Genomic DNA, 120,267 nt, shown 5'->3' with positions numbered 1-120,267 from the left:
AAACATGCTAAATAGGTTAATCAGTGAGTCTAAATTGCCCCGCTGGCAACCCTTTCTTAACAGCAGCTGGGTTGGCTCCAGGAATTCCGTGACCCCAAAAGGTATCCATTGGGTTCTGAAGATGGATGGATGGTGCATCATGCTACAGACCATAGATAGGGTTTCATCATCGTAATATAAGAGGGAAAGCGACACAAAAAATGAAGGAAAAAAAGTATTTCTTTTGATTATAAAATCTGCTCAAAAATGATTCAACAGAATAATCTAAACAAAAACAATAAACTGGAAGGTGTTTCATTGGTTCAGTGCTGAACTTGAGAAGAATCTTCTATAATTGTGTTTGAAGTTTGCACAATAAAAATGATGAGAACCCTGCAACTAATGTGACTTCATTTATTTTCATTTATTTTAATTGCTTAAACTTTGTCTTAAAATGATTTGATTAATCAAGTTGTGTAATGCCAAATAATACCAGCAATTTTTATGGAGCAATCAAAAATTTGTCAAAAATCCTATCAAGTGAAGGTTAAATAATAAGTAATGATTTCCGAACCACATTTGGTATTGTTGAGCCACATTTCGCCATGGTTTGGTCATTGTCTCTCTGCCCCTCTCCTCTGGTTATCTCTGCTATTGTTATAGCCTATACTGGCTGTTTTTAATGACTATTTTTTTTTAGTTGTTGATTTATCAGCCTTTACCCTCCACGGTAAATAGACTTCTACCTTTTAATTCTCTTTAGATAAAATTGAAATGCACTATGTGGTATTCAAGGCCATGTTTTGTTGTGGATTATAGAAGCCATTCTAAAACAATTTAAAAATAATAACAACAATGTTAATGCACAGAAAAGAGCCTGTTTATCACGTCATTCTTTATTTAGGAGACTATTAAAGGTTAATATTTATGATGTGATCATAAAAAGATATGATGGAACCAAGCGAGGCATCAGACTGGGATCTTTTACATAACAAATACACCACACAGCATGAGATGCAAAACCATGTTTAGACAGTCTGAGAACAGCGGTTTCACTCTCGAGTACATTTCAACAGCTTCATGTTTATACAAACACTATTTACCATCTTATTTTGCAGAAAACTTATTGAGGATTCTTCAGGAACTCAGCACAAGTTGTGTTCCAGTGACACAGCTTGTAACTGTTCTTTAAGCAAAGTTACAGTTTCTACCCATTTTCCTCATTGTGGACAACTTTTCCCTGACGTTGAGAAACCCACATTCCTCAGAAAACCCAATAGACTTAAACAAAGCACAAAAAGTTAGGAACTTTGTGTTTGTTAGACTATTTCTTTGTTGGAACAATCCTCACTGGAAACGAATCACAGCTTTTTTGGATTTGTAAATCGAGCCACATGTGTGAGGAAAGTGTATTTGTGGAACGAGCTTTAGAGTCGAGTTTTGGGGTTTTTCATCACAAATTTGCGGAATCGTTTGTTCTTCTGCCAAAACAGATGATATTGCTGTTGTGTTTAGCCTTTGGTGCCCCCAGATTTGTCCGCACTACATTAGTCATTGAGTGCTTGGCTGATCTAAAGGAATAGGAAAATTTCCAGCAGGTTTTCCTGCATCATTGCTTGGAGAAAAACCATCTCTAAGCTAAAGGCCAGGTTCTGTATAGGGGGAGTGTCCCAAAAAGTTTATGTCCGAGAAACCTGTCAGTACTGAAATACCGGTTTTCTTTTGCAGATCTGCAGTCAAACTTTGCAGGTCAATATGGCCGACAGCGATCTGACCATTGACTGTATATGAGAACTGGACCAAATGAGTCTGAAGTCACCCACAGACTTGCTTCAGTACCCAATTTTTCATGATATGGACGCCGCCAGTTGTCAGTGAGCGGTGATTGGTTACGTGTATCACACATGTATCATGAAAGAACGAAATTTTATATGTGAAAAATACGCAAAATGTATGTAGTGGCTGTGTGACACGGCCTTAAGGGGGAGGCCAGCAGGAACCACCTACTGTTATTGAGGCATCTGAATGGCCAGTTTATAACTGGAATAACTTGCAGTAAAATAAAGAAATCTGAAGAACATGTTAGAAAAAAGCTATCAGAGAAAGAATAGTAATCCTGACAAATACAATAACTGAGTAATAGCTGTTTATTTCTCTATTAATGTTTATGAGACTTTTGGCTTCTTGAAACCAGTGGGTACTTCCTGTTTGGGAAGCGAGGAGGGAGGAGTCACTCAGTCCAATCCTCATATACAGTCAATGATCCAGATAGACCATCTTTGGTCTGATAGGGCCGTCAGGAGGTCTTTTCAGACTGTCCATTCAGCGCTACACTTATTTTCCAACGTTTGCAACATCTGATCATGTGGAGGAACAAAATTTTTAGCAGCGATGACTGAATGAAAGAAGAAGACGTGGAGAATAGTATTTGGATTGCTGCACTTATCTTGCCTGTCCTTCCTTGCAGCATTTCTCTAATTACCGGAAGGTAGAGGCAGTCTCACTGCAGGCAGATACTAGGATGCAACCAGTCTGGAAGTGTACTCAGTCCTCCAAGATGAGGATCTCCCCCACAGAGCAAGGACGATCAGACACAACCTCCAGAGTAGAAAAGGTGGAATAGTCCTGACGTTAACCTCATTGAGGATTCTTCAGATCAATTTGGAGCAGCTGTTGTCAGAGTGACCAGTACTCCCATGATACCTGACATAATGGTTGTCCTTCAGCATGAGGAGGAGGATAAGGAGCCAGACTCCTTCTTTTGTGTGTTAATTTTTGGGTTATTCATGTCAGGATATACTCTTGGGTTACTTTTTGGAACAAATACTAATTTTGGGGTGTTATAGTGGTTTAATTTATGTTTAAGGTCTTTTTTTTCCTCCTTAAATGACCCAGAAAAAAAGTTGGGTTAAAAACAACCCAATTTGTTTGTTTTTTTTAGTTTTTATTGTCCACATGTATTTTTTCCTTGAAACTTTAGTCATTTAATCAACTCAACAAGTGTCAATGGTAGTGAAACCCACACACTCCGTTCTCTCTCATCCCAAAATGCTTGTTAATGTCAGACCTTTAAAAAAACAGGAAGTAAACGAGTTTTCCAAGAGTAAAAGTGTTGATTCGAAGAAGCATTGTCACAAAATATCTTCTGAACAGGCGCAGAGCTACAAGGGGGGCAAACAAAATATCTTTGCCCCCTACTTGCTCCCCGATTCTTTACACTTTTACACTCAAACATTCGTCTGGTCAACTTTCTGATTATCTTTAGCAGTAAACAAATAACTAAAAGATTAGTAGATTAAGAATGAATCAATAAGAAAAAGTGACAACTAGAAAACATGCAGTCCTTTCATCTGAACTGACAACAGTGTTTCCAACAAAAAACCTGTTTTACAAACAGACTTTTTTAATTTTTTTCATGTAAAAATATAATAACTTCCAGAACTTTAGATGAATATTGTAATGACAGGTTCAGATACAACATCTCCATCATGCTGTCAGTCACATGACGTCACACATGAATTTGGTAATATTTTCAAACTCTATTTAACTCTTAACACACGCTTTTTCACATCTCGCAAGGTCTTGACCGTTCACGCAATCACTGTCAATCAGCTGATTCTGCAGCAGGGAAAAGTAGTTTTTCATACACACTGTCACGTCCCACCCCAAGGGAGGGAGAAAAGAGGTAACATAAAGAAAATAAAGTTAAGCCGGTAAGGGTTAAAGGCCGTCAGCGCAGCCGTTTATTTGAAATGACAGCTGCAAAGGGGAAAAGAAAGGTAACAAACGTAAATGCTCAAGCACTAATGCAATAAATAACAAAACCAAAGTGGGACTTTAAACTAGCAGGACATCACCAAAACACTAAACATAACCGAAAACAAAGATCACACGCAAGAGGGAAAACCAGGCCGTTTCCACAGGCTCTAATGCCAAGTCCGACAACAGGGGCCTGCTGATTAAACGGATTGCTCCCAGGAATTCAGCTGCCACTGGAACGTGGGCTGCTTGAGGCTTTTATGCTTCCCGCCCAGCCTGGTGATTGGAGGAGGGAAGGAGGCCGCAATCATCTCCTGCAGGAGGTGAAGTCAGGTGGTGTGGTGGAGGCTTCTGTAAAACAAACACACGTACACACTCATATACACACCAAAGGCCAGGGCCATAATACACACTTTTTACCGATATGCAACACTTACTTCTAAAGCATTGGATATTGTTGCAAAGAAGATATGAAAAGCCGCTTTTCTCCATTGCAGAATAAGCTGATAATCACTTCACTACTGTGCAGTGTTGCATATCAGTTTTTCAGAACTTGTCAATAAACAGAACTTTAATGTCTTATTTTACAAAAAAAACTCATAGTTTTAATTTGAAAATGAGACCTTCACTGACACTTTATTTTAAAGATTTATTAACTCCCGATGACAGTAGCGCTGCGCTTTTGCCTTTTTTAGGTCAACATTATTCTGCATTTCAGAGCAATAAATACATTGTGCCTGAACAGTGTTTTTACTAAACTCCACCAAATTTATTAAGATTGCAAATCAGTGATCTTGGACGTTGCGAATATCTGTACTCAAATTTTCCGGAGTAGGTCACTATCGTCTGGCTCCAAATGGCAATGCTCGGATTGCAGAAAAATGGGAACTAATTTGACATCAGTGTGCTGGAGCTGGAGACATTTTCTATGGGTGATGTCACTTCTGCATCCATCTTTATTTACAGTCATTGGTGGAAATGCTCACTGAATTGCCTGGACCATTGTTGACTTGATGAGATTGGACCGTATAGTTAAGTAGAAACAAGGCTTATTGGTGCCATTATTGACAAAGAAGAAGAAATAATCAATACAAGCTTCTTTAAGCATTGGAAAATGACAAAAGCAAAAAAATGTTAATGAGAATTTGAGCCCCGCGAATTATTTTCTGACCCTGTACTGTGTACATTGGCCCACCGGAACTTTTTAAAAATTTCTGTACTTTTTAGTTTTGTTTTTTGTTACTGCTTTGATAATTTCTTTTGTCTGCTGTTGTCATTATTTGCCCCCTTCCAAAGTCTTTTGCTCCTCCTGCCCCCACATGTATAATGTTCAAGCTCCGCCACTGCTACTGAACTCAAAACTTCTCACATATGTTTTTAACTAAGGGATTTTCCAGAAGTCTCCCTCTTGTACTACCTGATTGTGACCAACGTTCTGCGCTTTTTACGCGGCACCTCAAGCTCCAGAGCGCAGTCTCCACTGCGCAATCTCTATGTCCTCCCCATAATAAAACCCATGCTGGCAGCCGGCGTGTCTGCGCAGCATCAGGAGCGGCTTCGCATCACTTTCCTCATTCCGCTTCATCGGTCACATTCAAATGGGAGCTCGCTGCCTTCCGCTCCGACGCGGTGTCCGCGCGCAGCCAGCGGGCAGAGCGCACGGAGCAAATACCCAAGAAAGATAAACGGTCTTGCCTCCAAACATAAGGTAAGAGCACCTCATGTCGTCAAGAGATGACTCATTTTCCTTTTTATCACTTTGAGAGATCTGGAACAAGAAATGTTATTGTTTTTTACTGATTTTTTTCTAACGGCTATAACTCTATTAGATTAGCCGTTAAGTCGCTTCCTGTAGCTGTTAGAGCTGTTATGTGCATTTCTTAATCATGTGACTTCGTAAACATGAAAAAAACACATACATTTTCTTTATTTTGTTCAAAATTTCGCGCTCTTCATGTATCTTAATGCTCTTTCAGTTGCTCTCCAGCAGCATGTCTGTTCCAGACGCCTTTCTGTTTGTATTCCTCTCGCCGGCAGGCTGCAATGATTGACAAGGCAGTGACAGCTCCTTTCCAGCAGGATGTGCGTTTTCTTATCACAACCCCCTCCAGCTGCGTACAAGGTGAAAAAAGGCTCCATATGTGAAAGATTTGTGCGTTGGCTCCCTAAAAAGGCTTGATTTCTAAGGGAACAGAAAGGTGAGTCAAACTTTGTTCCTTCGCTCAAAGGTTGCCTCATAAGGTCTTTTACTGCAGCTTTTTTTTTTATACCAAATAAATCCTGGTTTAGGAATTCCTTTGGGCTTGGAGAATGTTTTAATTGCTCAACAACAAAAGAAAAGGTGGAGTTTAGTTCAGTTAGAATTGCTAGAGTTACAAATGTGCTTTGAAATTTCCATTCAACTAAATAAATGCACAAAAAAACGGCACCTGTGCTAAAATAGTGTGTGGAATGAATAAAAACAGTTTATATTGTCAACACTGCATTGTGCCTTCATGTTTCTGTACCTTTTAAAAGGTGGATTAAAGGACTCCTGCTTTGACATTTAAAAATTGAAGCTTACTCAACAAGCATTATGACCAAAATAGATATAGTTTGACATAAAAGGGTTTTGGGTGCTGCCCTCTAATATTTCCACTCACTCATCAGGAATTTCCTATTTGAGAGATTCATCAGCAATTTGCATATCTGGGCTTTTTTAAATCAAATTTCTAAACAAAACTTGTTTGAAAAGTGCAGAATCTCCCAAAAGAAGGGTCTAACATTTCTTATTTATGTGATTCAAATACTTCTCCCTTTTGGGGTCATAGATTTGACAGAGCCTAACCCAGCTACTGTTGGGGGAAGGCGGAGTACACCCTGGACGGGCTGCCAGCCTGTCACAGGGCAATTCAAATACTTACAAAATCAATTTTGTAAGTGGAAGATTTTTTCCCGGAAAAAAATCATTCATTCCTTCCATAGATGTGCTCTGACATATTTTCATAATTTAATATCAAGGGTGTTTGACCTGAGATGTGAAAAATTTTTGAGCTAATAACTATTTAATTTTTTTTTTTTTTTTTTTATCATACTGGACAAGTTTGAGATACTATAGTTTAGCTGTAGCCTATATCGTAGCTTGCTGCAGTAAAAGCTTCAATCAGTCAGTTTTACTGCACCATAACCGAACTGCTCCACATTAAGCAGGTGTCCTCCTTCAGGAATAGGAAGATTTATGTCTCAGTGGTTTTATGACTAATTTATTTTTACTATTGTTATTTTAAATGAAAAATATCATCAATAATTTTCTTTTAAACTTGATCTACCAAACCCAAAGCATGAATGCATCTTCTCTATTTCGCTCTTTATCAAACTGTGCTGCAAAGTTCTTGCAGATTTCAAATCAAATGCGAGACTTTTAAAACCGTTTCGTTTTCTGCATTCAAACTTTGTGTTCTGGTGCTGATTCGATTTGAAGAAAATAGTCTAAAAGTAAAATTGATATCGTTTTTGCTCAAAAAGCTCCTAATAATAGCAGCAGAAGTGGCCAGGCCAAACAACACAGAGCTACAATAAACTTCTAGTCAAGGTTTTCAAAAAAAGCCTGTTTTTCTTAGTCCAGTGACGAAAGAAACTAATAATCCCCTCAGCATCACTGCAGCTTATCTGACATTATTTGGAAGATGGTTTCTTTCCTTCTTTCTCCTCTTGTGTTTTCACTGTGCTGCTTAGAAAACCCTGCTCTGTGTCAGGCTCCTCACTGCTGAAGCGCGTTCAGGTTGGAACAGGTTTATGGAATAAGCTCTAATCTGCTTACAGTGCAGAAGAATTTAGCAAAATAACTCTGAAGAAACACAGCGGCGATAAGTCGACCAAGCTCTCCGGCAACAGTCTGGTTTCGCAAAAAATTTGCTGGTGTTTTTTTTTCTTTTTTTAAGAGGAATTATCAGTGATTTTGGAGGAAAGTATGTCAATGCCGGGAATGATTAGAGGGGCAGTTTTGGGAAACTTTTCGTGAAATAAAAGGCCCATTGTTGGACTGTCTGCTTTGGCCCTGTCCCCTTGTCTTCCAGTGATAGATGTCGTTTCTGTCGGGACTGCTTGTGTACTGTAATCTGTTTATACAGGCTAAAACCACTGATGCTCTCTCCTCAGTAACAAACCTCTCAGATGTTCTGTCCCTGATGTTTTTACTTCCTCCTGTGACGGAGTTCACTGAGCCGAACACGGAGGAACAAAACACCTCTGCAGAAAAAAAAGAGGAAGACCAGCACATCCGTATAGTACTAGTAACGGTAAAAGATGAGACTGAAATCACACATCATATGTGGCATTTTTGTGAACTTCCTGCCTTAACTGTGACACATTTGTGTGTTTGCCCAGGGTGAAACAGTCAGCATTGCAAAACAGGCAGAGGAGTTTGTAGAATGAAAGCATGACTAAAAGACAGAAGAAGTAAAAAACAACAACAACCATGCTGAGGACCTATGAGGGGATCTACATTGGTCTGGAGTTGGTGATTGCGCTCCTGGCTGTAGCTGGAAACATCTTGGTCTGCTGGTCTGTCTGCCTGAACTCCAACCTGCAGAGCATCACTAACTTTTTTGTAGTGTCGCTGGCTGTGGCTGATATTGCGGTGGGACTGCTGGCCATTCCTTTTGCAATTACAATTAGGTATCAGTCTTTTTTTTTTCTTTTAAAACTAATTTTACAGAGTTTTTACTGTTTGTGTTTCCATTTGAATGTTTTTTTTCTGATTTATTTTTTCTCATTTTAAAGCTGTATTTTTTTTATCTCTCTTTGTCAACTGCAGTGTGGGTTTCTGTGCTGAATTCCATGGGTGCCTGTTCATTGCTTGCTTCGTCCTCATTCTCACCCAGAGCTCCATTTTTAGTCTGCTGGCTATTGCTGTGGACCGCTACATCGCAATCAAGAACCCACTCAGGTGAAAACAGCCTTTTTTTTCCAGTTTTAATTGTGCAGTGACCTTGCATGTATAAAATAACTTAATAAAAAGTAATTTTTAAACATTTTCACTGCTAGTTGAGCTGCATGAATAACTCCAATTGTATGGTTGATTAATAGCTTCATTGTTTGTTTTTTTCTAAAGAGATATTTCTAGTAAGAAACAGCAAGGGGTTTACATAAACAGTTGCAGGACATTTGTAGTGTGTCTTTGTTTACCAACACCAAAACTGGTGCCACAAACCTCTACATATCCTGCCTAACCCTTTTTCTTAATTCAAATAATCCCGATTTGATGACTAAATCGTAGAAAGTCCTAACAATAAGGCTCGACCAAAAATAACAAGGAGTTTTGGAAAGCTTGGATATGTTCCAGATTTTTACCATAAATAGATTAACGTATGTTGCAACAGAAACACTGGACATGTGTGATGCATGTTCAAAAATGCATGGTGTTCATACAAGCAGGGAGCGGCTTCTTCTTCTTCTTCTTCTTCTTTTTCTGGCGCATGTCTGCCACCTACAGTTGGAAGAGGCTTGGTACGAAATATCAAAGTCGTTCAAATCTCACAAATCTTGTTCCAGACTTTTTCTTTCACGGCTCTGTTCCCATACATGAAAGACTTGGTGTTATAATTTCGGCCAGACAACAGCCGCAAATGATGATCAATTTTCAAGCGGTTGGCACATCCGTGAAGTAAAAGGGACGCCAGAAACATTTGTGATTTTTTTTCTTTCTCCCCCACATTTGGAGTCTCAAAAGTTTCCTGAGACTTTGACATCATGTTTTGCTTAATTGAGACCAAAAAAATGACACTTTTTGAATTTACAACAGCTTTATGCCAAAATTTAAACCTGATGTGGTGTATTATGACAGTCCTGAACAATATATGATGGTTAGAAAATCCAAATGAACAGCTGTAACATGTTTCCTTTGTTTGAAAGCAGACCAAACCAAAGGACAGTGAGGAATTTTGGCATTCCCACAGTGTGAAACGTTCTTTAATAGTTTCATTATACCTGTCTGTGTACAGTTATGCCAAAAACAAATGTCACTCTTGTCCTTCCTGTTCGGGTTCTTGACTTAACAATCATTTGAATGAGTTTATTTGCAAATTAATTCACGCTACTATTTTATCATTTTGACTTTTGGAGTTTCTTTGGCATGTCTATTCACAATTACATACAGATTACTGCAATATCTCACAACAAATATGCAAAGAGCAATGCAAACTTTTAGCAAATGAAATCAATGCAACCATGGATCCTTTGTTCTTTTTCATTTAATAATTCTGTCCAAAATCAGAACACATTTTTTTTCAAGTTCTTACCAATTCATCTGCGCCTTTAACCAGAATACAGCAGAACAGAAAAGCTGAGAGGATGTCTGAAAGCATATTTGATTAAAAAAAAACTTCAACTGGCAAAACAAATATCATTACGTTGATTATGTATTTAAGCTTCAATGCACAAGTGTTTTCCTCTTCATTCAGGTTGACAAATATTTGACTCTTGTCTGGACGACACAATCGCTGAATGATTAGATAACCCCAGCAACTGGAAATGGGTTATGATTGAGTCTTCAACTTTTCAGGTACAACAGTCTGGTGACGGGACAGAGGGCAAAGGGCATCATTGCATTCTGCTGGGCTGTCTCTGTGGCCATCGGCCTGACTCCAATGTTCGGCTGGAACGCAGGTGAGATTCTGTGAGGAAAAAACTTACAATGTTCTAAAACAGAAACATATTACTCCAAGTAACGTGTTTTTTTATTATATGTGGGAGGTTTTTTCCCCATCCTACATATGAGATTTTCTCTTTTTTTCCTCCTATAATCTGTAACTCCTGAGTTCTATTGACCTGTAAGTCACTAAAATCAAAAATGTTTTCGAGGCAATTGTGTTATCCTATACACTTTATACCAAGTCGATCTCTTTATGATGATTATTTTAATAAAATTACAGTTAATATCATTGTGAGTTGCTGCAATTAATCATATAAAAGGTCAACTATTATTAAATAAATAAAGGCTTGTAGTTTTAGGTGAGCAGGTTACAACTGTTTTGTAGTGGACAGTCACTGTTGGGGCGGAGTAAGCCTTCCTTCATTTCCCATCATCCCTTTGTTTACACTCCTGTTAGTTTACCGTTCCTTTACAACCCAGCCTAACATTATCAGAGCAACAAAAATGGCGAGCAATATCAGAGCTATTCAGCAGTACAGTTATGATCCAGACGATGATAACAAAGACGTACACGGATCTGCAAATGGAGGCATCTGAATGGAGCAGAGCAGGGAGATTATGACCCGCCCAGCATAGTTTCTACATAACAAATACACTCTTTTTTTAAACGGCATTTTCCATTTGCTCCTGATTCACAATGATTTGAGTAAAGAAATACCGGTACCAAGAAATGCAATTTTTGGCTGAATTTTCTTTATATGTCCTCCATCATGAGGAAAAATAAAACACAATTTTTATTTGACTGGGTCTTTAAAGTTTATTCTATTTCTGGAAAAAATTCATTTTGCCATTAAAAAATAAATAATAAACACAAAACCTGACAGACACTTGTTTGTTTTTTATAGGTTGGAATTCCACTATCACTACAACTGAGAGCAAGAGGTGCTCTGAAGGCATGACCGAATGCTTTTTTGAGAAGGTGGTTACCCTGCACTACATGGTCTATTTCAACTTCTTTGGATGCGTTCTTGTGCCTCTGTTGGTCATGCTGGTCATCTACGCCCACATCTTCATGGCGGCGCGTAGGCAGCTCCGTCTCATGACTCTGAAAGTGGCGCAAACTCCTGCCCCTGGACAGAGAGCCCCGACTCCCACCTCGTCTCGCTCCTTTCTGCAGAGGGAAGTTCGTGCTGCGAAATCACTGGCCATCATCGTAGGTCTGTTTGCTCTCTGCTGGCTTCCTCTGCACATCATTAACAGCTACAACCATCTATGTCGGAACTGTGAGCGCCCACACATACTGGTGATGAACATCGCCATCATCCTCTCCCATGCAAACTCCGCTGTGAATCCCTTCATCTATGCCTACCGCATCCGGGAGTTCCGGCAGACTTTCCAGAAGATTTGGAAGCAGCACATCATGAGGCAGAGAGACGGCTGCAGGATTGGGCCGGGGGATACCAACAGCAGAGAAATCAGAAGCCACAGTATCGGGAGGACCTCCCAAACCAGTAAAGATGAGTCATCAGGTGACACAGTGGTAAACAGTTGTTTTCTGGAAGTCACTCCTGACCAAGCAGGACAAAAAACAGCTCATGAACCGTCTCAGCAGTGGACATCATATTCAAACGTGGAATCCAGCAGCTGCACAATCAATGGACACCAAGGGAAAGGTGGCACTTCAGCAGAGCAGGATGAACCTTACACCACAAATCCTGCACGGGATGCAGAACATTCAGCTGCAGAAATGGGTGTAGCATCTAAAGCTGGGGCCGGAAGGCACACAGGAAGCTGCATTTCTTTTATAAATGTTCAAGCTTTCTCACAAAAACACATGGACTGTTCTGCAGATACCACTGATGTGTCCTGATGAAGTGTGTCACCAGCAGGACATGATTAGTAAAATGCAAACATGTCAACAAATTATTAAAGGCTGGACCACCCGCATTGAAATGTACATAGGGTTAATTTTAATAATAATAATAAAATAATAATATTTTTCTAGTGTTTTTGTCACTTTTTAAAATTCTTTCTTGCCTGGAATTTTGTCTGAAGCACAACAGTGCATCTTATGTAAAGCAGATTTGAGTTTTATACAAGTGTGGGAATTTTATTTTCCCTTGAAAAATAGAAGTTCTTTATTTGTGGTATTTTTTAGGTTGTATCTATGGAAAAAAGTACATTTTTATGTAGAGAAATGCACTAATATTTTAATCTAATAGAAATTACCCGTCACCAGGACAAATAAGAGCTTTGATATTTCTAGAAAAACATTTGAGACTGAAATACAGTCAGATTATCTTTTGATCTATTTTCAAAGCGTTCCCAGTGGAATTCTTATTATGATTATGCCGTTTCTAGCCAAAATGAACAAAAGCTCAATCCTTTTCTAGGACATAGTTTCTGCAGAGTGGCAGGAGTTCATCCGAAATTCGCTTCTGAGTTGTGGACTATTGGCGGGGAGTAAGCCTACACTCATTTCCCATAATCCCTTTGTTTGCACTCTTTCCTGCTAGCTTCCAGCAACTCACAACCCCAACCTAACATTACTGGTGCAACCAAAAAGTTGAGCAATATTGACATTCTCCAGCCGTACAGTTTGGAGTCAGATGCCAGCTCAGATGAGAAAAATGACGAGGAGTTTTTTCATCTGCATCTGATTCACAACGATTTGAGCAAAGAAATACCAAGAAACAAAATTTTAAATCTAAATTTTCTTTAAACATGTCCTCTGTCATGAGAAAAATGCTTCAAGCTAAAATACTGTTTTCATTGGAGTGGTTCTTTAAGTAAGAAATGTAGCACAAATGTTGCTGCTTTTCTTCTGTAAAATCCTTGTAGTCTCCATTTCTCTATTATGAATGACTGAATAACTGATTTCTAAATCAGCTACATGTTTCGTACCACATTTACTGCAAATGACTAAATCACGTCATTTCGCTTGTAAAATTTTTTTCTCGTTTGCTTCTAATTTCTCAAAGATGTATTTTATTTTTTTTACCATTTTCCCTACTGTGCTTCTGCTGACTGCACATACTTCAGGTTCAAGGTGTTTGCGGGACACATTACAAACTAACATGTTCCAAATCTGAAAAAAGTACACAGTGGGTTTATATTTTTTACTTTCACAATATTTTGCAAATTATTCGTTTATTTTATCATTTAGTCTGTTATAGGAATATTTCAAACTTTGTTTCTCAATTAAATAACTTGATACTTGATTGTAAGATCACAGGTTCAGTTCCCACCTTGGGCAAGACACTGAACCCCACATCTCTCCTGGTGGTTGTGGATTGGTGCCAGTGAGTGTTACTGTACGTGCGAATGGGACTGTGACTGTAAAATGCCTTTAAGGAAGGTAGTAAAGCACTATATTAGTATGTACATATACTGTTTACCATTTTCAATGTGGTCATGGTTGAAGTTTATCTTGTAAACAGACAGCAACATCATACCAAGAGTGTGAAGAAGAGTTTTGTCTTGAAGGGACCCATCTAAAGTCTGGATCAAAATCTCCAACATAACATCTCTGAAGATCCCTAAATCCTTGATAGCTGTGTAATTGTCTTGCTAAATGTGAACAAACAACCGGGAAAAAAAACAAGTTTTTATCTGTGCCACCATTTAACCCTTGTGCTATCCTAGGCAATTTAACATTGGGAGTTGGGTCATCTAGACCCACTAGACAGTGCACTGAACCTTTTTTCTTCAATGATTTGTGATCTTCACTGGTGTCCATGGATTACATGAAATCTTTCCACCTTTATCCACCTTTGTCATGGTAGGGAGAACATGTCAAAGTAAGGGTGGGGTCATCTAAGATAACACAAGGGTTAAAAGAAGATTTGACAAGATTTACTATGGCGATTCATGAAGTAAAATGTCAAAAAGCAAAATGAGAAGTTTTACACACTCCACATGACATACAGCTTTCTTTTGATCCGTGCTATTTGTTGTAACGGCTGTCTGCAACAGCTGAGGAAACGAATGTAGTCTGAGTACAATCTATAGGTGTGCACTTTCCCCTACAAAGTGTTTACCTCTAAGTAAATCCTTTTGCTTGCTTGATCAGCAATTGGATAATTGCCTGGCAACAAAAGCTGACAACCCAGATCAACATCTAAGTGACATGATTCAAAGGCATCAGTGTAAACAGGCCTGTTAGCATCCACCCAAAACAAGTGCTTGTTTGATCTCTGCAAATGTCACTGCTCATGGCTGGACTGGAACTACGTTCAGAGTCAGGTTAGCATGCATTAAACGCCTGAAACCCTCATGGACACGTAAAGTAGATACACATGACCACACGCTGCACAGGTACAGGTGTTTACAGAGTAGCCTGTCTGCTGACGCCAGTCAATGACCCTGTTGCAATGGAAATCAAATGATGGTTCATTTGGTGATGTCTTTTATTATCCCATTATGCTTTGTCTTTCCTCATTAGAAACCTCTTCCAGCGTGAGAAAGCCCCGCATTAAGCAATGTTTATGCGTCTCACTGAAGTGGTAAAAAAGACTAGTCCACATAAATAAACACGCAAGGGTATGTATATGATACGTAAAGTCTGTTCATTCAAAAACTATGTAGAGTAAATGTTTATAGCTCTCTGTGGTCGATGAAAAAAATCCATTTGAATTGATTGAGTCGTTTCATTTTCATAATCTCTTCTTGCTGGGATGTTTTGACAAGCATATGTGCCAGCTATACACGTGTTCGGGATTCAAATCTTTCACATAAAACAAATAAGGAAAAGAGAAAAAACATAGTGAGGAGGATTATGGAAAAAAAACATGCACCACTGCAAGGAATCAATAAAATATTTTTACAAATATCTATCCAGTGTTCCATTATAGTTGATTTTTTCCAATGAGTAATCATCAAATTAAATTCATGTTAATCTAATTCAGGACAAATAAACAAGTCATTTTTTATTGTGTACATTTTTAATCTGTTAACGTTTCATGATTTCTATTTTTGTTTGAAAGTCCAATGTCCTATAATGATTGGTATTCCTGGACCTCTCTGAGGCCTTTTGATGAAAATTAGTTTTTATTTACTATTACTACTACTTCCAATACTACTAAAAAAGAATAATAATAGTACAAAAAATAATAACACTTATTATTATTATTGTTGTTGTTGTTTCTCCTTAACCATCTTTCTGGTAACTGGCTGACTCAAGTGAGTCTACATTCTGTTTGACCTAACACACCTGGTTTAGGTAATCAGAATCAACTACATGTCCCATAATGCACGGCGAAAAGCGCCACAGGAAACAAACGCTTTGTTGGTGCATTGTGGGTAAGCGGAAAAAAGGCTCAAACGCCAAGCTCAACGACTAGCCCACGTTGCTGAGCCGCTAAAAAGAACAACAATTCAAGAATTCAAAGGGAGTTGAAGTAAGACTTTAAACCCTAGCTACTAAAGCTAGCAAGTATTATATTGTGGTTGGTATTTAGCTGTGAATGTGATTCAGAATTATCGCTTTTTGTCTACATTGCCTCCCATTTGCTAAGTTTCGAATATGTCCATCGCTCCATCCATGCCTGATATTTAGCTTGTGTCTAAAATAATTTGCACGTTTGAGTCCCAACAATGTTGGGTGTGAAGCATTAACGTTAAATATATTGTGGTGGTTTACTTCCCACAGTTTTTAATTAATGTTTTGTTTCGCTTGAGGCCAGTAGTTGGTGGCTAGTTAGCTAACGTGGCTAGCTAAGCTAGCCATTAGCGTTACTACGTTTTAAAAGTAATCCCGAACATTTACCTGATTAAACTGTGTAATCCAAAACTGAAGAGTTTTCTGCAGCACTTGATTTCTCTACGTAGAAATAATACCGTCTTGATAAACAGTACAAGAAATAAATCACTAACGAGGTAGCTTAGCTAATGATAATGGAAACATTGTTATACTTAAGTGCCTTTTTTGTACGTTTTTTTTTGTGGGTGTAAATTACCTTATTTACAGCACAAAACAAGTCTTAAGTATGTTCTAACAGTAAATATTACTTCCAAGCCAGACACATGCAAACATAATAATCATAAAATTGGATGAATGAATTGCATGTTGTAGACTTTCAGTAGCCTTCTGTAAACAAAGACAATACCGTACGTCAGGTTTTGTGATAATACTGTATGTTTCAGTGCCCTTTACCGTATGTTTTGTCTTTTTTTTTAATTTAATAGCCTAGAAAGACCGTTTCCAAAATGTCCATTGGCGTACCAATCAAGGTCCTGCATGAAGCAGAGGGACACATTGTGACCTGTGAAACCAACACTGGAGAGGTTTACAGGGGCAAACTGATCGAGGCTGAAGACAACATGAACTGCCAGGTTTGTATGGAGTAACGTCCCCCCCCCAAAAAAAAAAAGCATGCCGTAAATTTCTATTTAGAGTTCAACTCACTGTACCACACTTGAGAAGAACATTTTAAATGTGTAAAGAACACAAGAATGTTTTTTTAATGGACATTTTATTGTTGGCTGCCCCCCCCCCCTTTTATTTCACATACTTTTTGGAAACAAAAATGCCAAAGGTATTTTAATGCAGTTTATTGCACCAACTCTTATTTAGACTTGCACATTTGTTTTTTTTGCTTTCACAGGAATAAGTCTAGAATCTACCAATTATAACAAGCAGGTGATGTAGAACTATTTGAGTAGGTTTGTTGAGAATGTAGTATTTTAGTAAAACAATTGCGGTGAGACAAACTCATGTTATACTTTCTTTCTTTCTTTTTTTTTTTTAAAAAACAGTTGTTCAACATGTTTGTAGCGAAAGACAAATCGGTTACTCCTCTTCGAAGAAAAATCTCTCCCGGTTTCTTTGTCCCTCAAAATCTCAGCCAACCACACGTGTGTAACGTATGATTGATTGATGTAGTGACTTAATTACTCAATGAGATCAATGGTGCTTTTACAGTCAACAAAACATACTCCCTTTTACTAATATGCATCAGGTCAGTGACCTGTAGGGAAAAACAAAAACCATAAATGATTTATCATTACCGTTGGAAGTAAATAGAAACACAGCACTAAGAAACCAAACGGCCCTGTGTGGAAAAAGGAAATTATGTTGGATTATTTTAAAGTTTTGGGACAGGTTGCCTTTATGACCTTTGTTTTTTTGTTGTTTTTTTTGGGTCTCTAGTTTTGGTTGCACATCTGTAACAAACAAATCTGGAATAACAATTTTATTTTATTTTGTAAATTTAAGTTGTGTTCTTTCTATTAACTGACCCAATTCACCCCCCCCCCCTAAAAAAATCTGTATAGTTATCTGGTCATATATGCACATTTGTCCTTGAAATATTTAAAGCCATTTTTCTTAAAGTATTGAGTACTGTAACTAAATATATTTCCCAAACATCCTGTCAATGCTGATAGTCTTTTCAAGCTTCATTAGTGCAGTAAAAGTTTAATAGACTCCAAATCTGTTTATTTCATTTAAAAGCAGAAATTTTGGTGGATAAAGCTCAGTGTGTCTTAAAAGTACTCTAAAGATAAGTGTGAAGGCTTTAACAAAACGCTAAATATTCTAAAACGTATATTCTGTTAATAATTGTAGATTTCTTATTAATCAAATGACAAATCAAAAAGGTTGTTAGAAATTATTTTAAGGGATTAAATGAAGTATCTACAAATGTGTTTTCAAATAGAGAACTGCATTGCCAAGTTTAACAGATAACTTAAAATGTTAACCTGCATTCCATTGAACACTGTAAACGTGTATCAAGCCATTTTACGAATCTAAGACCGGAACCATTTATTTCTATGTCCCAACAGATGTCCAACATCACAGTAACCTATCGTGACGGGCGGGTTGCCCAGCTGGAACAAGTGTACATTCGTGGCAGCAAGATCCGCTTTCTGATCTTACCAGACATGTTAAAGAACGCTCCAATGTTAAAGAGTATGAAGAACAAGAACCAGGGTTCTGGAGCAGGAAGAGGCAAAGCGGCCATTCTGAAAGCACAAGGTGAGTGGTTCCTAACCAATGCTGATAAATGGTGTGTCCACTTTTCCTTATTCTTGGTACACCCTGCTTCCTGAATGCTGTTTTTTTTTTTTTTTTACTGAATTATTTCTGAATTTGTTGTCTCCCTTTGCAGTGGCTGCAAGAGGCAGAGGTCGTGGTGGAATGGGAAGAGGCAACATTTTCCAGAAGAGACGATAGCTTTTCCTTTTCAATGTTTTTATTTTTTCTCATGTCGTTTACTTGAATGACTTGTCTGTTATTTGCAATCTTGTCTTTGCAAGTTAGTTCTTGAATTTTTCTTTTTTTTTTAAACAAAAATAAAAGATGTTTCAAAATGTCTTAAATTAATATCCCTTTTGTCTTGTTTTTATTATTCCTGTACTTGTTTGACATGCTGACTATCTAATTTCTTTTTTATTTAAAAGCAGTACATTTTTCCGTTCAAGGTGCAAGTTAGATTTCTTGAGCAGAATTAGTTTTTAAACTTTTAAAAGTAAAGTAAATTTGGTAGTTTGAAAAAAAAAAACTAGCTTGCTGTTTGCATTTTAGAAATAACTGCAAAAGCTCAAATATATGAATAACGGAGGTAAAAATATTTGGCTTTGCAAATGTCAAATAACTTTTTTTAACTTTTGCATTAAAACGATTTTAAAAAGATTAGAAAGATGCTCTTTATAGCAGTTTTTTCCCTGTGTAAGGTTCAGAACCCTAAAAAAATCTTTGCCTTTAAAAATGTATCCCTAAACAATAACTAAAATAAAAAGCTTCATAAACTTGACCCCCAACCCCCCTTCATAATATCACAAATATAGCCCCAAAATATTTTTAATTCAATCAGTATCCATACGTTTTTTTTAATTCTCCATTTCCTGGAATTCTATTAACGCCAGCAAAAATTTTTTAGATAAAATGCAGATAAAATAGGAAATGTCTGTTTTACTTGACAACACAAGGGGGAGTGTTCCGGCTACCAAAGTATTAGTAGAAAAACCATGAAGTGAATTTTATGGAAGTGGCGAGATAAACGAAAGGGTGAAAAGGCGATTTCGAAAGCCTTAGTGGATTTTCAGTGGATATTCGGCTAAATCTGAAAACACTGTCGCCTTCCCTGGAGCTCAGGACCTGAGCGCTTCAGCTCGCTTCATCCATCATAACATCTGCTACGCCTCCTCAACAGCTAGCTAGCTCGCAGAAGCTAAACCTTAGCTGAGGAAAAAAGGCGTTTCAATATTCCGGCTTACGGGACAGAAATTCCACTTCAAGGTAAGATTTAAAACAAACCTTTTATTTTGTTGCTATGTTTTTTTTAAGTGTCAATGTTTTGTGGTAAACGTCAGAGTCGCGCCGTCTCCCTTGACGTGTCCAACATCTGTATTTTGACAGATCATGAAGCAGGTGCTAATGCTAGCGCAGCTGCTCCACTTAAAGTCTGCGACAGTTAGCTTACTAGTTCCCCAAAACAACAACACTCTGTTTACTTTCTGACAGAGAAAATACATATATAAATAATAAAATATGATTTTTAACAGGTAACCTAAATATAAATTTCCTGTTTGAGGTGTCATTAAGTAAAGATGTAAACATTGCTACTATTATAGCTAAGTAAAACTCGTTAAAGTCAACAGTTATTTATTAGGACTTTTTAGTACAAAACAATATTTTGGTGGATTTAAAGTTTAATATTTATCCACAATTACACAATTCTGTAGTGAAAAAAAAAACCAAACTGTAAGCTAAAATAGAATAATCTTTCCTGTTTCTATTATTTTTTATTTAATTAATGTGAAAATCCAATACATTGAATCTCAAAACATGTTTGTGGAGAAAAACCTGTTTAGGTAAACATGTCTTGAAACTTACACTGAAGAGATTTAAAAAAGTTATAGTTTCCTCAAATATATTTTTGAAAAGGTCTAAAGCTTTTTAATTAGGGTTAAACAAAACCTTATACGAGTATCACTTATATATATAATATATATATATATATAACTTCTCTTTGCTCTACACTTTTCCAAGTTTTTCTCAAAATTAGCACACGAGCAGAAAAAATAAAAATATTATTGAAATGACTCCCAACCGTTTGCTCCAACTCCATTTGCTGAGGTGAAAGGCAGCACTGTAATCGATGTTATTTTAAAGCTCAATAAATGTTGAAAAGTGAGACTGGCAATTACTGCCATTATTTTGGAAACCAAAATGTTGATTTCTAAATATAAGTGCTACTTAAACATTTTATGAGGATTTATTAAGATTGGCCAACTTGTTGTTCCAAGATGGTATTCGCACTTTGTTCATATTTTGTTTTAAAATGAGCCATTTCCACTTTTACTCTAGTTTTTTTTAACTACAATTAGGTTAATAAAAACCTTTAAAAAAAAACCTAAACCATGTGCTTATCTAGCAATAAAAAACATTATCGGGTTGTTTACGATTCAAGTTGAAGTAATTCCATCAAACAGCCTTTTTCAATGCTTGTGGGGAATTCATTGTTTCTAAATTCTGTTGTATATTTGATATATTGTTAAGTAAAACTTCCTTGGTGCATGGATAGATAATTTTACTACTTTCTGGGGATTTTCTTCTTAAGATTAGTGTTCTTCTCCTCCTTTTGCAGTGTGAGAGCTTTGCTTCCTAAACCCACATGTGCTCTCAGAATTACAGCCTTATTACTGCAGTGTTCTTTTAGTCTTCTTTTGGAAAAAACTGTGTAAAGGTTTAAAGGGAGCTGTGGGAAAATAAGTGTGAATTTTTTACAGACCTTTCTCATCTTTTTAAGTGGGAGTTTTTTGTAGGGTAAAGATTTGTTTGTATTTGCGTTACATCAATCGTTTATTTTAGATTTTACAGTAAGCCGGTTAGGCTAAATTTGGACAAACATGATTTTGTCAGACTAAATCTCACTGTAGATCAGTCATGGATATTCATAATATGGGCAATACAGAGTTCTTTTTTTTTCATCTTACTTATAACCAAATCAGAAAATGCAATTTCTGATGTAAATGAAAGTGTGTATTGCTGCATGACACAATCCTGAAGCGGATTCTACATGAAGAAATAATGGTGGTGCTTCAAAACAACCGATACGTGTTCAATAAACTGCTTTTTTAAAAGGGGTTCCTCACCCGCGTGGACAGTTCTTAAACATCCTCAATGTGCAGCACTGCACATGCATGTTTGAAAGTTCTGCAGTAATGAAATCAGCATGATTCTGTGTAACAGGATGTAGCACTCCTATATTAGGATGACACTGCTTTCCAGTTGTTGTTTTTTTGGAGGGAGTTATAAAGTGCTGGAAGCTCCAGGATGTCTAGGGAGCTGACCACAATCATCTGTGTCCATCTCAGTTGTAATGCATGAGGATTGGACGAGCAGAAGTGGATAAACTGCAAGCAGCAATGTGCTCAACATGAACATAAAATACATCGTTTTTTATTTTATTTTAAGTTATTCGATTCTAGTAATCACTCTGCATTATATATATATTGATTCAAAAACAGATCCTGTACTTATATATATATAAACAAGTTAAGTTCTGAAAAAAAAAAACATGTTCTTGTTTGAAAGCAAACAATTCATTAGTGACATAAATGTATGTATCTTTATTGTTCTGGCTGATCTGGAGGTGAAAGAATGGATGTTTTTCTATCCGCCTTGTGTGTGTGTGTTAATGCCTCAATTAAGTCAGGAGATGAAGGATGACAGTGACATCCATCCCTGCACTACCAGGAGCTTATCGCTCACTCAGCTCTGCAGACGCATTTGCCCCGTTGATCTTTGAATGAAACCAGGGATCCTCCTCTGTTCCAGATGGCATTGTATTGGTATGTCTGTAGGACTGAGTCATTGTTGCTATTATTTCCGTGTATTGGCCCCCACAGGCTCTAATATATCCTTCCTGTCAGTCCAGACTTAACAAAGGTTGGATCATGTGATTTTTGTTATATCAGAAGCATAACGGGACTTTGCAGTAACAGACTTGGCCGTCTTTCTTCATGATGCTACATCAAAACTGGTACACTTGTGTTTATTTAGGAAGTTTAGATAAGAGGTAAGGTAGAGGTAAGCAATTCTGTGCCTTTGAATCTGCTATATGTAACAAGCAAACAGTATGTAGATGACTTACTTTCATTGTTTTTATTTATTTATATTTATTTTAAAAAAAATTAATAAATTAACAACAAATCTTTGACTTACTGGCACCCTTTGGCCCTACATTTTACCCCTTCTTTTCATGCAATGAGAGATAGTGGGAGAATTGGGGCATTTGTGGCTTTGGGAAATGTTCCTCATTTTCACAGCAAATCCATCTGCTAATTATTTCTGGCATCGCCGGGGTAACTCATAAGGTGTAAAATGAAAGAAATATGATTTAAAAAGGAAGAAAAAGCTGGAAGTAAATTCCTTTTAAAATTCTTATAGTTTATAGAATTATTCTTTTAAAGAGGGAAACCCTTTTTTTTCAGGATAATATTATGTAATTAGGTCAACTCAGATTTAAAAAAGGTGCAGCTAAAATAGCAATAAAGCTAAAAAAGCTCTTTTAAGATAAGAAATTTTAGTGCAAAACTAGATTTAAAATAACCCAACAACAAACAAACAAACAAAATTGCTGCTGATGACAAAAAATGAACATTTTTCTCACCTGCTGGTTGGTAGTATTTAACTTTAATAAAACTTCTTTTTAAGGAGCAATGCAAACGTTCCCCTAACAACCAATGCTTTATCAAAATAAGATTTTTTAAAAGCATTTAAAACCATAAAAGTTTAGACAAGGAGTAAAGCTGGAATTTACCATAAAGGTATTTACAATTATACAAACATCTTCACTAATTGGCTTAAATTACATTTTTTAAATATATAATTTTTTTCTTGTACAAATGTTTTAGTTGTATCTGTAAACACCTAAACTAAATACAGTTTTATTTTATTTTTAAATGTCATTGAAATTCCTATTGGACTCTCTGTTATGAAGAACCAGGATTTTACATTTTAATAACACGTTGGCAAAACAGATAGAGGTTTGTAATGTTTATCATTGATACAGTTAAACTGTTATTTGGTCAAAACCAAAAGTTTACCTGGTTAACAATGACAGAGGTTAAATGTTTCCTATAGGTCTTTACCAGGCTGGCACAAACTCCAGCTGCTATTTTGGTCCATTTCTCCAAAATATCTTTCAAGATCTTCTGATGTTGCTGGGCAACACCGATTTTCTGCTCCCTCCCTCCACAGATTCTCTTGGACTCATGTCCAGAAAATGATTAGACCGCTCCAGAACCTTGAAATATTTTTGACCTAAGCAATTTGTTGGCCGTGTGATGTTTTTGGTATAGTGATGATGAAAGATCCAGTCATGTTTATCTTCAATGTTCTCACTGACGGTAGGCGTGAAGAAGTCTTATTTGTGTTAACTTTTGTAATCTTCACAGTGGCTCCATTCATCCTTTCCCTAATACAAACCAGTCATCCGATTCTTCTCCTTCCCGTTGCATGATGTTTCCACCCCCATGCTTCGCAGTGTGTGTGGTGTTCTGGGAGACATTTTTCTCCCTGAAAGAATGGTGGGTAGCAGAGAGTTCTATTTTGGTTTCATCTGATCACCTTCTCCCAGTCCTCCTCTGGATCATTCAGATGGTCTCTGACAGACTGTAGACGAGTCTGGACGTGTACTGGCTTAAGAAGCGGGAGCTTTGAAGCACTGTAGGGTTTGAAACCATGATAATGTAGTGTGTTACTATAGTAACCTTTGTTGCGGTGGTCCCAGCTGTCCTCAGGTCATTGTCCAGTTTGCCCATGGAAATTTGGGCTGTTTCTTAGGATCCTTTGTACTCTACCAGGTGAGATCTTTCATGGAACCTGAGGTGGTGGGAGATTGTCAGTAATCTTGTGTTTCCTCCGTTTTTAATAATTGTTTCAACAGTTGGTCTCTTCTCACCAAGCTGCTTGTTTTTTGTAGATGGGCTCATCCCTGTCTTGTCCAGGTAAACAATCTTGTCCCCGGTGTCCTTAGAGAGCTTTTTGGTGCTGGTCATGGTGAAGAGGTTATAGTCTGACAGTTTAAGGGTTAATTTAGGTAACAAGTGGAGACCTTCTGATAGAAAAAAACAGGTATGTGAGAGACAGAATTCTTGCTTTTTTTGGTGCTAAATAGTTATTTTCTGCTCGATTATTCAAATATATTCTTTAAAAATCCTACTATATGAATTTCTGGACAGTTTTTGGACTTTCTGACTCGCTCAGTTGAAGTGTACCTATGATGAACAATACAGACTTTTCTCTTCTTTTTAAGTGGGACTATTTGCAGTATATCTGGCTGACAAATACGGTGGAGGAATACAATAGAAGGGATGCATGTTTTGTGGTTTGTACATAGCAGCTTTGAAAATCACCTAATTTTTTTCTCTCTTAAGTGACCATTGTCTACCTCTCACTTTTCTTCAGTTTGGTATCTCAGTGTGGAGGAAGTGCTAAATTCTTTGCAAAAAAGAGCCACCACATAGTTTTTAGGTTTGAAACAATGGCAGATGTGTTAGATTTCATAAGAACGCTGGGTTTTTCTTGCATGTAAAGTTTGATTCTGAAATTCTCTGTGTTCTCTTAGGAACCCTTCTGTCCAGGTTTCCATCTGATGGAGGAGTGGTTCTGTGGGAAGAGCCACCATGTTTCCTTGCCATGTGACCCCGTGGCCCTCTGCTGAGGCCCCAGCACCGTGTGGAAATCATGCACCCTCAGTGCAGCCGTCTCAAGCTCTGCCCGATCTGCTGTGCAGCTGTCCTGCTCCAAACATCCACTCTGAGACGCCATCCCCAGACCCCATGGAGTCTCTCATCGTGGTCACGGAGTATGAACCTACTGAGCCACTGGGGGAGCCTGAAGAAGAGGAGGTAGCATGAAAACGATTAAAAAAAACTAAGATAAATAAATCAAATGTTTTCTTGATCCTGAATAAGACAAGGTTCTTGCTTTACCTTAAAATAATGGATAATATTTACAATAATACACATTCTCTGAACTTTTTTTCAATATATAATTATAAAAAATATATTTATGCAAGACTGCATAACACATCATGTCAGACACACAAGTTTTTTTTATTCAAAGTCTTTATATTTCTTATTTTTAAAGATTTAACTCAAAGTAAAATACAGAGAAACAAGTTTAAAAAACAGCACATCAGTGGATACAGCTTTTATCAAGTATAAGCAGGATTACATCATAGGGTTTATGTTTATGTCTCCCTTTACAGGCCATAAATTGATTACAATACAGATAGAAATTTCGTATTGATTGAAATTGAATTATTCATTACTATTTAGTAATGTGGTTTGTGCTTAAAAATATCTAATTTGATACTCAGTCCAACATGAGACCAGTTTTTATACATCTCTAAATGCAAAAATATAATTAGAAATAAATGAATCAGTAAAATATTGCACCCTCTCTGAATTTTCTGTTATTTAGACTACGACATGTTAAAAATCATCTGACTATTATAACCTTAAATAACTTTTAGGTATTTCTTCCTCCATGTTCATACACATTAATGTGAGGGAAAGACATCAGTGGGGGTCTTAGATTAGATTAAAAAATCTAAATAATTTAGGATCCTATTTAATACAATTGCAGTGTTTCCACCCCTTGCAAATTTCCCCCCTAAAATGAAAATGTCAAAGGCTCAGAGAACGGCAAACAGCATGATAGCTCCTTTCAAGTACAATAAGGGTTCATATAGCATCTAGACTATTAAAGTCAATGACAGTAAAGGAAAAAGCAATGGTCTGGTTTATTTGGGAAAATATTCCCGGTGTCTTTAAAAAAAGTAAAGTAATTTAAACATAAAAACCCCCCAAACTGCATCTGAACCAAAAAATATAGTTTTTAAAATGACTGCAGAAAAGAGCCTTAGAGGTCATTTACCATGGCAGCATCCCACCCATAGAAAGGTCAAGCTAGCCTGTCTCACGATGGCTTTAACCCGGCACATGTTCCCCACTAGAGGGTGAACAATCCAATATTTGGTGACTTCTGCACCAACTGCGTCAATTGCTTCTCTGTCGACAAGAATGTTGCAGAGACATATTTGTGGCCATCTGTGCTGCACCCAGATCTCGGTTGAAATGGGTCACAGAACAATGATCGGGATCAAAGCAGCAAATCTGTCACAAAATCACAGAAAAAACACCAAAAATTGAGGTTTAGATTAAATTTGAAATCCAACCCAACTGGTGTCCTGTAAAACTTTAAGAAAAAGACATTTTTAGAAAATGTCAGCACAGCAACATTAGTGTTTGATAAATCAACAAGGGAAACCCCTTATTTATTACAAAATAAAGAAATCTGTTCATCGTTAGTAGTATCTTTTTTTTTCTAGCCTGTGGTTTAAGCTTAAGCTACAATTGCAAATGAAATATGGCATCATAAAAATAAATTAAAATTTTCATAATAAGAAGGAAACTTTTATTTTGTAGATTTTTTTTTTTTGGTAGCAATGCTTCTTGATTATATTTCCTCTCGTTTTGGAAAACCTGTTTTTCTTTTCCCGCTTTGACCTCGCTGTGACCTTTTCACAGACTTAACAGGTTATCATTTTTAGGTAGAGGTAGTATTATGGTATGGTGCTGCATGTTCTTCATAGTTATAGGGTTTTGTTGAATAAATAAGTCACTAAATTGCCAATTGCATGTTCCTTACAAATGTGACACAATTAGACAAGTTATAATGCTGTAAGATCTATTGCCAAGAATAATCCAAAACAAATTCTTTCATTTTTATTGGGGGGGGGGGGGGCAGTTATTTTTCTATTAAAATATGTCTTTATATCTGCTACGAATAGGAAAAACGTGTCAATCAGCTGATGCTACTTAATAATAACATTGTCTTTGATTTAGGACAAAAAGCTGGATTTTTTTCTATTTGATCCAATTTCTCTGATACCAAAATTCATACATCAGCCTAAAATTACACAGGAAGTTCAATATTTCACACCCAGCTGATTGAAATGTCTAAATGTTTGGTTGAGGACTGATAAAGAATAAATTTTCCTACAGTTGAGGAGTGAAAATCCTTCCAATGTGTTTTCTCAGATGGAACAAATGGACAGCTCGGCTCCTCCTGAGCCAACTTCGTCCTCCGCAGCTGTCCAGGCTCCATCCTGCGACCTGCTGTCCCACACAGTGGGTCGGCCCAAGGCCCTACTGCCCCAGAGCCAAGAACAAAGGGGCCGATTAAGCCTTTCTGACCGGAAGCTTTCGCTGCAGGAGCGCTCACAAACTGCAACGTCCCCTTGCAGCTCCCCCGGACTCAACGGGCGTTACATCTACCCATCGTTACCTTACTCCCCCATCACATCACCGCATTCGTCTCCCCGGTTGCCCCGACGGCCCACTGTAGAGTCCCACAGCGTCTCTATCACAGATCTTCAAGTATGAGCAACATGAAAATGTTTCATTCCTTACTTTACGTCCTTTACAATGAAATTGAAGATTATTTCGCTGTTGAATCCTTTCATGTTTTTCCTGCATTCACCAAATGAAGATTGATTTTTATTGTCTACGATTTGTAGAGATAGAGATGTAGTTACTTAAAAATGTGTCATATGCTACAGAAAATCCCAATTAAGTAATGCATTTCCAAACTAAAAGCATTTTGATGAATATTTGTAAGTTTATACTGCATTTCTATAAACCTTAGCGGTTGTGTGCATCTGCAAATAGATGAAGAAAAAATGACAGAGGCTGTGAGATGCTATTTATTACCATTTGTTAGTGGATTTTAGGGCCAAACATAACCTGAAGTAGGAAAAGATGCTTATGTCTTCAAACAACAGCAGCCCACTGCCACAGACCACACTTAGTGGATTTTAAGTTAAGGTTTCTTAGTCAGAATGGTTTCAGAGTGTAGCTCTGAGCCCAGGTATTCACTGAAGTAGACAGTTTCTCTCTGTAGGCAAAAGATTTTTTTGATTTTGGAATATATATTTGAACACCTTGTAATCATTAACTGTGAATTCTGCATTCTGTTGTGATGGATGATCTAAAATAATTGACACGTACTCCCTGAATAGAAAGCCACAAACTCCTTTAAATGGTAAATGGTGTATACTTATATAGCGCTTTTCTACCTTCTTCAAAGGCCCAAAGCGCTTTACAGTCACACACAGATTCACACACTGATGGTGGCTTCCAAAAGGAAATTATAAGTAGTGCAAACGTAGAAGGTCTCTTTAAAGTAGATAAAAATGGCTGTTCGCAACTGTTGATGCAGTTCAGTCTCTGAAAATCAACTGCTACTTTTTATTTTTTTCTCTCCACTTTTTCTCCTAGGATTGCGTTCAACTCAACCAGTACAAGCTGAAAGATGAGATTGGAAAGGTAATGTTCCCTTTCATCGCATTGCCTTCACCTCTCCGCCTACTTTCGTGTCTGTCAACTGACGCACGCCATCAAGGACGAGCAGTAGCAGCCTCTCATATCCTCTCTCCCGGCCGTCCTCGTTTCCAAAACTCTAGCCCACCAGGCCATGGGAGAGTTGGAAGATGGATGAGAGGCTGGTATAAATAGCGCTCTCTAAGGATCGTGTTCGGGCATGGTTGATACACGTGTGTGTGTGTGTGAGGGGGGGGGGGTGTTTTGTACCTTTCTGTATATTGATGGTTCACTAAGGCAGGATGGGAGGGTTAGTGACAGTAACGTGTGCACTTCTGAGCCCCTTCTGAGCCCCGTCCGGACAGTTCAAGGCTTTTAGGAACGTGGGAGAGCTTCCTGTAGTGAGATCATCTCTCAAACTGCAGGATGAGCTCTCTGCTGCAGTCTGCTCCCCCAGCAGGGACTAATCCTGCCCTCTATCCTTCTGTTTGGTTTTTTTTAGATGACTTTGTCTGCGCACAATGATTGGGCCCTACTTTTTCGCTCAAATGTCCTGCATATGGGCAAAAAAAGCACAAACTGAATAGTTGAAACAGAACAAATTCAAATTTCTCATTTCTTGCTTTAGTAATTGTTCTCTTTTCATTGTGAACCTTCATCCCACTCACATTGCTCATCATTCCGGATTTTGATTTGTCTAAAGTGGGTTTGCTGCTTTTTTATCCTCGTCAGTCTCAGTTGCCGGTCTTTGTTGTTTCCTTTCTCTTCTCAGGGCTCCTATGGTGTTGTGAAGCTGGCTTACAATGAGGATGACAACACATATTATGTGAGTTTCTTTCCCCACACGCACCAGATTAAACGCATCTGTAAAGGTTTGTTCTGTCTCAGGTTTACTTCAGCTATTACACTCCAACATCGCTAACTAATGCTTTAAAGACCCACTCCGACTTTCTTCAGATCAGAGGTCCTAATAAACTGCAGTAGTTTACTAGAAATTTGCCTTACAGTTGTGGGTGGGACCGTTAGTGTGGTGTAACCCCGCCCCTTTTGCTTTTCCCATTGCTGAGAACTCTGTTTACATGTTCTCCTGCTAGCTTACAGCCCCTCACACTCCCAGCCTAATATTACAGGTGCAACAAAAGTAGTGAGCAATATTGGAGCCATCCAGCCGTACAGTTCTGAGCCAGATTCAAGCCCAGAAAAGGAAAACCAAGACGTTCATGGATCTATTTGTCTACAAGAGAGAATGGAGTGGAGTTGGGAGACTTTGGTCCGCCCATCGCAGCTTCTGCTCCTGATTCACAACAACTTAAAGAAAGAAATGCTTAGAAATGAAAGTTTATTTGTTCCTTTCATGAAAATTGATGTCCAAATGTTTACATGTTTGTCTCACATGTTGAACATTTTCATGATTAGAAGGGAGCAGAATTGAAAAATACAATTCTTATAATTATCTGCTCCCTTTTAAACATTGCATCCATCACCTGTGCTCGGATTTCACAATATACAGTTCAAATACACAGTAAACACATTCCATTCATTTAATACATGCATTCCAAACATTCCATTCAACAGTCAAGTTTGTAAAAACTAATTTGTTTGGCTTTATACATCCGTTTAAATTAAATAATATTTTGACAACTTTTTAACTGATTCTCCTGGGAAATAAGAAAAACACCAAAAACATAGTTTTTTATCAGAGTAGGTCTATGTTTTGTGGATTTTTTTTTTCGACTATTCAAATAAATCAACTTCTTAAAATGAAAAATCTCGATAAAGCATACAAAGTGTCTTTTTGCTAGCAATTATAAAACTCCTCACTTAACGCGACACGCAGCCCTATTAAAATCTATCATGCGGCTTTCGTGATTGTTGAGGGAGATGAAGAAGAAGAACTTTGACTAATTGAGTGGATTTCCATGCGGGTTTGATTATTTACCAACTGATGTTAGCTACCGGTATTGTTTCTGCTGAGAGTGCAGACTTAATAACCGTTCAGCTTTTTAATCAGAGCTTTAAATCCCAAAAGCTGGAGACCCACTTTTACAGCCTTTAGGTATTTTTGAAAGACTAAAGATTTGCCTGTTTGCCTTTCTGTTCACCAATGATTGTTTTAAGATTTCCTCTGTTATTTAACCTAAATTCTGGTCACATATTTCCAGGTGTGTTGATTATACTTTTGGGTCAAATCTTCCAAACTAGAGCTGATGGGTGCAACTTTGTCCAACAGGGAATGATGGGAAAAATTGGTGGAAACATTTTGCAGTTTGTCCACAGCCTGAGGCTCATGAAACCAACATTTTAATGGAAACTGAACTGTGACGTTTTGAAAGTCAGTTTTGTTAATTTTCTTTTTCCTGGCTCACTCATTTTCCCCTTTTCTTTGCAGGCGATGAAAGTGTTGTCGAAGAAGAAGCTGATGAGGCAGGCAGGGTTCCCACGTAAGTAAAGGGGCAGATGCATTAAACGCTCCTGAGACACTATGCACACATGCTGAAGGTCACGCTCCTCCCCACCTGTCATCTTGTTGTGACGTTTTTCAGGAAGACCAGCTCCTCGCGGCGCCCGAGCCCTCCCTGAGGGTCCGACTCAGCCCAAAGGCCCGCTCGAGCGGGTTTATCAGGAGATAGCCATTCTCAAAAAACTGGACCATCCTAATGTTGTTAAACTCGTTGAGGTGAGTCATTTAACCATGTTAAAAGCTACCATTTTTGTCCTGTATGTTAAAAAGCTAAAGTGAAAACTTACATTTAATCAATGCAGCCATGCTCTATTTATATATCATCAGAATAACATATTCCTCTGGAGGAATGAACAGGATTGAACAGGATTCTGGGTAGATGTTATTGAGTATTCTCTCTCCCTCTGTGACTCTGTGCCAGGTTTTGGATGACCCCAGTGAAGACCATCTGTACATGGGTATGCTTTGGCTGGACTCTCTGTACTTCAAACTAGACAAATCTTTTTCAAAGACTGCTTTTGAGAAACCAGTGCAACCTCTAACTAACATTCATTTCTTCTGTGTTTTTGTCAGTGTTTGAGTTGGTGAAAAAAGGGTGAGCACAGCCTATCCTGTTGAAGAAATGGTAAAACTGCAATAATACTCCCTCTTGGTAGTTATGATTGCTAACTGATGTTTCTCCAGGGCTGTAATGGAGGTGCCCACCGATAAACCGTTCGGTGAAGACCAGGCCCGTTTTTACTTCCAGGATTTGCTGAGAGGAATCGAGTATTGTGAGTCCATTATGACCCTTTTTGCGCCCAGTCTGTTGATTAAAAGTGGTTTAAATGTGTGATTCATCCTTTTGATGAATCCCTAACAGATCTATACTGGTGGATTTTTAAATCATCTGAGTCACATTTCCGCTGTTTGTGAAAAGAGCTGTGAAAAAACAGTTCCCAGTATTTTTTACATTTATAAACGGGTGTGGTGTGGTAGTTACACACATACAATGAGCCCGCAAAATAATAAACCTGTAGCAGCAAACAGAAGTCATGATGCAGAAGTGGATGTGATTTTAAGAAAATGGTAACTATCTTTTTAACAAGACCGTTAAGTTTTGGCCTGTACATAGAAACACTTCAACTGTATTTTTTTGTATGGAAAGTAAGATTATGATCTTTAACAAAGGTTCACCTCAATATATTGTAATGTAACTGTTTGGTAAGGACAAAGGTAAAAAGTTTCCTGTTGTTCTGAACTGTAGCTTCTATTTAGGCCCATTCTTCCGTGCAGATCTTCTCAAGAGCAGCAATGTTGCTGGGCAACACCGACTTTCCACTCCCTCCACAGATTCTCTATTAGAATGAAGTCCAGGGACTGACTAGACCTCTCCAGAAGCGTGAAATACTTTTTATGTAGCCACTCCATCATTGTCCGGCAACCCGTTTGGCGCTCATTGTCCTGCTGGAATATCCATTGACATTTCAAACTCTATGCTTTCACTGATGGAAGGAGGTTTTTGCTCCAATTTTCTCCATTCATTCTTTTATTAATATGGAACAGTCGATCTTTCTCCTTCGCAGAAAAGCAACACCAAAGCATGATGCTTCCTCTCCCATGTTTTACAGTGGGTATCTCCAAACCTGTAATCCTATGATTATCACGTCAGACCTCTCTTATCATTTAAATGGAACAAAGCTGCAGAATTGGTGAATGCCAGATGCTTTTTCCCACCGTAGTAACCTAATCAAGGGCCACTTATAAGGCCATACCAGCAAGTGAATGTGACTATAAAGATCCTAGATTATATAATTGAATCGACCAATCATAATAACATTTTATATAAAAAGATAATAAACAATGTGATCAAAACTGTAAACTGTAATACAGCCATGACTGTATTTACAGCCACATGGCAAAAACAACAACTATAGGTTTCTACTTTTGACTGTCCATATTGTTATAAAACAGCTGTTTTTTACAGTTAAAATGATCCACAGAGCTTCCAGAATGACTTTTTTTTTAGTTAGAGAATCGCATGTGGTTGCTAGGGGTAAATAGAAGCTACATATCCTGGGATGTGAGGCCCAAGTTACCATTATTGTCACTTTGTTCAGTTTTCCTCCAATAATAACCAATTGGCTTTTTGTACTGGGAGCTCAAAGTTCATTTGTAATCATTATCACATTGTGACTGTTAACTTTCTTGGTTTTTTTTAACAAACTTTTGATCAATTTTAAACCTTTTTTTAAAAAAAATATAGGGTATTTTAGTCTATTTAATGACAAAACTGAAGCAAAGAGCAAAAGAATAGGATTATGGCACATCTATCAGATATCTGCATTTAAAAAATATATCAAATAAAATCTAACAAACAAGATAAACGTAATACAAATTCATGTAAAAATAAAGGAAGCCAGAAAATGAGAACAAGTTTTGTTACTGTTATAATATAAAAACAGTTTTCTCCCAGTGAGAATTTGATTACAGAGCAAACAATGAGCTGTAAGTGTATTATCGAGATCTCTTCTGTCATGTAATTTCTGTTTGCCTTTATGCCAGTGCTCCATCTGAGCCACTTGACTCTCCCACCAGGCTCATTTCCCATCCTCCCTGTGGCTCCCAATGTGCTTCAGCTCAGAAGCAGAGCTTGCACTCAAGTGTTGTTTCGGAGAGCGGTTATGAGGCTCAGCAACGAGGACACATAAATAGTCTGGACTCATTAGAATGGTTGTGCTCCAAAAAAGAAATATGCTCGTTCTAAGTCAAAACTAACTGTAAATGTTGGTGAAGAGGAGATAAAACACAGCTTTTACTGCCAAGCACATTGCACTTTATTTTTACTTAACGTCACCATTTGCGTGGACTGAAGGTGTAATCTTTCTGATGATCGGAAATATTGTTGTTTATTCATCTCCTTTCGATCCAAACATCCTTCTTCATGACTGCAACAAAGGATTTATTCACAAATAGAAATTCAAAAACTCGTGAGTGTGAAAATGCTATTTTGAGAGCTGTTTTCACAGCTTTCATCTGGTGTGTGTGTGCAAAACATGAATAATTACCCCAATGCTTTTCTGAGCAGAGTTCCTCAAACGGGATCTTAGTGTAATTCTGTTTTTCAACAGTACATTATCAGAAGATCATCCACCGAGACGTGAAACCTTCTAACTTACTGGTGGGGGAAGACGGTCACATCAAGATTGCAGATTTTGGAGTCAGTAACCAGTTTGAGGGATCGGACGCTCTGTTGACCAGCACGGTGGGAACGCCCGCATTCCTCGCCCCTGAAGCACTTTCTGAAACCAGAAAGAATTTCTCTGGGAAGGTGAAGAAGCTCTTTGGCGCCATCTGCTGTTAAGTGTCAGGATGAAGCAATGTTTGTTTTTTAGTATCTTCACTTTTTAACATTTTAGAAGTCCATAATATCTACACACTTTATTGTTTTTGCATCAAATTAAATGTTAGATCAAGTTAGTTAAACCATTTTTAACTCTGTTTTTAAGGCTTTGGATGTGTGGGCCATGGGAGTAACTCTCTATTGCTTTGTCTTTGGAGTGGTAAGTGTGTAAGATCAGCTGCGTAAGTACAGTTGATTAAGTGGGATCACACTGTTGTTTATCACAGTCCATGCGTCATTTTTATTCACAGTGTCCATTTATGGATGAGCGTATTCTCAGTCTTCATCAGAAAATCAAGACGCAGCCTGTAGGGATTCCTGAACGGTGAGCTCTCTTTGTCGGGTAGTTTTGGCCTCGTTTGGCCATAATTTGAGGAAATGTGTATAATTGCAATGACTAATGTTGAAATGCGGTTTAATATGTTGCTGGGTTGTGTTTCTTTGTGTGTCAACAGTGCAGACATATCAGATGATCTCAAAGATTTATTGTTCAAAATGCTGGAAAAGAATCCAGAGACCAGAATAACGGTGCCACAGATAAAGGTGAGCAAGACCTGTAGAAGTGTTGAGAACATTGGCTGCATGTGAATGCCAATGTTCTGACACTAAGCCAAAAATAAACATGGTAAAAGAATAACTGGGCTACTGCCCTATATATGTGCCTATTTTAGCTGGATTAAGTTCATATTTAGGAGTTGAAGTATCTCATTTGCAGGAACAACAAGCAACTTCCTTTCTTGCAGTTTGATGACTCTCCATCAACTGAATTTGTCTGCTGTAAAAAACAAAGAAAAATCTATTCATCTGTCTTTCTTTAAAGTAATTTTTTCTATTTTATAGATTTTGTTAGATTTTAAGAAGTTCCCAGTGGGATTGATGAAAGCTCAACTTTGTTGAATTCATAGAACTAAAAATGTTTTTCAATACCCAATGCAATTGGTTTTGAATAGAAGTAAGATCAAATGGAATAAAACCCTACCTGTTCCACTTGAAACTGGATATTTTTAAGGTTAATTAAAAAAATAAAAGTTTTTGAGTAAAATCCAATCCTTTGTCAAATTGAAATTGAGTTCCACTATTTTGGAAGTCATACTCAGCTTTAAACTGTATTTTTAAATTTTATTAAAACTGGACATTAATAGCAAACTAACAAGCTAACAGATCCACTTGAAAACTCACAGTTTTTCTTGATTAAGAATATTTAAGTAAAAGTATGTTGTAACATTATGGTCCAACAAAAGAGTTGTCTATCTGGTCAAGAGTTTCTTTTGTAAAATTGTAAAATTGTGCATCTTTTTGTCATCCGCCAGTGATTGTTATTTTAAATAAAACTCTTATAAAAAAATAAAAAGATAAAGGTTTATGAAAATATTTCTGCTGCCTAAAAATATTAAATGTCAGATAATCCCATCCAGAATATGCTCGATATTCACAAAATAAATCAGAAGACATTTGGTTTAGTTTTCTAGTGTTGTAATGTTTGACCTATTTATTTTTCTCTTTTCAACTTTTCCTTGCTTCTGCCTGTGTTTATTGGAATTCTTAATGGTTGAAGTGTTATATAGTAAGCTGCATCATGTGATCCTGTGAGCCTCTTCTTCATCGGGTTCAGTGCTGAAGATGGGACTCCATAGGTTAATACTGAGCTCTAGGTTTATGAGGAAGTGCGCCACGATGCCATGCATAAAACAATCCCCCTACAGATCTGCTGTAAGGAAACGGCCCCAGCATCATCTGTCTGTTGTGTGTAGGTGCACTCATGGGTGACGAGGCACGGTGCCGAGCCTCTCCCTCCTGAGGACGACAACTGCTGTACGCTTATTGAAGTCACTGAAGAGGAGGTGGAGAATTCTGTTAAACACATTCCAAGCCTGGCAACAGTGGTAGGTTCTTCACTCTCCTCCTGTCTTAAAGACTTTTACAAGCAACGTATGGATTATGGGGTCCATTAGAACAATCTTCCAGGGTCTGTATTTTGATTTGGGAACCGTTGACCTTTTCAGTACAGGAAACAGTTTTTTCAGAGAGAAAGGCGGGGCTTCAGTCTATCACAGCACACTTTGAATCACTTTTTATTTTAGTTATTTTCTTTCCCTCCTCCTGGTTCAGAGAATGCATTTTCTCCGCCTAAGAAGCCTGAATGGGCATCAGTGTCATTGCATGCTGGACAATAAAGTTCTGTAACACAGCTATAAATAGATGATGGGCTGTCGTCACCATGCAGCTGCATAGTTAACGTAACGTGATAACCAAACCCTCACCTTCTGTTCCAGAATTGGACGCAAACTAGGGATGTTGCAGTTCCAGCAAAAAATGCAGAAGGGAGTGATTCCCAAGTCAATAAGTCCCCATGACGAGCACATTTACAGTCTAAACTGTTGTTTTGATTTCATTAGAGCTGATTGGCAGGTGAGTGAACCTGATAAAGATTCAAACTTGACTTTGCCCCGCCCAATTGTTATTTTTAGAACAGTACCGGATTGGACGACGTAAACTCTGGTCAGCGTTTGTTCCGTGTTCAGGGTCCAAAGGGCGACATCAGAGCGTATCCGCCCAGTGTTTACATATGTGTGGTGAGAACACGAGGTACTACTTAAAATAAAGTCCTAAAAAATGGAAAATACCGAGTAAGCGAAACATTGAAGATAGAGATATATTTAATCTACACATGACTTTTAAATTATAAAATAGAAACAATATTTTTAATAAACAGTACAGGTATACAGAAAGATTCAGGTAGACTCCACCCACTTCGCTCCGCTTTTTTATTACATGAAGTTAATATTGATATCAACATATATACCAAACGTTCCTAATTCAGTATATTTGTAAAATCTTTTTCTTAAATACTTGTGCTGTTTTGTTTTTGGCATCTCCTTGCAGATCCTGGTCAGAACCATGCTTAGGAAGCGCTCCTTTGGGAACCCCTTCGACTGGGGCCGGAAGGAGGAGCGCAGCAGTTTGTGTGCTCCAGCACAAACTCCCACGTAAGGATTGTTTACAGACACTGAGACCTCTGCATCGATATCCGGAGGCTGTGAACATAACAGTCGTTTATTTCCTGGGAGCTGTTTGGAGGTTTTTTCTTCCCCATAAACATTCGGTTTCCCACTCTAAGTCTAATGAAGGATCAATGAAGGCTGTTAGCAGATTATTTTGTTCCCCCCTTCCTTCCTATCCTGCTGCATTCAACATACCCAAATAAGGTGAACCACAGTTTTAGCCTGTTTAAAGTTTTGGACGGCTGGCCTGACATGAGCAGCAGCCAGTTACAACCACAAGGATTGTGTTTGTAGACTCATGGAGGTTTACTTTAGTTTGTACGGGTTCATTTAAACTGTCAACGCGAGTGTTTAGAGCCGTACAAACTCATCCAGATAATGCTGCATGTTCATTTTTGCTGATGCATAAATGCTGGCCACAAACTGCACAAATGTAGTTTAAGTTAAACCATGAATCATAATTTTCCTTCTCCTGGAGTTCATTAATCTAACTGTTCTTCTTTATTTTCAACAGTCTGTCCTCTGGATCTACTGCTTCCAGCTTAAAAATCGTTTCCCTTTAACACATTTACCAAATCTTCCAGTGACATTTTTGAAGAAAAGGAAACTATTGATGCATCATTTAACTGTTTATGCTGATCTTGGAGACTTGAGGGGAACACTTTGTGAAGTGCATATTGGTATCAGTCTTTCAATCTAACAATGGGTAACTCCATCCCTCCCACATCTCAAATGTGATACAGGCAGTTGCATTCACAAATACAAAAGATGTAGGAGACAGAAATACTTCTTGAACGAGTCATTTTTTTAGCCAAAAAACTGGGGTTTAATGCTCCCTGAAGCTACAGTCACTCTGGGAATGTGAGACACATTCAAGAACATGGGTTTTTGTACGCGCTGTTCACACCGGACCGTCGCTACTCGGTACTATCGCATGAACTCACAGTTGGACGAGGTTCAGTGGGAAATGTCGGAGCGGTGCAGATCTCGTAAATTTCTCGATCTTGCTACAGGCCTTTTTTTATTTTATTTTGAAATACGAAAGACTTGGTGTTGTATAATTCCATCCGGGCACAAACTGCAATTGTTCATTTCTCCTTTATGATCAATATTCAAACAGTTGGCACTTTTATGCTTTGAACAGGACGCTACCCATACGTTTTGTCCGCAGTGACACGTGTACGCGAGAGTTTTGAACACAGACTTTTCGTTAAAAGCAGTCTCTCAAACACGCATAGTTTAAATACTCCAGCTTCATTCTCTGAGGCGTGTAATGACAAAACACGGACGCCACAGCAGTGCAGCGTGTCTTGTGAGTTCAGGCCTGTAAGCTGCCTGTTTTCTTGAACTGCTCAAACTTTATTTTAATGGGGGGAAAGAATCAGTATCAATTTTACTTTTATTTTTTTCCTCCTAATTTTTCTTCTCTCTTCATCATCCATCACCTCTGCACCTGCTACCCAAATTCTTTCTATTTTGGTTCTGTTCAGTTCTCTCACCACATACATTGCTCTTGTGTTAAAACAGAAACGTAAAAACGGTTCCTCAGAGTTCAGGGGCCTCATTTATAAAACTTTGCGTAGGATTTGCGTCAGAAGTGGCGTACGGATGAAACATAGGACGTGCGTACGCACAGAAATATTCGCATTTATAAAACCGTGTGCACGCACATCCTACGCATCTTTCCCTTAATAAATCACAACCAATTCTAAATGCAGTGCAGCTTTTGCGGCTTCATGAAACGCCCATAGTTGCCCATAAATAGTCTGTGAAACGCCCACAAATGAATATTCATTGATTGCGAGATCATGGCAAACACAGAGAGGAAATGAAAAAAACGTAACTTCACTCAATGTGAAGTAGAAGTTATCGTTGGCGAGGTGGAAAAGAGGAGAAAAGTGTTGTTTGGAGGGCACAGTGTGGGCATTACTAATGCCAAAAAGGCACGTGAGGAAGTCGGAACCGGCTCATAAGCCACTCGTCCTCGTTTTCCAGCAAGTCTTCTTGCTGTCTAAAGATGCGTTCACTCCGAATTCTTCCATTTGCCACATCTTCTAAGTGCGCAAGATCAGCCGTTGTGCGTCATTATTGTGATGGGGCATTTTATTTTCCATCCATTTATTGCATCTGACAAGCTACAGATGTCGGTAATAATCGACGTGGAAATGGGAAATTGTTCAGCGCAAATGTAATTTCTTGTCCATCTTGTGCCTGTATAGATGAACTTCTGAGTGCAGCCTCATGTGTGTGTCTTCTCAGGAACCCAGTGAGTGGTGAGGGTGTGAGGAGCGTGAGCCTGCCCTACGTGGGAGAGGATGAGGCTCTCTCCTGATAATATGCACAGTGGCATCGTCTTGCCTGCGACAACACAACTCCCCTTTACACTCTTGTGAACTGGCAATCTACAGACTTTTTGTTTTGTGGAAGGTGGGAACATAAATTGAATTCCTCATCTAAGGCACTTTGTCATCCACTTGTGAAAGAGCTGTGCATCAGCGGTGAAACGTGGGACTATCCCACAGGGACCTTCAAGGGGTTTGATCCCCATACCTTTTGGTTTTTGACTCACTTCAAACTTGTTATCCTGCATGCAGCTGTGGTCCCAGCATGCTTCGTCTCAGGCTCTAACTGTACAGTTTCAGGTGGAAGTGTAGTTCATCTTCTCGTGTTTCTTTGTCTCTACTTGACAGTACCTTCAGGTACACAGGGCTTGGGAACAGGGAGGCGTTGATGGCTTAAGTGTAGGGATCTTTGCCATCACCGTAGCAACACTCTTTAGAAGAGAAGATTTCCTAAAGATCCACAGGCTGAACATCCTTCAGAGTCCATGTTTTGTAAAATATATCTATTCGGACTGTTTAAGTCAAAATGAAGGAAAAAAGGGAAGAGAAAAACTGTTTACTCCATATTGAATGCATGCATTTATTTTCTCGATGCAAATACTACATAAGCTATTTATAAAGATCCACAATTTGACCTTTTTCTTTAGGGTCCCACAATCCATAGAAAGCTTTAAAATATTTGATGTAGTGTTTTGTGAACAATCACATTTACAATTATTTCATCAAGATGGTAGAGAAAAACAGCTTTTAATATTTTTTAATAGATTTATGATGACTTTTTAGGTGTTTGATATCACTTGAAACCGTCGGGCTGCAGCTAACTGAGTATTAAATGTACTGATTAACTATTGCACATAACGAGAAAAAGTATTAGTGTAAAAACAAAAACTGTAAATTATTTCTTAAAAGTTTTTATTTCACAATTTATTTCTTTTTAGACACATGCATTATTGTCATTCTACTGAGAACCAGTTCAGCTGCATCTCATATTTGGTTGAACTTTTCAAAGTAGAATACTTTTACTTTTTTTTACCTAATAATTTGTCATGTCAGGTTTATATCAATTCTCAAAAAATTAATATTTTAGAACACAAAGAGTTTTAATTGTAAACCTTGGGGGAGAAAAGATGTGCACTGACTCAAAACAGAGAAAGGGAAAACAGTGCACATTCCCTTATTTATTATGCTAATCTATGCATGACAGATCCACAAAAAATAGTCATGTTGTTAAAGATTTAAGCTAGGCGACAAAAAAAAAGATCCTTTAGGAGGACCTTTTAATTTTTTTTTATTTACATTGCAAATAGTCACCTTCTTTTATTTCTCTATGCTCCCCCTTTTGTTGTATTTTATTTTGAAAGCTGTTGGTGTAAATAAAGTTACGGGCCGTGTCTGTAGTTCACACTGTTTTGAACATTTTTCTTTTGAAAACTATTTGTCCACTTCTGTGCTGACTGTATCTTAAAGGGACTCTGTGTTTTTGTACTTCTTTCTGTGTTTGCATGTTACACCTGCTGTATGTCTGTTTCTACGACTCATACTATGCACATGATGCGTCTTTGAGGTGCCATGGTACTTCCTGTCTGATTGTACAGTGAGAACACTCAGAGGCTGTGTTCACCTAATGCTTTTTTTAATGGAAAAAGAGACATGAAAAATGTAGAATGATAATGTTTAATAGTTAAATTATTCAGAGTGCTAAGTGACACTGCCTCACCTCTTTTTTCATGTACAATAAAACTTTACAGACTTTGAAGGACACATTGACTCTCTGGCCTGTTGAGAGCTGCTTTTTAGATAAGAGGCAGAGAAATAAATTATAGATGAAAAATCTACTGAAGCATCATCTGGTTTTATTAAAAGATTATAGTTGAAGCAAAAAAAAAATTGTAAAAATTTGTACTGTAACAGTTTTTATTAGTATTCCTGCCTTCATTTCATTGATTTTTGCATCTAAAAAAATGTGCAGGATCTGTCACAATGCATGCCAAAACACTGTATCGTCAATGCATGAGAGGTTCTTCACGACAAAATGAGATGTAGACATTGATCATTCTTCTCATTCTGTACCTTGGTCTTCAGATGAATAAAAAACATGACTGCCTTTTCTATAATGTGTGTGTTTTTATTTGATCCTTGATCGAGTGTTTGCAGTTGCAGAGGATGTCCACTAGTGTGCGTTGTTTACCACAACATTTTCTTGACGCTGACAAGAGGACTGATGAACATTTTTTCTAGCTGAAAGAAACAGAATTCGAGTTGATGCCTGAAAAAAATCAAAGCACTTGAACATCATCTATGTCCAGCCCTGACATTTGCTGATTTATTTACTAATTCTGCTGTATCTGTTTTATTTTAAGAGCTTTTTTTTATAACCAAGGTGACCAGCATACATTAGAGTCAACCATAGATAACAAAACAGATACCAAGTATCGAATGAATCATTAAAAACCTAAAAGAGTTAAAGAAGGAATTAAATTGTTAATGTTTGTCAGTAAAATGTTAATTAAACACAATGCTTCTGTATTAAGACATTGAATAAAATATTGTAAAAATGTACCAAAAAAGATACAATAATCTAAGATTAAAGCCAAGATATTCAACAGATGACATAATGTTTTATTATTAAAAGCAAAGAGACATTTGTATCTCGTTGTAATTTATTCCAGTTTCCAGCATACTTTTAAAAATGGCTGACAGTTTGCAAAAAGCTGTTTTTTTGGTTTCAATCATATACCATAAAATGCATCTTTAGATATTTCATTACATTGCTTTTGCGTTGATGTATTGTAATGATTAAATATTGTCCCTTTAATGTTTTCTAATAAGAAAGAGGAATAGCTTAAAGTCAAATAATTTTGTTTTGGTTATTTAATTTTGTACTTGAGAATGGCACACATAACTTCACTCATGTCCTTTGTTTCTTTACGGATGCCTGTCCAGCATTTACTGTTTCCTGGGGGCGACAGTGTCACACTGACCTCGTGCAAATTTATTTGCACTGCAGAGAAATCCCTGTAGTTCTTTGCAGTTTGGAGGATTTGTATCCAATGAGTTATAAATAAAATAAGATCATAATAAATGATTTGGAATCCTTGAGTCAGGTGTAGGTGGATTAAAATCAGGGAACACATTTAATTTCATTATATTTATGAGACCAATATCTACGCTTTTTAATTGTATTTTCCTTGTTGAAAAATGAAACTCAAAACCATGCAGCTGTATTGACGTTAGCCTTTCCCTACAAACTGCAGCAAAAATAACCAGCAGGCAGGTGTAATACATTTGAGCTCTAGGTGGTTGTAACCACACATTTTTGCTTACTACAGCACAATGTGATGAACAATATCTTGTTCATTACAGAGCCCTGAGGCAGCGTGCAGAAGCTGTTTCAGATCTTGAACTGCTTGGTCCCTTTTGCTCCCCGTTAGGGCAGAAAGGAAAAGCTGAAACACAACATCAGCTAAGCAGGAATGCTGACTTGGACAGAACCTTCCCTTGTTTTTTTGTGGTTAATTGTTTATTAGCTAGAGGAGATATATATAAAAGAACAATGTTGTCAAAAAAGGCAAACATAACCTTTGATTAGGATTCTGGAGAGATGTGAGCCTAAATGTTTCCATGTTTTCTTCATCTTTCCTTGCTTCATAAATGTTGTTTTCTTAACCCTTGTGCTATCTTGGGCATTTTAACATTGGGAGTTGGGTCATCTAGACCCACTAGACAGTGCTCTGAACCTTTTTTCTTCAAAGATTTGTGATCTTCACTGGTGTCCATGGATTACATGAAATCGTTCCACCTTTATCCACCTTTGTCATGGTAGGAAGAACACATCAATGCAAGGGTGGGGTCATCTAAGATAGCACAAGGGTTAAATCAATAAGTGAACTTACTGATCATGGTGCACAAAAGTAAAATAAAGAATATTACTAATACTACAGTGTATATAATCTATGTTATCTATAGTGCTGACACTGGGATTTCATTCAGGCTCTGGAAAATAAGTCAGATGGTGACAAAGAGAGGCAAGGTTGTCCACATATAGGGGGACGCCTCACTCCAAGAAGGACAATACCAAGTGATGGCAATATCAAGAAGAAGGAATATGAGGAACTAATTAAAAGCAAAAAAGACGGACTCAGAGAAGAACTGGATAAAACATGGAAAGTGAAGGTGACAGTGGTGCCCGTGGTAATTGGAGCACTCGGGGCAGTAACCCCCAAGCTGGAGGAGTGGCTACAACAGATCCCTGGAAAGACTTCAGACCTCTCAGTCCAGAAAAGCGCAGTGCTAGGAACAGCTAAGATACTGCAGGACCCTCAAGCTCCCAGGCCTCTGGTAGCTTGGGTGAGAACCCCTCATGCTATTTTTGTGTGACAACAAGATATGTATACAAGACAGGCATTTTTTTAATTGTTACTTTTGGGAACTTTCATTAATTAAAGAGTTGAGAAGTAACTTTTCTTCTTTTTCGTAAAGTTCCTACAATTTGCTTCTTAAGGAAGGTCACGATTGGTCTATTTTTTTCCTTTCTTTAGCTAAAAATACAGATCTTTTTCAGCCTAACCACTGCTATGGATTGCTTTTAGAGAGTGTTTTGGACTATTGTGGTTTATTTTATGAAAAAGATCAGCTGTAAATCAGGTGTATGGACATAAATAGTTTGGTATTTCTTATCACTTTGGAGTGAGTCGGATGACCTTAAGAAGTTGACCTGAATCCTGAAAAGATATATATATACACATAAGATTTTATTTAAGAAACATGTAAAAGACATCCAAACTGCCACCAGCAGTTTTCGGAGCTGAAGCTTTCTGCAGCCGATTTTCCTGTCACGCTTTGCGCGTGTTTGTTAAACAGGTGAAGGTCAGATGCAAATTTGACCAGTGGCGTTCACAGTGGAGCGTCCAGAGCTGCTGCAAGCTCTGGTGATGTAAGACAGCACTTGCTTATTTCACTGCCTTTGATGATTGTAAATTCCATTTTACACATCAAACCCAATGCTAATCCACCATTCTAGTTCAAGTAGAGGAAAATGAAGAGAGATGAAGATGGAGAAAGCAATCATATGGAAATTTGTTCTGTGATTTTCAACATTCTTCTATTTAATTTACATTTTGGTGAATATTATTCTTCAGAAAATCTGGCAGAGGCGGCTACTCTTATCTTTATTTCAGATGAACAGTTTAAATCTCTCATTCCTTGGTCCTACTTTTGAGCCAAAAATGCGTCAAAAAAGAACAGAAAAATGGACAAATTTAATTATTTTATTAGATTTTTCAACGAATTGTAACTTTTCCCTTTGCTGAAGATTACAGGGAGCTCTCTTAAACTCTTATGATCTGCCAAATGAGTTCTAACAGTCTGATTTAGGCATAAGCGAGCCATTTGTAGCTGGGTAAATATCCAGTGGTGGCACTTTAGTGAAAAGGAAAATAAAAATCCACCCATAGTTGCTGTTTTTGCTGTGAAAACTAAGTAAGGGGAAACAAATCCCATAATTCCCTTTAACCCAGCAGGTTTTTGGGATGAATTCTTGGAAAATGTAGCTGCGTAACCATTTGGCTTCAACTGAAGTGGCCCAATGAAACGACAGGCTGTGTAACTGCTGGAGTTTTGAATTGGTGGTGAAAACGAGTTGTGTGACTCAGGCTGTGTCATGTGCCAGGCAAACTGTAGGCCTAGCCTGCAGTTTCAGAGCACAAATAACACATAAACACTGCTGGACAGGGTGACACTGCCAGACTTCACCGACAAAGGTAAAGCGGAAAATGCACAGCTATCAACACATTCACACATAAAGGGAGGAATGTGAAAAATCTTCATCATAAATAACTTTAGTCCTGGTGTGTGTTGGATGCACAGAGAGAAATGCTCATTTGTGAAAAAGCTTTTTCCAAACAAAGTTATTGCCTTTTTGCACACGTTTCCTTGCAAACAATTAACTTTGACATCACACATTGCAGCCAGGCGTTTTAAAAGGGTTGCACCACTTCTCAGAAACCTCCTTCAGGACTTTGGCTCACTCTGACACGGCACTCAAGAGGCAACCTGTTCCATCAGCTGGCACACGGATTCAGTCAGATTTAGCAGAAGTCAATACAAATAACAGCAACAAAAGATGAGCCCAAAGGATTGAGATTGTTTATGCTTTAAAGTATATTTGTTACTTTTTTAAACAGGATGTTAAAAAAAATCCCCCACTGCTGTGCTGAGTTTTACAATTTGATGGCATCATTCCTCACATTTAAAAATAACTGTGACATTAGTTCCATTTCAAGGTGAAAGCAGGTCATTTCCTCTAAAAATCGTTCCCAGAGTCAAACCGAGCAGCTGACAAATTTTGCTAAATGAACCAAACAAAGTGAGTTGTACTCGTGGAGCATCTCTGGATCTCTTTGCCCTGATTTACATATTGAGATTTATATTTTTGTCCCTGCCAGAGCAGGTACATCACCTGTTTCTAAGTGCTCTGGTGGCTTGGGTTGTGTCTTCGTCTAAGACACACACACCGTCTGCATATATGTGGCCTTTTTAACAAGCTGACACCTGCCACAGGAGACAGGTAGCTGCTCTCAGCTGCCACCTTGACGGATCTTCTCAGTTCACAAAAGCTCTGGTCCTCACGCTGGTTTTGTGAGAGGTGGCAGAAACTCTCCTGGCTGCCATTAAGAGAAGCCACCAGTGTTTGGCAGATAGCAGAAGCAGCCAGCACTTTTGACAGGCACCAGCAAGGTGGCCTGAAGCACCTCCTAAGGAGTAGGAGGGATCATTAGGGCAGCTACACCAGGAGCACTTGGATGGCTGTTACATCCCTTGACATCATAAATCATATTACACTGTCAGGCTGTATGGATGGATGTGACAGAGGGATACAGGGAATGCTGGCGGTAGTTCTTTTTGCTTAGAGAAAAAAAAAAAAAACAGGTTTCTATTTTATATGAAAAACACACTCACAATATTATACCTCCCTTCCAAAATAAAAGCACAACTCTTGAAACACAATCTCTACAGAGAGAATACATTCAAATCGATGGCACTAAGTTCTTTTAAAACGTCATGACAGAACAGACGTGATGTTTACTTCATGGCTAAAACCTGAGTTATTCCAGAGTATTTCATTATGAAACCGCACAACAATGCACATCAAAAATAAAAGACAACCAATTACTCTGATAGAGCGTTACTTTGCATGACTAAAGCTATGCTAATATATCCATGTGAAATATACACACTTTAACAAATGAGTTATTTATGTCTCTGCTGTCTGAGACACAAAAACCACATTAAGACAATGACGATTACAGCTATTTTTCTGAAGTACATCCACTTTGGAAAGTACATATTAACAGAGGCATGACTAAAATGGTATATCTATAGAGAATGTTTTTATTTTTTATCCTGCCTTTTTGTTAAACTCAAATGTTTGCATTCTGATGTGGATTGTTATTCCCAAACATTCTGACCACATTTTTTCCTCTATGTTTATGTATTTATTAGTTTTTTCTCCTAGTCTAGTTTTAGACTCCTGCTGTATGACAGCTGAATCACAGCTCTCCATCTTCAGCTTCTTTGTTCTGTTTTCCTCCTCTTCCAGCCCCGTCCAGGATGAAAGCAGGTGAGACCGTTTGTGTCGAGCTGGCAGCTCCGGAACGACGTTCAGTCACTGGATCAGGCGTAACAGGGTCCTCGTGGCACTGGATGGTTCTGCTGAATTCACTGCTGAGGTTCCTTTGTCACAAAAAATCCTCATAGTCCAAGAGCTTGGAGTGTTGGCGTGTTTTCCAAAGACGGTACAGGCGGAAGTCGAAGTACATCTCAATCATCTCTTTGCCTACAGAAGAAAAGGTGATCAGGTCTGAGGTAATGTTTTTCTCAAAGACCCACGCTTGTGAAAATTGGGTTTTTGGTGTTTTTAACCTGTTCTTGTGTCATCTCTCTGATGATGGAGGAATTATTTAAAAAAAAATAAGCTCAAGTTTCCTTTCTGAGCATTACTTTATTTTAATTGCTGTGAAACAGAATACGATGAAAATATGTTTTTGTGACTGGTTGGATCACACGCTTTCTGCTTTGAGCTCTCAGCAGTCCCACCTACAACGCAGAGGTAAGTTTCTACTGAACTCCTGCTGCTCTGCAGAAACTATGTCCTAGAAAACGACTTTTTTGTCAAATGTTGCCTAAAAATGTCAGAATCATAATTAAAAGACCACTGAGAATGCTTTTACAAAAGATCAAAAGATGATCAGAGTGGGACACTAAGAAAAAGCACCACAAGACAGAGGAGGCAGCATGTAACCCAATAAATTGAGGTTTTTACACAGATTTAAGAACTCATTTTTTCTACTTATTGTTTATCAATCTTTGTTGCTCTTTACAGGACACCAATGAAACAGCTTTCTGCAAATAACATTTCTTACAAAAGCTTCAAGAAAGCAACAATAATGTCGTGTGAAATGAATAAGGCTTTAGCTTTTGTAAATAATTTTGCAAATCAAGGTGCAGAGGGAAGTTAGACCTTTAATACTGACATTTTAGATTCCTACAATGATTAATATTCATTAAACAAAACTAATGTGAAAGCCATGATAATAACCTTTAACCCTTGTGCTATCCTAGGCACTTTAACGTTGGGAGTTGGGTCATCTAGACCCACTAGACAGTGCGCTGAACCTTCTTTCTTCAATGATTTGTGATCTTCACTGGTGTCCATGGATTACATGAAATCTTTCCACCTTTATCCACCTTTGTCATGGTAGGGAGAACACTTCAATGTAAGGGTGGGGTCAGCTAAAATAGCACAAGGGTTAAGATGGAACCCTACAGTTAAATTTAAAGACCCACTCTGATGAAAAATGTGTCTTTCCTGTTTTTAACATGGTTTTCTGGCTTTTTTTCTGATGATTGAGGTAATTAATAAAGAAAATTAAGATAAAAATCTCAACTCTGAGTATTTCTTAACCCTTGTGCTATCCTAGGCACTTTAACATTGGGAGGTGGGTCATCTAGACCCACTAGACAGTGCTCTGAACCTTTTTTCTTCAATGATTTGTGATCTTCACTGGTGTCCATGGATTACATGAAATCTTTCCACCTTTATCCACCTTTGTCATGGTAGGGAGAACACGTCAATGTAAGGGTGGGGTCATCTAAGATAACACAAGGGTCAACTGAAATCATTGTGACTCAAGAGCAGATGGAGAAATGCTATTGGAAAAAGAGCATATTTGTGATGTTGAAAATATGCTAAGTGGGCCACAAGCTCCCTGCTCCCCGATCTAAGCAACGGGGAGGAAAAGGGGGGCAGGGTTGCTCCGCACAAACAGTCCCGCCCACAACTTAGAGGTGAATTTCTAATGAACTACTGCCGCTCTGAATAAACTATGTCATACAGGAAACAACACGTTTTTTTAAATTTTGGTTAAAAACGGCTTCATGAAAATAAAAGACCACTGGGAACGCTTTTACAAAAGATCAAAAAATGATTTGGATGGAACTTTAAATGTAACACGGTGGCACCTTTCTTTTATTTGATTTTAAATGACCCAGCAACACATTTCTCTAAAGTTAATTTACTTATTTTTTAGGTCGTACAAATCAACATTATTAAAAGAAAATGCAAAGAAAAAACCATGAAACTTACAAATCTCTCTCTCTGTCTGTCTATCTATCTATCTATCTATCTATCTATCTATCTATCTATCTATCTATCTATCTATCTATCTATCTATCTATCTATCTGTCTGTCTGTCTGTCTGTCTGTCTGTCTGTCTGTCTGTCTGTCTGTCTGTCTGTCTGTCTGTCTGTCTGTCTGTCTGTCTGTCTGTCTGTCTGTCTGTCTGTCTGTCTGTCTGTCTGTCTGTCTGTCTGTCTGTAGTAGCAAATGTGGAAATTATTGAAAGCCTGAGAAAGCTTAAGTATAAAAATAGATTTCTGAATCGAAGGCGACTCAACAAATAAATGTGAATTTGAAATCAGCCAACAGATGTTTGAGTGAATCCCTCCTGCGGTCTTGTCAGCGCTGGACAGATGATATGTGGGCCCATCATTTCATGCAGTATGCATCATGTGTGTCTGCCAGCAACTGCGAGTCTGAGTGTTTGGCTGTCTGTTTGGACCCACCCTGCGCAGACAGTTCCAGCGGTGACTCAAACTCCACAGAATAAGGCCTCATCAGATTCTTCAGTTTCTGGAACAGCTGTCGGATACAGATAAGAGAAGAAAGCAAAGACCAATTAATCCGTCTTCACTTGCACATGCTTGTAGCAGGGGAGCCCGTGCAAAAAAAGACTGGCAGCGTTTAATACAAGCTTCCGACCGAGGGACGACTGCACATTGTTCCTGCACGTGACACAGAAATGGCAGCAAATGCAAATGTGTTGAGTTGCTCTGACCTCCTCTGCTGTAGTGTTCCATCATATTATTTACCTCCGTGTCTCCTGCAGAATGACTCCCAGGTAACATCAGCCTGGATCGTGTTTGTTTCTGCTGCCCCTTCAGGGTATTTGTTTCAGGTGAGCCCTGCAGCAGGCCGAGCTCCACTGATGATTACGACCTACCTTATCTCATGGTTTATCATGCATTCATGCTATAGAATGCTGCAATGCGAGCTGGTGTTTTGTATGCAGATTTAAGTGGCTATTTTTCAAAACACTGCTGGAAAACAGGCCTGCAGAACTCCATGAATGTTAAGTGTCCTCAGCTTCCCAGATAAAAAGGATTACTGACAAAACATGTACTACCCATTGCATCCCCAAATGCATCAGCAAACAGGAATCTTTCAGATTTTTCTTATCTTTATTTCTTCTTTACATGTGCTGCTGTGTTTTTTCTTCTATTTTTGCATTAATGAGTACAACGTGAACATTCTGCTGCCCTCATTACCAACAAATGACAACTCTTTAGACTTCATTTTTATGGTTGATAATCTCTGCGGTAAGAAAAATCAAAGAGCAAACACGTGTTAGCCTTAGTTTTTCCTCTTCCTGGAGGAGCTGAGGTGTGTTTGTTGTGTTTGCAGTCATTTGAAGAAGATTAAAGAAGGTGGCGGGGTGTTAGAAGCTGAGTTGAGGCGGTTTAGGGATATGTGGGAAATGTCTGTAGTGCAGATTGAGCTGGAGGCGACAGAAATCCAGGAGGTGTGTTGTGTTTTGTGTACTGTCTATCCTTGGGGGCTCCTTTAAAGCTGTTGGTAGATTTTTGTGCCAAGTTTTATTCAAGTAACTCAAAAAGGCAAATAATGGTGTCAATATTGAGTAAAATTGAAATTGTGCAGCTCTGAGAACAACTTTTGTATTTCTTTTTTTTTATTTCTTTAAATGTTTAAGGCATTAAATATTTTTTGGAAAGGATATTTGCATTTTAAATAATTACAACATAATTGATAATTTTCCAGTTTATATATATATATATATATATATATATATATATATATATATATATATATATATATATATATATATATATATATATATATATATTATTTAAATTATATATATATATATATATATAATTTAAATAATTTTATATTATTTGCTTGTTGCAGCCCGAGTATAGTGAAAGCTATTAATGGCAGCTTTGGTTGATGAGCTGGGCCCATTAAGTGTATAGATATGCACTTTTTTCACCTTTTAAAGGAATAAACTACCAATAAAATAGGTGAAAATTTGACTTTTGTTGTTCTTTTTCATAAATAACATTATCGTTTCAGAGAACTTTTGAAACATCTGACAAAGAACATGTGCCAAGTGATGCTTTTTTCAGTCCTCCTGAGTCCAACAGATTTTTTTTATGCCCGCTTTAGAAGGCTGCTGAAGCACATCACATCACTGTGGGGTCATAAGTGTGTTAGAGGTGAACTCAGGGCTGCAGGCCAAGTTTTGGCACCAGGTAACTGGAGAAAAATGATCTGTATGTTAAAGTAGTGCATAAGATGAATTCAGATCCATTTTCCCCAAATATGCAAGGAAACTAGAGAAAGTAAACTCCTCTTTCCCACAGTAACATGTCTGTTTTGTTTCGGAATCACATCCTCTTGGGACAAACGCTGTTTTTGTGGTTTTCTGTCAAGCTGAAGATACCAGTGATCTGCAGTCTGTTCAGCAGACTGTCCATCAACCCTGGAGAAAAGCACTTTATGTAGCAAAGGACTGTTTGGCAGACATGACTGTCTGGAGCAGACTTTTGGGTCAGACAACACCGCTGGCAGCAGTCTGTCTCTCTGAGCGCCAGCATGCAGTGTGCATGGCCTGTCTTTTCTGTGGTTGTTGTTGTGTGTACCTGTTTATCTGACTGTTTGCTCATGACAAAAATGCACAACAAATCTTCACTCAGTAATAAAACCCAAAGAAACAACAATCATGCAGGTGCACGAGGGGCAAAGTGTGTCAGGAGAACGGGTGAGAATAAACAGGACAAGCGTCTAGAAACAGCAGAAATGACAACTGAGGGAGATCCAGCCGTAAAATATTTTGTAGTTTAGATTTGACCCCTGTGTTTCACGTAGTTATAAAAGCAAGTAGTTGGTCTTTACCAACTACATGAAAATCATGTTTTTGGGGCTTTTGACATTTTTTCTCATGATGGAGGACATTTATAAAGAAAATTAATCTTAAAATTGGATTTCAAAGTATTTCTTTATTCAAATCGTGAATTTGGAGTAGACCAAAAACATTGAAAAAAGCTTGAAGGTGTAACGGCAAGCCACAAACTCCCTGCTCGGCAACATTCTGTTGCATCCACTTGTAGACAACTAGATCCATCAGCATCATTATCCTTATCTATCGTTATCCTCATATGGTAAATGTCTGCGCTGGAATCTGACTCAAAACTGTATGTCTGAATAGCTCCACTATTGCTAGCCATTTTTGTTGATATGGTAATGTTAAGTTGGGGGCGTGAGGGGCTGTAAGCTAGCAGAGGAGCGTGTAAACAGATGGATGATGAGAAATGGGGGCAGGCTTACTCGCCCCAATGGTCCCACCCACAACTCAGAGGTGAATTTCTGACTAACTCCTGACACTCTGCAGAAACTATGTCCTAGAAAACATTATTTTTTTGTTTTTCTTTTTAATTTGTGGCTAAAAACGGCATAATAATGATTAGAAAGACCACCGGGAACACTTTAACAATAGATCAGAAGATTATCGGAGTGGGATTTAGCTGTTTGTTTCACTTATGCTTTTATAGGAAATTAATATGTGGGACTAACTTCACATCACATTATCAATACTGTGCAGAAAACTGTCCAACTGGTCATCATCCTAATGTTTTCCAACAAGATGAGAAGGATCTGACTGAGAACCTGAGGGCGCAGCACACTCCCCAGCAGGGCCCTGTCAATCACAGGCTGGCACCACTCGGCCACAGCTTCGGTTTGACTTTTAGGTCAAATGGGGCTATAATTAACAAAATGGACACAATCAGTGAAAAACGAGGACCCTGTGTTGACCCTGGTCATGCATTAATGCTATTTTTCTTTATGTACAGAAGGTGTGCTGTTTGTCCTTCTTGAGTTACATCAACCGCAATGATTCTTTAGAAAGATGAGCAAAGTGGGGTGACAGTGAGCAGAGATGCCAAGTTTCTCTCTGCAACAATTACATTTACAGAGAAAAATCCTGGTAATTTCAAGCTCATAAAGTTGTATCCAAAAATATGAAGATTTAAACATTTTCAGAAATATGTGGTATTCCTTGTTCTTTCAACAACTATTCTGTTAACATGCTTTGAGAAGGAGTAGGCATTTTATATTTTTGTGAGTATTTGGGTCTGCATACCTTTTCTCCATTGGGGTTTCCCAAGACGTAGCATCCCATTATATGGATTTTGTTTGGCTCTGGATTCAATTTACTCATAAAACGACTGAGTCTCCTCCAGAATCTAAACAAAGACACATCAGGTAAGAGTTAACAGAGGCTTGTCTCTTTAGGCTGCAACTGATTCAGAAAATTATTTTAAATTTCCTAATTTAATCAAACGTCTGTAGGGGATCTCATTTTCATCAGTAAGGTTTACAGTTGCTGTAATTTCTCTTCAAAATGAAAGCAACACTGTTGAAAAGGTTACAGGGTTGATGCAGCCTGTTTCAGATAGATTTTAGTAAAGTTTCAACAGGATTTGAATGAACAAACGTCCAAACAAAAACTGGTGACATGCACCCATACAGGGGGGTTGATCTGTCTGGGTGCTGCAAGTTTTGGGTTCTGACTGTATAAAAGAACCGGACTGAGTGAGTGTGACGTCCCCCAATAAAAAACGACTGGTTCAAACAAAATGAAGTAAATTCAGTCGCCATTTTTCCGTGACAAGGCCGTCACCATTTTGGAACTAGTCGTCCTTTAAAAGTGGTGATGGTCTGTCCAAAACAACCACTCTGTTTAATCAAGAGTAAACATGTCAGAAGACCACACCCCTTCAACCGAAAGCCGACTTAGGAGAATCTGTCAATCAAACGCCTGGAACGTTCGACATGACACCACCTACTTTTATTAAGGCATCTGATTAGTCCGTTTAAAATTTGATTAACTTGCACTACAGCAAAACGGTTTATTAAAAAAATAGTATTAGCAGGAACATGTTAAAAAACAAAGTAGCAGAGCAAGAATAGTTATTCTGACTAATAGAATGATTGAGTAAAATCTGTTTATTTCTCTATAGAGGTCTATAGGATTTTTGCTTTTTGGGAGCAGCAGGAACTTCTCATTTGGAACATCAGGGGGAAGGGGGGAAGGGGTCACTCAGTCCAGTTCTCTTATGCAGTCAATGGTCAGGGCCCGTAGAGGGTTGTGGAGAGGAGCGACCACATGCTAAAGGAAGTGCAGGTGTGTCCTGCAGTGGTTCATTCAGCCATCTTAAGGGACGTCATAAAAATGGAAAAAACAATTGTTGTGCGTGTGGTAGGTTCGGTGTATAAAGAGCTTTTTGTAAGGCGAATGGAATTTGCATGCACCTATTATGTACGGGTGATGCAGTCGTACCATGTCCTTACGCCACACTTCGTCGTTAGTAAGGTGTGCTGGCCCTTTACTGACCGCACGCACAGGCACCTAAGTGCCTGTAGGATGCTTGGTGGATGCCCACACAAACTACACTCTGATTGTCTAATTTTCTGGTTCTAAAAATCTGGCTGCAAGCACTGAGGGCACAAGAAAGAGACAATTATCACCTGAACTGCACTAATGGGCTTCTTGTGAAGTTTGCAGGATTTGGGGGGAGTTTGAAAAAATGACAAATCTGTACAACGTGTCTGCATCTCACCTACTTTACCCTTTACCCTCAAGTGATACATTACAACCAGTTGCCTGCAGCATGCCTGTAGGAAAATGTGCATGAACATTTTCACTCATCCAACCGTCTATGTCCTTGATATTTCCTGCAGGCCACCTGTACTGGTTTGCCCATTTTTCACCCACAGACAGCCGTATCCACCCATTAGGGCAGTTGTGAATAAGTCATTAGCTATGATAACCACGAAAAGCCTAAAAGGTTTTCAAAAATGTAAAAATCATTACTATTCTGTTACATAATTTCTGAGCACATTTCTGAACTGCTCATTTTTATGTTTTGTAATCAACTGTAATGTTTTGATCCAATCTATGAGAGCTGAAAGCATCACAGATAAATGGGGGGGGGGGGGGGGGGTTGCTTACTGGCTCATATCCTCCTCTTTTTCCACTTTAGCAAAGGTTGCTACTTTATTCTTCAACAAATACAGGTGACCAGGACCTCCCTGTCAAAAAGACAGAGTAGCACAACTTAAATTCCATGAACAGAAAAACACTTCAGCAAAGAGTGAGAGACAAATGATGCTTTCTATAAGGAAAAAAGAATTTTTTTTTATCATTTCAAATACATATTCATACCTGGCAAAAAATAAGCATTCTCCAGAATTTGCTTCCTTTTCTGTAAGCTGTGAGCTTCTTGTCAATTTCCTCTGAAACAGAAAAAGAAACGGCTTAGATGGAAATGAATTGGTCAGCTAAGGTCAAAAGTTTAACTGAGACTAGAAGAAGGGAACCATGAAATAAAAAAAGATCTCCACAATGACGGACACAATACCAGCCACAATAAGCACAATAAAACTGATCAATAAAGATGTCAGATTGGAAGGTTGTGTGTGCTACAAGCGTCTGAGATTGCTTTTTAAGTCCCACTGAAGTAACATTAAAATTAAAGTTTGTTTTTGAAAAATAGAGAATAAATATTTTTGTCTAAACACAGACATCAATCAGATGAAATGAAATATCATTTTCTTCTGTTTCAATTCATACTCTTGTGATTGAATTTCAATTGGTATTAAATGTAAACAAAGATAGCTTTCAGAAACACTCACCTAAAATGTCATCAAAAGTGGCATGTTCGTGATCCTAGGAAACAAAGAAAAATCATGCGTGTCTTTAAAACAAAGAGCCAACAACATTAACAATACAAACAAGTATGACTGCTTTGGTTCATTACGTGGATTTTTGACTGCTATTTTGTCTGTAGAGGTGATTTTTTTCTTTTTGCTTTGAAGGAATACTTACATAGAGGATGGGGATGATGGATGGATCATCCCTGCGGATTATGGTGGGAATGTACTCGGCTTTGGGAACTTTGGAGGAAATCAGCTGATGGTAAAAAGAGAGAATTGGAAGAAGAAAAAAAAGTTAAATTAAACAAAATTTGGAAAATAGAAGACTTAAAAATATTCAATATCAGTTATAGAAGGAGGTGCTGGTTCCATATTGACAATGAAACACTGGAGAAGTTTTTTTAGTCTTGGTAAGATCCTCAAATGGGTCTTCAAAGTTTGCTTATTCAGTCGGCATGTTTGGTGGGAACCACGTCCCTTTGTTTATCTCATGAGGTATCTGTGCTGGATGATGATGCAAATCAGCATCTCGAGTCCTTTAAGGTGGTAGTTGTGATCGAGGTGGTAAGATTAGGAAGACAGGAGGCAGAAATTAGCTTTATTTGTATAATGACTGTGGTCCTCCTTAAATTTTGGGTGCACAGCTCAGCCATCCCAGAGGAACTCTAAGTAGAGCCACTATTACACCTCAAGGAGAGCCAGCGGAGGTGGTTTGGACACCTCCCTAAGTACCAACTACAATTTATGTTTCGGTGTTACGTCCAGCAAAAACGGAGGTTTATGACGCATCTCTGTATCCTTCCAGAGGAGCAGGAGGAGGTGGCAGGAGAAAGGCCTGAGTATCCTCAGCTGAGCATCTGATGCTCCAGCGACACAAACCCTAGATAAGTTGACAATAATGGATAAAAGCAAGACTCAAAATATTTATAGATTTTTAGTTTTAAATGCCAGTCTGAAGTGAAAGTGAAAAAGTTAAAGCGTTGGCTGGACCTAATTGAAATTATCTCACAAATGTCATTTTCTCAATGAATGTAGTCTAAAAAGCCTGGTAACCATGGAGATACAACATTTTTGTCGTGCACATCCACACAAAAATACTTGTTTGTTAGCACCTGAGAAGCAAAGAAATGTCTTATCTCTTACCATAATTTTGGGGGGTACAAAGTCATCTCCTTCACAGGCCAGTCTTTCCAGCTCTTGCTCCTCCTCCCAACCCCTGTTGTCAGTAAGGCCTCCTTCCTCTGCAGTGCCCGAGGTCGTCTGTAGATCTCCACCTAAACAAGAAGAAAGTATGCTGTGAGGAAGAAAGATGTCTGCTGTGTGCGTGCACTTAAAAGATGCAGTGTTGGAGAATGGAAAACAGTGATAAAACATGGAAGTGAGGGGAAAAATCGTGAAGGGAAAGAAATCATTTCTTAAGATAAAAAAATAAAATAGGATGATCCATGAGAAAGCAGACAGGAGCTTTAGCCCAACAACCTAACAAAGGATTAAACCATAAGGAGTGACTAAAACGTACTGTATGTTGTATCAGAACTCTTGAAGTGGTCAAAGGACCAACAGTAATTGGATATTTACCTCTCATCTGCATACAGTTCATGTCAAAAGCCTCACTTTAGGCCAGTAAATAACTTATTAACTTATCAAAATCTAAATATTAGTATAACAAATCCACAAAAAGAAAATTTAGTAACAGAAAAGACCTAATAGACAACAACAACTTTAAAATTGTCATCCATTATAAACTATAAAAAATAATCCAGGTATTGTGTGAGCTTCATTTAAGATTTTTGATTTCTGAAACTCATCATATACTGAGGAGTAGATCTTAACATCATCTTTATAACCCTTATGTTATCCTAGGCACTTTAACACTGTTGGGTCATCTAGACCCACTAGACAGTGCGCTGAACCTTTTTCTATAATGATTTGTGATCTTCACTGGTGTCCATGATTACATGAAATCCTCTCCAGCTTTATCCACCTTTGTCATGGTAGGGAGAACATGTCAATGGTCATCTTGACCCCACAGGATAGCAAAAGGGTGAATCAAAGTTTTTTGCAGCATTTTTCCTTTTTTTAATATTCTGACACATTAAATTAAAATAAAGCAGGTTTTTTTCAGATCCAGTCCTGCACTTTCAATAATTTGTAATTAATAGCTTTTTTTTTCTTTTCAACCTTTTTCATCTTTTTAGCTGCTTTCATAGAAAATTGTCATAATAACTACCCCACTACCGCTGATGTGAGCTCTAACAAACCTGCATGTGTGCAAAGACACACTAATTCATAACTCTTTATTCATGCATGTATCACTGAGTCCTGTGTGAAAAGAGACGTTTATAATAGACTGCAGAGAATTATTATACCCGTCTAATCTCTAGGTCTGCTGGGGTTTCAGGTTATAAAGTTAATCTTTCATGCAAAGGACATTCTTTTCAATAGAAACTTAAATGGCACAGTCATCAGCAGAGTGACGTACGTTGTGAAACTATACCTAATTACAGATCACACTCAAAGGGCTGCTTAAGTTTCCCTTGACAACAGTCATGTGTGTCTGTGTAGAGCATTAGTCTTTTTAGGTTTCATTCAGGCCATATGCACCCCTTTATGGCTAAATATATTTTCTGATTATTGCAGAAATACATAATGCAGAAACTCATGGTTAAATAGAAGTAATGTTTTTTTTTTAGCATTAAAGTTGTCAAATTTTGCAAAGGAAATGGATTATTTTAAAGAAATCCACCAAGATTACCAGATGACAGTTAGGTGACAAAAAAGGAAAATATGAGAGGAAAAAAAGAGTCCATAAAATCAACATTTAATGCCCCCCCCCCCCCCCCCCCCCCCCAAAAAAAAAAATTAACACAGGAAAACAATAGCCTTCCCTGAGGGAAGGACAGGAACAAGGCATCAAACACACAATCCGGCTGTCATCAACACTTCATTTATTTTTCATCACACATAAACACTGAGACGCTGATGGAAGTGGGAGACAAAAAAAACCCGTAAAACCACAAGCTCAAATGCTTATGCAAACAAACAGCATGCAAACAGTGAGTCGATTCACACACCGAAGCCCCACAGCACACAGATTGAAACATTAACATTCATCCACGCTTTTGGACTCAGACTGGACGCACGCTCCATTTGGGGGAGACATACTCACAGCACGAGAGAGCATCACAAAGTTGAAGAAAGACCCACGGTCAAAGGAGACAGATGGACAGAGTCAATCTCAGAGACAGTCAGTTTGGACTTGTGAGTGTGTTGTTTGTGTGTCCTCAAAGCCCGTTTTTATGTTGGCTCTAATCTGGAAGGGAGCTGTGATACTGTGACGCCCAAACGTTGATGCATTTGGATCTCGTCGTTTCTAAAAATCACAAGCTTTTTATCCGCTTTTCCTAAAAAAATGATGTTGCTATGGAAAAAAAATGTCACAAGGTGGTCAGTGTTTACATCAAACAGCTTTGCCTTTTTTATTCTTAAAACAAAAATCTTTGTTTTTAACTTTGTCTTTGACATCAAACTATTTTGTTCTTTTCTTTCTTTCTTGCTATTTATTTCTTTCAAAATTATTAAATAAGAAAAATTAATATCATAAACAGAAGTATAATAATGAATGACAATAAGCAAAGTTTGAAAAGGGCTTCGGATAAAGACTAAAAATGTATCAAGTCCAAATCCAGCTTTTAATTCAGTCCCAAACCTAAGTTTATACAAACTGTACCTTTTGAGAATTACAAGAAATTAACACATACACTGAAAACAATCAATAATAAAAACAAACTAATGAATCTGGTTGAGTCCCTAATATCTATTTATTGAATCACCCTTTATAATAGCTTTAAATCTTTTATGATTTGGCTATTTTGAATGTCTTCTCTGCAGCTCTCCCACATCTGAATCCCTCTTGTGGAGGCACAGAAGTATTATGTTTGTTCTCACAGCTGGCCTCATAAATCCTCTCAGGCTTTATTTATTATCTCTGAAGTGGAAAGCTCTTTGGATGCTCTTTGGTAATTGTTTTTTTTATTTGGAACATGATTTGAATTATTTTGAGATCTCAGGACTCCAACTTTTAATAATTTTGAAATTTTGTTTCATATCCCACCTATCTGTGTTGAAATAAACAGCTCAAAAAGCAATAAACAATTTTAATTTCCCACAAATCTTTTGGGAACAATTTGTGCACAAACAAGTTTAAAGACATAGCAAATGTTACGTTTTTAAAACTTTCTTTCTTAAGGTGTCATTTTGGATCAACCAAAATGACACCTTTTGCAAATGTTAAAATTGAAAATTATAAAACTGAAATTTTGAGGCTTTACAGTCACCATATTTAAAGTTAAAGTTCTGAAAATAGTTTTGGGTTCTGTGGTTCTGTTCCACTGTTAACATAAGGCTCCTGCGACTTTGTGTTGCGTTCCATAATCTCAATTCTACAGTGGCCCTGAATGGCAAATCACACCCAAAAAAATAATTTAACCCAAAAACATATTAAAGATCACAGCAATAATTAATAAACAAAATTACATTTCAGAAATCAAAAGAACATTTTTCAAACAAAAACACAATTCCTCAAAAAATAAACATAATAAAAATGAAAAAGGAAACACAAGACACTGGAGAAGGTAGGGACTATGGGGCTTTGCTGATTGGATGATGACATTTGATTTTGAACATTTAAAAAATTCAAATGAGTCTTCGATATCTTCAATAAGGAGTACAGTACATTCAACATCGCTTTATGCGAAACAACTTTTGGTTGAAATAATGGACAAACGTCTATTGTTTTATTTTTACCATTTTATTTTGAGTTCTTGAAATGACTTTCGTTTTCCAAAAGGTTTCATTTTCATTTTGTTTCAATTATTTGTTCTGCTTTTTCACTTGTTGTGGTCTTTAAAATGCTTTTGGAACAATTGATTTGTTGGTGGGATTTGCCCTGCAGCTTGGCCTCCAGCTTTTAGAAATTCAGGGGGTGCAAAAACATTTTAGTCAATGATCGTCTGCCCACTTTTAAGTATTTAGTGCGGCCCTCTGTGGCTGTGTCCCTGCGTGTGCATGCCGGTGTGTGAGTCCGTGTTAACTCACTGTCTCTGGGTTCATGAGGAGACTCGGTCTTGATAGGGGTGGGATCACTCCAGGACCGGTTGAAACTCTTCGATCTACGCTCAGCGAATGCTAGTGCAGGCGGGGAGAAATAGTCACACACACACACACACACCCACCCACTCGCTACCACGCCTTCAAGCTGTGCTTGATCCACTCATTTTCGGTGACACACACCAGCGCAAAGGCTGACACAGCAACTAGACCACACATGTATATAAATAAATATACACAAGAGAGAAGATCCAGCGTAAACCCAGCTCTTTACAAACACACCACCTTCCTACACGCACAAGCTGCTGAACAAATGAGCACAAAGACAAGACACATAAGGTCACAGTGTTGTGCATTGATGCTTACATTTTCATAGATTTAAAGCTATGCTTTGCACTGAGTTGTACTCAACAGAGTTTCTAAGCTTTGCCTAACTTTTGGAGCTTCATTAGATGATTTCAAAGCTCTTCACACAGTCATTAAACAGAACATAACAGATCATAACTGTGTTCAAACCATTTCTCACTTCTGTAAATTTCCACTCATTTGTGTTTATTCCTTATTCATTAGTCGTTTAAGTGACATGTTAGGTGTTTTTTATTAAAAAATTTCCACAATTTTCAGATGTTGTGTCCATCCAGAACCCTATTTCACAGAAGCCTTGTACTGATAAACTTAAAGTCCCACTCTGATCATCTTTTGGTCTGTTGTAAAGTGTTCCCAACGGTCTTTTAATTGTTATTATGCAGTTTTTAACCAAAATCAAAAAACTTGTGCTATTTTCTAAGACTTAGTTTCTGCAAAGCGACATTAATTCTAAAGAAATTCACCTCAAAGTTATGGACAGCACTGTTGGAGCAGAGTAAGCCTGCACCCTTTCCATCGTCTATTTGTATACACGCTCTCTGGGAGTTTACAACCCCTCACACCTCCAATCTCCATTTTTTCACCTGCTCCAACATTTATAACGATTTGAATAATGAAAAACCCAGAAATGCTATTTTAGGCTAAATTTTCTTTACATATGTCCGTTACCAAAAGAAAAAATGCTACAAAAACTTGTTAAAAACATCACATTTTAATCAGAGTGGATCTTTAAAGGAAAACCCTCAACCAAGTTCTGAATTTATTTTGTCTTAGCAAATGACCAAAAATTGAACAAAATACGAATAAAATATGTATTTATTATAACACTCTATCATCTAAATTTCAGGCCTCATCATCTTGACGATGGCACATTTGTTAAAATTGTATTTTCAAAGACAGGGAGTTGGGCGTCTCAGAAGTGCTTAGCATGACACACATGCAAAATTAAACAAGCACACATAAAACAGCGGGGGAAAAAACACAACTGATGACGGTGGGATGAGAAACATCATGCTCAGTTTGAGCAAACACATCAACCACACACACAGAAACACATCTGACTCACTCTGAGCTTTAATCCTCCTGCTGCCCACCATCCGAAGATGTTTCCGGAAGTTCCTGTGGGAAGAGGAATCAAGGAGGAGGAGGGATAAATGAAGGGAAGGCCGGAATGTGAAGAGGAGAAATAGGAGGAGATGGGTGGGTGGGACGGCGAGGCAAAACACAAAGAGCTGACTTCAGCTAATTGTCTCTTTTCAACAAAAAGTTGAAAAGAGACAATTAGGTATACATAGCCTACACATTTTCATGTCAGTATGTGCAGAAAATAGTGTGGGTGTAATGCATCACATCTATTTTCTTTTCACCCTTTTTGAAACAGGAAGTTCTTAGACGCAACAGAAATTAGAAACCCGGTTTAGAAGTAGTCTCTGATGGAACTGCTGTGTATTTATGGAGTCTCCTTCCCTCATCCCATGGAGGCTGCAGAGCTTCATCAAACTGCTTAGTTTAAAAAGCACAAACCAAGAAACAAAGAAACTACATTCTCCATGAAGTTATTTCTTTACTATCCACTTGACTACCAGAAAAAAATAACATCTGTACAGTCAAAATATGTTTAAATCCACCAAAATCTACAATTCCCAGAGCCCCACCCCTTCACATTTGGTATCATTGAAAGCCCCAAATGTCCTCTGTAGACACCAAAAAGAGTTATTTTAGCAGTATGCAGGGGTTTGTAGGTATTTAGGTTAAGAAACGTCATCTACCTAAGACAAATTTGCAATTCTAGTAGTCATGAGGATATCAAAGTATAAATATTGTTAGCTATCGAACGTTTTTGCACAAACATGCAAAAAAATAAATAAAGTTTGGAGTTTTTGGAGCTTCTGCTCTACTGTGATGGTAAAAAATGTTGGTCATATCATAACAAACGTCAACATTTTGTGAGTGACTTTATGTTGTCTTTTTTGTGATGCAACATGTGAACTTCCCCAGTTCTTTGTGTGTCCATTTTCTTTCAGCACTCCCCCTTTCTTTGTGCTCGGCTCGTCTGCTCACACGGGAGTTCCCTTTACGAGTGCAAAACTCACTGAACACTCACTTCAAGCTCTGGATGCCAAATACACTGGTGAAAGCTACATGAAATGAGTTCTGTGCTAAGATTGGCTTTGAACTGTGCAGCACGTTGTAAAGGACTTGAAAAACACTGGTGGGCGTGGAGAGACGCTGCAGTCAGATATATTTGGATTGCCAGAAAAAGACGTTATCAGAGCATTTTTATTACTAAGCTACACTATCAGAAAACATGACGTGATGAATCAAGTTGCAGATCCCACAGAAATCCTTCAGAGGGCACCTGAGGTTAATGAGGAAAAAGACTCATCATTAACCCTACTGGGGGGTTGGGATGTGATGCTTTAGGCTTTAGCATTTGTGCTCCATTTGTGTTAAGGGGAAGTTGATGGACATTTTTCAGATATTGCTTACACCCCGTTTTCCTTCTACTGACTGGAATCCTGATGACCTTTGATTCTGCTCACACACACAAACACTTTCCAAAAAATTGAATATCATGGAAAAGTGTATTAATTTCCATAATTCCATTAAAAAAATTAAACTTTCATAAAACAAAGATTCAGGGCCCACTGTTTAATTTATGTATTTTTTTTTAACCTAAATTGGAGTTCCAGCTCATATAACCTACAAAATTAATGCGGTGGAGAAATCTCCAAAATGTTTGCAGGGCATAAGTGTTAAACTGAATTTCATCAACTAATAATGTAGAACTAGAATTTGTTCACTTGTTGAGTTTAAATATGGATAGCATTGCTTTTTGTTACATAAATTGATATATACTGTAAATATTGTGCATTTTATAACATGTTTTAATCCATTTGTTACACTTACTAGAGATGTTTTTCCGTAAATCCCAATGCACTAAAACTTTTGCAGTGTTTTTAAGTCACATTTATAGATGTGTGTTACATTCCAGCATATAGGAAGACATTATAGCTTTCCCTCCACTGAGTGGTGCAGTCAAGTCCGGTTTAAAATGGTCGTTACCGCGCATGTGACCTGGCCAAACTTAAAAGAGATTTTACATATAATCAAGTAAGAAAAATATGCTTTTTCGAGCTCAAACACTTATCATTTTGTTTCCTGCACTTTGGTTGGAGGTGAAGTAGTTGGATGAATGCAGCTATTTGTAACCGGCAGGTCTACCTGTGGCAGGTGCATGTGCTGTTAGATTAGGGATTTGGTTCAGCTGTGTCTGTCCCTATAAAAGGAACAGGAAGTGCATGGATACACAGCGCCCGCCCGCCCGCCCGATGTGCCTCTTGTTGGAAGAATGTAGGTCACCTTTTGCTCATTTATATTCTTTTCTAACTACATGCTGTAAGCGGCTGGAGGTGTTGTTCTTTACCCACCCTTTTTGTACATTTTTAATGTTTTTAGAGCGTAGTTGCATTGCTGTGTGGTTAACTCTGATTTGTCTTGTTGTATAGGTCCGGGTCGGGCACCGGTTCGTGCAGTGTCGGTGAGGGGGGCCCCTGCTGGCAGTGTTTTCCTCACTCCAGTTCCCTCACTGTTTTTGTTTGTTTTCCTTTTCAGTAGTGGAAGATTCGTTGGCACGTTTTCTCACTCTGTGGGTTTGTTTTATTTGTTTTCAGCACGGAGTGGAGTGAGGTTCGCTGTCTTGTACTGGCTTAGTCCACGGCCCCTCTCTTCCCCTCTCATCTTGCACAGGCAATTGACTCGGCCTTCTTTTCTTCTGCTTTTCCTTTTATTGTCTTTATTTGCATATAGATAGTCAGAGTATAATTGCAACTATGGAAATATGAAATTGTTAAATTAAAATTTTTATAAGCTTTTATTGTCTCAGCCATTGTTTTGCTGGCTCCACTCTGCACCACTGGCTCCTTGGTCACATATAAGCAAAGAGTCAGATATCATATGACAGCACGAGGGGCTGGAGCTCAGCGGCTCATTTTACCCCGCAGTGTCCCACAGCGTCTGGAGAAGGCTTTCTGTCTCACTACTTGGCAATATTAAAATTTAATTGCTCGTGTCTATCAACCTTGGGTTCATCATCACGATCCTCTATATAATATTAACTGTAGCATTTTAAGCTAAAGCTTTGAGTTGATCTGTTTTCCCCGTCTAAGATAACCCTGATCCTGACATGTTCTATGCAAGAGCTCCAGAGAAAAACCCTTTCATCTTCATGAGCCCCGCCCCTCCCATGTCCCCTGCTACACACTGTATCACTACACCATCAAGCAACACTCATAATTGATGATCTCGGCATGTGGTTGTGTGTAAGTGGGAAGTATGTTTATCCGGCAGTAAGAAAACTCATAAATATAGAGGCAGCATTAAAGATAACAAGAAAAATCTTTGCTGTCTCTTCATTTTTGCGTCACTCCTGGGAGGTCAGGAGGGCGTTTAACTTAAACTACTGACTATGACCCTCAACTAAAACTTATCACAGCACTTTCTCTGAACGTGGACAAATATTTAGCTACACTTAAATATGGCAAACTCATGCCTTCTGCATGTAAACAGTCTGAAAATGTTAATGACTGAACAGATGATATAAATAAAGATTAATAAGGGTTAGATTAAAAAAAAAGGATTGAGATCTTTTCATGACAATCTGACAATACTGTGTAGTTCCTTCTTCTGCTGTTCTTTTTAACCTATTTTCTAGAAAAATAATATTTAGTTTTAGGGACTCTCTGTTGCCTTTTCTCTGCTGATCTAAACATTTCTGCACTGGATTTAACAAAAATGAAATTATTTTTCAGTGAGTTTATTAAGACCTGTCAAAGAATGAGATGAAGTATTGCAGTATTTGAGAATAGCATCATTAATTAAATAGGTAGAGACATGGATTATTATGCACCTCCAGCAGAAAGACTATTTAGTCACAGATTTATGCTGTTTGATTTTATTTTAAGAGTTTAACATCAAACACCTCACAAAGACACATTTTCTAAATGAAACTTATGTCAGAGGTTTTTTTTTAACACATTTACAACAGTACCAGTAAAGTGTTTACTTATGTAAGTGAAGTGGCAGGAATTATGAAACTCCATCGATAAAAATAACATTATTCTATGGATCATTTTTTGTATCTTTAATGAGAAAAAATGCAACATAAAAAGTGAAAGCTCTCTTACTGAACCTTAGTCCAAACTGTCCTTATGGATAGATATAGGATGTCTTCAGGTGAAAAAAATGGTCAAACCTCTATGAGGCATGCGGGTGGTCTACACAAGGACGGTCATGGAACGCTTGGTGAGCCCATAGAGCCAAAATGTTCATGTACATTATTTTCTACAATGCTGCAAGGGACAAGTTGTAGCGAACACTTTTACAACACGTGAGGGTTAGTAATGCCCAGTTTGTACTTCATAGCACTTCATAGTACTTTATACTTCATCGCATCAGTTGTATTGCATTTCTTACCGCAATACGCAGTGTGGTCTAGCTCATACCAAGGTTGGCCAGTTTCACTTGTGATCCTCTGCAATAACTGGGACGGACTTCTGAGTGGCGTTTATACATTTGATGATTTGCCACCTGCTCCATATGTTACTGGAATATAACTGAAATTACAGTTGCATTAGACAGAGAATATGCAGTGATAATGTAGTAGGTTTTTAAACATGTTTTTGAAATGGAGATAGAATGATGATCTTAAAATTTCCTTAAGGATCAGAAAAATTACTATCTATCTATCTATCTATCTATCTATCTATCTATCTATCTATCTATCTATCTATCTATCTATCTATCTATCTATCTATCTATCTATCTATCTATCTATCTATCTATCTATCTATCTATCTATCTATCTATCTATCTATCTATCTATCTATCTATCTATCTATCTATCTATCTATCTATCTATCTATCTATCTATCTATCTATCTATCTATCTAGAACGAAACATTGTCTATCCCCTCTTGTATTTGCTGTAATAGCTGCCTTGTTTTCAAAATTCCTGGGAAATGGAAATACAATTTCCTGGATCAAGTTTGCGTCGGCATCCCATACTGTAATAACTGCTCAAAATAAGTATGGGTTAAATGGCGCAATATTCTAAGATTTTAATCGCAGATAATGTCATGTGGTAGTGTCACATTTCGCAGAATTGAGGCGATTCCTGTCCGATGACCTTGGGACAAATATGACCTGACATGAAGTATGAAGTATAAACTGAACCTCAGGGTGAAGGTGAGATGCAGACGCACTTTAACATGGAGTAAATGGCTGCCTTTAAAGGTCCTGCTAAAAACACAGAACTACTTGGTATCTTGTAGTTTTTGTCTAGTTCAGTTTTTGTTTTTTTGTTTTTTTTTTTACTTCAACCTCATCTTATTTATTTATTTATTTATTTGATCTGTTTTTGGTACTCTAATTCTCACCTCTGGGTGTAAAAAGAGGCTCAGCACATGCAAACATGTCTGCCTGAAGGTCTAGTCGCTAGAATTTGCCTAATTTGGGGGATGTTCACTTATGAATAATCCAGTTCTGTCAATAGATTAGCCGAAATACTGTACTCAATACTTTGTTCCAGTTTTTCTCATGCTCAGATAAATCACTCAGGCGAAGTGACATGCAGTGTTAATGGCGCTGACACTGCAGATGGATAACACTGAGATGTCAAAGGAACTGAGATGTACTGCCTGGTGTCACATTTACCATCTGCCTCTTTGTGGAGGAGCATCTGGGTCTGAGAGGGGCTGTTTCTGAACTTGTTAGGGAAGCAATTACTCTTCAAAGTTCAGCATAGTCTCATTCTGTCTCTCTTGAGCCTTTCAATTTAGTGTTTTTGTCTTTAAAACTGGTCTTATTTAAAAAATGGATGTTTGAAATTTTTCTAAAACAAGTGGTCTAAGCTTTTTACATAAACAACAAAAAAATTTATTCAATCTGATGTGATTTATAAATGATGACCATTTGCATTTAGAATTTGTCATTTTATCACAATAAAAGTAATAGCTAATAAAATAATGTAAAAATGGCATTTTAGAAAATCAACTCTATCCAAGAGCTTGACACGTTGAGCAGATCTCTGATTGGTTCACTTAAAATCTGTCAATACCTTTCCACTTTACAGCACTGGGCTCTGACTCCCTAACGTTTTTAGACGGTTGAAAATAGGAAACTTCAAAGCATCCTCTAAAATATAAGAGCAAAATGACAGCCAAGCAGGGGGATTCTTCCTATCTCAAAAATACTTCTCATAAATCCTATCCTTTATTCTTTTTTATTCCACAGCAAAAACCTTGGAAAGCCCTGGCAGTACGTGACCCGGCATTAAAGGGAGATGGAGATCACTGGCTTGACTGTGCCGTGCTCTTCAGCTGCAGGGTTTATTGGGCTCTTAGGTTAAGTAGGTAGTAGATTTTCACCAGGCAGTCAAGTCGAATTGTCACAATAAAAGTCTATCTATGCGTGCACGTGTGAAGCAACAAACCAGAAAAAACAATTTCATGATTTTACACAATATTTACCACAGTCAGCTTTTATTTCTTAAAGAAATGTGTTTTAAGAAGCTTTTGCAGTTTTATACTTAATGTGGTTTGTTCCCATTTTTTCCTCTGAAGACACCTTGTATATTTAAGGAAGAGGTCAAAGTAAGAGGTATAAATTTACGTCAGATGATGAGATGATTGAACCTAATTTATAAAAATCACAGAGAACTGCAGCTCTCTACACATTCATGGTGGACTTTGTGTCAAAGTACAAATGTGGTGTGAGATGCATCACTTTTAGCGTGTTTCCTCAACACATTTAACTGTTTATAACAGTTCCGCAAATAACACTTTGGGGTTGAAAACTTCCAGTCTTGAAAAACATTATTTGCAATTAGGTAAACCTGACCACCCAGTTCATTCAGCCAAGAGAAATTGCTTTTTTCTTATCACTGAATTACTTGTGAAATAATTTTTGTCAATTTCTTTTCTCTGGAATTTTTGCTAACTGTGTCTGAGGCAATAAAATGTTGCTCAGCACTTTCTTATATATATATTTACTTGACAAATATATTTTTCTTTGAATACTGCAGGTTTTTTCAACTCCTATTTCAACTGGACATATTTTTTAGGTTAAGGAACCAGAATTGTTTTAATACAGCAATTACAACAATTGAATGAGCGCTAAGAAAATATTCAATTGTAGCTACAGTCAAATGTACTGTCTGAAGTAAGACTTTTTTTAAGGATACAAAGAGGTTAAGGTCCAACAACATGGAAAAGACTAAGAGCATACACAAGCTTGTCCACCTTTGGTAAGTAAAGTGGTGCCCACCTGTCCATCCATCTTTTCTGCAACCATAAAGTTAAAGTCCCATTAACTGTCACACACTTAGTGTGTGAAATTTGTTCTCCACATTTGAGCCATCCCCTGGGGGAGAGGTGTGCTGCAGACATAGCTGTGCTTGGGGAACCATTAGGTAATTTAACTACCCAATCCTGAGTGTCAAGCAGGTGTCAATTTTTAGAGTCTCAGCCTGGATTTGAACTCATGACCTTCAAGTCACAGGGTGGACACTCTCCCGCCAGGCCACTGAGCTGGTTAAAGTCACCCAATTTTCAGAAATACACACAGTTGTCATGAAAAAGAGATTTCTGTTGCCTCTGGTGTTTTATGCTCCACATAGAACAATAAGAAAATTATCTGCAGTTGTCCCAATAGTTTAACTCCTTTGTTTTAGGATGATTGTTAGAGATATTGACTGACCTACATGACCCGCTTGATCCGTAGTCAGTTAGAATTTGTAATGTAAGCATTGCAAAATGGAGCTTTTAAGCTCATAGGACGCACTAAGCTCTTTGTTTTCGTATTGTGAATCCCAAAAGCTCAAACTAGTGGGGAAACGAAAATAAAAACGAAGTCCTGAAGGGATTGTCTTTTAAAATGGTCACACTTGACCAGAACTGCAGGTTCCCTGATCGTTTAAGATTCCGGGTCTCTGCTTGCTTTTAAACAGAGAGGAATCAATCTGGGGGTGGGCAATAAGAGCCCTCTGCAACCATAACTTCTGACTGGCCAGGTAATCACAGGTATAGCAAGGATATTAGCAAAATAGTTTCCCACTGATGTATTATTGCAATGACATAAAAATGTCCATTTTAGTTTTGGGGCTTTCATGGAACTTTTTTTTTTAACCATTTCCAATATTTTGTTGTTGTTTTTAAGTACTCAAATGTATATTTAGAACATCATAAGGCTCTTTTCTATTTAATAAGAACCATTTCCCTTATTCACCTCTAAATTCAGCTAAAGTCAGGAGTGTGATGATAATTAGGACTGCTGTGGAGCAGAGTTACAGTACTTGACACAAATAGCCAAAATTGCTTATGTCAAACCATTTATTTCTCTGTCCTAGATAAAGGCGTGTGTGTGTGTGTTTGTGTGATTGTGTGTCACAGCTGCTACACTATCTGGCAGAGTTTATATTGGCCAACATGCAAATAACCTTCTCTGCACTTCAGCTTGGCTGCTATTCAACTGCAGTGGTTTACAAGAGATTTAGCCATTTTGTTTTAAGGTAAATCCAGTAAAACATTTTATTACCCTCCTCTTTTGTAAAAAATAAAGGGGTCAGTTGTGTGGAGTGCATTTATATGGTCATATTCTTTGTAAGATCCGGTTTTTATCTTTTATTGTTTTTACTTTAGCTTGTGCATATTTGATAAATTGTCACAAGAGTAAAAAGGGTTTTGGAAATAAAGGAAAAGAAGGCAGAGATGAATACTTACGATATTCTGTTTGAGGCCCCCCGAGTTTAGTCAGAAGGCAACAAAAGGAGAAGAAAAGAAAGAGAATAGGTTAATATTTGATTTTATAAAAAATAGTCATCTACTGATACCATGCTGCTGCTTTTCTGCACAACGCCCAGCTGATGGAGCAGGAGGTTATAAAGGATGCTAGCCGAGGACACATTTTGTGACCTAAACGAGTATCTAACGCAAGGCTAAAGGCTAAGCTCACAAAACAGGCAATTCAGGAAGGGATAAAATGAAAGTGATGACAGAAACAGAACTCAGGAAGCTGCTGGAGACTCTGCATATTGATGTGAATTGGTTCTGTCAGTTGAGAAATCTTTTACAGCTGCAGGCGATCTTGACACAAAATCTCATTTCACCCTCACAGCAAGACACTGAAGGAACTTCAACGCAGAGGCACAGTCTTATTTACCCTCACAGGCATGTGACATTTGTTTAATATTTGGTTTAACACCTTTGTTTGTGTTCCAGTAGGTTAACTACAAGTTGAACACATTTATAATCCACAGCTTTTATTGCATATATTATGTAGACACCTAATTATTCAATAATACACTTATTACTCATCAGCATCTTGTTACATGTATTAAACACAAAATCTATAAGTAAGTTTAAGTGAAACAAAAGCTTCACATAATTAGTTTTTTTTCTTGGTTGTTAGATCTTTTCATGAAGCCAAAATTGTGCTTTCAAATTAAGAAAAATAGTAAATAAAGCACCCCAAAGATTGATTTCTATGTCTTGAATTTGATACAGGCCTAAGCTAAATACTATTAGCCTGCTGAAAATAAATAAATAAATATATATATATATATATATATATATATATATATATATATATATATATATATATATATATATATATATATATATATATATATATATATATTGCTTATAAAGGTGATTCACTTTTAAATTTCGAAATATAAAAAAAAAAACATTCCAGTTTTTTACCTCAAGGCAGCTGCATATATTATAGAGCAATTTCAGCTTTGTTAACAGCTGCTTCATTGAATGGTGTCTAGACAAATGACTACAGTGTTTTATTCCGTAATACTCTTTAATGCAGGAATCCCAAACCATCACTCTTCCACCACTGTACCTGGTTATCCTGAAAATGTACATCGGCTGAAAGGATCTAGGGGACCCATGTGTTCCCTTTTTTTTATTTAGCTGTTTTTGCTCAATATATAATGACTTGCTAAAAAAAAAATATCATCTGAAGTTCTGCACTCAGACAAGCTGTGATTAATACAGTATTTTCAGCTTTATTTAAATGCAAATGATGGGAGCCTGCAAGGTTGGAAGTCAATTTAAAAACCAAAGCACAACATTAATGGCTGGCAAAACAGCTAGCATGTCTGGAGTATTTTCTAACCAAAGGTATAAAACAGAATTATGGTTCATTTACCGCCATCTTTTTGACACTAAATACATCCCAAACATAAGTGTGCACGTGCAGGGTTTGTGTTGAAGTGTCCGCATGGAAACTTACGCCTGCATGGTTGTTGTGGCTGTCTGAAAGGTGAACATGTTTTCCTTTGGGAACCAGTTACTGTCTTCTGCAATTAGAAAGAAAAAATGAGTTCAGGAGAAAGCTAAAGAAAAAAAAAATCCATGGGCCTTATTGGCAAATGTGGCAACAAAGGGAAAAAGGTACAAAGCCACCAACAGCACTAGCACCGCACATTCCACCACTCCACATATGGAGAGAGGGAGACACAAAGGATGTGACAGCAGAGGACAGACAGGGAGAAAAAGAGTCAGAAGTACACCACGCCACATCCAACATCAATCCCTTAGGCCCCACCAGACCTGAGAAGAAATAGATTTAAAGACTCCTTTCCCTGAACCAAACCCATTTTTTCTTTGACAAATTAATTGCAAATGCAAGGTTTAGTTGTTAGATAAAGAAAATACTAGTAATTTATTGACATTTTAAGAGTACAAGGTGGAAATATCTGACTATGTTTACATGGTAAAAACAGCAGTCAATCAATCACAAGGTAAAAAGACAAAGTGAAAAACTTTGAAGTAGAAAAACATACTTAGGTTTTCTCAACAATATTGCAAATTTTCTGAAAAAGTAAGTTTTTGTAGTTTCATCTGTTTAAGTTCTCCCCCAAAAATCCTGCCCTCTCGAAAACCGTGTTGCCAACCCAATTGGGTGGTTTTGATTCTGACTTTTTGGGCAAAAGTTACTCTGGGCATAATTTGGGCAGTCAGTTTAGCGGTTTATATTTCCTTATTAAAACATGTTTCAACCAGGGGAGGCACATCACCCTTGCAATCATGAGCAACAATTTATAAATTATATATGTGTTCACCAATTTGTAAAGTCAATAAGCCAATTTATTAAGTCACTTTTAATGAATTATTTTAATTGTGTTAATCATTTATCTAAATTATCTAAATATCTGTACTTTGCGTATTTCTTGTTCAATTGCCGTGAGGTAAAAAAGCATCAAGCACACCTTAAGGCAGCTTGTGTGATCCTTTGTAAAGTGGATTGGTTGCATGCCTTTAGTTTACTTAACTTATGTTAATATTGTAATATTTTTTAAAAACATTCTCGCAATTTTAATTACATTTTTATTACTAAAGGGAGGGGTGTATGTGAGCTTACGTTTGAGCTCCTATGGGTGATAAAGTTTTAAAGGAGTCAGTCTTTGTTTTGCTCTGATTTGTTGTAAAAATGGCAGATATAATATTATTTTAAAAAGTCTTAACGTTGGACTTTTAATCAAAATGGGAAGTGATAAATATTGGGTGATTAGTTACTGCTAAATACAGCTAATTAATAAGGGATTAAGCTTTTTTTTGTGGGATATGGAGGATTTTAGATGACTTTTTGGTTGAAAACCCGTGACTAGATCTGGCAGCACTGCTAGCAAACCTCTAGGCCTCAAAAATTATGTTTAATTTACAAACTTAAAAAACGGGAATTTACCTGATTTTAAATAAAAGTAATTAGTGACCACAATAACAATAAACTAAAGATTTTCTATTTTAATTGATCTGAGAACTATTTCTTCTCTGGTCCGGTCAGACCCCACTTGCAGCTCTTAAGGGATTGGAGTGCCTCTGTCTTCCTCTGTGTCCTCCACCTTCTCACCTCTCTCCAGCCCAGTCACCCGGTCCACACTCCACATCCGCTCTAGGCGCCGGTGCTGCTTGCCTGCCTCTCTGGACGTGTTTTCCAGATCCAGGGAGCCTTGGCTGCGTGAGGGAGCACTGCTGCATGCCTCACAAGCCAGCCCGCTGCACTCCGCCTCCCCTTTCCCGCTCTCGCCCCAGCCGCGGATGTTGTGGGCACTGATAGAAGTCTGCAGAGGCGGATGGGACAAGTGATGGTGGTGATGGGTGTGGTGATGCGATGCATGATGGGAGTGGGGCCCCGCAGCACTCATCTGCTGTTGCTGGTTGCTGCCTCCGGTTGCAATGCTGCTCCCTCCGCTGTTTGATGGTGGAGCCGTGCCGTGCAGGGTTTGATGGTGGTGATTTCCATGGTGATGTTGGTGATGGTGGCTGCTGGCACCACGCCCACTGCCTGTACAGTGGTACTGGATCGGCGATGAAGAGGCCGAGGAAGAGGAGGTGGTGGCTTGGACTGAACCACCTTTGGACCCTACCCCACCGCTCGCCGACTTGTCCTTCAGGACGTCCAGTTCCAGGCTCTCCTTGCTTCCCCTGCCGCTGCTCATCAACATACCGTGTTGGGTGGTGATGGTGTAGACGCGGGCGGGCTGCAGAGTGCACTCCACGGACTTCTGCTGATCTTCCTCTGTTGAAAAGCTCCGTTCGAGGGAGAGGCGCTCAGGCTTGGTAGAAAGGGTGACAGATGGGGGAGGAGGCTGGAGCAAGGCCAGCTTCTCTTTTACTATTCTGGGTTCCTGTTTGTCCTCACAGCCCTTGATGGTGGCGCAAGGAGGGAGGTGCTCGCTATCCTTGGGGCCAATTGTGTCACTTGGTGCCTCTGGATCAGAACCAACCAATGTATCACACAGAAGATGAGCTAGATGTAAAAAAAAAAGAGATGGGGAAAAGAAAAGGTAAATGAAAGGAAGAACGGTAAAAAAATTACCCTATGAGAGAAAAACAGAGAAAGAGGAAAAGTGGAGAACAAGCTCAGGATGCCACAGGATAATGTCATCATCTTTCAACAGTTATCATGGTGACACACCAGTGAGCACAGCCTGGCATTTCCAAAGGGAGTGAGGTGAAGCAGGTGGAGGAAGGATTAAAACCTCAAAGGAGTACACAGAACAGCAGAGAGGGATGGACAAATGGCAGGTTGACAGAGACGCTGACCTGATCCGTTTCGGTTTTCAGGGTGCGTGTGGGACAGGTACTCTCCAAACGCTCGCGCTGCTCTGTGGGGGCAAACACACACCATACACATAAAGACATTAATTCATGGGTAGAGAGGAGGGATGAGTGAGAGACGACAGACAAGGGAAGAGGAGAAAGAAGGAAAGGGCACGGGAACTATAAATCATAATCCTAATTGGCTTCTTTGTAGACTTGTGCCACCCACAGATTAAGATGCAGCTGTTTTATCTCCTATGTTCAGCCAGTCTTAGCCAAGAGTGAGAAAGTGAGACAGCATAAGGAAACAGAGGGAAAGCTTATTTTAGGTAAACTCCTGTGTGTGACTTCAGTTTGAGTTGGTGGATGAAAAAGTACCCATGTGCCCTCTGATTTCCCCCCCCCCCCCCCAATTTTTTATCAACATTAATACGTTTCTGTTAGAGATACATGAAAAAAAATTGTCTACAAAATCCCCTCTGGTATTCTATCAAACCCATTTTCTTGTAATGGGGTTCTGAGCTGCTACTACTGTCTTGTGGCTCCGCTCGGACTCAGAACCATCAGAGAGAGTTAGGGACAGCCGGGGACAGCGAGAGAAGTTGCTGCCCCACAGAGAACTGAAGAGACGACGTGACAGTGAATCAAGTTGAATTAAAAAAAAAAACGCTCAATATTAGTCCAGGAGTCATTTTTTACCTTAGCTATAGACTCTGAACACGGCACATTAATTCAACACAGAGGGCAGCTGTGGGTACATTGGTAGCTTACCATCACCAAGTATGAATGAGGAGTGAATGAATAATGGATACACTTTGTAAGCACTTTAAGCTTCTGGAAAAGCATAGAAAAACCTAGTCCATCGTTATTATTATAATATGTTTTGTGTAATCAAGGAACACTTGTTAAAGTTGCACATAAGTGGGAAAAGACAAGGATCTCTTGGAGAACATTGTATTTTAATGAGTTTATTACACAGGCACATATGAATGTCAAAATATAAAGTATTTCTTGCACCTCATTTGAAATATTTTGGTGCATTAATTTCCCATACATACAAAATTTGCTTTGATAAAAGTTCAAAAAAAGCTAGTCTTGTTTCCATTGACTTTGCAGAAGTTGTGTCTTAAGCTGTTTGGATCAGCTGTGAACTTCACACATGAATGAACGTGTCACGTTTTGCTGAACCTGCAGTTCTTGTTGCTGCGTGGAGTGGAAATTTGCTATACTTTGATTAGTGTAGAATGACCTTAGCGTTTTCAAATTAATGTTCTAAAACTATCGATTTCTCTGCATTATGGCTACACTGAAAGGCTCACTCTGACCTCCTTACGTAAGGCTGACTCCTACTGTTACTTTTGTCAAAAATATAGTTCATCCTTTCTTATTAAAAAAGTTGCTAAAGAAAGTTTTAGTCTTATTTTCTGTTAAAAGTACATTTCCAAGACAAAATTGGATGTTTTAAAGTGTATTTTTAGTGATAATTTATTATCTCTCTGCTGTTTTTACAGAGCTATGGTAACAGGGTAATTCTATTTTATTCTATTCTATTCTATAGTTAGGAACAATAATAGAAAACCATTGGCAGAAGGAAAAGTAAATATTATAATGTGTTAAATTGCCCACCACTGTCAAATTGTTTGCAGTGATTATTGTGATTCATCAATAATGCATCCATTTCAGGCCTGAGCAACTTTTAATCAGCTCATATGATTAGCTGTTGATGTTACAGTTACAGTCTTATCTAATTGTTCAGCTTTACAAGAATAAAATATTTACTGTAACCTAAACAAACACACTTTTTTTGTTACCATTAACCTGAAAAAAACCCTGAGTTAATTGTTGTGACCTACATTTTTGTTCCTATTTGTAGCAGACATCCCTTTGGTTTGTGGTCTAGTCAGGCTAAAGACCCCACCAGGACTAATGAACAGAAAAGAAGACAGATACAAAGCAGTCATATTTGTGCTGCGGAGTCCCCTGACCACGGCATAATCTATGGGCGTGTGCCTCCTCCCAGGCAGCATCTTCTATTATTAAAGCCTGTCTAACCAAGCAAGCAAACAGCTCACCCTCAGTCACACACAGAGCAGATCTGCAGTGAAAATAATAAAACTTTCTGGATTCTCCATCATTCCTATATCTGGGGTTCTTATGTAAACTCTTGTGCACATACTTCCTAAGGTCACATTTGATCCTAAAAGAGACAATCAGATAATCGTAGTCAGTCGGCTGTGAGCTCTAAGTTTACATCAAACACCGCAGCAAATCGGCTCAAAGTTTCATTTTGTTACACTATTGCAAACTCGTTAAATAAAGCTTTTAATTACGGGAGTGAAAGAGAAAACTTGCAGGTTTACAATGCAGCTCCCCAGAACTTTTACATTCATCCAATTTTTTAATGGCAACAATAAAAGGACGTGTTCTTCCTTGTTTCCTTGAGTCCCTTTGACTCTTCCATTGCTTACTGTTTGTGGCAAAGACAGCAAAAGTCAATCCGTCTCTTCAGAGTTTTGTTAAGGAACCAAGAGGCTCTGCAGGAGCTGCAACACCATGCAACCCCCTTCTCTATATTTCTAAAAATAGGTTGTCATGCAGCTGCAGTTCTGGTGCATCTTCCTCTCAGGAATCCACTACGTCTGGTTTTTGATAGTCCTTTGGGTCTGTCGGGTGCTTACGTGCACGAGCAAGTTCGGACGAGAGAGATCCTCCGAACAAATGAACACAGTTACATAACAGTTGCAAAAAACTACTCTTTAATCAGCAGGTGTTGTTAAGATCTGAAGTGTTTTCATTTTGCCCTCCCAGGTCATTATTCACCTGACAGGACCCTGATTATAATCAGCAAACAATGGTGGAGGAGACCCACGTCATCCACTATACTTGAGAGGAAAAAAAGAGTTGGAAAACCGTTTCTCATGCAGGAGGCCTGTCTCCGTAGTGCGCCGTCTCATGTTAATGCATTTGCTTGGTATATATGGTGTGTGAGCACGGCAAATGGGGGTACAGGTGCTGAGGAGCAAGCTGAGAGATTTACCCCGGGGAAAAATGAAGAAGCAGAAGCCCCTATCATGTGTGATGGACACAGAGTTGGGGAGCTAGGGCAGTTTTTGAGAAACTATTACAGCACAAAAGAAAAGGGGAGTCAGGAGACAAATTGGGGGCATATTAACAAAGAAGTCTGGAATAATATAGGGGGAAAGTGAGGTGGACAGAGAGCACAGTCAGCACAATGGAGAGGTAAATGATTAAAACAGCAGGGGAAGGTGATTCTCTCTGAAGGGAAACTGGATCTTTTAAAGTCAGCTGAGAATTTTTTTTTTTTTTTTCCATTAGTCGCCTTGGATGGATTGAATGTGGGAGGTACTGGTAACGGAAAAAAGTATAACAAATTCTAAGACGCAAAAGCCTCCAGTAAACCCACGAGGAGAAGGATGCAAAATTATCCTAGACATACTTGAAAACAACAACAAAAAATATCTAAAAATATTTCAGTTTTTAAGCCAACAAACTGCCCTTTGAGTGAAAAGGGATTGTGTTTTTGTGTTTGAGGATGAAGGCATCATCTCATCTTATTTTCTGTTAATCCCTGCTTCCATTGCTTTACTGTAGACCTCGGTTAACTCTTGTGCTATCTTAGATGACCCCACCCTTACATTGACGTGTCCTCCCTACCATGACAAAGGTGGATAAAGGTGGAAAGATTTCATGTAATCCATGGAAACCAGTGAAGATCACAAATCATTGAAGAAAAAAGGTTCAGCACACTGTCTAGTGGGTCTAGATGACCCACCTCCCAATGTTAAAGTGCCTAGGATAGCACAAGGGTTACAGAGTTGATTGCACATTGGAGGAGATGTGAAGAACTTGTCCCACCAAGAAAAGTTAAATCATGCCAACAAAGAACAAAACAGACGTACCAGATGATTTTAATCCATCGGCAAAACCAACTGCTGCTCTTTTGAGATGCTTTTGGTTGTAGTGGATCCAATTTTAAAGTTTTTTCTTTCTTTTTGCAGTGCTTAAATTTGTTATTTTTTTAAAACAGTTTTCAAGTGTGTCATGCTAAGATAAGAGATATGAAAAATCTTTTTTTTTTATTCAAAGTCTATATGATTGGTAAGCTTTGGAAGGTAGACACAGTTAAATACTTTAAAATAAATTTTCAAATTAGTAATTTTCTAAAAAAATTTACAATGCAGTATCTCTTTTTTGTTGGCTATAAGACCATGTCTTAACAAGAACTTGAACGAATCTGCAGTTTTTCCACAATCAAACAAAAACAAGAAGCACATATTTGAACAACAGATTAATTTATTACTGATCCAAAAATAGCTTAAATGAAGACCTCTTTTTCTGTTTTTCTGTTAAAACATTAGCAAAAATAAATCACAGTAGACCTAAAGATGGTTTGTTATTCTCTGTTCATCTCAGACGTTATGTAAGCAGAGAGCTTTGGGATGTTCAGAGGATTACTCCCCGTCTCTCTTCTCAAACATTTATCCGAGCTTCAGTTGGAAACGTAACACTCCCCAGACAGGAATCTTTGCTTTGCAGTTCAGCAAAACCATGCTCTGTTCACAACTTTCAGTCAACATAACATTGTATTGTTTGAAGTGACATCTTCAAAAATCACCTCTTTACAGCTGATCTGCATCTGCTTCAGGGTTCTGAGGGAGGAGGAATTTACCATTTTTACTCCCGAGGTCAACTTTACCAATTTCAGTGCAACTTCAGGTTCAGGAAAAATAACAGCAGAAATGACAACAAATTTTCGCGTACAATAAACTTTGTTTACAACTGTAATTTTTAGTCAAACTTAAAGAGTTTGCAGGGAAAAATGGGGACGGAAAACGGTTCTGCACAAGAACATTCACAGTTTGTTCTCCATCATGAGAAAACTGCCACAAGAACATGTTAGAAACTACAAAAACACGATTTTGAACACAACCTCTCATTCGGCACGAAACAAAATCCTATCCAGAACTTTCTTGGTATGATGGCGTACCGCTTCTTTGTCAAAACAATTTTTTTAGGTTATTCGGTTTAAAAAATCCAGTAAAGACTATTTTTTTCCTCCTGTCAAATGGTTGATAAAGACAAATCAAAATTCTCCCACAGTCTCAACAGTAATGGACCCTTTTTATTCACAGCTCCAAACCAACCATTAAAATATTGAGAAGTAAAAGGTTTTGTTTGATCCTTTTATCTCTTTTGCTCTTAATCACCAGCAAACTAAACACTTTCGACCCAGAAGACGTTCCCCGCAGGTAGAATGATCTAAACACCTGACAAGTATTAAGATAGATACTATTTAGTAATTCTATAGCATCAATATTAAGATTTTTTTATTTAAGTAATTATAGTTCTGCAACATTCATATTTAGTGTTCAGAATAAAATAATCGTATTATCTGTCATCCTAAGACCAAGAAAAGAGTTTTAGCACATACAGGCAGCGGTCTGTGGGCGGATGTCCAGCATACTGTACTCAGCATTTCCACTGCTGAATGAGTCAGACATAACTACACACACACAGCAGCTAATGAAAATATTTAGCCACAAACATTATCACTTACAAAAATCAGAGTAGGCCCAACACTCACATGAAAAATGTAAAAAATATGTTTGAGTGCTGATTTGACAAATGGCAGTTTAGTTTAGACAGGTTCTATGAAGAGCTCTATCTAACCTGGTTCATGCAAAATCCTCATGCAGGACAAGCGTGCCTCAGAATACTGTGACAGTATTTTACCCTTGTGCTATCCTAGGCACTTTAATATTGGGGGTTGGGTCATCTAGACCCACTAGACAGTGCGCTGAACCTTTTTTCTTCAATGATTTGTGATCTTCACTGGTGTCCATGGATTACATGAAATCTTTCCACCTTTATCCACCTTTGTCATGGTAGGGAGAACCCGTCAATGTAAGGGTGGGGTCATCTAAGATAACACAAGGGTTAATGCAGACATTGGTCAGGTTCACTAGAAAAATTTTACTAAAGAAGAGGAAGATCATAATTCACAGCTCAATGGATGATGAAGTGCCCTTAGGCCAGATGCTGAGCACTCAAGCCCTGTCCAGTCTTAGGGGTTTATAGTTGTAGTTTAGCATCATTACTGTTGTTGACGTTTTACTAATAAAAAATTTGTTTTTTGGAACATTGTAGAGGATTTCTACCCATTTACTCATGAGAATGAATTGTAGATCTGAGGCAAAATGCGTAAAAACTAACAAACAAAGAAAATCTATGTTGTGTGACATTTAGCTTTAATGGTTTCCTTCTTCCCTCTCATGTGCAAGCTGTAAATTTGGTCTCCAAGTCTGCAAGTGGACCCAGAAGACTGAAACAATCAAAGAAAAGCTCCTAGAACTTCTGACCTCATCACTGCACGTACTTTCCTCGTGGACCAAGAAGCATTTAACTGTGTGATCACACTGTTCTCTGGCAGGTGAAGTGAAGCACCTCACGTCTGAAGAGGGTCATCACTGCCACGGAGACATTCCCACTCCTCAGAACATCATTAGAACAAATGTGTCCTCTGGGTGTCTCTCTCCCATAAACAACCGGCTGGCATGAACGCAGACACCCCACCTTCTCCACCCGCCACTCCTACTGCCCCTTAATTGAATCATCCCCTCAAATGCACTAATCGAATTGGATTTGCCATAAATGCATAGACACATACGTGCAGAACAACACATACACACTAAACTGGGGTGATGAGAACCTGTTGACAGACTTGTTGCATGACTAATGGCAGAGGGATGCTGCAGTGCATCATGGGACATGTGAGGATCGCATATCTGATTGGGGAGCTGCTCGCATGTCAGCACACTTGTGTTTGAACTCAGTCACCTCATCATTTATAAAGCTGCACAATTCAACCAGTCAAGAAATTATTTATGTAACCGGAGTAAGTAAATCGGATTAATAATTCTTATCTTCCTCTTGGCCATGATGAAGTAACTATGTAATTTTAATATATTGTAAATTATATTTAAACACCATATGAATTATTTTTCCTGTTCAGATATGATTTCTTTATCTTAAAAAAATCAAACATGTCAGTCATTATTTATGTCAGTATTTACAGTGTTTAACATATTTTTTCATAAGGGCTTTGATGCTACATCATTCAGTCAGTTCATAGGAAGGTACAGCAAGTTCTAACAATTGCAAGTGCTAAAATTAAAGTAAATCTGACAATCTAAATGTCTGCACCCATTAAGATGACAAAGATGTATTTTTCAAATAAAATTAGTTTTCAAAAATGCCTAATTTAGTCGATTTAAAGTGAATAATTTGGTAAATGTATTACACCTTGAGCTAGAAAAAAGATGCAGTCAGTGGACCAAAAATAGGATTTCTTTGTTCCAGTAATGCTGTAAACGTAATGATGTTCAAAGTAAGCCCGCACCCCCAAATGTTTTTAATCAATAATTTTGGTGGAAATCAGAGTTACATCACACCAACACTCACTACAGTCCAAATGCAATCACACCTGCCCTCAATCAACGAAAGGACAGAATTTGATCTGAATCCCTCCGTTGAAGCAAAGCCTTTCATCTCATAACGTTTTCACCCCTGACAGCTTTGAGAACCCCGCTTTCCACTAGTCTTCAGATGAACTACAGCTCCCTTCTGAGGTAGATGGAATGATCAAAGTACCTTCTTTCTTACTCTCTGTTGCAAAATTTTGATGTGTAAATGCAATCCCCTGCACTTTCACCACTTTCTTCCTTCCAGTCACCAGCCTCTTGTTGACAGTCCACACCAAGTCTGAACCAGCAGTTCAGAACTTAAAAATAAATCAAATCAAACAGTGCTAAGTTAATGTTCTATGTTGGTATGAATTTTACAGTTTACTCTGGTAGGTTGTCCACTAGAATGAGTTTAGTCATCTGAGATCATCTCTTTCTAAATGTGTCAAAGCCATGCTGGTTTGGAAATGGCACCACGAGGCAAGTATTCCCCTGGATGGGTCTGAAAACATGTGCACACCAAAAACTCATCTCCAGAGTGGAACGATGAAGCCATCATCCAATTTAACACCTCTAGTTCTAAGCTGCACTAAATCTTTATACACCCTTTGTTTTCAAACATCACATTTTAAAGGATGGAAGACAATCAAATGCTCAAAGTATTACTAAAGAAGTTTCTTTTGCCTTCTTTCGTTTAGCTAGTTTCTTAGCACTGTCAAACATGTCAGTTTACTGTATAAGTGTTTAAAAATCCTCTCTGTGAAGAGTAAACATTGGCCTTTTTCCTGCACATTGACAAATTCTATTATTCTTTTGTTAAAAGTAGCTAGAACATCTTCAAAACCCCTTTGAGTCACACAAGAGCACATCCAAGCACATCTAAGCCAAAAAACAACAACAAATCACAGTACAAAGCAAAAAAGTTCAGATATTGTTTTTTTTTTTCTAAATGGAACTAAATATCAGATTGTGTTAAAATAAAATTACCGTAATTAAATGGTGTACTTTTAAACCTATACACTAAATCCCTTTTAGACTTAATGACCCACTCTGATAAAATTGTGTTTTTGGTGTTTTTAACATGTTCTTTTGGCATTTTTCTAATGTTGGAGGATATATATCAAGTTTATATATTTATATATTATATATATTATATATATATATATATATATATATATATATATATATATATATATATATATATATATATATATATATATATATATATATATATATATATATATATATATGTGGGGGTGCTATGTGGGGGTGCTATGTAAATGTGTTGTATATCAAGTTTAAAATTGCATTTCTGAGTATTTCTTCATTTTAAGTTTTTGTGAACCAGGAGCAGATCAAAAAATGGCATTTGAAAATTTTTGTTTTCAAATTTTTTTTTACGTAGAAAATACGCTGGACGGGGAACAGGCTCCCTGCTCTGCTCCATTCTGATGCATCCACTAGCAGATAAATAGATCCACGTACGTTTCTTTTTTTCCTCGTCTGAGCTGGAATCTGGATCAAAACTGTACAGCTGGATAGCTCCAATATTTTTTGCCATTTTTGTTGCACCAGTAATGTTAGTTTGGGGTTGTGAGAGGCTGTAAGCCAGCGGGAGAGCGGGTAATCAAAGAGCTCTCAACAACAGGGAGGGGAAGGAGGGCAGGGTTTGCTCTGCACCAGCAGTCGCGACCAAAACTTGGAGACAAATTTCTGAAATTCATTTGCCCCAGAAATTATGTCCTAGAATACAACACAGGTTTTCTTTTTTTATTCTAAAAACAACATAATCAAAATTAAAAGTCCACAAGGAATGCTTTAAAAATAGATCAAAAGATCATCAAAGTTTTAAAATCCAATGAGTGAAGAGTAAATAGACAACAAATTGTCTATTTTATCTTTTGGTTAAAGATGCAAATAAAATCCTAAAAACCAATTTATTGCCACAGGAGCTCATCTAGGCACATTTAAACCAAAAAAATAACAAAATAAAAATCACGACAAAAACACAAAATCAAATGAAGGACAATAAAAAAACAGTAAATGTAAATAAAAAGTAGGTTTTGTTGTGATTAAATTTATTTTACTATATATTATATATCCCTTCTAGACTTAAATATTAAGGCAATAAATGTGATTTACACTTAATCAATCTAAAATTATTTCCATTTGTGAAAGGACAGTTAATCTGAGTAACAAAAAGTCAATTTAAGTAATGATGGCCTTTTTTTTAAATTTAAGATTAGAGTTAATGCTGAGTTGATGAAAAACAAAGTAATTTATGTAATTTCTCTGACACAATGAACCTGTCTTAAAATGAATTTTGCACAGTATTTACTGATTAGAAAACCACACTTAAATTGTTGATTTTAATCAATAATTCATGCACAGAAACAAACAGCTTCCATTCTTTATCCACACAGTCTATATCCACACAGTGAGTGATGTCAAACCAGCAAAAGAAGACGTGATTCGTTCCGATTTTTCTGCTTGTCTGCCATTAAGGAGGGTGTTTTTAAGCAGGAAGCAGAATTCGTTAAGGGTGTGCAGATCTAAAGGTTTCCTCAAGCACATCATTCAGATCAAACAAAGGGAGAGAGGAAGCATAGAGAGTGTAAATGTGTGTATGTGTGATAGGAAGGCTGCTTTGGGTTCATTAAGGTTGTGCACAGGAGAAAAGCATTAAAACACTGGGTTAATGAGCTGCATCTACTAAGCATGCTCTTGTTTTTTTATATCCCTAAAATGAATTAAAATAATATTAAAACGGTATAAATTCTGCAGGTTTATCTTATTTTATGTATGTATTTATTTTTGCAGCTCCATTCCCATACGAGTTAAAACCAAAGCAGATTAAAGGCACTTCACATCTCCACAAACAGAACTGAGGAATTCTGCAACCACTTGCGTAACGCGTGAGAACCACGTTCTGCTGCGCAGTCACAACACACACACCGCACTCCACCACCACGGGGGCTGCGTGCACACGGGTGACGTCATAGCACATCAGCCCACATCTGTGGATGCTGCTGCTGCTGCTCAAGTGAAGGTCATCCACTCACTGAATTCCAATCACCCGCTCATCGATCGCAGCGCGAGACACCCCTTGCGCCACGTTTGAAGCGGATTCCGCGTGTGACTGAGTCTGTGCCTGTGTCTGAGCCCCGTGCGTGCGCGCACCGCTTCCTGAGCCACACAGCCGTGACACAGCGCGGGATGGATTTAAACAAGACTTTTGTCTGCATGCAGCTCATGCCAGCCCTGCTCCATTTATAGCTCTCAGCTCAGGCGTTTGCGGTTCTGCAGGTTGCAAGAGAACAGTCCCATTCATTTTCATCGATTTGAGACTGACCCAGATAGCTTTACTTGTGCAAGACAGCACTGACTGCAGTAATTGATTAATTGGCATATGCTTCATTTTTTTCCCACCAGGATATGAAGGCAGCCTCCTCTTCATCGCTGCGAGAGAGCATTAATAATTTTTGAGTTGGGAAGAAAAAGAGCAAACGTGATCTTCAAGCTGCTGGGATGTTTAAATATTTGGATGATGATGTAAAATGGGTCGGGGGGGGGGGGGGGGCTGAATACTTCTTTTATTGATCTGCGTTATATTGGTGGCTGTGGATCATGATGCTCCATTCAAAATGAATGTGACCCGAAGGAGCCTGAGAAAACAAAACAAAAACAAACACACAAACAATACAAACAAAAACACCCGCAGCCTCGGGCTATAGACGGGACAGTCGCAGAGAGCGCAAGGAGGCTCGCTGCGCATTGGAGGACGTGCTGTTTCCGGGATAGCGCAGTGGCAATTCATCAAAACAGCCTTGACACCTGCACACTTGGCCTGGTCCGTCCCCAAAGACTGAAAAATCTCCCAATAAACCCCCCGCAGGTGCGTCTTCGTGCGTACAGGCGCAAAGAGACCCCAGTACCACCACTCACCTAACTTTTGCTGCCACCGAAGATATCGCATCGTTCCTTAAATTCCTCCTTCTGGACGCGGCAGTTCCCATGCTGACATGGAAACGACGCAGGCAGGAAAGCTGGTCATTCCAAACACTCGGAGCACGAAAAAGGAAAAGAGAATAGTCTGTAGAAAAGTTAAAGGGAATCCGGGAACAGACAGATTACGCACGAGTCTGCAGAGCCTGGGACGGACGTCTGCCTCCCCGCCTCCTTCTTCTCGTCTCTCCGGATGTGAGCACGTACGAGGGGAGCTCAACAGCTGTGGCAGGAGATGCACACACCTCCCTCTCTCTTTCATTGATCTGAAAATGGAAAGGGAGCACCGTGAGCTGGCGAAAGCACGTTAAGATACGGAGCAAACGCATGGAGGACGTGGTCTAATCTAAACGTGCCATGTTTTGGTTCAATCCATGCTAGGGGTACCACGGGGATTTGATTTATTATTCATGTGGGGGTGTTATGTAATTGTTCATTTTGCTCATTGTGCGCTTGTGCACGCTGACACAGACTCTTGTAAACATAGCCAAGGATAGGTGATTGCAACGAGGAGCTGCTGTGTCTTCCAAGCATCCCTAAGAAGATGATTTCAGAAGGCTGTGCTGCAAGATTTTCATTTGCATTCAAGCTTCTGAAGCAATAATTCAGGTCTATCTTTATGCGAATATAAATTTCTAACTCCTAAAATATGACATTTTCTATACATACATATATATATATATATATATATATATATATATAATCTCCTCAGGTTAAAAAAGGCTGCTTCCTCTATTCTTGCGTCCACTCAACATCTTCTTTCACCTGTGCCTGGATCTTTATTAATTGACTCAGCCCAGCTGCTATTTGACACAATGTCATAGTTCACCATTGCTTTCTGGTACTCAAAACCCGACTATCTGCTTCAGTCAAAGTCCTGTTTAGCCGTTTTGCTCTAGACCTGCTCTTTGTGGTTTCACTGTGCTCTGAGATCTGTTAGCAAACGTGATTTTTTTGGTTGTGGTTGTTTTGGATATGGGGTTGATTTGATATTGCACAAGAGATCTAATTTAAGGTGCTTTTCTCCAGTTTCCCTCTTGGAGAAACTCTGCCAAGATTCTACAATTCCTTGTTCTGTGGTTTGGAGGCCGAGTCTGTTTAATTATTCTACTTGAATCTCACCATCATTGTGCTCTTTCATGACATTTGGCTGCTTTAGGCTTCTCTCAATCATCTGGTATTCTAATGACATTTTCTGTCCTTCCCAGTGTTCCCACTATCCAAAACTTCACTGCTATAGCAAAGATCAAATCCTTGTTGTTGTTCAAGTAAAACAAGTGCTACTAATTATGAGTATCAAGAGTTGGGGGTCTGATATTTACTTTCTGACAAGTGCATCATGTTCTTCCAAAAGCCACAAAGCTTGATTGCAGTGGTAACCTGGGGGATATTCCTGAAAGCAGGTTATGCTAGTTACCACGGTAAGTTTGAGGATAAGGAAACGGATAACCTCAGCTTTCGGTTCCAAAAACTGAGGTATGTTTCAGAGTATATGTCAAGTTGTCATAGCAACCCATGCTCTGAACATAACCTGGTCCGGAGCAGGTTTAGTTGAAGCTTAGTTTGTTTACAGAGAGGTGAAGCAGCATGGCGTGTCCATTTGAAGATGATTTAGTGGATGAAGAAGCTCAGATAATACTTTTTCCACCATGAAGGGGTGAAAAGACCACGTATCCATGTTGTAAAGATAAACTTTTTTACATTAATCTAACTTAATTATGTGTTCAGTTAAGATAAACAATTTTTTTGAGTTCAGTCAACTTAAAAATAACACATATACAGACAGTTATTTTACTTTCATTCAAATAAATTCAATTAAGTAGGTGTAACTGTGATGCTGCTGTTAGATCGGCAGCGCAAGGAATTGTGGGATACCATTCCCTTAGCTTGTCTGGACGGATTTGGGTTTAAGTGTGAGTTTTTGTTTAAATACGTTTAGTTGTAGCTGTTTTACTGTGTTTTACTGAGTTATTCTGTCCTACTATGCTTAATTCTTTCTGCACCATGAGTGAGAGGGAGGGAGAGGATGATGAGTTTATTCTGCACCCGTAGTGTTTAGTTATGTATCCAGCACTGATGTTAAAGTCAGGGTCTCGTTTATAAATGAGTATTTCATGTTGTTAATCCTTTTTCAATCATTCGTTTTAATGTTACAAAAAAGAGAATATCTGCAGCCTCAAACTTAAACATATGAGAGTTCAAGAAAAATACTATAAATTAAGATGGAAAAACAGTTAATTGAATTGGAGTAATATGACATTTAAATAAATAAATATGTAAATTTGAGTTGTGTAAACAATTATTGAGTTGGATAGACATAAGAAATTAGGTTGAATAAATTTAACTCAATTACTTGTTACCAATTGAAGTAATTCATTTAAATTGGATAAGTTGGATAAGTTAAGTAAATATGCGTCACAATGAAAATAGAAATTAGATAGAAACTCGTGCGTTGACTTTGTCCTTTTTTTTTCTCCAAGCAGAATCTCTTTCTTTTGCTGATGAGCCGTATTACTTTTTTGATGGACGCATAATCTTCATACGCTGTCATTAAAATCTCAGACTCCGTCTTACTGAAGTATAGCGCTCTTTTTTTTACCACACGTTTCCAGGGTGACTTCGGAAATCGGCGATCCATTGAGAATGTCTTTATGTACTTGCATGCACGCGCGTTAACCCAGGGTTACCAAGTCCGGTGTAATTACACAAACTTATAACCTGTGTTTTGGAACAGACATACCCCGAGTAAGCAAGTTCAGGCGGATTTCAGCCAGAGTTCAGGGTAAAAGTCAGGGTAGTTTAAACATGCTTTCTGGAATACCCCCTTGATGACCAGATAAACCAAGGCAACAACACTGAACAACACAATCAGTTTACAGTTGTGTTTGATTCTTACTAGACTAGTGGCAGTTTCTCATCCCTCCAACAAAATATGAATGCATAAAAAACTGGCAAAAACGTTTTTAACCAGGTCTTTGTTGCATCTGCAACACTACTGTGAAGTTTGGGTTTAGATCCCCATAAAAGTGGGCTGCACAACTTTACAAGTCAATTTTGAACGTCACTTGTAATTGATAAAAATTTAAATGGTGTGCACAGGCAGGTAAGAAAAAAGGTTGCAACAAGTGATGCTAAATTTTAGTACCCATAACTGCTCACTACAGAAGAGACTACAAACTTTTCTTAAGTTAATCATCTAACAATCCCCAAAAAAGTATTCTTTTTTAGGTATACTTCAAGTATACCTACTTTATACTAAAAGTGAGGCAGTATACTTGAAATTTACTTTTTATATAATATCTATATATTGTAAACTCCAAACGTTCCAATCTAGTCTGAAGAAGTATTTAGTTATACTTCCTACACTACATGTACATATTCTAAAGCAGTGATCTCCAACACCCGGGTGACTGGTACCGGTTGGTTGGCCACTTGGTACCGGCTGCAGACAGAAAAAAAATGCACATGCATCGCTAACTATGATTAATTTCCCACTGATGTTTCTATTGTTGTTTTGTTGTTGTTTTCGTTTTCCCTTCTATCTCTTTTTTTCTTTCCTCCCCCCCCCCCCTCTCCCCCCTCATTATATGTAAATCACCTGGAAGCAACTCATCCTCGGTAAGTATTTATTTATGCACGGAACGGGCGCGCGCACACACAAGCGCACACAGGGGCGTGCACATGCGATCCCGCACACACACGCCGACATACTGCAATCACCTCACACAGGCTCTCATAGGACGCACGCGACACGCAGCTCACATAGCCAGAAAACGTTCACGCGCACAGCGCTTCTCAATGCGGGCACGCGCACACGGACTGGTACACAAGCACTACTTAGCTTTACACCTTTTCAGTTAGAGCAGTTATGAACAGTCTTAACATCGTTAGCTGGAATGTGCGTGGACTTGGCTCTGAGCCAAAGAGACTGAAAGTGTTAAATCACCTGGATGGTCTAAAAGCAGATATAGCTCTACTGCAGGAGACCCATTTATCGAATTCTTTGAATCACCTTATGTGCTGCTTACAATTTCCAGTTATATACTCTGCCAGTTACAACTCCAAACAACGAGGAGTTGCTGTTTTAATTAATAAAAATCTTAATTTTACTCATAAGGATACAGTTACTGACCCAGAAGGCAGATTTGTAATCATTAATATATCCATTCAGAATAAGGACTTTTGTATAGTGAGTATTTATGGTCCTAATGTTGACGACTCTTCCTTCTTTCACAGATTCTTCACCTCACTCTCAGCTCACTCTGACTCCACAATCATTATAGGAGGAGACTTCAACCTTGTTTTGGACCCTGAACTTGACAGACTCAGCACAGCAGCAAACCAGCGTACATGGCAGTCTGCAAGTATTCTAAAGCAGTACATGAATGATTTGGGTCTCTGCGACGCGTGGCGCTCATGTCATCCAAGCACTAAGGGGTTCACCTTTTTTTCTCCAGTTCACTATTCACACTCCCGTTTAGACTATTTATTAATCAGTAACTCTCTTTTAAAAAATATTCAAAGCTCCAATATCCATCCAATTATTATCAGTGATCATGCACCAGTCTCTGTAAACATTTCTAGGGAAAAATCCACACCCTCTGGTACAACCTGGAGGTTTAATACGTCTCTGTTAAAGGACCAGGAATTTCTTGAATTCTTTAAAAAAGAGTGGGCAACCTTCTTAGACTTCAACAATACTCCAGACATCCCACCGTGCGTTCTTTGGGAAACAGCAAAGGCAGTCATGAGAGGGAAAATCATTTCTTATTCAACGCACAAAAAACGCAAAGAGAAAGCAGATTTATTAGAATTAGAAAATAAAATCAAAACCCTGGAGACTGCTTATGCTGCTTCTGCACAGGAACACATTCTGGGAGATCTGAAAAATTTAAAGCTGCAGTTAAATGACATCATTAATAAACAAACACAATTTCAAATACAAAGGCTACGACTTGAAAGATTTGAAAACTCTAATAAATCTGGCAAATTTCTGGCTAATCAGCTTAAAATTAACAGAGAAAAATCATCAATCACCTCTATTATGGACCAAACAGGAAATGTCACCCATGACCCGGTCAAAATTAATAACGCATTTGAAAACTTTTATAAAAACCTGTACACACCGCAGATCAATCCGTCAGAGCAAAGTATTGACTCATTTCTTAATAATGTAAACCTACCCAGGCTAAATGAGGATCAAATCACAAACTTAGATTCTCCGCTCTCGCCGTCTGAACTTCATGAAGCTCTGTTACTTATGCCCAATGGTAAAGCACCAGGGCCTGACGGCTTTCCTGCTGAGTTTTATAAAGAATTCTGGGAACAACTGGCACCAACATTTTATAAAACTGTCACATCTATTAATGAGAGCCAATCAATGCCACCTAACATGAACTCAGCCAACATAATTCTTCTTCTAAAACCAGACAAAGATCCCACTAGTCCTTCAAGCTATCGCCCTATTTCTTTAATCAATGCAGATGTAAAAATTATCTGCAAAGCACTAGCACAGAGAATAGAAAAAATCACTCCTCACATAATTCACTTCGACCAGACTGGATTCATCAAAGGCAGACACTCGGATGATAATGTCCGTAGACTAGTTAATATAATAGACTTTGCCACCATTAAAAACCAGGAAATGACGGTACTATCGCTGGATGCTGAAAAAGCCTTTGACAGAGTTAATTGGAAGTTCCTTATTGCTGCCCTCCATAAGTTTGGTTTTGGAGAAGCATTCATCAATTGGATCAAAATATTATATCACAACCCCAATGCATCAGTTAGAACTAATAAACAGACTTCAAACAGGTTTTTTCTTGGAAGAGGAACCAGACAGGGCTGCCCACTCTCTCCTTCTCTTTTTGCTATATTCATTGAGCCTTTAGCTGCAGCAATAAGACAGAATGAGAGCATTATAGGAATAAAAACCAAACACAGCCATCATAAAATTAGTCTTTATGCGGATGACATATTACTGTTTTTAAGGAATTTACATTCTGTAAATGAAACAGCAATGATCATAAATGAATTCTCCTCCATATCAGACTATTCCATTAACTGGAATAAGTCTGTTTTATTACCACTCAACAGGAATATGGAACAAAGACTCACAATTCCAGTTAAAACAGGAAATATCAAATATCTGGGTATCTACTTTTCCCCCAAACTATCAGAACTGGTGCAGCTAAACCACACCCCATTACTGAAAAGCATACAGGACGATCTAACACGCTGGACCAACCTGCCTCTGTCCCTTATGGGCAAGGTAGCCACGGTTAAAATGAAAATCTTACCCAAAGTTAATTATCTCTTCTCAATGATTCCCACACAACCGCCATTAAAATGGTTCAAAACATTAGACTCATCCATATCAAGCTTTCTATGGAACAACAAACCTGCAAGAATTAGTCTAAAAACTTTAAAATCTGCAAAAAGCTGTGGAGGATTAGAACTACCTAATTTCCACAAATACTTTCTTGCAAATAGATTACAATACATCTTAAAATGGTTAAAAAATAATCCAGAAACCAACTCATGGTTAGACTTGGAACAGGTGTTATGTGGAAAGATCAACCTGTCACAGCTACCATTTATTAGCCAAACAGTTAAAAAACAGGATTGTTTCAAAAGCATTAATATAAATGCCACCTTAACAGCCTGGTGGGAATTTCTCAAAATATCAAAATCATCAATTCAACCGTGCAAAATGACACCCATCTGGAACAACCCGGACATCCTTATTAACAAAAAAATGATTCACTTCCCAGCTTGGCAAGCAGGGGGCATAAAACAACTAGAGCATGTAATTATTGATAGAAGATTCATAACCCCCCAGGAACTTCAAGACAAACATGGAATAAATAACTTCTTGGAATATCAGCAACTTAAATCAAGTATTACTAAAAAGTATAAAATTAAAGACGACGATTTAAAGCTACCAGATGTAGTTACCACTCTGATTAATTTTTCAATGAATAGAACTCTCTCCAAAATATACAAACTTTTATGTAATTTAGATAACAATATTGCCCTTCCAACAAAAAAATGGGATGCAGATTTGAGCATCAGCACAGATGAAAGCTTCTGGTCAGAACTTTGTCTAAACACCTTTAAACTGACAAAAAGTCTAAATCTGCAGCTAATCCATCTCAAAACTCTTCACAGAATTTACTACACTGGACAGAGGATGTTCAAGATGGGTCTCAGTAACTCAGACATTTGCGAGCACTGTGATAATAATCTACCCGACAGCTACATGCACGCACTGTGGTTCTGCACTCCTGTCCAGGCTCTCTGGCAGCAGGTATGTGCCGATTTATCAGTCTGGCTTAAGGTTTCAATCACTGCCTCACCGTCACTTTGTGTGCTTGGTGACATGAGTGCCATCGATATAGAAGAAGGATTAGCATCTATCATTTTCATAACTCTTTGTATTGCCAAAAAAACTATTTTAATAAATTGGAAAAACAAGAAAAATATAAACATAAGTCAACACAGAAATCTGCTGTTTGATCATATCAGCTTGGAAAAAATGTCAGCCCAAAGCTCAAGTAACTTTGAAAGAATTCAGTCTCTCTGGTCTCCTGTGGTTGACTCCATGACTTAGGGGGTGGAGGGCTTGGTCGTCGCTGCTCCTTGCCCTTCTGCCGTGGTTTGGGGTGGGGGTCGGGGCTTCCGGTGCCTGGCGGGGGCGGTGGGGGGCTCCGTTGGTCGGGGGGTCGGGTCCGGTGCCTGGGTGGGGCGGGCTGGGGCGCTGCGTGGTCCTCTGGGCTTGGGTGTGGGGGTGCGTGGTGGGGGGGTGGGGTGGTGGTCTGGCTTGGATTGGGGGGTTGGTCCCTTTGCCTGTGCTGGGGGGGGTTGGCGGGATGGCCCTGCTCGGGTGGGGGGGGCCCAGCGGCGCCGGATGGGCTGCCCATCTGCACCTGGGGCTGGGATCGGCCCTTCCCTGGCTCTGGGACGGGACGGGACAACCCTCTCGGGGCCCCCGGTCGCTCTGGGTGTCACCCGCTTCGGCTGCGGGGTCTGGGGTGGGGTGGGGTGGGGGGCTTGTCGGCCCTGTCCTGTGGGGGGGGCGTTCTGGGGGGGAGGGGGGGCCCATTATTAGTACGGGTCGGGGGGGCTAGCGGGTCGGGGTCTCCGCTGAGGCAATCAGTGGTTGCCTCGGCCGGTTGGCCTCCTCGGTCCCGTCGAGGCCTGACCAGAGCTCTTCTAGGGCCGGCGTCTGGGGGTGGGGGCCTGGGCTTGCTCCGGGGGGGGGGCGACGCTTTCTGGCTCCTCTCTCTCTGTGTGGGGTGGGTGGTGCCGGGCCTGGGGTGTCGGCGCCTCCGGGGGTGGGCCCCTGGGCTGGGTGGCCCTGGCCCCTTTGCTGGGGGTGGGCTGGGGGACGGCTGTTTGACCACCGGGGGACAGTCTACCAGCTGTCCCCAACTTACCCCCTTCCTTATATAACCTCATATTAGGGTGAGGGGGTGGCGATGCGCCTTGGGGGGGGGGGCTACTTGGGAGTGGCCCCCCTCCTATGGTTGCCGTATGGAGTGGGCCCCCCCTCTTTCGGTTTTATTTGCACCTTAGACATGTAGGGTCCTTGGTAGGGGGGGTGCTTGGACATCACTGCAAGCAAGCAGCAGATGTCCTCCTGGCACCCTACCCGCCAATTTTAACCGCACCTTAGACATTTAGGGCCCCTTGGTGTGGAGGGTGAGGGGACATCACTGTGAGTAATCAGGAGATGTCCCCTTAGTGCCCTACTCGCCAATTTTAACTGCACCCCCCTTAGTACACACACCCCTCCCCCTTCAATATATACATTCAAACATAAACACACACACATGCACACAAACACCCTCTCAAACACCCATACACGCACACACATTTTACAAGGAAGGTGGGACCTGGGTCCATCTGTCCCCTACCCCTTCCCTGGTGGGGGGTGCGGGCCTCTTGGCGATGGCGGCCGTGTCCCTTGGGTGCCGGCTCCCTGGGCCCGGCGGTGCTCTCTCCGCACGGTGGGGGGGTTCATATTACACCTGAGCCGGGGGTGTTCGTGTCCCTGGGGGGTGGGTCCTGGTCCTTGCCCCTGGGCGCTGGGCCCCGCCAAACTTCCAACATGGCCGAGCCTGGTCGGGCCATATTTATAACATCCCTTGTGGGCCGCCCTTTTTTCCCCGGGGTTCCCCCCTCCTGGGCGGGGGCGGCGGGCCCCTGCCTTGCTCCTACCTGGACCAACCGTGGGCCGGGTGGGTGGCTGCCTGGAGTGCGGAGCGGGTCTCCCTTGGGGGGTCCTGGCTCGTACCTGGGGTCGGGGCGGGGGGATGCCCGGAACTCCTGGGTGGTGGTGGGGTGCTCGTCTGGGGCTGTGGGCGTCCCTCTCCGGTGGGGCCCTGCGTTGGGCTCTTCCGGCGCGGCGGGGGGCTGCTTTCCTGGCTGGGCTGGGGCGGCGCTCTCTTTCCCTCTGCGCCTCCCCGCTCTCTGGCTCTGGGGGCCTCGCTGCGGTCCTGCTGGCCCTGGCCTGGGTGGCGGTCTTGGTCGCCCGGGGGACGGTTGTTCCCTGCCTGTTCCCGTGTGGCGTTGGGGGAATTCCGGCTGCCGCTGCTGCTGCGGCGGGGGTATGGGTGTGGGGGTGGCTGGGCGCTCCTCGTCCTTCTTTTCACATTCCACCATCCATTTTAGAAGAACATAAACACTCACCTGAGCACAGGTGTTAGCTCACCTTTGCACTAATAGTTTGCATGATTGAATGAATGAAAGATTTCACACTAGTTGGTTTAAAGGCATAGGTATGCGTTCGTGAACACTATCTGTTTTGTGTGCATGTTGACATGTGGAAATTTTTGCGGCTAGCAGGTGTGTTGATAATATTTGAGTGTGTGTGAACAGGCCCCGCCCTTTTTGTACTACATTTGAACCGTACCGTAACGATAAACAACCAGTAAACCTGTCTGCTCTATGCTGCTTCATGGTCTTACCCCCCTTCCCCTCCTATTATCACCCTCCTACCCCCCCCTCTCTCTAACGTCCCTCTCTCTTCTTCCCCTCTTTCCTTTTCCGTCCGGTCCAACACCAAAGATTTTCAAACATGATTGAAATTAATAAAGTTTGGCCTCAATTACAAAAGGGGTTTATTCAGACATACCTTTGGTTTGTCTGAAGATGAATAACCCCTCTTGTTAAAATAAAATATGTCCAACACAAGAGGCCCTCAGCTCTCATCTGTTTGCCTAGCTGTTGGACAGGACAAGTTAAAAAAAAAAAAAAAAAAACTATGATTAATTTCGTTTTGTTTATTTCCTGATACTAAAGGAAATTTTATCCTGGAAAACTACTGGATTCTGTTCACCACATGCGTCTGTCTTGATGCGCCACGTGACTTCAAGCCGCATGCTTGGACTGCAAAGTTAGTAGTTTAAACTAATAAAAACCAAACAGTAAAACGTATTTTGAAAGTTTGTTCAGGGAGAAAAGAGGAATGTTCCTCTAAATGTGGATTTATTGAGACAGTTCCCATTTACCAGAGGCTTCCCCCTCTGCCTGACCTTCGTATATTTTACATACGCAGATAAGAAAGTTGCTGACACATTTTACTTTCTTTATCATCACACCTTAAATTCAGACACGGCTGACGTTAGTGTCCTGTTGTTAGCATCTACTTTGACAATTTATTTATTTAGTTAGTTTTATTATATATTTATTTAGTTATTCACTCATCCAATGGTAGTCTATGCTGCAAGTTGTGTAAAATTAAAATTGAAAGGTTTTTTTACTTCACACTAAAAAGCAAAATAACGCAATTTTGGTCTTTAAATGTAATGCATAAAAAACATCTTATTTCTGACAAAACAAGAATGACAGAGTGATACAAACTGACAGTGAAGGGCTAACTTTAGACTCATTCACATAGAAAAACCTTGCGGATTACAAAAAAAAACAAAACAACAACAATCCTCTCTTATGTGTATAAATCCTTAAGATTGTGCTGCTAACGCCTACATTTTTAATCATAGTCACATACTGTTGGAAAAGCACAGACACCGGCAGCAGCACCTTCTAGCCTTCAAATCTCTTATCAATCATTAGTTCTGACCACGGGTCATTTCATCAGCACCTCAAATCTGCAGAACAGCCTTGATATTTTTTATTTTGTTTTGTGTCTCCGTCCTGCACGCTCTGAGTCACTGTCATGCACAAACACACTAAGACAAAAGGGATGGAAATCAATAAATAAAGCGAAGCACCCCTGGGCTGGTGTGAGCTTCTGTAGGCCATTAAGCAGTAAATAATTCTAGGCAGCTCTGATGAGACTGAGGAAGGGTGCACGAGTGGACTGCAGATGAGAGAAAGAGAAAGAGGCTTGAATGAACTAGGAGAACGGACTGAGGAGTTTGTCATACAAGCCTGAAAGGAGAAGAGGACAAAGAGGGAGTCTGAAGCACAAATGGACAACAGGGGACCGAAGCACTTAAGTACAGCAAACACAAAGGCAAGGAGCAGGCTGAAAACAATGAGAGAAAAAACGTAACCCATGGATAAAAGCAGAGAAAATCAAAGACAGAGAAAGAACAATGCAGCCAAAATCCCAGTTTCCCCAACACATTGGTGTTTACACCGATTCTGACAAGCACCCACCTATGTATTGATCCCAAAGCAGATCAATAGTTGAGTCTGCAGCAGCTCATCAAATGCTCCAACAGTTTAAGGCAAGGCACCTCCTTCTTTTTCAACCTTGTGGCCTCAAAGTGTACAGAGAGCTACCACTGTCTTTGATGAGAAGGTTCTAACCTGTGTTTTTATAAAAAAAATAATTTAAGGAATCTCAATCAGAGACAGAGGTGATCCAGATAAAGAAAACCATGTAGTTGAAGTGCCTTCCGTAGTGTTCCCTGTGAGATGCCGCTCCACCAGAGCCAGAGGGCCCAGCCATGGGGTCGTCCTCTCACAGATATTTCACCCTTTTACTCCCAGAACATCTTTGAGTGCAGAAGCAGCGGGCAGCTTGCTGGCCCAGGGATCATTACAGACTCCCCTCCTCCTCTTCTCAGCAGCTGTGTCTTCTCAGCCATAGCTGGAAGCCTTTCTTATCTGCCTGCTTGGCCAATTTTCTTAGTTTCTTTAGTTGGATCCTATCATTCCAACAACCTACAGTAGCCTCTAGGGGAAGTTTTTTCTCTTTTTTCTTTTTGTAACCAAAGTCTCAGCTTCTTCCGGAACAGAAATGCGAACTGCTGCTTTCAAGCTTCAGGCTGTTTCATGGAGTACTGTTTGGTTTTGCATGCTTAACAGTGTGATCTGACCTAAATATCTGCTCTCTTCTTGTGGAGTAGGAAACGTTCTGGCCAGAACAGACTCTGTTCTTGTCACCTTGAGAACAAAAAGAATTGTGTGTGTTCCTTTTGAGTGCAGAGTTTTATTTAAGTTTTTCTTTTCCAATGTAAACTCATTCCCTGGTTTAAGATAGTGGTTCCTAACCAGTTTAGTGTCAGACAATATTTTCAGTTGGCAAAGTTGGCATCTGACTTTTTTTTAGCTTCCAGTATTCCTTAACTTCTAAGGGTAAAGTTTATCTTCATCCTTTGTAGAAAGTTTAAACTTTAATTGTACACTAGATTTTGTGCAGGAACCATCAAATTGTGATATAGATTTTCCCCTAAACCATGACTGTCAAAGTGGAAGCTAGACGCCAACTTCAGCCTCGTCCAACTTATCAGGTGTGATGGATGAAAAAAGGTTTTATAGCTCAAGTCCCTGGTTTGGCTCCAATCCCACCTGTCACTCATTTCAGGCTTAGTTGAAAACCCCTTCCTTTGACATTTTTCTCATCCTTCAGACTACAATGTGAAGGAATGCTGTGTTTTTGGAGACATCAAGAATATTTTCAGTTTACAGTTGAGGGAGGGAGAGAAGTTAATGTGCTGTGTGGGTTGAAGGGCAAAAGAGAGAGTGAGTAAAGAGTAATTGTAGATTGCGACTGAAAGCCAGCAAAGCTTCAAGTGAGGTAATTATGAACTTTGAAATCTACCCCAGGGGATTATTAATTAAACTAAACTATTCCAAACCTTCTTTCTTTTAAGATGGGCTACTCTTTGCTTTGTGAAAAGTGATGAGGGGGATCTAATCCAAAGTAATGAATAATTCTTCCCGATAGTAATTAACTCTGAAAGTGTATCATAAACCTATATTTAACCAGTTAATTGAGTCATACACAGTTAAAAAAAAAGTATTGCAGCAATGTGGGCTGATACTAACCAGGTAACAGATGTTATGAGAAAGACTTGTTATTTTACTTGTTATTCTCACTGATGCCAACATTTTTAATGACTGTAGGAGGACAGTGGTAGTGTAGCATGTGCAGTTTTTTGTAAACACTTCTTTCTTATTCTGAAACATTTTCCACTCATCAACATTTTGATATTTTGAAATATATTTAGACCAGATGATCACGTTCAACTACTTAATTAGTTCACAAATTCACCATTCAGCTAGATTTCTGATTTCACATATTTTTATTAAACTAAATATGTTGGTAAAATTCCCATTTTCAAACAAATTTTGGTTGTTAAGAAAAATGATGTTTCAAATAGATTTAACCTAAACAAAAGGTAGAACTTTAATACATAAATGATGACTTCTTACATAAAAAATGAACAGAGAAACATTTTTCAGCCCGAAACAGAAGGTCCAAAGTGCTTTACAGTCCGAATCCCATTCACCCACGCACACACACGCATTCACACACTGATGGCCGGCAAACACTGGCGCCAACCCACAACCACCGGGAGCAATGTGGGCGTCAGTGTCTTGCTAAAGACACTTCGACATACAGTTGGGGAGGGTGGGAACAAAACCTACAATCTTCCAATCAGATGTAGACCGCTTTGCCTATCCACCATATCCACCATCCCTGTAAAAATTCATTTAGTCCAGGTAGAATATAGGATAGAATAGAGAAAAAGTGATTTCATTCATCACATTTTTTGTCTCAAACTAATTCCAATGTAATTACCACTAAATGAGGTCTAGTCACAAACAAATACTGTGTCATCAGAAGGACATAGCGGGGTTTTTAACCTGTGTGCCGTGGGAAATTATTCAGTTTCACCAAGTTGATCTAAAAAAATCATTTCTCATTGCCAGGATATCAGCTTTGTATTTGTCCAAACAGGCCCAGGTTCTACACATAGTAGGTAAATATATAAAAGACCATAAAATACATTTGTGTATGTTTATTTGATTCTTAAACAAGTCAACTTAATAAAAATATACTTAATAAAACTTAAACTTAAAAAAAAAATTGAATGGATTTTAACATTTCATTTAGAACCACATAAAATTCAGAGGATTAAGTTTTACCTATAGTAAGTATTTCACCGGACAAAGCGAGTGTGATGTCACCCGTAGAAAATGCCTTACCTAAAGTGAAATGAAGCTATTTTTTCCAGAGAAACAAGCACCACCGTTTGGAGCCAGTCTACACAGTTCCAAGTGTTTGATTGGTATGGAAGTTTTTCTGTAGGATAATTAAAAATAAAAGTGCTATTTACTTTTAAAATAAAGCTGCATTTTTTGACTCAAAATTTAAAAGAGAAAGCAATCCGCCAAACCGCTTTTTCACTTTCTTCTTCAACACCGCTTATTCTGTCACTTAATTAAAATGATAAAGAAAATAGTATTTGACATATCATTTTTAAAAAGTTCTCTTGTAAATGTGTAGCAAAATTCAAATATAAACATCTGATTTGATCATTAAAATGGATAACAGAAATGCTTTTTTCTTTTTCCCAATGTAACTGCATCAATTGACTCAATCAATCCTTCAAAATGCTTTTTCATTTTCTCCGATTACATCGCACCTTCTGTGATGTAATTAAAGCGAAAATGCAAAGAGGGGATTGCATTTTCATTTTCACACCCATCCCGCAAAAAGTGTAGCATAATTCAGTACCAGTCAGCTTTTCCAGGAGGGAGGCTGGACGTCTTTTGCACTGTTGGCCAGATTTACAGCTGTAACAGTGCACACAGTGGTATTTTCACACACTTGTAAAGTAACTGGTACTTTTTAACAGAGAAAAAAAATTAAAAATACACTATTGTGTGTACAAAGAGAAATAACCAGTGCACAAAATGATGCCTAAATGTAACTTTAACTTTCATCACTTAAATGATGACAGATTGACACACTCGCTGTTTTCCCACTGCAGTTTTATCAGCTTTATTGCATTTAGAAATCAAGCTGGGTCAGCTGAGTGACAGCAGCTTTGTTACAAGAAGTTTGCCTCTTCAGTAACTTAATTGTTTTCATATTTTCCTTATCTCAAGATGGGTACCACAGCTATGAAAGCAGCTTGAAGACCTGTATTGATGTTTCATGATGGAGCAGTTTCCATCCACAGAGGACTAGAATGCTGGGTTGAAGGTGCAGCAAACATGCAGTGAGAAAGCAAATAGAGCAAATAGACAAGGCAGTGTTCAGGAACTACTTACTCATTGTTTTTTAGCAGTGAAATGGCAAACAGCAAAGCAGAGAGAGGGAATGGGTCACTGGAAGAGGAGAGATGTTCTCGGATATATGATGGATGGTTCAATCTGTGGGCAGAGAGAAAGATTATGATTTAACCCGGGGACAACCTGAGAAGTTCAGACCGTTTTTAGAGCAAGTACAGACTGAAAACTGGGTCTCGCCTGTGAAACGACCTGCCTGAGGATGTGAAGACTTCATCCACTGTGGAGGTTTTTAAGAAAAAGCTTAGCTTTTAAGTAGTTTTTGCATTTCCTCGTGTTTAAATTTGATTTTACTTTAATTTTAATTTGAGTTTTTTACAGACTTTTGGATTTGTAGTATGTGTTTTTGTTTTTTTATTATGATTATGATTTCTTACTTATATTTTTGTTATTTATTCATTTTATGTAAGGAACTTTGTTCCGTAGCAGGAAAATAGCTCTAAAAATAAAGTTGAATTTGAAAAATAGATTTAACAGTTTACAATATAGAACCTTTATGGAAGAAAAATAGTGAAAATTGAATATGTAGGACGTAAAGCAGTCATTATTATTGTAGTTTTTTAAAGTGACCTTAAGTAATCATTATTATTATTGTAACGTTAGAAAATTATTTGTTTTACCTTTTTTTTATTTCAACTAATCTATTAATTTCTTCCTCCTTTGCTTCCTATTTATTGTGTGATGAAGCAGTTGTTTTTAAATAAAGTTTCTTGCATTTAGCATTGCTGCTTTTTCACAATAAAGCTTGAAAACAGATCAACAAACCACATTGTAGATGCAATAGATGTCAAAATACAAAGAAAGATCAACCTGTTTTCCCTGCTTATCATCTGACAATCCAACATTTGCCTTAAACTTTTAAATAATTCACATTTTCACACAATAAATTTAAAGTGAGAACTTCCAGAAGCAGATTTGATTTTCAACCGGATTAAAAAACCCTCCTCATCTCAAAAAAAGCAGATCATTGGCTCACTACTCGCACACAGTTGATATCTACTTTAGATACTCGAGCACAGCTTCTTCTCTACAGCTGCTGCCAGAACAACAACCACCAGCCAAGCTGCACCTAGTGCAACATTAAAGCTTAAAATTGCACTTCTTTATTCAAATCATTGTGAATCAGGACCAGACAAAAATTATAGTTTGTAAAAAAAAAAAACATAAATAAAAAAGACCAATTTGTGATGTAGAAAACACACTGGGTGGGACCGACGCTCCCTGCTCTGCTTCACACCAGGAAGGGAAAGGGGATCGTGGATACTCAACACCAACGGTCAAGCCCCCAACTCAAAGGGCACATTTCTAATGAACTACTAACGCTCTGCAGAAACTATGTCACAAAAACAAACACAGGTTGTTAGATTTTAGCTACAGACAGCATAATCATATTAAAAGACCACTGGGAACGCTTTTAAAATAGACCAAAAAATGATTGGAGTGGGTCTTCATTAACTAACATCTGTATAACTTTTGCTCACTTTGATCCCCTCCTTTGCTAATTTCCATTTTTCCTCTAACAGAAAATGTCTTTGCTGCCAGACAGAAGTCAATTGCATCTTGTGTACAAGGGCAGTAAAGCTTCCTCCTCCTCAGAGCCAAACCTGTGCGGGTCCGTGTTTCCCTTTCATGTTAAAAATGGGAACTTGACAAGCTGTCAGTGGAAGGTGAAATGATGTGTTTGCTCTGTCTAAACTGGAAATTGAGAATTATGTAAATGTGCCCTTTTAAAAGTGGTTAAAAAAAACTTTTGTGATCTAGCTAGCATGTTCATTGTTCAGTAGCTGTTAAATTTTGAGCATTAATGGTATCTGCTTCTACAAGTGGAAACAATTATGTCAGCTAAAGGGGGCGATGATATGGCAGGGAGGTACACGCTGCCCTTGTTAAAAAACATACAGACGTTTAGCTCGCACATAGTGAAAGACCTAGAGGTGTTAGATAAGTAAATAAACAAACCAACTGAAATTGAATTTTTTTATTTTGTTAAAACAGAACCTTTTTAAGGTGAGTGCCTCCATAAGCACAGCTTCGTTGACATACAGCTAAAAGAATTGCATCATAAATACTTACTGGATCAAATTTCTCCCTCTGTGATCCTGAAAACGGACGTAAAATGTGAGAGATGCTCCAAGCATGCAGCCTCCACAGGTGGAAGGAAACTTTCTGCTGTGAATACTAATTTTAAGGAGGACCCAGACAGAACATTTGGCACAGTCTGGAGGAAAAAATAAATAAATAATTGCTGACCCTAAACGACTCCGAGCTGGCAGATCGGAGACACGTCCGGTACTTATTACACAGGACAGTGAAATGACGAAAGTAATGAAACGAGACGTGAAACAAACTAAAGAGAGGATTAAATATCCCCATTGAAGAAGATGTCAATGCTGACATGGGTTGCTGCGTCACACTTGGGGCCCTACCCACCCCCCCTCCATTTCCAGGGCAGCCCTTGCCATTCATCACCGGTGGACGTGAGCTTCATTAGAGAGCTAAAACGTTGTTTCTGTTGAGGTGACTCATCCGCTGCTGCTCCATTTCAGTTCCCCCTGTGCTCGGCAAAAGCAGCAGGGTAGTAATTGTCATTCTCCTTGGTTGACGGGAATCCCGTGGTCACGCCGTCCACCCACGCCCCTCTGACATTCAGGCAGCTGCGATAAATGAGCTGTGGAATCCTGCTGGTGATGTGGAGGATTGAAGGTCTTAATTGGCTTGACTTCTACAGAAGCACTGAGTGACAAAATGCTGCCATCGCTGAGCATTTAGTTAACCCACCTGATTTACTCTGACCTCCATTAAAACAGTTCAGTATCAAAGGAAATATGGAAGTATTTCTATTTCACAAACAAATAAACCCTGGGCATCTCTGCAGAAGGCCTTTTTTGACAGTAGCAAATCCTCTAGTACAATTCTGGCCTGATACTATGTGAGCAAAGGACATGACTCACAAGTGATCCAGAGCAATAAGGAAAGGAGGCCATGTGGTTTTAATTTAATGTGACTTTTGGTTAAAAATGAGATAATTTCTTTTCTTTTTCATTTGGAATTTGGTAAAATGACACCAGCAGAATTTCTTCATTAATCTGACTCTGATGCTGAAACATTTTCTACAATCTGACGGCCTGCAAAGAGGTTTTTAAGGCAGTCTGTAATGCAGTGATGACAACTCTGCCTTAAAAATTATGCGATGATGCTATTTTAATTTTATCCCATTGCCCCCCTACCATAAGTTTGTAGATTTTCTTATTAATGACTTCCGGAAAAGCTCAGTCTTTGTAAAAAAGCGGAATGTATTATTTAACAGATCAGCTTAAATACTTCAGCATCCATCAGGTTTCATTTTCCTCCAGGGTGTGTGCAGTGAATTGCTTCTGGAAGTACCTCATAGAAGAGCTCTGGATGGTGTTGACAGTGATGAGATGGCTTTTTGCTCTACAAAGGCAGCTATTAGTGTCAGTGCTGTCATTTGTGTGGACCTGAACAAAGGCAGGCTCTCTGTCTTGCGGCGGTGCAGGAAGGAGCCGGGCCACAGCATAAGGTCAAACAGCCACGTTCTCCTCATCTGTGTTCTCTGCCAGCAAAGTCACACACTTGACATCTGAGCTGCCAAATATTTCATGTGCTTCTGTATGTGGATCTCTATCAATCCAGCAATAAAAATCAATCAGATCAATAAAAAAGTTACAGAAAATAACAATTTTCACTTTGAAATAAAAAATATATGGTAATTTTTCCTTTATATAACCAAATTTGTAGAAACATCATTGGGATGTATCTTCTAGTCTTACACAGAATTAGCTCCAAAGTGGATGAGATTAGATTTATTACACAGTCTTAAGACATTTAATCTGACAGAGTAGCTTCTAATTGGTGCTCCCTCAATAACACTGCTAAAGACTGCTTATCACAGATCCAACAGAGACCTTCAGCACCACATGAAACATAACAGTCATCAGAGCTGCCTCTGTTTTTGTTTTTACTCATTTGTGCCACAATTTGGTCAAATTTGTTTCTTTTTGATCCATTCCTGCAAAAGATATATAATATATCATCAATTACTACAAAATGAAAGAGTAACTTAATAACTATAAAGGAATTGATCACTTAAACAACTAGATCTCCTAATTTCTTCTGATTAGATCACACTTAGCCTGAAAAACCACAACAACAGCCTTGGATGCGAGTGGATGCATCTCCATTTCCAAAACCTTCCAGCGGCTTTGATACTGTCTGCTTTGAGCGTAGACACTTATTCAGACAAGTGACACAATTGAGACTAATCAAACTTGTGCAAGGAGAGCAAAACGCGTTTGTGTCTTTCTGCCAGCATTTGTAAAGCTGTGAAAGGATGAAGCACGGCAGCCTGTTCGCACCATGGCGGAAAATCCTAAGCCATGGACGCCACACTGCAAGCTAACATTCTAGAGAAAGTGTTTCTGTCTCAATTTAAATTTACAAGATAGTTCATTGGAATTAATTTTTATAACTTGTTTTTTAAAAACAAATGTACAAAACAAAAATATTTAAAAAAAAATTTTTTTTACTTAAAGTCAAAATAATTTAGACGTCAGGTCATTTTTTACAATCCTTTGAATCACATTTTTACAGCTAGTAATTTGTCACCATTATTACAAAAAAACTAACAAATGTAGAAACTTTGAAAGAATTTAGAGAATATTGGGTCATTTGAGAATTCCAAAATAAGGTTTCATCTCCATCTTTCTTCATTGAGGGGATTAACTTTTTATTGTTTTGCCTTTGATGTGGTGCAAAACCCAGATGTGTCATAATGTATTAAGCATCTTCTAATTGAAAATGTTTTTAATTTTTAGATCATTTTACTCTGAGGACCATTCCACACAATCATAACACAAACAGCAGTAACTGATTGTTCATAAACGATTGATGTCAAATGTATTTTTTTTATTGCAGAACCATTTAAAAGGAAATAAGGGGCAAAGAATCTGGATTAAACTACTGTATACAAATAGTTTGTTCAACAACTTTTTAAAAAATAAAAAAATGGGGGGGAAAAATGGGAAAAAACAAATGCTGTATCAAGTTTCTTCTAATGACTGATTTACACCATCGTTTTATCTCTATGTGCAGACCAAGCTTTCCCTAACTGAGAAAAGTGAGTCACTCCTTTACACAGATTATTTCTACATTAGTTGCCATGTTACTCTTGCCACTGTGATGTAAGCAGGTCGATTTGCAGCATGGTAAAAGGTGATATAATCTTAACAGAGCAGTCCTGCAATCTCATTACTGCTCCAGAATCACCGTTGAGAGTGGTGCTTTGGTGGTGGCTCTTGCCTGTAACCACACTTTTCCTGTGTGGACATTTGTGAGTCACAAAGAAATGCTTTTTCTTCCTACGTGACACCCATACCTATCCCCACCTTGTTTCACCTTGGTATGGCAGGAGAACACTTCCACCTCTTCTCCAGCCTTCCTTCCCTTCTTAATGGCTCGTAACTTCCCCTCCCAGATGAAATATTTCCTCAACTGAGCTTAATGGATTCCTGAGCTCTGTGGTTGGCTGATGAACAGTGGGTTGACTCAGGAAGAGACAGAAAGGAGAGAGTGAGGGCTGCCAAAGGAGATGTGAAATGACAAGAGGCAGGATGAAAACAGGACACTAAAACATCAGATGACTCTACCATTTAAATGGAAATAGAATAAAATAGATTACTGGAATAGGTTGGGGTTGCATTTGAGGGAAGAGTAACGTGTAGTTAGAAGCACAGTGACATTTAAAATTGTGTTGTCTTGTGATGCATTTTTATAAGACAGTTCATTTGAAGTCATCTATAGAGTAAAAGGTCATGTACTTTTTAATGTGGGTCCATTTAGTGGGTGTTTTTCAAGACCCACTCTAATGAAAATCAAGTTTTGATTTTGAATACATTCTTTAGGCCTTTTTCTAAAAGTGGAAGACATTCAGTTTTAAAAAAATTTCATTTCTGAGTATTTCTTTTATCCCATTGTTGAGAATCAGCAGGAGATAGTGTAACCAGAAGGATGATGGGAAGTAGGGGCAGGCTTACTTTACGCCTACAGTTCCGCCCGCGACGCAAATTTCTAAAGAACTGTTCTGCAGCACACTGTGCTAAAAAAACAAACAAACTGTTTTTTAAATTTTGGCTACTAACGGCAAATTCATAATTAAATGACCAATTGAACGCTTTAAAATAGATCAAAAGATGATCGGATTTGATCTTAAATAGATTCCTTACAACTGTAATGGCACATTTTTCCAATTTCTCCCAATACTGAAAATCCCAAATCTCCCAGTTTCATTTTTAGAGCCAATCCAAAAATAGGTTGTTCTTATTTTGAGTTGGAGATCCAGCAGGGAGGCAGACCCCCTGCCACTTCCATCAATAATTTCAGAGAAAAGTCAAAGTTAAAAAAAAATGGAAAGGGAAATGAAGTCAGACTTGAATAAATGCAGACAGATTTATGAACTACAGCTGAAAATAGAAACAGAAATAGATACAATGTGAGTCACAAAGAACTATGTAAAATCTTTAGAAAGAGACAAAAGAAAACTAAAGAGTTTCACTAAGTTGGAAAAAAAGCATTCGTCCAATAATGCTTTTAGGAAATTTGCTTAAAAGAGATCACATCAACCTCATCTTTTGATTAATTATTTTAAGGAGAACATTCTAACTTAAGCTCTTAATCAAAAGATAACATCAACAAACATAAGATTGCATGTCTTTTTCATAAGATAACAGGCCAGATGTGTCTTACATAGAAAGAAAATAAGATTTTAAAAAAGAAAATCTTCAAAGACTCAAATTTTCTTGATTTGAATGTGGTTTCCTCACACTTTGTTACAAAACAGGCAAACGCCTGGTTTCAATTGCAGCTCGGCTAAAAGTCAACAAACCTAAATCAGGGTCAGGCTGGCAGGGATCAATAGCAGGCATAAGAGCATCAGAGAAGAGACAGGAATAGTCAGGATCCAGGCGAGATTCAGGGCAGGCGGCAGGAAAATGGAGTCAGAGACAAAACAGGGTGAGGAAATCAGAAATCATGTCTGGAGACAACACTCAGTAATGCAGGCAGAATGGCACAAACAAGACTTCACATTGAGTGAGGCTCAGTGCAGTGCTGAAATATGCTGTGAGTGATTGCAAATGAAAGTCAGGTGTGTGGCATCCAGAAGCCGTGTGCTGGGGTTTCTGGGAGTTGAAGTGTTTTCAGAACTTTGGGAATGGTCCCAATTGGTGACCAGAGTGGAAGACTAAGCTCTGACTTGTGACACTTTTTGTGGATTCCTTAAATGTTCATAATTAAATAAATAAATATGACCTTGCGCAAATACACAATCAACCAATATATCTCTCATTAATATTTAAAACGATCATGAAATTGTGGAAAACCTGCACACAGATTTTAAAGTAGTCATTATATTTTTCAATAAAGTTCATTTTGCTTTAAAAACCTGTTCATTATTCTAAACCAGCATTTTAAAATATTCATTTTTAATCATGTTGAATATTATTGTAATTCTATGTCTTTTTTCAGAAACTCGGATTTCAAAATCAATATTTTCCAAAGTAGCTTTGTTTTTATTTCATGTTGCTGTTTTTCAGAATGACTTATTTATTTCATGATGACCTTTTGTAGCAGGACTCTGTCTGTCAATCAAACTAGACAAGGCAGAGACACTTGTGATTGGCTACTCTTTTACTCAGACATAAGCAACATCACCCCAACTACATTGATCGAAGATGCTTCAGCGAAAGTGACGGCTTAATGCTCACCCCTCAACACTAAGGGAGTATGCACCTCAACACATCCACAGTGTTGCCAGAAATTGGGCAGTTTTGGTTCTAAATTTGCAGATAAAAATTGCTTTGGGCGAGTGTGCATAATTCGGGTGATTTTGTGGTCGATTCGACGGTTTTCATTTTCTCGTGAAAATATAGTAGTGGTCTAAGTTAGGCTGGGTGGCTGTTGGAGTTCTACTAAGCTTCTATGAACCGGAGTTCCATGAACGCACCATGCCACATGTGGGAGGAGCTACCAGCTAATGTTTTTAGCCTGAATGTTTAAGCCTTAGCCAGGCTTAGAGGGTCTGAACGGGGAAGTGAACCCCAAATCTAACCCCGGATCTGAGCACGGTCAGAAACGTCATCGCAGGAAAGGTTCAACATTTTCCCCAAGAGGGAAAAATAAAGTCAGAGGACCTGATTTATACTCATTGTCTCAATGAAAATAGAAAAATATAAGGTTCAGGAGGCCCGAGTAGGCTTGCTCCACTTTCCGCAGCCGGTCTCTGTCTGTCTGGGTGCCAGCTCGGTTCCCGCGAGCCACACAGTGTAAGGCACGATGTGACGTCAGGCTGGATCTGTGAACACAGACAGCAGAGCTGTGTTAGCTGCAAAGCAAAGAAGAGCTCTGAGCGAATGGCGTGATGAGTCAGGAGTGTTTCAACGGGGGACTTCAAGATGTGGACGACCGGAGCTCCTCTGTGGTTTGGTCCACAGAAACCCTCAAACTAGAAAAACGGAGTGGTCGATGTTTGCATCTTCTGCAGCAGACAGATTGTTTGTCTCTATTTGATCCTCTAATGTCAGCAAAGCCGTGCAGATATCGCTGAAATATGTCATCTCTCTGACTGGCACATCGCAGAGCGGGTCTCTAAGAATACTGGTCGATATCCAGGAATCAGCCAATGTCCGTTTAGATCCCACCCCCTTTCACTGATTGACAGACAGACTCATTCTGCTGCAAAAGGTCATCATGAAATAAATAAGTCATTCTGAAAATCAATAATTTGAAATAAAAACAAAGATAGTTTGGAAAATATTGATTTTGAAATCCGAGGTTCTGAAAAAGACATTATTATAATCATGTTCTTCCTCTTTCGGCTTCTCCCATCAGGGGTTGCCACAGCAAACAAGTCGCATGGTAAACTTGGCAATGTTTTACGCCAGATGCCCTTCCTGACGCAACCTTCTCAAACCGGGCTTGGAACTGGCACAGGGGTAGAGAAGGGAACAGGGAGCAGCCTGGAGTCGAATCCTGGTTTCACGGACGGAAGGCGCTGCAAACCAGCACGAGCTAAACCGGCTCCCACTATTATAATCATGTTCAACATGATTAAAATGAATATTTTAAAATGCTGTTTTGAAATAATGAAACATGTTTTTAAAGCAAAATTAAATAAATATATAAAGTATAAATATACATAATATACATACAATATAAATATATTGAATAATATAATGGCTAATTTAAAATCAGTGTGCAGCTTTTTCACAATTTCATGATCTTTTTATATATTTATGAGAGATTAATTGGTTGATTTTGTATTTGCATGAGGTCATATATACTACTATACACAGTATTGGAGTACATGTCTATTTATTTTTCAATCTATCTATCTATATTTTATTAATTAGAAATTTATTATTAATTAAATTTAATATTGTTTTTCATTCATTCATCTTCTACCGTTTATTCCCTTTCGGGGTCACGGGGCTGCCGGAGCCTATCCCGGCCACTTGTGGGCGAAGGCATGGGATGTCCTGGACAGGTCGCCAGTCTGTCACAGGGTAGAGTGTCTGCAATCACACACCCATGCACTCTCACATTCACACCTAGGGACAATTTAGATTGACCAATTAACCATGTTTTCGGACGGTGGGAGGAAGCCGGAGTCCCTGGAGAAAACCCACGTGTGCACAGGGAGAACATGCAAACTCCACACAGAAAGGTCCCCCATTGATGTTCTGGTTCAGGTCCCCCAGCCAGAACTTGAACTGGGGCCATCTTGTTATAAGGCAAGAGCGCTAACTACGGTGGCCCAGAAGGGTCACAACACAACACATTAACTTTACACACAACACATTAACTTTACACACAACACATTAACTTTACACACAACACATTAACTCACAACACAACACAATAACTCACAACACAACACATTAACTCACAACACAACACATTAACTCACAACACATTAACTCACAACACAACACATTAACTCACAACACAACACAATAACTCACAACATAACACATTAACTCACAGCACATTAACTCACAACACAACACATTAACTCACAACACAACACAATAACTCACAACACAACACATTAACTCACAGCACATTAACTCACAACACAACACATTAACTCACAACACAACACAATACCTTACAACACAACACATTAACTCACAACACAACACATTAACTCACAACACAACACATTAACTCATGGCCCAGAAGGGTCACAACACAACACATTAACTTACCTCACAACACTTTAACTCACAACGGAAGTAAAGCAGCAATTGAAGTGCTTTTATTCTGAAATGTCCACTGGGCTGAGCGGCTAACTACCTAACAGAAAGTAATGTCACAGTGAGCTGTGGAGGGAGCATGATTTTTCTACTGGAGTACCTAGCAGCAGTGTTGCCAGATTGGGCGGTTTTGGTTCTAAATTTGCAGGTAAAAATGGCTTTGGCCGGGTTTTCATAATTTGGGCGGTTTTAGGATTTAGGATCGGTTCGGCGTTTTTTCCCCCTTCATGAATATATAATAGCGGACTATGTTAGGCCTTGTGGCTGTGAACTTCTATGTACTGAAGCTCAGTAAATGCACCAAGCAGAGACGCTTAACGGGCTCTGTCATCTAACCTGTTGTTAGGGGGGTGCAACGCGTCGCCTCTTAGAAATTGTGTTTTTTAAAGCCTGACACTGCGGCTGTGTGTAGGAGGAGATACCAGCTAAAGTTATGGTCTGATCGCTACATGGATCGGTGTCTGTGTTTATCAATCCTTTTATTATTAGTCTGAACTATCTTTTATTTTGAAAAATCATCGGATCGGGTGCTAAATCAGTCCAGTAGGGGGAAAAACTCAACAAAAGCTGTGTATTCTTCTTTCTCCTGATCTAATAAAAGGAGGACAGTTTTGAATATTTCTTCAGGGGACCGGCCTTCTTTCATTCATTGTGTGTATGTGCGCGCGCGCGCGCGCGTGTTGGGGACCGCACGTGCATGTGTGATGGGAGGGAGCGGAAGAAAGGAGAGGAACGCGCGTGCAGCGACAGAGAGGGGTGGGAGGGAGGAGTGTGAGTTCATATTGTGTGTGTAAGGAGAATCCTAATAAAGAGAAAGTTTCTGGCAACACTGCTGCTAGCTTCTCTTGTAGCAATAACATGCTCCCTCCACAGCTTACTGTGACATTACCTTCTGTTGAGTAGTTAGCCGCTCAGCCCAGTGGACATTTCAGAATAAAAGCACTTCAATTGCTGCTTTACTTCTGTTGTGAGTTAAAGTGTTGTGAGGTAAGTTAATGTGTTGTGTTGTGTTGTGACCCTTCTGGGCCATGAGTTTAAGTGTTGTGTTGTGAGTTAATGTGTTGTGTTGTGAGTTAATGTGTTGTGAGTTTTCTTTTTTTTTTTTTTTTAACTTGTTCTGTCCAACAGCTGAGCAAACAGATTAGAGCTGAAGGCTTTTTGTGTTGGACAGGTTTTACTATCACAAAAAGAGGTTATATAGCTTCAAGAAACTAGAGTGTAGATTTGTATAAACCCCTTTTTGTCGTATTATTTTTTATTTATTTGTTACATTTAGTGTGTGTGGGGAGGGAGAGGGGAAGAATGTGAGGGGAGGGTGGAAAAGAGTAAAAGGAAGAAAGTTGAAAAGGTGGGGGATACAAGCACTGATTTGACTAAGTTATTAATTTAAGCTGTAACAATTATACCAGATCTGCTGGAAAGACGAATGTTACATCAAAGGTGAAAATCTGACACTAAGATGAGCGAAAAAAAAAAAAAACCGTCCATCAATACACTGTAGGTAAGGAGGAGGGATGAAGCAGACAGGGAGCAGTGTGGCAGTGTGCACGTGCACGTGGGGGTGGAGATACATGCATGCTGCCGACGTGAACCGTGTGTTCATAAAGGGAGCCAGATCCTACCCAGCCAGACCAGCCAGACCAGGAGAGGGGAGGAGAGCCCCCCAGGCCAGAAGCCCCCCCAGCATCCGGACCCAGGCAGCCCGGGAGGGGAGGAGGAGGGGACCGCCCACCCCGCCAGCCAGGCACAGAGAGGGCCCCCCTACAGGGGCCCCCCCAATGCCCAGAGGCACAAGCGAACCCAGTGTCCGGCCCCCAGGCCACAAGACAGGAGCGCTTAGCCGTACCAGGCGGCAGCCATGGGGGCCACCGGGCGCCGGACACCGAGACAAAGGCCAGGGACGAAGCCAGGGCCCCCGTGGACGTGTTGTGAGTTAATGTGTTGTGTTGTGAGTTAATGTGTTGTGTTGTGAGTTATTGTGTTGTGTTGTGAGTTAATGTGTTGTGTTGTGACTTAATGTGTTGTGTTGTGAGTTAATGTGTTGTGTTGTGAGTTATTGCGCTGTGAGTTAATGTGTTGTGTTGTGAGTTAATGTGTTGTGAGTTATTGTGTTGTGTTGTGAGTTAATGTGTTGTGTTGTGAGTTAATGTGTTGTGTTGTGAGTAAATGTGTTGTGTTGTGAGTTAATGTGTTGTGTTGTGAGTTAATGTGTTGTGTTGTGAGTTATTGTGTTGTCTTGTGAGTTAATGTGTTGTGTTGTGAGTTAATGTGTTGTGTTGTGAGTTAATGTGTTGTGTGTTAAGGTAATGTTTTGTGTGTAAAGTTAATGTGTTGTGTTGTGACCCTTCTGGGCCACCGTAGCTAACCACTACGGCACCATGCAGCCCGTTTCATATTGTTTTTTTTTTTGTGTGTGTTTTTTTTATAAAAAAAAAATACTAAATACATAAAAATAATATTGTTTTTTTCTTATAATTATAGTTTTATTTTGTTAATATTATCATTAACGTTAATACATTATAATTCACATTCATATTACATAATAACTTTTTTATATTATTACCATTGGTATTACTATTCTTTCTTTGTACTTGTACCTTCTTCTTCTTTTTTAATATTTTGTAACCCTTGTACTATCCTAGGCACTTTAACATTGGGAGTTGGGTCATCTAGACCCACTAGACAGCAGTGCTCTTAACCGGTTTTCTTCAATGATTTGTGAACCTCACTGGTGTCCATGGATTACATGAAATTTTTCCACCTTTATCCACGTCAAAGTAAGTGTGGGGTCATCTAAGATAGCACAAGGGTTAATCAGGGTTGCCTAAATGTAGCTTCTTAAGGTCCTAGACCCGCCAGGAACCAGGAACCCTTTTTGGTAAGGCACCCTGATGCTGTGCAAGTGCAGCTCTGTATTGTTGGAACCTGCTAGTTCTTTCTGTGATTTCAGAGGTTTCCTCCAACACAGGCTGACTTGGTTGGTTTGGAACAGGAAGCTCTCCTTGTGCAGCCACTGGCTTGTGGCAGCCAAGCATTCATAGTGACATCGCTTTTCGATCCTTCAATGTCTGCTCTTCCTATCATTGTGAAACAGAATTCACCAAGCATTGGATTTTTCACCCACTAATAGGGAACGTGAGCTAGGTTTAGACTGTCGTGCGACAGGTTAGTTTTTGAATTAATTAGTAGGTTATTATTCATTATAATTAATATTGTTTTTTTCTTATAGTTATAGTTTCATTTTGATAATATTATTAAAGTCATTTTGTCAAATCTGCGAGGAAATTTCACAATTGACTTTGTTGTACAGGTCCTAAGACAGTAAATGCATTTATTTATCTTATCATAAACAAAATAAATATTAGTAAGTATTGCACTCTTTAATCGTCATCAAACAAACAAAAAAACAAATTGCTATTAACTAGTCCACTAATAGCTGTTTTTAAGTTTTAGAAAGGTACGTAAATTACGAGCAAACGGGTATATAGTAGGTATAACTTAGGTATCAGCCCACACCACAATTTATCCTCCACCAAATTTCAACAAAACATTAAACATTAATCAAAATATACATGACCCAAACTAGAATGCTGGCAGTCACTTTAGCACCCACCTCATGCTTCCCAGCCTGATTTCTCCTTATTAAAATAAGATTACTAACCTGTGAAAGGTGATTTGTCTTGATCATATAATTTTGTCACAATTTTTGTAGTTGATTGCAAAACTTTGTGTCCCCTTTTGTGAATATTTATCTTGTGAGTCGTGTGTGCAGCACTCAGAAACTGCCTGCTGGGGTTGCTGGGAGATGGAGTGCATTCATTACTCTGGAGATGGTTCCCGCTGGTCACCAGAGGGGAAGACAGAGCTGTGACTTTTGAGAATATATCAATAGTGACATTCCTGTGTGAGCACCGTAAGCTAAAAGCACATTCAAAAACCTCTGTTCAATGCGGTCTTGAATCCACCACGCATGCTCTGTGTGTACGTAGCATCACAAATAGCATGCTGTGTGTTACCGCTCTGATAAGTCAGATTTTAAACAGTGGGTAACTTGTTTCACTGCTTTTATGCTACTGAGCAGCCTTCTGCCCCATAGTAGCTTGATTTACCGAGGAAGAGGGCAGTTCTGCTTCAGTACAAATGTACTATTAAGCATGTTTTAATCACTTAACTATTTAACTACTTTAGTCCTTCGAAAGTTATGACTAAAATCTGTGAAAAAGAGAGAAGCAAGCTCTTAAAGGTTTTGTGGGTGGCTCTTAAAAGAGCCGTTGTGGATTCTGGAGCGGCCATGGGTCTGCTCCCTCTCCAGGAATGTAGGTGATGGAGTCTCTCAGCCAGAGAGCCTCTCTGGAAAGGTTGTTGGCAGCAACGTATTTTTATCCCGTCTTCAGTAACCACAGCATCATCACTGCAGGTTCCTGTCATGCTGAGGACCTGATGAAGCTGTGCAGAACATGAGAACTTCAAACTCTGCTCTGGAACTTCAATCAGGGGCTCATACAGTGTGTAGAGAGCATCCAAAAGGCATTCTTCTCAGCCGGGCTGGGGATAGGTCGTCGTTAAAGATGCACCTCTATTGGGGTGGGAGGCGCTCAGGCAAGGACTACCCCATAGCAATTAAGGAAGAAACCACCAAACCAGCACTAACTAGTCGGGCTTCAGGGTGGGGCCCCGGTAACTCTTTATGGGGGTGGGGGTGGGGTAGTGGATCTAGGAATAAAAAGGTTTGTGTTTGAACCGCCCTTAGTCTGGCCCGTCTCCCAGGACCAGTTTGAGGTGGATCACCACCTGACTACTGGCTCCTGGGATCATTCGGGCACGCAAACCCCTCCACCACGATAAGGTGGCGATTCAGGGAGGGGATATTAATCAGTCACTAGCCAATCACTAAGAATTATTGTGGGGAAACCGAAGGGCTCGGAGAAAACCCACTGGACTTATTTGGGTTCATTATCTATAAATTTTTGCGACTGATATCTATCTATCTATCTATCTATCTATCTATCTATCTATCTATCTATCTATCTATCTATCTATCTATCTATCTATCTATCTATCTATCTATCTATCTATCTATCTATCTATCTATCTATCTATCTATCTATCTATCTATCTATCTCTTTATTAATTTGTAATTTATTATTTATTATAGTTAGTATTTTCTTCTTATAATTATAGTTTTATTTTGTTAATATTAAAGTTAATCTATCTAATTATCTATACATTTTTATTCATTATTTTGTTGTTTATCATTTATTATCATTAATATTTCTCTCTTATAATTATTATAATTCTAGTTGCTGGGTTAAGACTATCGGGAGACAGCTTCGTTTTTTAATTTATTAGTACTTAATTATTTATAATAATTAATATTGTTTTTTCTTATAAATACAGTTTTATTTTGTTAATATTATTAAAGTTATTTATCTATCTATACATATTTTTTATTAATTAGTAGTTTATTATTTATTATATTAATATATTTTTTCTTATAATTATATTTTTATTTTGTTAATATTATTAACGTCAAAATATTTTTATTTACGTTCATATTACATAATCATTTTTTAATTATTACTATTAATATTAATATTCTTTCTTTGTACTTAAATCTTTTTTTTTTTTTTTTAATCAGGGTTGCTTAAATGTAGCTTCTTAAGGTCTTAGACCCGCTGGGAACCAGGAACCCTTTTTGGTAAGGCACCCTGATGCTGTGCAAGTGCAGCTCTGTATTGTTGGAACCTGCTAGTTCTTTCTGAGATTTCAGAGGTTTCCTCCAACACAGGCTGACTTGGTTGGTTTGGAACAGGAAGCTCTCCTTGTGCAGCCACTGGCTTGTGGCAGCCAAGCATTCATAGTGACATCGCTTTTCGATCCTTCAATGTCTGCTCTTCCTATCATTGTGAAACAGAATTCACCAAGCATTGGATTTTTCACCCACTAATAGGTAACGTAAGCTGGGTTTAGACTATCGGGAGACAGCTTCGTTTTTTAATTAATTAGTAGTTAATTATTTATTATAATTAATATTGTTTTTTCTTATAAATACATTTTTATTTTGTTAAAATTATTAAAATTATTTGTCTATCTATACATATTTTTTATTAATTAGTAGTTTATTATTTATTATATTAATATTTTTTTTCTTGTAATTCAATTTTTTTTTTAAATATTATTATTAACGTTAACGTGTTTTTATTTACATTCATATTATATAATCTGTTTTTTTTATTATTACTATTACTATTGTTTCTTTGTACTTTTATATCCTTTTTTTTTTAATCAGGGTTGCCTAAATGTAGCTTCTTAAGGTCCTAGACCCGCTGGGAACCAGGAACCCTTTTTGGTAAGGCACCCTGATGCTGTGCAAGTGCAGCTCTGTATTGTTGGAACCTGCTAGTTCTTTCTGAGATTTCAGAGGTTTCCTCCAACACAGGCTGACTTGGTTGGTTTGGAGCAGGAAGCTCTCCTTGTGCAGCTCTGGCTGGAGTCCGAAGAGGGCGCCTCAAAGGAGCGTTCTGTGGTTCTTGTGCAGACTTTGAGGCTTTGGCTTTTAGAACTGCATTTTCAGCCAGAAGTGCTTCGTGTTCGTTTTTTGCAGCTGCATATTTGACCTCCAGGTGTTTTTGGCCCAGAATTTCTGAATTGATCTTTTCTAAATCTTTGGTGAGGTGAAAATTTTGTTTCTTCAATTCTGCAATGCTTGTCTCCATTTGTGGATATTCTGTGGCCAATCTTTCTAATTGTTCTTTCATGATTTCCAGATTTGTGCGTTCCTCCAAAAGGGATTTATTGATTTCTTGGACTTTACTGATGCACTCTGTGGTTTCATTGAATTTTACAGTCATTGGCCTGAAATCCTCACATTGCTGAGAAAGAACTCTGATCTGCTGCTTTATTGTTTTGTATTCACTCTCCACAGCCTTTTTCTCAGCCTGCAGAGAGGAATACTGAAGCATCATCTCAGAGTCTTTCTCATTCTTTTTCTCCAGCTCTGTCAACTTTTCTTTCAGCATGACGTTTTCTTTCAGCAGAGACTGGAACAAATCCGATTCTTCTTTGTACTTCTGTTCCAACTCATCTGGAGACACACCAAGGTTTTTGC

General features: G+C 38.7%; 5 protein-coding genes and 1 long non-coding RNA gene across 13 annotated transcripts in view; 4 read left to right on the top strand and 2 right to left on the bottom strand.

Moving 5' to 3' along the window:
- The first annotated feature begins 5,182 nt into the window (after positions 1–5,182).
- On the top strand, positions 5,183–12,374 carry LOC101174205 (adenosine receptor A2a). Its single transcript, XM_011481901.2, has 7 exons — positions 5,183–5,446; positions 5,776–5,936; positions 7,876–8,015; positions 8,104–8,394; positions 8,534–8,665; positions 10,280–10,383; positions 11,275–12,374. Exons 4-7 carry the CDS (start codon positions 8,195–8,197, stop codon positions 12,237–12,239), a joined length of 1,401 nt encoding a protein of 466 aa, XP_011480203.1. The 5' UTR covers positions 5,183–5,446; positions 5,776–5,936; positions 7,876–8,015; positions 8,104–8,194; the 3' UTR covers positions 12,240–12,374.
- Positions 12,375–15,638: 3,264 nt separating this feature from the next.
- On the top strand, positions 15,639–18,692 carry snrpd3 (small nuclear ribonucleoprotein D3 polypeptide). Its single transcript, XM_023960650.1, has 4 exons — positions 15,639–15,768; positions 16,556–16,702; positions 18,155–18,347; positions 18,481–18,692. Exons 2-4 carry the CDS (start codon positions 16,577–16,579, stop codon positions 18,543–18,545), a joined length of 384 nt encoding a protein of 127 aa, XP_023816418.1. The 5' UTR covers positions 15,639–15,768; positions 16,556–16,576; the 3' UTR covers positions 18,546–18,692.
- A 587-nt stretch (positions 18,693–19,279) lies between these two features.
- LOC101173723 (calcium/calmodulin-dependent protein kinase kinase 2) lies at positions 19,280–42,009 on the top strand. Its single transcript, XM_004074971.4, has 17 exons — positions 19,280–19,610; positions 24,949–25,231; positions 27,431–27,769; positions 28,670–28,717; positions 29,484–29,537; positions 31,101–31,152; positions 31,255–31,388; positions 31,594–31,630; positions 31,746–31,767; positions 31,857–31,945; positions 34,283–34,482; positions 34,661–34,714; positions 34,806–34,879; positions 35,010–35,097; positions 36,306–36,437; positions 37,438–37,541; positions 39,816–42,009. The coding sequence occupies exons 2-17, from the start codon at positions 25,007–25,009 to the stop codon at positions 39,886–39,888; spliced, it is 1,725 nt and encodes a 574-aa protein (XP_004075019.1). The 5' UTR covers positions 19,280–19,610; positions 24,949–25,006; the 3' UTR covers positions 39,889–42,009.
- A 3,140-nt stretch (positions 42,010–45,149) lies between these two features.
- nsmf (NMDA receptor synaptonuclear signaling and neuronal migration factor) lies at positions 45,150–105,007 on the bottom strand. 8 transcript variants are annotated; one of them, XM_023960729.1, is made up of 17 exons: positions 104,902–105,007; positions 102,811–102,912; positions 87,271–87,596; positions 75,845–75,906; positions 74,649–75,548; positions 73,029–73,095; positions 71,507–71,512; positions 62,794–62,846; positions 61,350–61,439; positions 57,396–57,526; positions 56,425–56,508; positions 56,232–56,265; positions 55,762–55,832; positions 55,549–55,628; positions 53,677–53,779; positions 50,021–50,096; positions 45,150–47,732 (listed from the first exon to the last, which is right to left on the bottom strand). In XM_023960729.1, the coding sequence occupies exons 3-17, from the start codon at positions 87,339–87,341 to the stop codon at positions 47,635–47,637; spliced, it is 1,926 nt and encodes a 641-aa protein (XP_023816497.1). In that variant the 5' UTR covers positions 87,342–87,596; positions 102,811–102,912; positions 104,902–105,007; the 3' UTR covers positions 45,150–47,634. The 8 variants fall into 8 exon arrangements, with proteins under 8 accessions (XP_023816497.1, XP_023816499.1, XP_023816498.1 ...); XM_023960731.1 differs by having other exon boundaries at positions 74,712–75,548; positions 104,902–105,006; XM_023960730.1 differs by lacking the exon at positions 71,507–71,512.
- LOC110016083 lies at positions 64,889–65,602 on the top strand. The gene is made up of 2 exons (XR_002291360.1): positions 64,889–65,081; positions 65,237–65,602. It is a non-coding gene; the product is annotated as an uncharacterized LOC110016083 (long non-coding RNA).
- Positions 105,008–119,420: 14,413 nt separating the features above from the next.
- LOC111948391 (paramyosin-like) overlaps positions 119,421–120,267 on the bottom strand; it is a 2,434-nt gene continuing 1,587 nt past the window's right edge. The window contains exon 1 of the mRNA XM_023961195.1: positions 119,421–120,267. This exon is cut by the window's right edge and continues 1,587 nt beyond it. Coding sequence (XP_023816963.1) covers positions 119,477–120,267 — 791 coding nt within the window. The 3' untranslated portion in view covers positions 119,421–119,476.

The sequence above is a fragment of the Oryzias latipes genome, chromosome 12 (genome assembly GCF_002234675.1).
Source record: "Oryzias latipes chromosome 12, ASM223467v1".
In the NCBI taxonomy this organism is placed as follows: domain Eukaryota; kingdom Metazoa; phylum Chordata; class Actinopteri; order Beloniformes; family Adrianichthyidae; genus Oryzias; species Oryzias latipes.
This window is presented reverse-complemented; position numbering and strand designations above follow the sequence as displayed.

What these genes read in the sequence shown, in the direction of transcription:
- nsmf (XM_023960729.1), bottom strand. Translation starts at nt 87,341, where the DNA reads ATGGGAACTGCCGCGTCCAGAAGGAGGAATTTAAGGAACGATGCGATA. An exon ending in TCGGTGGCAGCAAAAGTTAG is followed by an intron (nt 75,907 to 87,270) that starts GTGAGTGGTGGT and finishes TTGCCCCCACAG; the next exon opens with AGCAGCGCGAGCGTTTGGAG. An exon ending in CAGGAGGATTAAAGCTCAGA is followed by an intron (nt 61,440 to 62,793) that starts GTGAGTCAGATG and finishes CGCCTGCACTAG; the next exon opens with CATTCGCTGAGCGTAGATCG.
- LOC101173723 (XM_004074971.4), top strand. Translation starts at nt 25,007, where the DNA reads ATGTTTCCTTGCCATGTGACCCCGTGGCCCTCTGCTGAGGCCCCAGCA. An exon ending in GGGAGCCTGAAGAAGAGGAG is followed by an intron (nt 25,232 to 27,430) that starts GTAGCATGAAAA and finishes GTGTTTTCTCAG; the next exon opens with ATGGAACAAATGGACAGCTC. An exon ending in AGGATGACAACACATATTAT is followed by an intron (nt 29,538 to 31,100) that starts GTGAGTTTCTTT and finishes TTTTCTTTGCAG; the next exon opens with GCGATGAAAGTGTTGTCGAA.
- snrpd3 (XM_023960650.1), top strand. Translation starts at nt 16,577, where the DNA reads ATGTCCATTGGCGTACCAATCAAGGTCCTGCATGAAGCAGAGGGACAC. An exon ending in AAGACAACATGAACTGCCAG is followed by an intron (nt 16,703 to 18,154) that starts GTTTGTATGGAG and finishes ATGTCCCAACAG; the next exon opens with ATGTCCAACATCACAGTAAC. An exon ending in GGCCATTCTGAAAGCACAAG is followed by an intron (nt 18,348 to 18,480) that starts GTGAGTGGTTCC and finishes CTCCCTTTGCAG; the next exon opens with TGGCTGCAAGAGGCAGAGGT.
- LOC101174205 (XM_011481901.2), top strand. Translation starts at nt 8,195, where the DNA reads ATGCTGAGGACCTATGAGGGGATCTACATTGGTCTGGAGTTGGTGATT. An exon ending in GCAATCAAGAACCCACTCAG is followed by an intron (nt 8,666 to 10,279) that starts GTGAAAACAGCC and finishes TCAACTTTTCAG; the next exon opens with GTACAACAGTCTGGTGACGG. An exon ending in AATGTTCGGCTGGAACGCAG is followed by an intron (nt 10,384 to 11,274) that starts GTGAGATTCTGT and finishes TGTTTTTTATAG; the next exon opens with GTTGGAATTCCACTATCACT.